This window comes from Lissotriton vulgaris, chromosome 4_1, assembly GCF_964263255.1.
Source record: "Lissotriton vulgaris chromosome 4_1, aLisVul1.2, whole genome shotgun sequence".
NCBI lineage: Eukaryota > Metazoa > Chordata > Amphibia > Caudata > Salamandridae > Lissotriton > Lissotriton vulgaris.
The window spans coordinates 1,427,504,454-1,427,648,632 of NC_141691.1; positions in this window are offsets into that span (position 1 = coordinate 1,427,504,454).

Here is a 144,179-nt window from a genome sequence, read left to right on the forward strand (position 1 = left end):
TACTGCACAGACTCTCTGATTGGGCGCAGGAAAATAGCATTATGTCCATTTCCCAGTACGGCTTCGGCAGTGGCCGCTCTACAATCACACAGTGCCTTAACCTCTTTTTAATATTAAGTAAGTACACTTGAGGTTCCGTGACAATTGTAAGTGGTGTTTTCGACTCGCACGAACATGGTCGAGTCTGGTATCTATGAACCGCAAATGACGAGTTTAGTAAGCGTGCGCAGTTTCCCTGTGCTAACTTAAACCGTTCGTTTGTTATGTGGGTTTTTCATCTGTACCCATGGGTTCCATCTTAGATACGGCATCCATTTTGTCTCTTGCCCTCAAGTAGCCAGCGAACGGACGTTGTCCGCTTCGCGACCCTGGGACTCCCAAGATATTTGCGGAAGACATGTCCTTTGTAAATGTCTTTATGATGAGGGGGATGATACTGTAAGGCAGAGGGCCCCGCTCAAGGCTCATCTTGCCATGCCGGTTTATTGTCTCAGCCGTGCATCTCATTAGGCACGTCCCTTTGATGCCTGTATCTCGTGTTTCCCGATATCTCCCCTTTTACACCCTTTCCGATCTCCCCACTGTCTCCGTCTTCCTCTGCACCTGTCTTTGTTCCTATTTCGATCTGTTTTTACTACCGATTGGAATGCACTAATGTTGGGAAGATGGGTTTTTACAGTTGGGAACCGCCAAATGTTTCCGCACTTATGTTCCGGACCTTATGTGTATCAAAGCGACCAAAACGACCCCTCTGGGGGATGATTGTGGGAACCGGGCCATAAACTTTTGTGTTCAATGTAACTCTATGGGGAAATTGTGTATAAAAGGAGCGATCCACAGAACCAATTTGAAGCAGTCTCCCCAAGTTGCACGAGTTGTACTTGTCGTGATTTCTGTGTTCCCTGCAGTAAATAAACCTTGAATCTTTGACGTCGAAGGAAGTGTCCCGTGTCTCTGTCATTCGTACGCCGGAGCAGGTTACCCACGAAGGTTTCAGGTGTTGTGCCCTGGCACCGCTGGGTCTTAAAGAACCCAGTCCTTCAGTTGGCGCCCAACGTGGGGCTGCATCAGTGGTACCGGTCCAAGCCCGACGATCGTGAGGAACTTCGTGTGAAATCTCCGAGGGAAGGTGCACTCCGCTTCATCGATCCTGTTGTCGAAATAAGTGGCCCGAAGACTTTTCCAGCGAAGATTCCCGCCTCCTGACGGCTGCGACGGACTGCTGCCCTGACTGTAGACCTGTTTTGGCGCCTGGCGTAGACCTTGGTATAGCGAGACGTTTGACGGGCCTTCCTGGTGACGCCATCGATCTTTGAGTTAAGTATTTGTGGGTCGCTCCCAGAGTTCTTGGTTGTTGACACTTTAATGAGTGTTTTTGTTGTTGACGCTGTGTGAGTGTTTTTGTCGGTGACACTTTGCTAGCGTACTTTGTTGTGTTGTTTGACGATTGCAGTCGCCAAAAACCGAGGGTTTTGCTCTTTGCTGGGACTTGGTAAATCCCGTAACCCTTGAAGTTTGTGAAACTCGGCTAGTGTGCAAGATGCCTGGTCGCAGTGCTTTGTTTAGTTGTTTCAGACCTTGCGGTGCGGATTCCCGACTGGAGGACTCGTGTCCGATACCTCCGGTTGGAACTCCCACTTATGAACTGTACAGTAAACATGGGCTAGGCCCGATCACTTTTAATGAATACTGGATTAAATATACGAAGAAGGACGGTGACCTTCGTTGGCCACCACATGGTAGCTTCGAGGCCCCGATTTTAGATAATTTAGAGATTAAATTGTTCGAAAGGAAGTCAAGGCCGGCCATCTTTGATGCCTTTCAGTTGTGGCGTAAAGAAGCCCGACAGAAAGAAATCAGACAGACTAAACGAAATCAGCGAGATAATGTTGCTACTATAGTGAAGAAAGCAGAGCAATTTCAGCATGATAAGGAGGTTAAGGATAAGGAAGTGTTTGACAGACTACAGCGTATGACCATAGATAAATGTTATCCTACTTTGCCTGTGGAGTCGGAAAAGAAGGAAGAGGCAGTTGAGGATCCTTTAATGTCTTATCTTATGAAGTCACCACCTCCGTACGTACAGGGTGCCGCAACTCCTGTGGTTCCTGCTGTACCTATTCTTCCGCCTATTCTCCCTGTGCCCGTTCCTCAACCTGCACCCGCTCCTCCGACTGTTCCTGCTCTTTTGCCTACTACTATCCCTACTGCTCCTCCGCTTCCCCATACTCCTGTTCCTGCTACTGCTCCTGTCCTGTTAACTCCTGCTGTTGCTACTGTTTCTACCCCTTCACTTGTTAGTCCTATGTCCTATACTTCTCCCTCTACTCGTAGTCGTAATTCTCCCCTTGCAGCTAGTTTCTTTCATTCGCTCGGACCTGTTCTTGGGTCCGCTGGTTCCGATGGTCCTCAGAGACGTAGTCAGCTTCCTGGTAACAGAGAACGCGTTGCGCTATATAATATGGCGTTGGGTTGGATGGTTAACCCTCTTAGAAGTCCACCTCGTGTTGTACTCGAAACATTTTGTCAATTCAATATACCAACCCAGAGATATGTGTTCGATGAAATGTGTAAGTTCCTTCGCGATCAGATATCGGCCGATGCACCTGACGAGGTGCTGACCGCCCTGTCTGATCTTCAGCTTCAGTTCTCGAATGGACTGATAGTGGATACCAACGTTCGAGGTGCTGTCGAGCGGTTGCTATCTTTTCGTCCCACTCCGATACCTCATGCATTGTTTGTTGAGGACATTGAAAGACAGCCAGATGAGTCTGGTCAATTTCCTATGCGAGAAGTTCCACCAGTGTGGATACCAGCTGATCCTAATGCTCAACCCCCGATATTGGCACATTTCCAGAGAATATGGATACATCTTCCATGGAAACGATCAGAAGTGTTACAGGTGAAGCAATCTTTGCCTGACCCACGCAAAAATCCTACAGGGTATTACAAAGAATTATCGCAGCTCGTAGATGCTACGGTAATGAATCTCGCCGATATCGATATGTTGTTTGGCAATGTCGTACCGCAACCGGTATGGGCTAAGATTCGTCATGAAAACCATCCGAATGAATTAGGTGGTGCTTGGGCTGCCATTGTAGCGGCAGATGCCGGACAAACGGCTGCTGCTAAACCCGACCAGCTGATTGTTGATCTTCCTCAAAGAATTATAACATTAATGAAAACTCTTATGCCAGCTATGAAAGTGAACTGGGACAAATTGTCAGCTTGTAAGCAAAAGAAGGACGAGAGTGTTTCCGACTTCTTCACGAGGTTCGAGGAAGCATTCATTGACCATAGTGGACAGGATATGGGTACCGAGGGTGGGCAGCGATTGTTTGTGGATAAATTTGTTTCGAACTTATTGCCCGATTTGAGCAATAAATTAAAGAATTCGGAAAGTGCATGGGCCGTTTCTACCTCAGCTCAGATATTGGCTACAGCGCAATACTATGAGAATAGAGAGAAAGAGGAGAACGACCATGCTGATAAAAAGACGAAAGAACTAAAAACTAAAGTGTTGCTGCAGCAAGCGTATCCTCCGCGTTCGAATCAGAATGGTCCTCAACAAAATAGATCACAGCCGCAATCGAACAGATCACAATCTCGCAATGACTCCTCTTCCCAAAGATCATCGTTAGGGTACAATCAATGTGCCTATTGTAGACAGGAGGGTCATATCAAATTCAATTGTCCTGTTCTAAACGAACGTAATAGTGGTAATTCATCTAGAGGAGGTCGTGGTGGTTCGCAGCAGACACCACGTGGTAGAGGTCGTGGAGCTCAGAACGATCGTTCAGATAACTCATCAAATTCTGATAACTGTTTTGATCAACGTGGATCGTCGCAAGGACGATCTGCGCAGTACAATGTGGACGATTACTACGTCGATCAGGGAACTGACGACAGTAATTACTAGGACAGCCAAAGACAAGGAGAGGGAGTGGTATCAGTTCCGGTTGATCAGAGAGGGCCTTACGTCGCAGTTGCTACATCGGGCGTCGTTGAGCCTTTTCTGTTGGACACTGGTGCAGCGAAAAGTTCTATTATGCATTCGAAACTCCCTGGCGCACCTTTGTCTGGCTTAACAAATGTTTCCGTTGGATTCTCTGGCGCCCCCGTTAGCAATCCAGTTTCTTGCCCTTTGCCCCTTACAATTGGGCCACGTGAGCTCCAAGCTCCGTTGATTTTAACCACGGGTTGTGGTGAGAATCTCCTGGGTCTGGATTTGCTTAAACGTTTGTATGCAACTTTGTATTGTTCTCCTGCGGGTGTAAAGCTTACGTTAGGAGAGAGGGTTGTCTCTCCTATGTATTTGTCTCTCGATAAGCTTCCACCGGAATTGAGTTCTCTTCCTGCGTCTTTGTGGGCAACGGGTCCCAATGATGTGGGCCTGCTTGATATCTCCCCTTATGTTGTTCAGTTGAAATCTAATGTGCGATTGCCACGTATTCCCCAGTATCGTATCTCTCTTGATGGTGAACGAGCACTGTTAGCGATCATTTATGATCTGATCGAGAAAGACGTCATTGAAGAGACTCGGGGAAACGTGTGCAATAGCCCTGTACTGCCCATTCTTAAACGTACTGATCCTTCAAAACCGCCTGTTTATCGCTTTGTTATTGATTTACGGGAGGTGAATAAAATTGTGGTTCCTCAATTCCCTGTTGTGCCTGACATCACGGCGCTACTGACTCTGATTCCAGCTTCTGCATCGTGGTTTTCGGTGATTGACTTGAAAAATGCGTTTTTCAGCATCCCGATTGCCGAGGAGAGCAGAGACCTTTTCGGTTTCTCTCTTGGTGGACGCAGCTTCCGGTTTAAGTGCGCTCCTCAGGGCTACTGTGAAAGTCCATCGATTTACAGTCAAGCCTTGAAAGGCCAACTGGATGCGTTTAGGTTGCCGGTCGGTGCGGCCTTAATCCAATACGTCGATGACTTATTGGTGGCTGCTGATACTAAGGACATTTGCAAAATTGCTACGGTATCGTTGCTGCAACATCTCTGTGTGTTGAATCATAAGGTGTCCCCTTCTAAACTCCAATATTGTTGTCAAGAAGTAACCTATCTAGGTCACTTATTGTCAAAGGAGGGAAGGAGGTTGACCCCAGAGAGAATTGCAGCGATTGCGCGAATGGCTGTGCCAACAACCCAAAGAGATGTGCGTGCCTTTTTAGGTATCACGTCGTACTGCAGGCAATGGATTCCTAATTTTTCATTGCTAGCGAAACCATTGGTGGCTCTTACGTGCAAGGATGTTCCAACTCCTTTACCATGGACGGAAGAATGTCAGAAAAGTTTTTCTGAACTGCGTGATTCATTGTGTTCGGCTCCTGTGTTAGGTACTCCTGACTATAGCAAGCCGTTTACATTATATGTTCACGAGAGGGAAGGTTGTGCTTTGAGTGTCTTAACGCAACCTTTTGGTGGTAAGCAACGTCCATGTGCATATTTTTCCTCGACCTTGGACCCAGTAGCTAGAGCATTGCCGAGTTGTTTGAGAGCAACGGCGGCAGCTGCGGTGTCCATCCGACAATCAGCAGGATTGGTCATGGATAATATGCTTACGGTGATGGTTCCGCATGCAGTCGATACTCTTTTGAATTGTACGAAAACTCAGCACTTGACGAGTGCGAGGTTGTCTGGGTACGAGCTGACGTTGCTGGCAAGTCATATTCAGATAAAACGTTGCAATGTTCTGAACCCGGCAACTTTGTTACCAATTAGCTCAGAGTCAGATGAAATAGTAGAACATGATTGCTACTTGAGGACAGAGGAGGAAACTAAAGGTCGAGTGGACCTTAAAAACACACCTTTGGAGAACCCAGATGGTACGCTGTATGTGGATGGTTCATGTTTTAAGTTGCCGAATGGCGATGTGACTACTGCGTATGCTGTTGTAACATTGAACACTGTTGTTGAGGCTGCAAGAATAAATCAGAATTCTGCACAAGCTGCAGAGCTGATCGCTCTCACTAGAGCGTGTGTGTTAGCAAAAGGGAAACGTGTGAATGTGTTTACCGACAGCCAATATGCATTTGGCGTCGCACATAGTTTTGGACGATTGTGGAGAGAGAGAGGTTTCTTGACGTCGCATGGTACGAAGATTCAGCATGGCCAGCTTGTGAATGATCTTTTGGATGCACTTACGTTGCCTAAACAAGTAGCGATTGTTAAATGTAGTGCGCATCGTAAGGTGACGGATGATGTTGGTCGTGGTAATGCGTTTGCGGATGAGATTGCTAAGGAGACTGCCCGAAACCTTAGCACTCGAATGTATGTGACGAGTTCGGTTAGGTGGCCTACAGAATCAAGTATGTTTGAGGACACTATCGAGAGTGTGAAGGCAATTCAGAATGAGGCCACCGAGACTGAAAAGACGAAGTGGAAAGAAAGTACGGGAAAGTTGGATGCGAATGGTTGTTAGATTGATTTGTCGGAACAGAAAAGATGGATGTTGCCTGATGCGTATGTGCTAGCCGTGGTGACTATGGCGCATGGGTTAGCACATATTAGCGCGAAAGGTATTTGCAAGTTGCTGTCTCCTGTATGGAAGAATGATGGTATTACGAGATGTGCTGAACGTTTGGTGAAGAATTGTATGGTGTGCATGATGTACAATCCTGGCAAAGGAACCCCAACTCCTCCTGGTAGCTTTGCGCCCCCTTCATGTCCCTTTGAGGTGATTCAATTGGACTTCATCCATATGGAGCGATGCAATAACCTGAAATACGTTTTAGTTGTGGTTTGCGCATTCTCCCGATGGATCGAGGCCTATCCTCTCAAAGACAATACTGCTTTGTCTACTGCGAAAATCCTACTGAAGGAATACTTTCCTCGGTATGGAATGCCTAGAGTCGTGTGGTCAGATAACGGAAGTGAGTTTGTGGGGAGTGTGATGAAGAGTGTGTGTAAGGGCCTTGGAATTAATCAGAAATTCCATAGCGCCAACCATCCCCAGTCAGCTGGCTTGGTCGAAGGGTATAACGGTACCCTTAAGCTAAAGCTAGCGAAGATTCAGGCTACGACTGGTCTCTCGTGGCCTGACGCTTTACCTTTAGCATTGCTGTCAACTAGGGCGACTGTACACTCCCGAGTAGGGCTTAGTCCCTATGAAATAGTGTTCGGTCGTCCTGCGAATGTTTGGGGGGTTCCTAGGCCAGGTATTTTCTGTGATCTTGAGTACCCAATGTTGATCGATTATCTTCATGACTTGACTGCTAAACTGAGGTTAATTCACCAACAGGTTTACGAAGCACTGCCGACGCAGACGGAGGGTCCAGGCCACCAACTCCAGCCCGGAGATTGGGTGGTGACGCAGAACTTTTCGCGCAAAAACAACTTGGACCCGAGGTTTACTGGACCCTACCAGGTTCTCCTTGCCACGAGGACTGCTGTTCGTCTCGAGGGACGCAAGAATTGGGTGCACGCCACCCATACCAAAAAGGTCCATATCCCTTTGCCGGCAGACCCGTGGGTGAGGAGAGGCATTGCATCAACTGAAACTGAAGGATTGCCGGCGTTTGTATCTTTCAGCGACGCACAACCTGTTGGAGAATCCTCAGCGCAGCAGAAAGATTCTGTTGAACAATTGTCATTAAAAGACTCAAGACCAGAACACTCAACTGATCAGCAGGACGTTGTCTCTTCAACGGATCCTTTGTTTGACGAACAGACACGTCCTGGGAAAACCCGATACTTTTTGCGATCTAGCACTAAAAACTAATAAAAGATCCTGCTTTGTTGTATTGACAACTGCATTATCCCGTTTTCCGTGATCAGTTTTGAACATTCATATTATTGTGATTATTCCTGTATATATACATTGAGCTTCATCCCTTATACTTTTGCTTCCATAGCCGAGAGACATTGTTTTTGCATATACATATATATTGTGCATTAAAGGCCGTAGGGCCGCGCGCGTACTTCCTTCTGGTTAGTAGGTCTTGACGCTAGGTTAAAGACCGTTGGTTCCTGGGAACTCCTAGGGACTGACTATTGCTACACAGAACGAAGTGCGTCAAGAAACGTTGCGGACGGTCGTAGGGAATGGCATTTTCGAAGCTGATGGACTTGGAAGAAGCTCAAGCTCAAAGATTCAAGCTGCAACAACTTAGTCGTACCAAATGTTTTATGTTCCAAATATTCGTACTGTTTTTGACTGTTTCTGCATTATTGGCGGGTGGGGTGTATTACACGATGTTTTACTTTTTACCTTCTGCCATACCTACTCCTACCCCTGATCCTAAACTTACCTCCACTGCTTCTCCTCATTCTTTTCATATCTTACCTGAACACGAGCAGGCTAGACGTGCAGAATTCCGCAACAATTCCTTTATTCAGCTCCTTCACCAGCATCAGTTAGTGGTTAACACTACTAATTGTTGGGTGTGTGGGTTGATGCCACATACTACGGATAAGGGAATTCCATATCTGGTGTTACCGTATAGTTCCCAAGGGTCTGCTCGAGCATTTCAGACAATGTTTCGAAGCGCATTGGGTTTCCACCCCATTCGAGAACCACGTTCCCCCTACTCTGGTCCTACCTCGTATCAAAAGCCTTTGTCTATAGCGATTGAAGACTTAGATAGCGATATCTATGATCCTTCGCTTATTCCTGAAGAGGAGGTACAAGCCTACAGGGTCCTGAGTAGAGGCGAGTACAGTGTGTTCACTAGCGAAAAACAGCTTAAGAGCTCGCCTCCGATATGGGTCGTACCCCACATTGGTAATTTTTGTCTGATGGGTCGTGGTCGAAGATCGAAAGCTCGACTTGGAGAGAGTGCTTGCACTGAAAATTACATTCTGCCGATGGTCTCGTCCCCTGTGTTCCTGGCCGCCAAGGGTACCTACTTTATCTGTCATGATCGTGCTTATGCATGGTTGCCCGCTGACTTCATGGGCTCATGTTTCATTGCAAATTTGTTGCCTCCGACGTTCACTGTAGATGCAGATTATCACAAGACTAGAGTTGTGAGAGGCGTAATTAGCGAAGAGGATACTGCCGGTCAAGAGGCAGGAGACTTTTTCAAGGGTTTCCTCCCGTTTTGGGGACCTATGGTTAATAGTAGGAACCTGAGACAGTTGACTCGAGTGGTAGAATCGACAGCTAATATTACTGCCAGTGCCCTTGGTAATATCACCACTGAACTTCAGGCGGATAGACTTATGACGTTACAAAACCGTATGGTTTTAGATGTCATCTTAGCAGATCGAGGTGGGGTATGTAAGGTGATCCATTCGAGCTGCTGTATTTTCATTCCAGATAACGCTCCGACTGTCTATCAAGCCATCTCGAAGTTACATAAGATCTCCGAATCCATACACGTGGATGTAGGGGATTGGACGCTACTTGGATGGTTTTGGGGCCTGATGTCGACTTGGGGTTGGAAGATTCTGATGATTATCGGAGTTGTTGTGGCGTTCCTGTTCACGTGTTGCCTTTGTGTGCAGTGCGGTCCTGCCTTATGTGGCCTCTGTGCTACAACGTGTATGAGACAGTCGCCTGTTACCAATGGAACTCGGTTGGACAGAGCTATGCTACAGCAACATCTAGATGGTCTGATGAATATCGAGAATGATTCCGACTAGTGCTTGCCTACATGAGGGCAAAAGGAGCGTCTGAGGTTCCGTGACAATTGTAAGTGGTGTTTTCAACTCGCACGAACATGGTCGAGTCTGGTATCTATGAACCGCAAATGACGAGTTTAGTAAGCGTGCGCAGTTTCCCTGTGCTAACTTAAACCGTTCGTTTGTTATGTGGGTTTTTCATCTGTACCCACGGGTTCCATCTTAGATACGGCATCCATTTTGTCTCTTGCCCTCAAGTAGCCAGCGAACGGACGTTGTCCGCTTCGCGACCCTGGGACTCCCAAGATATTTGCGGAAGACATGTCCTTTGTAAATGTCTTTATGATGAGGGGGATGATACTGTAAGGCAGATGGCCCCGCTCAAGGCTCATCTTGCCATGCCGGTTTATTGTCTCAGCCGTGCATCTCATTAGGCACGTCCCTTTGATGCCTGTATCTCGTGTTTCCCGATACCTCCCCTTTTACACCCTTTCCGATCTCCCCACTGTCTCCGTCTTCCTCTGCACCTGTCTTTGTTCCTATTTCGATCTGTTTTTACTACCGATTGGAATGCACTAATGTTGGGAAGATGGGTTTTTACAGTTGGGAACCGCCAAATGTTTCCGCACTTATGTTCCGGACCTTATGTGTATCAAAGCGACCAAAACGACCCCTCTGGGGGATGATTGTGGGAACCGGGCCATAAACTTTTGTGTTCAATGTAACTCTATGGGGAAATTGTGTATAAAAGGAGCGATCCACAGAACCAATTTGAAGCAGTCTCCCCAAGTTGCACGAGTTGTACTTGTCGTGATTTCTGTGTTCCCTGCAGTAAATAAACCTTGAATCTTTGACGTCGAAGGAAGTGTCCCGTGTCTCTGTCATTCGTACGCCGGAGCAGGTTACCCACGAAGGTTTCAGGTGTTGTGCCCTGGCACCGCTGGGTCTTAAAGAACCCAGTCCTTCAGACCCAGTCCTTCACACTGTTGCCCAAAAGGGTACTGTGCACCTTGCCTTCATGGAATTGTCATCAGCTTTCGACTGTGTTAACAGGAGAAAGCTGTGGCATTCCATGGGGGAGAAGGGTGTTGACAGCGGGATTGTTAACTTCCTTGTGGATCTACACAGTAACACCAGTGCTAATGTTAGGTACTCTCAAAAGCTGTGTGTAACCATAATTTTAACATAGGGAAGGGCGTGCATCAAGGATGCATTCTTGCCCCTTTTCTTTTTAACTTTTATATTAATGATCTTGATAGCGTTTTGCAGGAAGTAAAGGCTGACTGCCCCAGAGTCGGCAGGCGAGGAATTCCTGTTCTTTTATATGCAGATGATGCAGTTTTAATCTCGAGAACCGAGAGAGGTCTGCAAGCTCTACTAAATGCTTTTAAGAATTTTATGACAGAAAGAGACCTCTTGGTCAACAACTCTAAGTCCTTTATTATGCGTGTTGGCCAACAGCCAAAAAGGTACTTCTTATTTAAATTAGATAATGTAGTAATCCCTATCACAAAAACATTTACGTATCTTGGGGTCTCTTTTGACTCCAAACTGAGTTGGGGCCCACACCTTGATAAAAAGAAAAAGGAATTGGTAAGGGCAAATGCCACTATTTTTAACTTTGCATCAAAACTACGGAAAAAACCTAATAATGCCATGATGAAACTTTACAATGCAAAATTTGTGGCAACTGCCATTTATGGCAGCGAAATATGGGGTTATGTGGTCGGTGAACAGCTACAGACTGCTGAAAACTTTTTTATGAAACGCCTTTTGTGTGTTCCAGCAGCTACATCTAATCTAGTAGTACACGAAAGAGCTGGGGGTCGCAATATCTTTGTGATATTTTCTCATTACGACCGCTGTCCTGCTGGTTAAAACTGTGGCTGAACCAAGACATACCATTGACCCACCTGATTATGAAGGATTACTTGTCTCTGGATAAGGCAATGGGTACACCCTCGTTAAATTATTTGGAACTAAATTTTTTAAAGCTTGGTCGCTTGGATTTGTTCGAGCACCCGAGTGGGATAGTGAAGGGTGATGTGGATGCTGTTAAGCAAGCCTTCTTTATGGATAGAAAACTTGAAAGGGAAGGTGTTGAGCTCCTGAAACCAAGTGTAAGAAGATATGCCATGTTAAAAATAGGTGATATGATGGAGCCCTATTTGATGGGATCGCTAACTTCTCATGAGAAGTTCCTGCTAACGAGGTTCAGATTAAACCTTTTTCATCATCTGCTGTTTAGACCTAAAAATGCTGCTTTTATTAAACCTACAGCTCCCTGTGGCTGTGACGGTATGTCTCCACAGGATATGCTGCATTTTATATTTTTATGTAAATTTTATGAATATCCCCGTAAACGCTATCTTGTCAGTCTTTTAAAGAAACTCAATTTTAATCAAGTCAGACCAGCATTATTGTACTTGCAGCTTTTGCACAGTGACAGTATTCTTCAAGTTACTGAATTTTTAAAATTGTCCATTAAGATAAGAAATTGTTCGGACCAATGATGGTATCTCTGTTGATTTGACTATCTGTACCAAATGAATTTACTTTTTATGAAATTTGTTGTTCCCTGCACTTTTGCACTAATTGCTCATGTATTTTAATTATTGTGTGTTCTAATATGTTTTAAATTTGTTAACACTGTAAATGCACTTTTATGGTTTGAATCAAAACCGAATAAAGTCTTGTTGACTTGACTTGACTTGCCGTTTCCCGTTTTCTACATGGCATGTGGATTAAGGGCTGAACTTTTACAATGACTTGTTTTTAGACCCAAGGCTTTCAAGATAGCCATGAATCACTTTGATAACAACTCATATTCTATTTTTAGCCATAGTGTTCTTTATGTAAATCTGTGTATATATATATGAAGTGTGTTCTTAACTTAAATTATGTATTACTCAAAGTGGATTTTAATGTTTTATTTTCTGTTTTAACGTGTACTTTTATGGCCCACTGTGGTCGAAATAAAGTTATCAATGATGATGATATTCTTTTTAAAGTTGGTAATCTGTACATGGTAGGATTTGTTTTGGGGGGCATGGCTTGGATGCCGAGGAGGTAGGCAGCGTGAGCTCGGAGCTCCGCGCCCGATCCCGGAAAATATCCTGAATTTCTGATCGTACCCCGGTGGAATCGGTATAATCCGACACTGGACGGTACCACGGAGGGTCTGGCGCCAACGGCAGACGACCCGGGGCCATTCCAAGCCCGATATCTGATTTTGAAAGCTGAACTCAGGCGTGAAGACCTCGACCTAAAATGGCAGCGGTGGCATGAGGCACAGAGACAACGAAGGCGCTGGCCCGGAGTCACATTAAGGGCTGCTACTTCCACAGATAGGAGGTGTTGACGGCTGCATCGCGCCCCTCTCGGGGTGTTGGAGTGGACCTCTAGCGCGCCACTGGCGGTGGTTGGGATCCGAACCCTTGATAGTGGCGACGACCCAGTGACGATGACCCCAGGCCACTGAGCACGACTGGCGCCAGCCGGATTAGCGGCAGATCGAGCACCCTGCTCCCTAGAGGCAGCCTCGAATCCGGAGACTAGAGCAGTGCCCCAGGCGCGGAATGCGGCGGGCCTTTTCCGCTACTGCTGCAGGGGGACCTTCCTGAGGGCGAAGCCCGGCGACGTGCGGAGCGGGGGCAGAGACAGCTTTGGAGGCCACCGCTCGTGCCGGCCCAGATTGGGAAGCCGAAAGGGAAGGGAGATGGTGCGACCGATACTGAAGCCGCGGAAGGAGCGAATCGGGACCAGTCGGCGCTACAAAGGATGCAGGACCGTATCCTGGAGGCCATCGCCACCACAAGGGACGCCTTGCAGCAGGACATAGCCCAGGTGGCGACGGGCTTGGGCCTCCTAAAAGCTGACCACGATAAGCTCAAGGACAGAGTAAAATCCGTGGAGGTCACGGTTCAGGAATTGGCCCCGAGCCATGCAGCGGTGAAGGCGCAGATGACGGAGGTGATGGATCGTTTGAAGGTGCTGGAACGGAGGGCCGAGGACGCGGAAAACCGGAATAGGCGCAACAACGTACGCCTCGTAGGCCTGCCGGAAAAAATCGAAGGCGACGATATGGTGGGCTATCTCGATAATTGGTTGCGAACAGAGGTGGCACCGGAGGGACTGTCCCCCTTCTTCTCCCTTGAGCGAGCGCATAGGGTTCCGGCGCGCCCGCCGGCCCCGGGCCTCCCGCCTCGCCCAGTGGTGTTCAAGTTGCTCCATTACCGGGACAGAGACTGGCTTTTGCAGAGGGCGAGAGAGGCAGGGCCCTTTCAAGTGGACAACAACAGGGTCACTATGTTCCCGGACTATACGTTTGAGACGCAGAGGCTCAGGGCGAACTTCCTGTCCCTTAAGCGGGAGCTCCGTGATGAAGGCATCAAGTACTCCCTGTTGTTCCCAGCGAAGCTGAGAGTGGTGGTAGATGAACAGACACTCTTCTTCACGTCCTCGGCGGACGCTTGGGCCTGGTGGGACTCTTATAAAGCGGAAACGGATGGTGCCAAGGCCAGGGAGGAGGAGGCTAAGGTGGCACAGCCGATCAGGAAATCTCAACGGATCAGGAAGAACCGCAGGAGGACCGGCAGACCTTCGGTGTCACAGACGGAGACGGAGAGGCAGGCGGCCCTACAGGCAGTGGCGGACTTATCCAAAACTACCAGAAGTCAGTCCGGGAAGGGCACGGACTCGGAGGGCCCGGGCACGGGCTCGGAGACGGGACTTTCAGAATATGGTGGAGCCAGGGGCCCTATCGTGACGCCGCAGACTTCGGAGGAGATACTTGAGGCGTGTTAATCTGGACTAGTGGAGTGGACTCGCTGGTTGGACACCGGGGCGCTGGGCCCGTGGCAGTGGAACACTGTTACTTGAGGTTTCGGGGCGCTATGATGTGGGGATTGTGGGGTGGAGTGTGCGGGGTTGATTTGCTTTCACGAACCTTTCGCATCGTACCACGCCCTACTGGCCCTTAAGGTCATCGCAGTGGAGACTGCGACCATTACTGCCTTTCTTTGAGGGGTGGTTGGGAGTGTTGGTTTGGATGGGGGTACTTCCAGTTGCGGGGGGGCCTGTCCTGGGGGGGTGGGTGTTGAGAGCAGTTGGGGTTGCTCGGGGGGTAGTTGTTGTTGGGGGGGTTTGGCTTCCTGTTTGGAGAGGGAGGGTGGGTTGGTCCGTGGTCGCGGAGCGAGCGAGGTCAATGAGCTATATTGTTCGATCTGATTGTGTGAAGGGGAATGGCTAGTACCGGGGCGTTGAAATGTGTGTCCTGGAATGTGCGGGGTATGCAGTCCATGACACGCAGGCATAAAGTTCAGGCATACCTCAAGCGTAGGGGGATTCACATAGCGTTCCTGCAAGAAACACATCTTAATAAGCAAGAAGGGATTGCACTGCAGAGGCGTTGGAGGGGGCAGCTGTTTAATACGACGTTCTCAGCTTTTGCGAGGGGGGCACTGATTTGGATACGGGCGGGGGTTCCCTTCCAGGTTACAAAAACATTGGTGGACCCTGAGGGCAGGTATGTGGCGGTGGAGGGGAGGCTGAAAGGCAGGGTGGTATCTCTCTGCAGTGTGTACGCTCCCAATGTGGATCTGCCCGCATTTTTGTCTACACTCTCGGGTAAACTGGCGGGTTATTTGGCGGGGCCGGTACTCCTGGGGGGGGATTTCAACTCGGTCGAGGACGTGGTATTGGATAGGTCCCATCCCCCGCTGCGCGCGTCCCCAGTGCATAGAGTAGCCAAGCGCAGGTTGGAGTGGCAGGAGAGCTGGGCCCTCACGGATGCATGGAGGGCGTTACACCCCACTACTAGGGATTACTCCTTTCACTCGCACCTGCATGATCTACACGTCAGGCTGGACGCGTTTCTGTGTTCATCATGCGTACTTTCTGCGGTGGGAGGGGCGGAATATTTGGCCCGAATGATATTGGACCACAACCCTTTGTTGCTATCCCTGAACTGGATGGTGACTGCTAACTGCGTGCCAACATGGCGCCTGCAACCCGACACCCTGGATGACTTGTTGTTCAGGGAGGCCCTGGGAGAACGCATTGAGTGCTACTTTGAGGAGAATAACGGCTCGGCCTTCACGAGGGCGGTAGAGTGGGATGCGTTTAAGGTGGTGGTGCGAGGACACTGTATTGGACACACGGCTGGGGCTCGCAGGACTTTGTTGGATGACTTGGATAAGGCTGAAACGCGGTTGAGAGAACTGGAGAAGGGTCGCCCAAATCACCCTGAGTTACAGGAGGGGCTTAGTGGGGCCAGGGAGGGGCTGGCTGTGGAACTGGAACGGCTGCGCAGCTTTGATCACAAGGCGTACATGATGAGGGCGCACGCGGAAGGCGATAAGGCGGGGTCTATGTTGGCGTGGCTCGCTAACCCAGTCAGGAGGGGTATGCCGATCATGATGATCCAAGAGACAGGGGAGGAACCCTGCCATACCCAACCTGGGATCCTGAATAAGTTTCGGACTTATTATGAGGGTCTCTATGAGAGTGGTGGAACAGGGGGGACAGATGAGCTAGGAGAGTTCTTGGACGGCTTACGACTGCCGAGGGTGGAAGATTCGGAGGCAGAGGAGCTGGGTTGGCCCATTACGCTCGGAGAGATAGGGTGTGCAGTGAAACAAATGGCTAGAAATAAGACCCCGGGACTCGACGGACTCCCGATAGAGTTTTATAGTAAATATCTGGAGTGCCTTGCTCCCCGGCTGCGAGAGGTCTACAATGAAGCGCAATCGAGGGGTCGGCTCCCAGGCTCCATGTGAGAAGCCCTCATGATCCCGCTGTTAAAACCGGGCAGGGAAGGAGCGGCTTTATCCTCGTACCGTCCGTTGTCCATGTTGACGACGGACTACAAGATCCTGAGTAAGATTCTTGCCAACAGACTGCTGGTGCACATGACTAGCCTTGTTCATAAGGACCAATGCGGTTTTATCCCGACGCGCAACACTACCCACAATATTCGCAGACTTACGAGACTGATGGGGGCGGACTGGCCGGGCGCCGTCTCTCCATTTGTCCTTTCTATTGACACAGAGAAGGCCTTCGACAGCCTTGAATGGGGGTACTTGTATGAGGTGATGCGACGCTTCGGGCTGGGGGACGGATACATAAACTGGACCAAGGTCCTGTATACTGATGCGGTAGCGAGAGTCCGAGTGGGTGCTCTGATCTCGAGGCAATACCCGGTCAGGCGTGGCACCAGACAGGGGTGTTCCCTATCTCCGCTCCTGTTTGCCCTGGCGATGGAACCCTTCGCTGTGGAGGCCAGGCTGGGCCGCCACTACGCCGGTTTATCATTTAGGGGCAGGCCGCATTACATTTCTTTATACGCAGATGATCTGCTGATGTTTTTGGCTGACGCGGGCCCCGAGCTAGAGGGGGCACGGCGGTTACTGGGGCGGTTCGGCCGGCTATCAGGCCTGAGGGTCAACTGGCCTAAATCCTGCTTATTCCCCCTGAGGTCAGGAGAACCGTGTCCACTCACCGCGCAAGAACTCCGGTGGGAACCGCGCTGTCTGCATTATCTGGGAGTCTATGTCTATCATACCCCGGCTGATTTGCTGGAAGGTAACATCACCCGTTGTATTACTACCCTGCGGGGGAACATGGACTTCTGGTCTACCCTGCCGCTATCCCTAGCTGGTAGGATCTCCCTGCTCAAGATGGTGGCCCTGCCCAGGCTATTGTATTATTTTAGGACGCTCCCGGTGTGGGTCCCGAGTTCTATTTTCAAGCGCCTGAGATCTCTGGTCATAGCGTTCTTATGGGGCACGGGACGGAGGCGCATAGCGCTCGACACTCTGCTGCGCCCCAAGGATGAAGGAGGGTTGGCGGTGCCTGATTTTGAGGGATACTATCTGGCCGCGCAGCTGCAGATTTTTACTCAGGAGGTCGCGAAAGTGTATAGAGGCCCTGAGGACGCGAGAGTAGAAGGCACCCCGCGACATGTGCTGGCGTACATCACGTTACACCAGAAACTCCGGATAGGAGATTTGACGGTCGAGGAGCAGACATTCCGACTCTGCTGGAACAGGGCCCGTAAGCGGGCGAGAGTCTGCCTTATGTATGCCCCTGAAATCCCGTTGGGGATGGTTACGGCCCTCCCACATGGAGGAGACTGGTCGCGCTTGCTGGGTTGGGAGGAGGCGGGGATACAAATGTTGGGTGATCTGTATGAGGATGGGGTACTGCTGCCATTTCAGGAATTGCAGGAGCGGTTCGACCTACCGAGGGGCGACTACTTGTTGCACGCAGCGGTCACGGGCGCTATGCAGGCTCACTGGGGGGAAGGATTGCAGGAGCCGGGCACCTCCATGGCATGTCAATACACGATGATGGCTGCGGGGACCTTTAAGGCTGTCACCTGCTTGTACTCCAGGATACAGAGGGAGGCCTTACAGCCTCTGACGGCTCTGAAGGCCAAGTGGGAGCTGGACCTCCAATTGGAGATCCCTGACACGACCTGGGGCCAGCTACTGAGACGGGCTCGGAAGAGCTCGAGAAATGCCAGGTTTCAGTTAATCCACTTCTACATCATTCACAGGGCATACCTCACACCGGGGAAAATACAACAATACTTTGGGATAGAAAACGCTGCTTGCCCCAGATGCAATACGGTTGGGGCGGACCTAGGTCACATGTTATGGGATTGCCCCTTTCTGGGAGACTACTGGCAGGAAGTTGGGCGGGCCCTCAACAGTGCAACAGACAGGGACATCCAGTACACGAAAGCGGTGGGCATCCTCCATTGGTTCCCACACACGCCGAGAAACGAGACTACCAGCAAATTTATAGACTTGGGGCTCATTCTAGCTAAGCGGGAGATAACGAGGAATTGGAAATCGAGAGTGGGGCCCGCGTATAAGAGATGGTATGGGGAATGCCTGAGGTGGGCGGCGTGTGAAAGCAGCTTGAGGTACCAGATGGCCTGGAGGACAAATGACGAGAAGGCTCTGGAGAGGGCAACTGCGTGGGAAATGATGGTGCAGGCGCTCCGTGACATAGATGATGAGGAGCAGGAGGGCGAGGAGGAGCTGGATGTGGCAGACCCTGTCATCTTACCGGGGGGCACACCTTAGCAAATGTATGTACTTCCTGTATCACAACAGACGTTCTTACAACGATGATTCAGCGCAGCGCGACCACGGGGGAGGGAGGGAAGGAAGCTGGAATTGGCGGGCTGTTGGGGGAACGAAATTATGGGGCGGGGGAGGGGTGAAAACCAAAAAAGCAACCCAGCAATACTTTAGTACCACTAGTGTCGGACAATGTAAGATGGTACGAGGAATACTCATGGACAGAGGCTAACCGTGCCTGAGGAAGGGGCGGACCTCCCGGACAAGAACACAATGAACAATGCTGTTTCTTGTACACAGAGGAATTATAATTTTGATTGTCTTGTCTGTACAAATATATTGGTGATGCAATAAAAATGATGTTAAAAAAAAAAAAAAAAAATGGTAGGATTTGTTTTCTGCCTAAATTTTGTAGATTTACAAGTTCATGGGGATTCATACAAATTCTCTTAAGCACTCATAGTAATCTATGAAACACATTGATTTGCATGAGTATTCCTGTTTCCTCACGCTAACTGCTGCTGAGTTTCACTGGGAGGAATATACACGAGTAAGAGTGACAAAAAGTACATATGCACATTTACCTTTTCCTTGGAGTAATACTGTCCCCTAATGTACCTTCAAATTTAAGTATATTGAGAGTTTTTCACAAAAGTGTGCATTCTTCCTCGTGGCATCTTTGGCAGTAAACATATGTATGTATTTATTTGTGTGTGGTATTTGCATAGCCAGAACCTGGCCAAAAAAGAGTGGAGCCACAATATGGGTGTGAAAGCCGTTGAGAAAGTTTGTGTATGCTAACAATCTTACAACCTTTTTATGCTAACAATCTTACAACGTTTTCAGTGTTCACTTCTTTCCTGATGGGCACCCATGTTAACACCATGACCCTAATTTAAACATAATAGTAAATGTGCCACACTGTTGGGTCTTCTATTGTTTTAAGTATGATGTAGAATCAGAAAAATGCCCAAATCCTCATTCTCTGATTCGGATTCTGAGAGGCAACCCCAGCCTCCATTTTTTCACACTACTTCTATGAATGAACCCCAAAGTGATATAATTTAATAGGTCTGTACATTTACTCACTTGATCTGGCTCTACAATACCATTAACTATGGACATTATTTAACGAATTCGTTATCTAAATGTAAAGAATTTGAGGCCAGGTGCATGAATATCTAGTTTAAATAATGGTTGCAAATTGTAAAGATGTTTAAGAACTGAACTATGAACTAATAGGTCTGTTCTTAAAATTCTGAATTGTAAGGAGTTGCAAACCAATCTCCCTCATGAATATCAACGAAGTAGGATGCAAATTGGATGCCATCACAGGGATGTGGCATTGTGGGGTCAGCAGACCACCATGTGTTTTAAATAAAGCATCTTTTTAAACTCAGACCATTTTTCATAAAGGAAAATGGGGCTGTGCTTAAAAGGAAAGGTTTCCGTTTTTTGAAAATTTGTTTAGGAGTTGACTGATGTTCCCTGGATCACAATCTACCTTTCAACAAACTTTTATTTTAATTCACAGAGTTGAAAGGGTCCCACTGGGACGCTATCAGTTTTGTGAATGGGTTACCACCACCTTTGAAGTATCTGTAACTTTTCAAAGTTTTGCAACCGGATTTCGGTCATAAAACACTGATGCCTAGAATAATGTTTCAGAAGAGACGTTGACAACCCACCCCTTAAAAATACTGATTCAGTATTCATTTGCAATCCCATTTTAGGAGTCATCAAAACTCTTCTGACTCCTAAAACAGTATTAGTATATCTGAAAAAGCATTATTGTGGCCCAAACTTCCAATCGGAGCATTTGTGACCTTAAAAATGCTTAGTACATCATGGGGCATATAATCAAGGACATGTGATATTTATCGCAAATCGCGCTTAGCTCGATTCACATTATCGCTGTGATACATCGCCGTGTTATCAACGTTTTCCTAACAGGCGATGTAATACCAGCAAATAACCGGAATAGCGAGTGAAATCCAGCAAAGATTTCACAGCACTAAGGAGAGGCTTGCTGATAGGGGAGTGTGGACCTAACATGACAATCCACCTCCCATTATTAGTATGCCTAAGTCATTTTATAAGCAGGTGTTACATACCTGCGATAACCACGGTTAGCCCGGTTATTTTCATTGCTTTGCGGGTCTTCTGCATGGCTTGCTAATATCGTGAAGCCGTGTTAGCATGGATTTTCCATGTTGTTTAGCTACGGAACGCCTATTTTGCATGTCATTAGCGATATTGTTCGCTGATATGCACAGTCGCAAGGTAATATGCGCTAACTCTTGTTAGCGTGTCCTTGTAAATAGGGTGATAAAAAGATCGCCACTTCTTTGGCGCTATATGCCGAAAAAGCAGCGATGTGTCTCTTAATAATATGCTCCCATGTCTTTGGTGACTACTATCAGGCAATTTCAAATCATAACTGGTTGCTGCATCCATTTATGGGTATACTTACTTACTTTCATGAACCATTCTCTCAAAAAACACTATCCCATTTTCCTCCTCCTATTAAGTTTACTTATTAAGAATGGTACACCTATCGCTGGACAGATTTAAAAGAGTTTCTGAAGCAAAGCAGCGTTTTCATGCATTATCTCCCACAGCCGGGTAGGAATGACTGTATGGTTTGCTGCAGCGTATTATTTGTTCTACAGAAGAAAAACTTTGAAATAATTACCATGTGTGTAATATGTAATAAATGAGTTATGTATATTGTGGGTTAATTAATGAGAAATGTGTTGCCAATAGAGTTCTTGATATTAACATTCAATTGGCACTATATGCTATCACCATTTAATTCATAAACTGCTGGATAAATCCTTATTAAAGTGATTGTTTTACAAATGGGTGCTCGTGATTTTTGCTTTGGTTTTAGCAGTGCTCTAGTTTAGGAGGCGTCCTTCTTGGAATACAAATCTCTTCTGCGCAGATAAATTCTTGCTATTCAAATCACTTTTCTCATCTGTGTCGAAAATACAATTTGCATTCCGTCTCCTGCCAGCCTCGCCGGTGTTTTAATTTCCCAGAGAATTGTCAAACTTGGACAGATTACAGAAGTGGTTATAAGTGTGCCAGTGTCTTTCCCTCGCCCCACACCTCTCCTCGCGCCCTGGGAGCTGTGCCATTTATACCAGGGAAACAAGCTCCTGCCTGTTGGCTGGGGATGCAGACACTTGTCATGTCAGGGCCTGTGAAGTCAAGTTCCAACTCCGGCAGCACCGGCAACATCAGTGGCCTTCGGACTGAGCGCTAAAACTCTGATCCCGTCGCGCGACAGGGCCTTCCGGCTAACAAGCCCCCAGACACTGTAGATGAAATGTCATCACCTTTTCTGAACCAGCGAAGGATCATGACACATCAGCCACCAAACGACGCTCGCAACATCACTGCACAAAAAACATACAAGCTAAAAACACTGCAGACATCAATTCCTCCAGGATTCAGTCAGCATCTACAAGATGGTCGTGCGCGTTTTCAGTCAATGCAATTGAAAGGGAGGAGGCAAAGTTAAGCGTAGGGCATTTTTAAATACATTCAAAACTGAGTTTAACATTCGTTTTACATCTGTGAATGTTCCGGAGAGGGACACGCACGAGCGAAAATATAATTTTGAAATTAATCTAAAATGCATAGGTTCAGGTTCGGTGAAAAATGACGCTAAGGCGTGGAAGCCAGTTTTCGAGTTCAGTGGCTCATTTTGCAAATTGCAGTTCCTCCCCAGTGCGGAGCAAAATGAGGCGAGAGCAGGAGGGGGATTAGGTTCTATCTTGTGCGCGGCGTGCGGTGCGCTGGACTCGGAACTCCCATCGGGACTAATGGCCGGAACTAAAAAATTGGCTTACAATTTTTCAGTTGGGCTTGTGTGGGGAGCAATCGTTTAAACGTAAGGGAACCAGCATGTCTCGCGGATCTAGGCTCTGGCCGCCTCCAAAATGATTGCATGAAAAGTTTGCTTCCTACGCACGTTTCACTCCCAAACCTGGCACTGCTTGGGCCTGGCGGGGTTTGGAGGAAAATGAACGCATTAAAAGAAGTGTTGATTCTCTGAAAGAAAATGAGAATTAGGATGTGCGGAGAGCACAGTACAAAATTGGCTCAATGCATCACATTTTCAAAACGGTTTCGCGAGAAACCAGGGAGATCTACAGGCGCGAGCGCTGATTGTAATTCTGAAGGCTGCATACAAACCTTTTACAGAACGTTCAGAAACAATTAGTGCATCACATTTGGCATTTGGCAAATAAGGTGTTGGTGTCTGTGCAAACATGGAGATAATTTATTTAATATTCATTGCCCTCTTTTTATATCTCTGAGTCCACGATACAGTAGAGCACAATGGGCCTGATTAAAACAACCCTGGAACACACCCAACAAAATACAACACCCTTAGGATTGGGGTGTAATGAACGGGTCCAATAAATAGCGTCTATTCTGAGCATTATATCATCTCTCATGCATATCTGAGTGCTTATCGCAGCAAAGTCCGCATTTCTCATTAATTCCCAAGATTTTTCTCCCCCATTGAATTCCGGCATGTTTGACCTGTCAAAATGTAACATAGGTTGTCAGTTGTATCACACCCATAAATGAATGATTTGATTTGATTTGATTTATCTATTTGTAGAGCGCGTGAATGCCCAAGGGCGTCTTGGCGCTGAGATGTACTACTGGCTCTTGAAGATGTTGATTAGAGCTGTGCAGAGAAAAGCCAGGTTTTAACTTCCTTTCTAAAGGATTTCAAGGATGGGCTGATTTTTATGTCTAGCGGTAGTTGGTTCCAGATTCTTGCTGTGTGTACCAAGAAGCTTCTTCCGCCCCAGTTAGCTCTCCTGAATTTCGGGACCCTGATTAGTTTCATTTGGCTGGATCTGAGAAGTCTATTTGGCTCATATTGTTTTAAATGTGTTTTTAGAAATTGTGATCCAGTTCCGTTGATTGCTTTGTATGCTAGGCATAGTGATTTAAATTGTATCCTTTTTGTAATTGGGAGCCAGTGCAGATTGTTTAGTTTGTGGCTAATTGTTTCAAACTTTGATATTCCGAGTATCAGCCTGGCTGCTGCATTCTGCAGGCGTTGAAGTTTGAGTAGGATTTTCTTCCTGGCTCCGGCGTATAGGCCGTTCCCGTAGTCCAGTCTGGACAAGGCCAATGCTGTCACCACTGTCTTGCGCAAATCATGCGGTAGGTAAGGTAGAATTTTCTTGATCATTTTTAGGATGTACCAAAGTGATGATGCCAGCTTATTGGCTTGGGCATCGAAAGAGAGATTGGTGTCTAGAGTGATTCCCAGGTTTTTCACCTTTTCTGACGATTCGGGCATCTTCCCAGATCTTTTCGCCACTATGAGGGGGACAATATATTTGTGTCCCCTCCTAGTATCATGACCTCACTCTTGTCCCAGTTTAGTTTTAGGCAGTTCATTCTCATCCATTGGCTGACTTGTACCATGCAGAGTTGAAATTTTTCTGCTGTGTCTTCTACGTCCCTACTTATTGACACCACGATTTGGGTATCGTCGGAGTAGGATATTGGGGTGAAGCCACAGTTCCTTATTATTTGTGCAAGGGGAGCCACGTATAGATTAAAAAGAGTGGGGCTCATCGAGGAGCACCATCATGGCAGGTTGAATAGGTTGGATTTTGCATCTCCCGATTCTACTGAGAAAGTTCTGTTCTCTAAGTAGTAAGCAATGAGGGCACAAGCTGAGTCATGTAGTTGTGCTGTTTTCAGGCGTGATATAAGGATCTCGTGGCTGACTGTATCGAAGGCCGCCGATAGGTCAAGTAGTACCAAGGCGGCCTTCGATCCATTGTCCAGTACTTGCCTAAGTTCCTCCACTGCTGTAATCAGAGCAGTCTCTGTTCCATGTCCTTCACGGAAACCGAACTGAGAATGATCCAACCAGTTGCCGTCCATCAGATATCGAGATAACTGTTTGTTTAACAGTTTCTCTAAAACTTTTGCGGCAAAAGGGATCCTGGCTATGGGTCTGTAATTGTTAGGAGTTTCGCAGTCTAGGTTAGGTTTTTTTAGCAGCGGCCTGATTGATATCATTTTCCAGTCATCTGGGAAGATGTTGGTATTGATAATTTGGGAGAATAGTTTTTCTAGCACTAGGCTCAGCTGTTTGGAGCAGATTTGCATTATTTTGGGTGGACAGGGGTCCTTTGGGCTACCTGAGTTCGTGGTGTGAACCTCTTTCTGGATCTGTTCTGCTGTAGGGGGAGTGAAGAGGAACAATGTGGTTTGGACTGTTTGTTTCACTGGGTTTATTTGGTGTGAAGTATCCTTTTTTGTCGTCTCCGTGCTCTGATTTTTAAAAGAGTCGTAGACTGATGAAACTTTGCTGACAAAGAATTTACCTAGTACGTTGCAGAAGTCTGATGACAATGCTTCTGAGTTGGTGTTCTCAAATTCTGATAATTTTTTAACAGTGTTAAAAAGGGTTTTGCTAGAGTTTTTAGACTCATTGATTTTATGGATGAAGTATCTACTTTTTTCTGTTAATATTAATTTCTTGTAGCTGGCTAAGGTAACTTTGTATTCTTTTCTGAGGTGGGCATCATAGTTGGTTCTCCACTTTTTCTCTGCTCTTCTGCACGAAAACCATGGTTGTGAGGGGGTTTTTCTTTTCAGAGTAGCCTTTTTTCGTGGGACTGTCAGTTTAACTGCATTATCCAACCACTCGTTGAATTGTTTGCAGGCTATATTACAGTTTTCATCAAATGTGGGGTGGGATGGTTGAAGTTTCTATGAAATGCCTGGTTGTCAATTTTAGACCATTCGAGGTAAGTTGCTTGTTTAATATGTTCCACAGGTCTCCCAGTGTCCTCTTTAATTTCTAAAGTAAATCGGACTAATTTGTGGTCTGACCATGGGATCGGGAGAGTGTCAATTTTATTTAGGCTCTGACATGATGTGAAAATACCGTCCAGTTTGTGGCCAGCATTATGGGTATCCAGGTGTACCTTTTGTTCCAGATCAAAATTTGACATTGCATCGATAAATGAGGCTCTCTTTGGGTCTGAGTTTTTTTCTAGATGTAGATTAAAATCTCCTAGGATTGTGTAATCTGGACTTGTCACACTGGATTCGAGAAACGGGCTTAGCAGTTTAATTAAGGGCGTTTTTGCACTAGGTGGTCTGTAAATTAGTAGTCCATTAAACGTATATTTGTCTGTGATTTTTATTTGGAAGGTCAAGGTTTCACAGTCTGGGGTACTTCCTTTGTCTGAAATTTTAATTCTATAATCTTCTTTTGCTATGATTGCCAATCCTCCCCCACGTTTTATTTTTCTATCAGCTCTAGAGAAGGAGTAACCCTCCGGAATGGCCAGGGTCAGGTCGGCATCTGATGCTTCGTCTGTCCATGTTTCGGTGACAAATAGTATATCAATATTGTGGTTATCTATTAGTTCGGCTGTCTGTATGTTATGCTTGACTAAAGACCTGACATTAATTAGGCCGGTTTTCAGATTGTAGTTTCTATATTTTGGTATCCTTGATTTAGCTAGGTTCTTAATGGGGGAAAAGTCAAAAGTGTGTGAGCAGGTCGGACATTTTTACCTTCTTTGTGTAGCTCTATCCGGGCACATGAGATGCCTGGTCTCAATTCTCGGAGTTCCTGACTGGAGTATTTCCATAGTCCTTTCTCTGGGTCACTTTGGACAGGAGGTATGGCCCTGCGCCGGGTCTTGGCACAGACGGGCGCAGACAGGCTTGCCTTTGGCGCGCCTTCGGCGTGCAGGCGGCGCGCCCGCTGTGCGCGACCGCTGCGCGTTTGTGGAGGGCGCATTTCTAGTGGAGTGGGAGGGGGTGTGGCCTGCGTCGGTGGGCGTGGCTTGTGCGCGCTCCAATTATGGCAGCAAGAACTCCCACCCGCCGCAGCCCTGAAATCGGCAGCGCGGGGAGTTCTCAACAGGTGAGGTGGGGGGAGTGCTCGGTGGTAGCGTGCTACGGTTTCAAAGTGCAATTTTAGTCAAAGCAGTCTTTAAAATCAGCGTGCAACAATTTATCTACATTACAATTTTTAAAGTAATCTTTAAAATCAGGTGATTCAGGTAATATGTTAAAAAGCGTTTTGTCTCCCGGCTATCTCGCCTCAGGAGTAGTTAGTCTCTGTTAGCGGCTTGTGATCAGCTCGCTTTTAAGGTCTTGCGAAGGGGGCTTGGCCTGCATCCGTGGGCGTGGCTTGTGCTCGCTCCAATTATGGCGTCAAGAACTCCGACCCGCCGCAGCCCTGAAATCGGCAGCGCGGGGAGTTCTCAACAGGTGAGGTGGGGGGAGTGCTCGGGGGTAGCGTGCTACGGTTTCAAAGTGCAATTTTAGTCAAAGCAGTCTTTAAAATCAGCGTGCAACAATTTATCTACATTACAATTTTTAAAGTAATCTTTAAAATCAGGTGATTCAGGTAATATGTTAAAAAGCGTTTTGTCTCCCGGCTATCTCGCCTCAGGAGTAGTTAGTCTCTGTTAGCGGCTTGTGATCAGGTCCCTTTTAAGGTCTTGCGAAGGGGGCGTGGCCTGCGTCGGTGGGCGTGGCTTGTGCTCACTCCAATTATGGCAGCAAGAACTCCGACCCGCAGCAGCCCTGAAATCAGCAGCGCGGGGAGTTCTCAACAGGTGAGGTGGGGGGAGTGCTCGGGGGTAGCGTGCTACGGTTTCAAAGTGCAATTTTAGTCAAAGCAGTCTTTAAAATCAACGTGCAACAATTTATCTACAATACAATTTTAAAAGTAATCTTTAAAATCAGGTGATTCAGGTAATATGTTAAAAAGCGTTTTGTCTCCCGGCTATCTCGCCTCAGGAGTAGTTAGTCTCTGGTGTGACAACCATCGCAGCACTTATGATTGCATTTCTAGCATAAACAGGTGCTTTGTGCAGGGATCACAATTTACCAGGGCCCCAATAATCAGGCCGAATTTGAGACAATTGGAAAAAATGGTAGTTTTAAAACTACTTAAGTCTGACTCGAAATGTATTAAATGGAAAATATGAGCTATGGTGGATTTGGCTCTTTCTGCAGGGTCATTCCCAAACTTTTTGGCATCACCCTCCAGTTTTCTGAACCCCCTTTTTTTGTTAGTCTGTAGCGTTCCGCACACTGTATCACTCACTGCTAACCACTGCTGAAGTGCTTGTGCTCTCTCCTTAAACATGGTAGATTTGTCTTTTACCCATATTTAATTTACTTGTAAGTCCCTACTAAAGTGGTACAATGTGCATCAAGGGCCTGTAAATTAAATGCTACTAGTGGTCCTGCAGCACCAATTTTGCCATTCACTTAACTAGCACTTTAAACATGTCTCCTGCCTACCATCAGACCTGCCATTGTAGCCTTTGCATACATTTTTTAACTGACATGTCAATGTGTCAGAAAGACTTTTTGCAAGGCCCGAACCCTCTTTTTCACCACATATAAGTCACACCTAGGGTAGTTATTAATCAGAATTTTGAAAATGCAATTTTTTAGAAAGTTAGTATTTTTTTGTCCTAACCATTTATTGTCTGCTGCCTGGTCCTGGGTCAGATGACTAGGTTTAGCTGGCAGTTGGTCTTTGTGTATTTCTCCCAGAAAGTGAGACAAAGGGAAGAGAGGTAATGGCAGGATGGGCCACTGTTAGATTTGGGGGTCTCTAGTTGGCACGAGTAGGTACTTGTGACAAATAGGGACCCTAGCCTCTAGTCAGGATAAGGGGATTACACTCCTAAAATAACCCCTGCTCACCTCCTTGGTGGCTTGGCACGAGCAGACAGGCTTTATCTCAGAGGCGTTGTGTTAAGCATTTGTGACCACATACAGTAACCCAGTGACAACACTACAAATGGACACCACATAGGTTTTATATAAAAAATAAGTATACTATATATAGAGTTACCACAAGACCATAAACAACAAATATGCACAATACTTTAAGATGGTAGATTAAGCTTAGTTCAGTTCAGTTCTTAAATGCAACACTTTGCGTCAATGCAATGTACCTTAGGTTGCATTGCGTTGCAATGTTGCAGCGAGGGAAATGCGGCAAAGTTCAGATACAAAGAAATAAAGACGTGAAGATCTTTCAGATGCGGCACGCTTCTCGGGGATGCAAAAAGTTCCTGGTTCGATGCGTGGCCTGCAGCGGTGACACCCTTACAATGCGATGACAGCAGCTCCAGCGGCGACACTCTTCTCCCACGATGTGTGAAGCTTCCGCTTGATGCAACAGCTACAGCGGCGACATCCACAATGCAATGGCAGCAGCTCCGACGGCGGCGCTCTTCTCAGGGATGCGAGGTGCTCATCTTCGATGTGGTGCAGTGCGACAGTTCCAGCGGTGACATTCTCCTTCGGAGTTGTAACAGCAGGCACAGCGACGGAGACACGCTCCAACCTCGTTGGGAGATTCTTCTCTTGATGCGGTGCAATGCGACAGCTACAGTGGCGACACACTCATTCGGAGTTGCGACGGCAGCAGCAGCGACGGCGACACGCTTCCTTTTCATTGCAGCATGCTTCTCTCCGATGCAGTGCAGTGCAACAGTTCCAGCGGTTACACCCTCCTTCGGAGTTGCGAATGCAGGCACAGCGACAGCGACACGCTTCTTCTCGTTGAGTCACGCTTCCAACTCCTTGCGACACGCAGTTCCTCAGAAGACCCAAAGAAGCAGCAGGCACTTCCAAAAGAACTCTGGGGAGCTGGGGGTTGAAGTCTGTTGTCCCTGAGACTTCAGCAGGAGGCAAGCTCTTTCCAAGCCCTTGGAGATTCTTCACAAGTTGAAAGCAAAGTACACAAAGTTCCTTTCTCCTTCCTTTTCGAGAAACGGGCTTAGCAGTTTAATTAAGGGCGTTTTTGCACTAGGTGGTCTGTAAATTAGTAGTCCATTAAACGTATATTTGTCTGTGATTTTTATTTGGAAGGTCAAGGTTTCACAGTCTGGGGTACTTCCTTTGTCTGAAATTTTAATTCTATAATCTTCTTTTGCTATGATTGTCAGTAAGGCAACCACTGCAGGCCAATCCCCCAAGCAGCACTTCAGCTTGGGAATAGTCTCTCCTCAGTTTCTTCAGGTTCCTCTCCTTAGTAAAGGTTTCTTCTTGTAGTCCAAAGTGATCTAATTTCATGGGATCGGGGCCCCAATATTTGTACCCCAAAATCCTTTGTTCTCTGAGGGAAGAGGGGCCTTTGCCCAGTCCAAACCAGTTCTGAAGCACTCTGTTTCCTTTCCTTTCACAGTGCAGGGCATGCACATCAGACGCCTCACAGGAGGTGGAGCCAGCATTGTGGAAGGCAAGTACAGTCCTGGAGCACTTTGTTTACAGGACTCCTTCTCTTCTTTCAGTGTGCAGGGCAGAGACATCAGCCGCTCCCCAGGAGGTGGAGCTAGCATTGTGGAAGGCAGGCGCAGCCCTATTCAAGGTTCAGGTGCAACTCCTCCCTCCCATCTGGATGCAGATCTCTCTATTCACCACTGGGTGACTCATCCTGTCTCTTGGAATCCCCCAGCCCTGTCACTCACAAAACCATACAATGGAATACACAACCTAGCAGAGGCAGGTTAGAATGGTTAGACAAGGAAATACCTACTTTCTAAAAGTGGCATTTGCAAACACAGAATGTTAAAACCAACTTCACTAAAATATGTATTTTATCATTCTGAGATCAGGCATACTAAACTCAAATTGTTACCATGTTCTTTGAGACAGTTAGGATTATAAACATGTAATAATCTAACAGCCCATTCTGGCTGATGGAGAACAGGTAGCCTTGCAATAGTGAAAAACAAAAATGGCTGTAATTCACTATTAGGACATTCCACACACACCAGGGCATATCCTACCTTATACTTACAGTGCACCCTGCCCCTGGGCCTACCAGAGGGGTGACTAATATGAAAAAAAGGAAGGTTTAGGGACTGACAAGTGGGTGCACTTGCCCAGTCAGCATCACAGTACCAGACTGCACGCAGGGTCTGCAATGGCAGACCTTAGACACATTTTACAAGGCTGCTTCTGTGGGTGGCACAACCAGTGCTGCAAGCCCACCAGCAGCATTCGGATTTACACACCCTGGACACACTCAGTACACTAGACTAGGGTCTGACAAGTAATCCAAATAGCCAAACATGGAACCACTGATTAAAACATCAATTTACAATAGGGAGCACTTGCACTAAGGCACTGGATAGCTGTGGCACAGTGCCCCAATCCTCTGATACCAGCAAAAATACATGAGGCAACAGCAAAAATGGAAGGGAGACCCAGGCCAATGGGGCCAGGTCTAACAGCCTCTCTGAGGTAATGAGAGGGAGCAGCTGTCACCTAAGACACTTCCACATCACAAATACTTTTCCTGAGCACTCTCAGAGAGAGCTTGTCACAAGGCTATTGTAACACCAGACGAGCTGGGACCAGGACAGTGAGCAAGGGGATGCCTGACACCTCAGGGGGTGGAATCCTTCAGAAACATCTCCAACTTCAAAGTAGGCACAGGGTAAAAATATTGGATTTCTGAATCCAACTCTTCGGTACACTTCTGGACTTGTGGGTGCTCTGCCAGGAAGGACTGCTGTGCTTCTGAAAGGACTGCCAATCTGCTGGACTACTAAGCAGAAGGGCTACTGCCCTGCTGTGCTGACCTGTTGCCCTCTTGCCTGGGTCAGAAGGACTGGACCTGTATCTGTTGTACCCAGGACCCGACCACCAGAGTGACTCCAAGGGCTAGCTGGCTGGCCTCCCGACATGTACCTAAGGGACAGAAGGCTCCAACAACATTGACCCCTGCGCCTGACCTCTGCATCTGTGTCTACCCTGCCAAGTCATTCCATCCCAGTCCTGGGCCTTTGGAGGTGGGCCTAAGGTGCTCAGCCAGCCTCTGTGGATCCAGTGGAACCAATGCATCTTCTCTGCTGTGCGATGCAATCCAAAGCAGAGCTGACACATCAGCACTGCTGCGTGGATCGGTACCACTGCAAAGACCCACATTGCAGTCCATTGCCCCATCGAACTGCCGCTGCACAACTCATCCTTGGTGCTGGCCATCACATCCCTCAACAATGGTAGCCTTGATGATGACACTGGGCTCTGCATCGCAGCCTCACCCCATCTCAGAGCTAATGCACTAGTCTGGATATGCAATACATCTTCGACATGGATACTCGCAATGCTCCACAAACCAGGATTTAAGGTACTTTGTTCAGCAGGCCTAACTGGACCCCTGTAGCCGGCTCATGCTCCATCATGATCAGCCTGACTTTGTCCTGGTGTGGCGGAACCAGATATCCACAATTGGCGCTTTGTGCTTTATGACATTAGTTTCACTGAAATCTTTAAAATTGCATATCTCCGTTCTACTGATTAGATTTTTGTTTTTATGGTCTTGTTTTACTTATTAAAATGAATTCTATTTTTCATTCAGTTGGGATCCTTTTTGTGTGGTGTTGCACACACACTTTACACATTTCCTCTAAGTTAGGCCTGATTGTTCTAGTGCAAAGCTACCAGAGGGTTGAGAGCAGCTTAATTTAGTTGGCTTGTGTCTCACCCTGACAAGGACTGTGGTTGCTGCTTGACCAGGGCTCACACCCCAGTCAACCAATAACCCAATTTCTCAGAAGCAAATATGTTTGCGACTCACCATGTGTACATTGCATCTCCATATGAATCAAAAGAATGAGGAGGCTTGAAATTGTAAAAATGAGTATCCCCCCTTCATAGCGATTCTTAATGAGATGTATCACTGGTTTGCAATGCAATTGCATCTTTAGCTGTAAAACTTTGAATGGCTATTGACATGCAAAATGGGTGAGATCCACTTGTAAATTGAAGGCTGTGGATATGGGACAGCTAACACTTCATGAACGTGGACTGTTTGCCTCAGGGGGACACAGCATGCCAGGGGATCAATGTACTAATGACCTAATGTATTGCATATCATACCAATTCTTGTTGAAATTGCTGCCCTTCACCCTTTGGCTCCAATGTCATTATGTTGAGATTGCCAAACCACCTTTGTCCATCTACTGTCTCTCAGAGACCTCCATATCTGTTTTTGCAGCCCTTTTGTTGGATTTGAAGAAGTAATCCTGCCTCCATAATATGCATGAGGGAGGGTTTTTCTTAGTCCAACTGAATTTCAGCATATTACAGTTTAGCACATCCATCAAAGACCAAACACATTTACACATTTATAGTTGCATGATAAAACACTGTCTGCTTTGTAAACTGTGACTAGTACACCAGTCACTAGATTAGTTACCAGAAAATATGTGTGGGAAATTAGTTTGTTGGTTGAGTGGAGTTTGAGCCCTTCTCAATCAACAGCCAAAATCCATTTCAACGTAAACCACAAGTCACTAAACCAACCTGTGCTTAACCCTCTTGTAGGTTTCCTCAAAAGCAGCCCAGCTTTACTTAGATACAATGTGTAAATCATTTATGTAGCACCCAAACATTAATAAAGTGAAAACACAACAAAGGAAAACCCCACACCGATATAGAAAAATGGAATGAAATGCAATAAATTATGAAATTCCAAAACAACAAAAATCCAATTAGTAGAACTGGAGATATGGAATTTCAATTTTTTAAGGTAAGTATTGCACCTAAAAGCACAACGCCCTCTTGTGGTTATCTGGTCGTCCAATACAGTGTGAAAGTCACAAGTTCAGGCCGTCCTCAGGGTTGGGACTATGTGAGTCTTGCTGAATAAGTTACCTTTTAAAGTCCAGTACGAATAATCCACCCGTTGTCACTGGCAGTTGCTGTAACGAGTGGGAGCATTGCATTGTTGGTTTGCATGGGCGGCAATATCTTGGAGTGAATGGGCCTGTTCACTGTCACAAAGAGACAAAAACTTCAGGATTTCTACTTTTCTTCTAGGAGGAGCTCAACTGATGAAACACCAAGGGTCCAGGACCTGAGAGGTGCTTCTTGGGGATCAGTAACTCCCCCCAGTTGAGGCCAGGAGGGCTCAGGCAATTCCAGTAAAAGGTCCAGTGCAGCAGGTCAGCTGGGCAGGTGCAGGGAGGCCTCTGAAGCTTGCTGTGTCCCTGTAACTCAGAACAGTAGGCAAACTAACTAGACCTTGGAGTCACTCAGGTAGCCTGGGAGGAAGGGTGCACATTCAGTTTTCCTTCTCAGGTAGCATGGCAGTCCTTCTGTGATATCCACCGGTCCAGTAGTGTACTGAAGAATTGGTTTGAGGGTCCCATTTGTATACCCGGTTCTGGATTTCAAATTGGAGAACGTTCTGTATTCCCCCCACCCACAGAGGTGTTTAAAATTTCCGGCTTCCCTTGTCTAATTCAAGTCTGTCTGCAGGCATAACAGGCTAGTTTGAAGCTCTTTGTGTGTGAGCTGAGGCAGTGTCCTTGAAGAGCAAGTGTGTCAGGTGAAAGCTCCTTCCCTTTCATCAAGTCAGGATGGTCCATCCTCCCACCAATTCTAATCAGAATCGATCACCACACGCCCCACCACACCCCACCATTCTCATCTGCAAAAAGAAAAGACCTCTGGCAAAGATCTCCCCTGCAGAGCCGGTTGGGCACTGCAGCGCCAGCCCATCGAGCAGCTGTCCAATGATAAATCATGTCACCCCCTGGGTGGGCTGAGGGCCCTTGCTCCTACATGGAGAAACCCCTTCTTGTCAGATCTAGATCCCCCTAGGAACAGCAACCTCTTTGTTTTACATCCTGCCATCACCCAGATGCTCTATTGCGTGGCAGTCTGGGAGAAATACACAAAGCCAACTGCCAAATTCACCCAGTCATGTGACCCAGGACAAGGCTGCAGGCACCAAATGCTTAAAACAGGAAAATGCCAATTTTCTAATAGTGGCATTTTTAGAATTGTGACATAAAGTCTGACTTTACATTTAAAGAAGGTTTTAAATTGCAATTATCCTCACACCAAACACGACATTCCTACATGCTCCCACGCAAAAGCGATCACTTATTTAATGTAAGAAGGAAACACAATGTTATCCTATGGGAGAGATAGGCCTTGCAGTAGTGAAACACAAATGTAGTTTTTGTTTTCAATACTAGGACCTGTAAAACTTAAAAGTACATGTCCAGCTTTTTAAATACAATACACTCTCCCTTATGGACTGTTTAGTGCCTACTCTAGAGGAGACATATATGTATAAAAAAGGTTAGACCTGGCTAAAGGTTTACTAGTTTGAAATTGCAGTTTGAAATTGCAGTTTTAACTTGCGCGCACAGGCTGCAATGGCAGTTCTGAGATATGTTTTAAAGAGCTATATAAGTGGGTGGCACAATAACTGCTACATGCCCACTAGAAGCATTTAATTTTCATGCCTTAGCTACCTGTTGTACTAATTTACAAGAGACTTACAAGTAAATTAAATGTGCCAATTGGGTGCAAGCCAGTTTTAGCATGTTTAGAGGAGAGAGCACAAGCACTTTAGCATTGGTTAGCAGTGATACAGAGCACAAAGGCATAAAAGCCACAAACATGGGTTCAAAAACAGGAGAGGAGAAGGCAAATAGTTTGGAGGTGACCATGCATGCAGCGAGGGCAAGGTCCAACATTATGTATTTGTCAATGGATAACCAATGAATACCTGAATGAGCTCTTGGATCATTGCCTTAACGATAGCTCATCATCTATATGCTTCACTGCACAAGGCCCAATATCTCAAATATTATTGATATATTTAGAAAGCAGCTCATAGGAAAAGCAGTTTGTATGGTCGGATTGTTGAGCATATATGGGAATAATTTTGTTTGCATTTTTCTGGCTGAAGTGAATGTCATTATCCTGAAAAGACAATAGACATGGTAAATGTATCATTGTAAATAGCTATGTAATGGGCTGAGCCAAGTTCTTCACTGACTCTCTCGATGTATCGAGGCAAAGCCGTTATAGGCCACTGAGGAGAGATGGGGTGGGCTTGTACCCCTGTCCACACGTTTACAACAAACAGCATCCAATACATAATTGGCCTGTCAGAGCTTTACTTATAAAATGAAAAGTACTTTATTTCGAATATATTTCTCAACCCTACAAATTATATTATGAATACACAAATGCTGGAAGGTGGCAATACAGATGGTAAAACCCTTCCAACAGTTCACACTCCCAACAAGCCCTGAACAGCAATACCACAATACCCACAAATACTCTAACCACAATATAATGCAAGGTAGTTACAAAAGGCAGGCATACCAACTTTGCCAAGGTATTTGCCACATTGCCACATTGATAAAAGCAGAATTATGTCATAATACACCATCACCATTTCAGTAAAACCATCAAGGATGGTACCATCTTACAACAACATTCATTAGGGCATGCAAGGTTTCACTGTTAACTTTGTGATTGTCAATAAAGCATTTTATTAATCTTCCTTAATAAATGCATTGATTCACTGTTAAATTATCATTGTTAATAAAATTTGTCCATGACCTTCATTAAGACATATAATGGGTTCATTACAATTTTGAATAATCTCAGTGTATGCATCTCGTTGCCACTTTTATATATGCAGCACAGCAGTCTGTACTTTGGTACAGATTTTATTTCACCCATATAGTAAAGCACACTACCCTTCTAAGTTAAGCACTTCAGACTATGAATGCCCACTCACATTGCAATGTCTTCACTCGGTCAGTACCGATCACAGAGGCGTCCCTTCTGTGACATGCTCCCTGTGCGCAGATACCTGGCTAAGCTGAATGGTAGTTACACTCACTCAGCCTACACAAGTGTGCACACTTGTTCATATGCTGCCAACCTAGAGCTTCTTACCCTAGCTGCACAGCAATGGACCTTGTGTTGACAATCGGACCCTGGCTGCTAGCACTTTTATACCATTTAAACGGAGTTTACAGTAGTGAGCTTCACTCAAGGCAGAAATCCATAAACAAGATAGTCCTACTAGTAAACAATCCACGGGATTATATGGGGCTGAACCCATTTCCCCTAAGCAGTATCAGACCTCTTATATTGTCAAAGTAGCTTTTAGCTTGAGAAGCAAGTTCATGCCCCTTGATGTCAATGAAAACACGGAAAGTGACATCACAAGCCCTATGGTTAGAGGCGGCAGACCCGAGAGCAGAGGACGGCCCGGGACCAGGGTTCGATTCCCGGCGCGGCAGGTTTCTGGACCAGGGTCAGCGGACTCGATAATTCTCTCGCCTCGGTGCCCACTCTGATCAGCGATCACACTCGGCAACTCTGGGCATTAGCTTGCCTCATCTTCACTAACGGCCCCACCAGACCGCCGGGGATGCCTGGTCTCACCCTGGAGATACCCATTAAGGGACCATCTCTCAGGGAAGCCAGGAAGGGTTTTGCAGCGGTCGAAGCGCCTTGGGACCCTCCGGGTAAGTAGCGCGCTATATAAATGCCTATACATACATACATACATACTATGATCCACTTACATCACAGGAAGTGACATGCATTTGATGCTGTAACATCATTGAATATGGGATGCCTCGCCCAAGATTACATGCCTACAATGTTACGAGTTTAGCTTCATATTAGCAGAAAAAAAGTTTATAACTTCAAACCAATGAACCAATAACTTCTTCGAACTTCCATAGAGGTTGTCCGTCTCTTGAGCATATAGGGCCACACATGTTATTTTTAGATGGCCTCTTTCTGCTGGCACTAACAACTCTTATTCTTTGTGAAAGAAATCCTGAGCAGAAGATCCTAAATACTTCAATCTGAACTTCCTGTCACAAAACACGTTTGTTTCCCGTCCTGAAAATGGTGGAAATGGTAAATCCCAGCACAAAATGTGGGTGATGAAAGTCAGGAAAAGAGGAATAACTTCCTGGCCAGTCAGACTTTGAAACATTTTGCACAAGAGATAGTGGAATGAGAACTAACACGATAACCAATACACTGCTCATGCAGTGGAAATGATGAGCTGGCTATACAAACATCTGTTTTTTGTCTCACCAGCCCAGAAGGAATAAAAGGTGATTAGTGGAAGAGCGTAGTTCATTGTGTCACCAGTGGACCAAAAGCACAAGCTTGCACATGGTATGAGTGCATGAGAAAATGTAGGGATAGGGCATGTTGCAATGTTTGGAACTGGGCGGGCTCAGCAATCTGCTTTTCCCAAACCACAACATAACTAACTTGAAATGTGTGACTACAGGAAGTCGGTGGACTCATAAACCCACAAAATCTCACAGGAGTCACATCAGATCGCACAACAGTGACATTCTATCGCAGTATCCTGGATAGGTGGAGCTGGAACTGCCAGAGAAGACTTGGGATCACTGGGGATAGGGCTAGTGATGTTTGAGCTAGAAGTATATTATCTACAATGCTGGGAACCATGATTCCTCTATATTTATTTCTTTGGGATTTTTTATACCAAAAAATATGGTCAAATAGCATCAAAAGTAAGCCTGAGCATAGTTCGCGGAGTTAGCAGAACTCCGTTAAGTGACAAAAAACCTCCACCACGCTATGTGCATTTTGTTACCTCACGCCGTTCGCACTGATTTTTAGTGCTGGGTGTTTGTCCCGCTCTGAAAAATCAGCGCAAATGGCACCTTGCACAGTGCAAGAGGGCGCTGCTTCTTTCTGCCACTCGAGCAGCAGCTTCCTAAAAGTGAACTGGGGTTCTCAACGCAAGCAGTACTGACCATCCGCGACTGCCCACGTTGGGAAATGTCACAGGAAAGTGGTCTAGCACTGGATTTTCCTAAGGGTGTGCAGAGTCCGAGGAGTTGCTTTATGCGGAATTCCACAGAGTTGCATAAAAACTCTGTGAAATTTCACAGAGCACCACTCCGCCCTAGTCTGCAAACAATTTGGAAAGGAAACAGTTCATTTTGCACCAGACAGCACCGCTCCACGTGGAGCTGCACAACACCACTGGCCCCTTCACTAGAATGACCCTTTCATAAAAACATTTCAGCAAAGAGGTGCATCTGTGAAGTGGCGCAAGTTCAGAGGGCAAGTGGTTCTTACTGCATGTGCAGCTGCTTGCATCTGTCTGGCCCTCAGGCCCAGTGTGCAGAAGGACGTGGAGGACAGTGCTGCAGAAGTTCTGTGAAATCTGAGTCCCTGCTCTGTGGCAAAGAGGTGTTCTTTGGGCTCAGCTGGGCAGAACTATTTTAAAGCTGGAGGGGACACAAGCAGGCTTTTACACCAGTGCAGTGCATTACTTTGTAGCTTATGAAAGGTTTTGCACCAGAGCAAATTAAGGCATAAACGCAGTGGTCTACTATCAAGTGCCATGATCGTCTTTTATGTGTTAGGCTGCCCTGCCCTGAGCTCCCCTGTTCCATCTTGCCATGACTTCACCAGTGGCAACCGTTCTGCACCCTCCTGCAGCAGGCTGGTCCATACGGGTTTATGCCATCTCAAAGTAGTGCTCTTGTGACAGCAGTATGCTCTGCTCTCGCTCTGATGTGCCAGCTCACATAAGAATCAGTCCCACAGCAGAAAATGTTCGAAGAGTCTTCTGTAAGTGGGCGGTACTGCGAATGTGTAAGTTAGCTTACGATTGGAGCATTAGCGGCATCCCAGCCAATACTAGCGCTGATTTGCTGTAGTTTGCACGTGCCCCCCACTTTGCAGCAAATTAGGCTTTACTGGCCTCAGAAAGGTAAGCATGGAGCTGGTCGAATGGCAATTGTGGGGGAAGCCGAACAAGTGGGCTGCAGTGTTAAGCTCTCCATTTGCTGGTGCAATGGGAGAGTAATAGGGAAACCTACATAACAATATATTATGAAACAAACAAGGCCCTTGGGAACTTTGGTACTATCACACCCGATAGCTTTGCATTAAAGATGAGCGAGCCCAATATGATTACCAGCTTAATATAAACGTCAAGGCTCCAGGTTTTCCAGAATGGCTGCCCATGAGTGCCGCCTATAGAATGAGACTAATATCGGTCTTGATTCCTGAACACACAGATTTTCAGGTGCATTTATAAATAGGGTAGGGTTGAGACATCAAGTTGATTTTACCCTCATTTAACCCTCATTTTCATTTACATTAAGGGCACCCAATGGCAAATGTTGATATGTGGCAATCAAGTCATTAATGTCCTCATGCAATCATGAGTGGGAGAAGTCAGCTCATTTTGAGGGCTTATTTTCAGTATATGTGAGCACCAGCATGCACATTCTATAACTGTAATAGCTGAGCATCCCATAATGGCTAGGATTGAGCCAGTGCAGGTAAACTCCGCTACGCGTCGGTAGGAGGCAGAGTTTTTGCCTATCTCTGTGCTCTAAGTGGATTGTGGAGGGGAAGACACTTCGCAAGCTCTACCGGCTGAGTGGAGTGCACTGCCCAGTATTAGATTTTCCTCGCTCGTGCTCACCGACTTACCATTGCCAAGCGAACGTGAGGAAAAAAGCGAGCTGCATGGAGTGCGGAGTGCGAAATATTCTGCAAACTCCGCAAACCTAGTGAAGTTCTCCACTCAGGCTAAATCGAGAGGACAATTAGTAACAATCATCAAGAATACGCATTTGTAATACCACAAAGCAAAAGAGAAAAACAGACAGGAAAATATACAATTGTCTACAATAGTTTACAGGAGATCAACGACTTAGCCTGAGTAACTTTCTAAAGAAGCATCCTGGGTTCCTTTTTAAAGGTACTTTTCAGTGGGTTATATGGAGGGTCAGATGAAGGGAGTTCCAGAGTTTTGCTGCTCCTCCTTAGAGACAGCAAATGAGATACAATGCCCCACAGGGGGTGATATGAAAAGTGATATTTTCTTTTACGTGTCTACCTTTCCACCCAAAAATAGGGCTATAAGTCATGGCAACCAAAAGAGCTCTATCAATGATTTGCTTAATTTAAGGGTGACTTGCATTATACATGCTGAGTCTCCCACTATGCCCCTGCCCTGATAGATACTGATTGATTTATGTGTCAGTTAATTGCTATATGGAAGTACACATACTAAGTATTTAAGTATTAAGCCCTTATCTGCTGAGTCATTTTCACACCGCTGCTGAGCCCTTTTAGGCTATTTGAGGTAGTTTGTGCTTAGGCCTCCACAACTTGTTTGCCACATGAGGCTTCCATGCCAAATTTTCACCTTTTTACCAACATTCAGGGAATTCCAAAGGTTCCCAGGATTTCTGAATTACTCTGGAGAGGTCAAGGAAAATAGACCAAAACATAGCTAAGTTTTGATATTTTTTAGAAAAACTGAAAGTGCTTAGCAAAAGTGTTTGTTTTTTATCCTAAAAATGGCATCAATGAAAGGTTTACTGTTCTAAAGTTACAATCTTCCCAGCTTTCAGGAACATGCAGATTTTCTACCACAGTTTTGGTATTTTGTTAAAGATGTAGCCCATATTTTCAATTTTTTCTGTTTTCAACCTTCTAGTTTGTGGTAGAAACAGGTTAGCAAGGGGTAATTTCTGTAGATTCCTCAAGGTTTTTCCCAAAGAAACTAACTGCTAAAATAAAGAAATATTAAAAATAACTAGTACAAAAACAGCCATTTTTGACCAAGTTTTCATCTGTAACTTTCATGTCATGATGGCCGATTTACAAAAGCAATGTACCGCTATGTTTTCCAGACCCTTCTGGGTTTGGGAATGTAGAGGAATTGTAGGTTGTCCAAGAACAGAATGTACCCAGAGCCAACAACTGATTTGCACCTTACGATGGGTTTTCATTATTTTTCATTGTGAGCTGAATGTATGGTAAAATAGCTAGAGTGAAAAATGGGTATCATGGAAACACATGTATTTCTGAAATGGGCACCACACATCAAGTTTAGGAACAGTGTATCAACCAATCAATCAATGTATTTAAGTGATCCGTCTGTAAAAACAAAAACCATTACACCAAATGACATTTTTAAATAGTACTACTACATACTTGTATAAACAAATAACATTTTTAGTGGAATTTTTACACAGTTAATCTGCAAACTACTTCTGTGCAACAATTATTTAAAAATTCATTTAAGATAGAGATTTGGAAAGTCTATGTCTTTGTAACATCCCATATATAAGACAGCATTTTGCTTTTCGGAATTTTTATGGTTGTCAATAGTTTAAAAAAATCTATTTTGATCTCCACAGTATTTCAACCAATTTCCTTTGAATACACATTTAAAAGTTTTACCCCCTGCATACTAGGGGCATTGAGGACCCGCCAAGCCAGGTGATTACTGCTTCTCTACATGTTTGTATATTCATACTATTCAGTAGTACTATTAATAGTAACTTCCGTCCTTTTAATAACTTTGGGCATACGCAAAAAATATGCTGAATAGATTCATATTTGTATCCCCATAATCTGCAGTCTCGATTTTCCCTTTGATCCTTCAAAAATGGGATTTGGTCTTTTGTTTCCGACATGCCAAGACGCAGACTCATAAATTGATGTTTTAGGGTAAGTGAGAAATAGGCTGATAAATATTCCTGAGGCTTCCTTTTCCCATATGAGCTGATCACCGTCCAGGCATGCCGTCTTTGAAGTAAGGTATTCTCATCCGTTGAGTGAGACAAAAGTTTTATTGTAGTGTTGAATAGTTTATTGAAATCCTTCTTCCCTATGCTGAGGTTCCAAATGTTGTGGGCCGACAGGTCCTCTATCACCTGGTTTAAATGACTACCCCAGGTTCCATGCGTTTTCTTTTTTTTTGCCTGTCTATTTCTTTCCAGCATAGTTGGTCTATGGTCCCGCTTTCAGAAGCACGCAACCTCCAACATAATTTAATAGTGGCGCCTTTGCTCCGAAATACCTGATTTAGCAAGCCAAATTCTAGTCGCACCTGGGCTGGCGATGCGCTTTGTTGGAGATGGAAAACTTTTTTTATAGACTTTTGTTTGTATTTTGTTCGAGGCAGGGATTTCACATCCTTTCAATATTTCAGTGCCATGGGTTACTGTTTTCATTAACTGTGCATGCATGACAGTTATAAGGTTACCGTATGATGGACAGCTTAATTTCTTTTTTAATATGTTAAAACCATATATGAGGTTTTGAGTTTTTAGCCTCATTGTGGTGAGCTGTGATTTATAGCTGAATTTTTGTTCTACCTTGAATCCAAGATATTTATAGGAGGCGACTGCCTCGACTTTTTTTCCTTCTATATGCCATATGTATTTCTTGTATTTGGCATCCACTAGCCGTACAACCTTTGTTTTTAATAAATTCAATTCTAGCCCTTGTGCTGTCAAATATTTGGCTAAGGCACTCATTCCTCGTCGTAAGTCGATTGGAGTTTGACCTAGTCGCATTAGATCGTCGGCCTACTGAAGGAACCTGGGGGCATATTGCCAAAAACTAGCGATAATTATCGCTATGTTGGTTTAGCGGCGATATTTTTATCACCGAGCTGCGGCGATTTTTATCGCTTAGGAACCTAGCAATTATCAAGGTATATCTCCTAAGCGATAAAAATCGGCCGAAATGCATGAATTTCGCTGAAAAGTCAGCGATATTCATGCATTACCGAGCTAATGCTCTTAGCCATGTTATCCACCTACCATTGGATAACATGGCTAAGAACTGCTCAGGGACAGGTGTTAGCTTTTGGAGATATTCGCGCTTAGCGCGAATATCTCCAAAAGTTGGTAATAGGAGATAGCGATGTTAGCGACTGTTTCCAGTCGCTAACATCTTGGCACGCCCACTTTGCATGTCATTAGTAATAAATATCACTGACATGCAAAGTGGGGCCCAAGATGGTCGCTATCTCCTACTAGCTGTTGCTAACTGGTGTTAGCGACAGCTAGGTAATAGGGAGATAATTTTATCTCTGCTTTCTTGGCTTTTAAAGCCACAAAAGCGGAGATAAACCCCCTTGATAATATTTCCCCTGATTTCCTCGTTAACTATCAATGGGGGATGAATATTGATTTCCAGGAGAGCCTCTTCAAGATCAGATATATCCAGATTGAAAAGAGTTGGAGCTAACACGCACTCTTGTTTCAGACCATTTTGGGTGTATATTTTCTTAGTTATCCACCGGCAGCGACGGCTCGTGGAGGGAGTTACGGTGGGGCAGGAGGGTGGGGAGGGGGAGGGGCAGGGCGGAGGTTGCTAAAAACCGGCATATGGATAATTGCAGGTAAGTAAACAATTTAATTAATAAAACGAATTTCGTAGCTCGCACTGCATTGCATTTTGCGATGCAAGGCGCACTACGAAATTCGTTTTATTAATTAAATTGTTTACTTACCTGCAATTATCCATATGCCGGTTTTTAGCAACCTCCGCCCTGCCCCTCCCCCTCCCCACCCTCCTGCACCACCGTAAATCCCTCCACGAGCCGTCGCTGTCCACCGGCGATCCCCTAATTTTACCCGACTCCATGTGCACGAATATAATTCTCTGATGGTATTTAATAACTTTGTAGGGATGTCCCAGCTGTCCAGTTTTTCCAATAGTCATTTACAGGGCACCCTATCGAAAGCTTGCTTGAGGTCCACAAAACAGGCAAACAAGCGGGTATTCTTAAATTTGGATTTTTCGGCTAACAATGTTAATGCCTTTAGGTTTGTTAAGGTGCCTGCTCCGGCCCGAAACCCGGTTTGCGACCTTGGGATGCAGTTGTAATTGTCTGACCATTTTTTGGTTAGTAAGCAGCTTGCATATAACTTAGCTTCAACATCAATTAAAGCGATTAATCTACAGTTTATCGGCTTTGTTAAATTTCCCCCTTTGAAAATTGGCTGGATGATGCTTCCCCTCATGATTCTGGAATTCCATTTGTCTTGAACAGCTCATTGAAGAGTGGAGTAAAATAATGGGCCCAATATAAAGCTTCTTCCTTGAAAAGGGCATTGGGGATTCCGTTGGGGCCGGGTGCACCCTCTGAGTTTAGCTTCTATATGATTTTTATTAATTGATTTACTTCCGTTAATTTATCAGAGTTTTTACATTGTGGGGCGATGTGTTTATTATTCGAATTAATGACCCCAAGGCGAGTCTGCGTTTTTTGCGCTGCGACTAACTGGTGTTGATCTGAGCATAGGTTCTCTATACATACTCATTATGTGAGCTACCCCTGTCTCCTCATTCATCCCTGCGTTTTGATGTCTTTTTTTCCCAAGTGTCTGTGAATTTATCTGATACCAGAAATGTTTTCCGTTCCGTTGTTTACTTGCCAGAAGAAGTTTATTCCATATTGTAATGCAGTGTCTGGTTTTAGATGCTCGACAGTTTTTCTTATATTGTGTTCTTAAATTTTTAAGCTCATTTCTGTCAGGTTTTTCCCCATTTTTAACTTGTTTAAGACTGACCTTATTTTGCGCACTATTAGGCTTTTCTGCTTGCGTAGTTCATGACTGAACCAGGGATGGTGACTGCTTGCCGGGTTGAGCTTCCTGTGATACATAGAAGGATATTGCCTCTTGTTGTTGGTGAAGTATTCCATTAGGGCTCCCATTAGATTTTCCCAAGATCTTAATCTCTCGCCCCTCCCGGCTTGAGGTGACTCTAAACTTCCGGTTTCCTCTGAACTTTCTTCACTTATTCCCGCTTGGAGATATTCTTCAGCCATTACCTTCTCAATCCCTGTTCTTCGCCATTTCAATCTTTTTAAATTATAAGCATGTGGCATGGAGAGTAAATCTTTAGTTGCTGACAGCCTGGCTGTAATTTACTCCAATTGCAATGTTTGTAGCATGTGATCGCTTTCTATGCGTGACACGATTTGGAATTTTTGCGTCTGTCGTGTTTCACTCACTAAGATATGATCGATGGTTGAACTTTTGGTCCCGCTTAAAAAGGTAATTACTTCTGGTGAATCCTCGTTTGTGTTTCCATTAAGATGTATCAATCCTAGTGTTTCAAATTGTCATCTAAATTTGTTTCCCTTTTTGTGCAACTTCCCTGGGGTATTGCATAAATTAATGTTGAAATCACCTGAGATGATGAACTGTGCCTGACAATTCAGCCTTTGCAGTGATTTTATTATTCCAAACAACATGTTCATATGCTCGTCGTTTGTCTCCTCACTTGGGTGAATGTAGACATTAATTAGTATTAGTATTGTTCGAGTCCCGTCATTTTTGTGCTGTTCCAACTGGGTTACAAGAACCCAATTTGTCCCTATGGGAAAGTTTTCTAGTGCACCACAACAAATAATATCTGGGGGTCAAAGAGAGAGTCAGTAAGTCTAGCAGGAAGGACCACTATACCAAATGCATGCAGGGCAGTATCGGTGAGAAAATAATAGTTAGTGAATGGTCAAGTCGATTCTCAAGAGTACATGGAGAAAAATGTATTGTTCCCATCAGAAGCCACACTGTACCGCCCTTGTTGTCATCATATGGGATCTCCTTACCCAGGAGACAAGACGGCCGGTAAATGATTACCGTGACCGAGATGTGATGTGAGGGCAGAACAGAAGGGTATGATAGTGGCTAATGACAAAAGCAGTGTATAGTGATTAGAGTGGAAAAGTGAAGGGTAATTATAAAATTAGGTGAATGGGTGGAAAAAAGAAATTTTATTAATATCCCCCAAACCCTAAGATTAAAAGGCAGGTGTAGGTGCAGGTTTTAAATAATAACCGCACGTAATGGTGGTCGACATGTTTCAGCATTTCACAAGATTTTCTTAATGCATTCCTCAGGACCTAAAAAAAGATACACTACTGCTTTGTAAAAGAATGAATAATAAAGATATCACCTGGACATCCAGGCGTACTCAACCGTATACTGTCAGTGCAAAATGGCAAGGGATCCAACATGTAAAACAAACAAACAAACAAACGAAGAAACAAAGAGGGCACTTAATGTTATTCACATTGTTTCTGTTTGTATTCATAATGGCATTGCAATATGTACAATCATACTAGGACATCATTTCAAGTATACACTCACCCTTATGTGTAGGTTGAGGAGCTTCACCCCACCTGGCTGCAGCGCAGGTAAAAGGAGCACCGCTCTGTGGATAATCATATGATATTTACAGAGCGGTTAGTGATGTGACACTAGACTAAATAAAGTGAATGAAAAAATAGAGTGTACTTCGAGACGAGAGGTAGTCTAAACCTCTTGTAAAATCAAGTGGTGACCAGGCTAGGCGAAAACGCCGTAATCTATCACAGTCCAAAGGGATGTCTACCTAGTAGAGACCTATTGTGCATGGAAAGCGCTCCGTGTCGATTTTGTTTAGAACCGCACAAACAAAACGAAGTCATTTGGTTCCTGTAACCCTTCGTATTTTTGATGGCGGAGTGGCCTCTAGCGGCGTATCCGCGCAGGGAAAGAACCAACGCCACGCGCTAAGCGTTCACTCACCTCTCCGTCGGTGTCTCCGGGCAGTCTTCAGTACTGCTCGGGGGGGCGCCGATCGCGGAGTGAGGTGATGTTTTGTATGGTTCTAACTCTACAGACAACACGTGACCAAAACAGTCACGTGATGCTTGGGATTCTGGGAGATGTAGTTTGCTACCCAGTCCAACCTCTGCTTGATGGAAGAAGGTATGCTTTAAGGTTGCGCCACACTGTGTGTATATTGCAAAACCCATTCCGTGTTATCGCAACTGCTATAACTTGAGTATTGTGGTGTGTGTATATACTGGAGTATGGTTACTTGGTGGCTTACAGACAAATATTGGTAGACGATGCATAGAGTACCATTCAGAGGGACACCATACAGAACACCATTCAGAGGGACATCCAAGGAATAGGCTCATTGAGGCCCTCCTTGTCACTGTTGAGGCGGTATACCCATTTTTGTTCAATCTTGAACAAAAACCGGCTAACATCCGCACACGAGTCAGGGATGTGCGGTTGTTCAAGGACTGTCCAATAAAACTCTTCAGGACCATGACCCTTCTCCAGAAAATGTGCGGTCAGTCTGGTAGCTTGTTTTCGGCACCGCACTGTGCTTTTATGTTCTTGGATACGTGTCCGTACCTTTCTGGTTGTCATCCCGACGTACTGTAATTGGCACGGACATTTGATCAAGTAAATCAAGTTACTACTGTTGCAATTCGTAAACTTGTTTTGTGTCCATGGGCGGTTAGTGCCAATGTCGACCTCAGTGGATTTATTGGTCTGGGGACAGACGGTACAATTCCCGCATGGATGGTGTCCGACCACAGGTGGTAAGTCCCATAGGGTACCCACTTGCCTCCCTTCCTTGCTGCGTGGGCGTGTGTGGACCAGTTGGTCTTTCAAGTTCGGTCTTCTTTTGTATGCAAACATGGGCTGGGGAATGTCGTCACCTCCAGTTTTGAGGATAGACCAGTGTTTCTTTATGATTTTTTGCAACTGGTTTGATCGGCTATTAAAGGTGTTAACGAAGGCAATGCGATCCGTTTTCTCCTTTGGAGGGTGGATTTCAAGTAGGGCATCCCTGTGGTTGTTTGAGGCCCTCTTTTTAGACCTGCGGATGATTTTCTTGGGGTATTGTTTCTCCTTCAGTTGTTCCTCCAAATTTTTGGAGTGCACCTCAAAAGATTCCTTTTTAGAGCAGTTCCTCTGTACCCTGAGGAACTGACCAAAGGGTAGGTTGTCCCTCAGGGCTCGTGGATGGCAGCTGTCGTATCGCAACAATGCGTTCTTGGCCATGGGTTTGCGATATAGCTCCGATTCAATACCGGTGGGAGTCGCGTGCAATTTCAGGTCAAGGAAAGCCAGAGATGTTCTGCTGTGCTCGATGGTGAACTTGAGATATGCATTCTTGCTGTTCAACCAACCGTGAAATGACATGAGATCTTCTTCCGTGCCACGCCACACCACCAGAATGTCATCAATATAGCGTTTCCATATATATATTGATGGTAAATATGGATTGGTGGTTGTTAGGACATTCTGTTGTTCAAAATGGTGCACGTACAAGTTCGCCAGACTCGGCGCGAAAACACTGCCCATGCTGGTCCCGGACGTTTGCAGGTAGAATGTATCCTCAAAGCGGAAGTAGTTTTCCTTCATTGCAATTTCTGCTAAATGCATAATGAAGGGTATTGGTGTCATGGATTGATGGTTGTTCTGCTCCAGAAGTGTACCCACTACTTCGAAGGTCTCAGTTTGGGGGATCGATGTGTATAGAGACTCTACATCGAACGATACTAGGATGTCAGTTTCGATGTTATATTGTATCGTTTGAAGGAGTCTTAAGACATCTTTAGTGTCTTGAAGAAAGGTAGGCATTGCTTTGACCATTGGGTTAAGAAAGTGGTCCACAAAGGTTGAGAGGGGTTCTAATACCGACCCAATGCCTGATATGATAGGCCTACCGGGTGGTGGCCTTAGTGGCTTATGCACTTTGGGGAGGCAGTAAAAGTATGGAATTGTAGGGTGTTTAGTAACCAGATACTGTCCTTCCTGTGATGTTATCCATCCCTCACTCGTGGCTTCCTCTACTAAGGCGCTTATTCTGGTTTGTAGCCCTTCAGTCGGATCCGATCTCAACGGTAGGTATGATTTGCGGTCACTAAGTTGCCGGAGGCACTCATTTCTATACACTTCAGTGTCTAGGATCACGGTGGCTCCGCCTTTGTCGGCCGGCTTGATGGTGATTTTATCGTTGGAAGTTAGTGAGTGCAAGGCTTGCTGTTCATCTTTGGAAAGATTCATGAAGGGCTTGACATCTCTTCTGTACAGGTCTGTGACGTCGTTTTCCACAGCTGCTTCAAAGGTCAGAACTTTGGGGGGTAAGGTGGCACTAGGTGGATTGAATGAGGAGGGTCTCTTCAAGCCAGTGTTAAGGTCAATGGCAATGGTTTCCAAAGCGGTCGTTTTTGCGAAAAAATAGTGCAACCTTATTTTCCTAAACAGCTTGGATAATTCAATTTGGGCCAGGAAAGGATCACCTTTCTGGGTTGCCACGAATCCCAAGCCTTTATTCAAGAGGTGTTCTTCATTGGTAGACAGTGTGTGTGAACTAAGGTTGATCACGATGCCGTCTGGTTGCTTGTTCCCGCAGCGTCTTGGGGGACTTTCTTCCCGCTGCGTAGATCCATCCTCGATTGTTGCGGGGTATTCGTGTCCGTGTTCCAATGGACTTGTTGTGGCACTGCTCCTTGTCTCCTCCTGCCTCGGCCTCGTCTCTGGCCATAACCTAAAAAAGGAAACGATCCAGGGCCTTGTTGCATCTGTGGTGGGCAGAAGGGCGGGCCCATTTGCGGAGGGCAGTTTGGTCCCATCATCCACGGGTTAATAGGCCACCATGGTTGGAGATTGCCAAAGTTCTGTGGTTGATTTCTCCAATTTCTCCTATTATCGCGACCCCTAGGGGCTTGGTTGGACAATCCGGTTTGTGATGTATCTGAGTCACTGGATGTCCCATCTGAACTGGAGGTGCCATATGTGGAGCCTCCCTTTTTGCCACTGCGACTGAATGTAGGTGCTGTATAGGTGTCACTACTGTATGGATATACTTTCTCCATTGAGAATTTCGCCAAATCCTTTTTGAACTTCTCTAGTTTCGTAGATAAGATAGATTCCTTAAAATCTTTGTTGCTCTTATCCGTATCATCCTGTCCCTTTTTAAATTGTCCACTTTTTAAGGAGGCTTTTATATGGCCTTCAAGGACCTGAATTTCAATCAAGATGGTATCCGCAATTCTTTTCGCGGTTTTTATGATCAGGACCAGCCAGTCCCTCGTGCACCTCCAAGCTATCATGGCCCAATCCTTAAGAAATTGTTTGTCGTCAAGGAAAAGGCGTGGTGCATTGTTGACGATGAGGCCTGTGGGAGCACAGTTTCCTCGAAGGTACTGTGCCATGATAATACCATGGACGGAAGTTCTGGAGTGGGACTTCTTTAGGATTAGGACTTTATTCCAACTGTCATCATTATTTGTTGCTTGAGGTGGAATGGGGACATTATCTAAAAGACTAGGATTTTCGTCTTAAATATTTTGTACTTCAGCACTTTCAAAAGCCAAACCCCAGTTGGTAGCCATCGTTTGGAAAGACAGGTGAGGCGGTCAAACCACAAAGCGAGATTCTCGAAGTATACTCTATTGCATTGGTGACTAGAGTAGTCAACCAGGATTAAAAAGACCCACAGCCTTAGCTGTACTAGTAACACGTTCAACAAAAATTGGGGAGGGTCTAAGGGCAGGTTTACCGACCAACCAGATACGAGCCCCAAACTCAATACACCACAACAAATAATATCTGGGGGTCAAAGAGAGAGTCAGTAAGTCTAGCAGGAAGGACCACTATACCAAATGCATGCAGGGCAGTATCGGTGAGAAAATAATAGTTAGTGAATGGTCAAGTCGAGACTCAAGAGTACATGGAGAAAAATGTATTGTTCCCATCAGAAGCCACACTGTACCGCCCTTGTTGTCATCATATGGGATCGCCTTACCCAGGAGACAAGACGGCCGGTAAATGATTACCGTGACCGAGATGTGATGTGAGGGCAGAACAGAAGGGTATGATAGTGGCTAATGACAAAAGCAGTGTATAGTGATTAGAGTGGAAAAGTGAAGGGTAATTATAAAATTAGGTGAATGGGTGGAAAAAAGAAATTTTATTAATATCCCCCAAACCCTAAGATTAAAAGGCAGGTGTAGGTGCAGGTTTTAAATAATAACCGCACGTAATGGTGGTCGACATGTTTCAGCATTTCACAAGATTTTCTTAATGCATTCCTCAGGACCTAAAAAAAGATACACTACTGCTTTGTAAAAGAATGAATAATAAAGATATCACCTGGACATCCAGGCGTACTCAACCGTATACTGTCAGTGCAAAATGGCAAGGGATCCAACATGTAAAACAAACAAACAAACAAACGAAGAAACAAATAGGGCACTTAATGTTATTCACATTGTTTCTGTTTGTATTCATAATGGCATTGCAATATGTACAATCATACTAGGACATCATTTCAAGTATACACTCACCCTTATGTGTAGGTTGAGGAGCTTCACCCCACCTGGCTGCAGCGCAGGTAAAAGGAGCACCGCTCTGTGGATAATCATATGATATTTACAGAGCGGTTAGTGATGTGACACTAGACTAAATAAAGTGAATGAAAAAATAGAGTGTACTTCGAGACGAGAGGTAGTCTAAACCTCTTGTAAAATCAAGTGGTGACCAGGCTAGGCGAAAACGCCGTAATCTATCACAGTCCAAAGGGATGTCTACCTAGTAGAGACCTATTGTGCATGGAAAGCGCTCCGTGTCGATTTTGTTTAGAACCGCACAAACAAAACGAAGTCATTTGGTTCCTGTAACCCTTCGTATTTTTGATGGCGGAGTGGCCTCTAGCGGCGTATCCGCGCAGGGAAAGAACCAACGCCACGCGCTAAGCGTTCACTCACCTCTCCGTCGGTGTCTCCGGGCAGTCTTCAGTACTGCTCGGGGGGGCGCCGATCGCGGAGTGAGGTGATGTTTTGTATGGTTCTAACTCTACAGACAACACGTGACCAAAACAGTCACGTGATGCTTGGGATTCTGGGAGATGTAGTTTGCTACCCAGTCCAACCTCTGCTTGATGGAAGAAGGTATGCTTTAAGGTTGCGCCACACTGTGTGTATATTGAAAAACCCATTCCGTGTTATCGCAACTGCTATAACTTGAGTATTGTGGTGTGTGTATATACTGAAGTATGGTTACTTGGTGGCTTACAGACAAATATTGGTAGACGATGCATAGAGTACCATTCAGAGGGACACCATACAGAACACCATTCAGAGGGACATCCAAGGAATAGGCTCATTGAGGCCCTCCTTGTCACTGTTGAGGCGGTATACCCATTTTTGTTCAATCTTGAACAAAAACCGGCTAACATCTGCACACGAGTCAGTGATGTGCGGTTGTTCAAGGACTGTCCAATAAAACTCTTCAGGACCATGACCCTTCTCCAGAAAATGTGCGGTCAGTCTGGTAGCTTGTTTTCGGCACCGCACTGTGCTTTTATGTTCTTGGATACGTGTCCGTACCTTTCTGGTTGTCATCCCGACGTACTGTAATTGGCACGGACATTTGATCAAGTAAATCAAGTTACTACTGTTGCAATTCGTAAACTTGTTTTGTGTCCATGGGCGGTTAGTGCCAATGTCGACCTCAGTGGATTTATTGGTCTGGGGACAGACGGTACAATTCCCGCATGGATGGTGTCCGACCACAGGTGGTAAGTCCCATAGGGTACCCACTTGCCTCCCTTCCTTGCTGCGTGGGCGTGTGTGGACCAGTTGGTCTTTCAAGTTCGGTCCTCTTTTGTATGCAAACATGGGCTGGGGAATGTCGTCACCTCCAGTTTTGAGGATAGACCAGTGTTTCTTTATGATTTTTTGCAACTGGTTTGATCGGCTATTAAAGGTGTTAACGAAGGCAATGCGATCCGTTTTCTCCTTTGAAGGGTGGATTTCAAGTAGGGCATCCCTGTGGTTGTTTGAGGCCCTCTTTTTAGACCTGCGGATGATTTTCTTGGGGTATTGTTTCTCCTTCAGTTGTTCCTCCAAATTTTTGGAGTGCACCTCAAAAGATTCCTTTTTAGAGCAGTTCCTCTGTACCCTGAGGAACTGACCAAAGGGTAGGTTGTCCCTCAGGGCTCGTGGATGGCAGCTGTCGTATCGCAACAATGCGTTCTTGGCCATGGGTTTGCGATATAGCTCCGATTCAATACCGGTGGGAGTCGCGTGCAATTTCAGGTCAAGGAAAGCCAGAGATGTTCTGCTGTGCTCGATGGTGAACTTGAGATATGCATTCTTGCTGTTCAACCAACCGTGAAATGACATGAGATCTTCTTCCGTGCCACGCCACACCACCAGAATGTCATCAATATAGCGTTTCCATATATATATTGATGGTAAATATGGATTGGTGGTTGTTAGGACATTCTGTTGTTCAAAATGGTGCACGTACAAGTTCGCCAGACTCGGCGCGAAAACACTGCCCATGCTGGTCCCGGACGTTTGCAGGTAGAATGTATCCTCAAAGCGGAAGTAGTTTTCCTTCATTGCAATTTCTGCTAAATGCATAATGAAGGGTATTGGTGTCATGGATTGATGGTTGTTCTGCTCCAGAAGTGTACCCACTACTTCTAAGGTCTCAGTTTGGGGGATCGATGTGTATCGAGACTCTACATCGAACGATACTAGGATGTCAGTTTCGATGTTATATTGTATCGTTGGAAGGAGTCTTAAGACATCTTTAGTGTCTTGAAGAAAGGTAGGCATTGCTTTGACCATTGGGTTAAGAAAGTGGTCCACAAAGGTTGAGAGGGGTTCTAATACCGACCCAATGCCTGATATGATAGGCCTACCGGGTGGTGGCCTTAGTGGCTTATGCACTTTGGGGAGGCAGTAAAAGTATGGAATTGTAGGGTGTTTAGTAACCAGATACTGTCCTTCCTGTGATGTTATCCATCCCTCACTCGTGGCTTCCTCTACTAAGGCGCTTATTCTGGTTTGTAGCCCTTCAGTCGGATCCGATCTCAACGGTAGGTATGATTTGCGGTCACTAAGTTGCCGGAGGCACTCATTTCTATACACTTCAGTGTCTAGGATCACGGTGGCTCCGCCTTTGTCGGCCGGCTTGATGGTGATTTTATCGTTGGAAGTTAGTGAGTGCAAGGCTTGCTGTTCATCTTTGGAAAGATTCATGAAGGGCTTGACATCTCTTCTGTACAGGTCTGTGACGTCGTTTTCCACAGCTGCTTCAAAGGTCAGAACTTTGGGGGGTAAGGTGGCACTAGGTGGATTGAATGAGGAGGGTCTCTTCAAGCCAGTGTTAAGGTCAATGGCAATGGTTTCCAAAGCGGTCGTTTTTGCGAAAAAATAGTGCAACCTTATTTTCCTAAACAGCTTGCATAATTCAATTTGGGCCAGGAAAGGATCACCTTTCTGGGTTGCCACGAATCCCAAGCCTTTATTCAAGAGGTGTTCTTCATTGGTAGACAGTGTGTGTGAACTAAGGTTGATCACGATGCCGTCTGGTTGCTTGTTCCCGCAGCGTCTTGGGGGACTTTCTTCCCGCTGCGTAGATCCATCCTCGATTGTTGCGGGGTATTCGTGTCCGTGTTCCAATGGACTTGTTGTGGCACTGCTCCTTGTCTCCTCCTGCCTCGGCCTCGTCTCTGGACATAACCTAAAAAAGGAAATGATCCAGGGCCTTGTTGCATCTGTGGTGGGCAGAAGGGCGGGCCCATTTGCGGAGGGCAGTTTGGTCCCATCATCCACGGGTTAATAGGCCACCATGGTTGGAGATTGCCAAAGTTCTGTGGTTGATTTCTCCAATTTCTCCTATTACCGCGACCCCTAGGGGCTTGGTTGGACAATCCGGTTTGTGATGTATCTGAGTCACTGGATGTCCCATCTGAACTGGAGGTGCCATATGTGGAACTACTTCCGCTTTGAGGATACATTCTACCTGCAAACGTCCGGGACCAGCATGGGCAGTGTTTTCGCGCCGAGTCTGGCGAACTTGTACGTGCACCATTTTGAACAACAGAATGTCCTAACAACCACCAATCCATATTTACCATCAATATATATATGGAAACGCTATATTGATGACATTCTGGTGGTGTGGCGTGGCACGGAAGAAGATCTCATGTCATTTCACGGTTGGTTGAACAGCAAGAATGCATATCTCAAGTTCACCATCGAGCACAGCAGAACATCTCTGGCTTTCCTTGACCTGAAATTGCACGCGACTCCCACCGGTATTGAATCGGAGCTATATCGCAAACCCATGGCCAAGAACGCATTGTTGCGATACGACAGCTGCCATCCACGAGCCCTGAGGGACAACCTACCCTTTGGTCAGTTCCTCAGGGTACAGAGGAACTGCTCTAAAAAGGAATCTTTTGAGGTGCACTCCAAAAATTTGGAGGAACAACTGAAGGAGAAACAATACCCCAAGAAAATCATCCGCAGGTCTAAAAAGAGGGCCTCAAACAACCACAGGGATGCCCTACTTGAAATCCACCCTCCAAAGGAGAAAACGGATCGCATTGCCTTCGTTAACACCTTTAATAGCCGATCAAACCAGTTGCAAAAAATCATAAAGAAACACTGGTCTATCCTCAAAACTGGAGGTGACGACATTCCCCAGCCCATGTTTGCATACAAAAGAGGACCGAACTTGAAAGACCAACTGGTCCACACACGCCCACGCAGCAAGGAAGGGAGGCAAGTGGGTACCCTATGGGACTTACCACCTGTGGTCGGACACCATCCATGCGGGAATTGTACCGTCTGTCCCCAGACCAATAAATCCACTGAGGTCGACATTGGCACTAACCGCCCATGGACACAAAACAAGTTTACGAATTGCAACAGTAGTAACTTGATTTACTTGATCAAATGTCTGTGCCAATTACAGTACGTCGGGATGACAACCAGAAAGGTACGGACACGTATCCAAGAACATAAAAGCACAGTGCGGTGCCGAAAACAAGCTACCAGACTGACCGCACATTTTCTGGAGAAGGGTCATGGTCCTGAAGAGTTTTATTGGACAGTCCTTGAACAACCGCACATCCCTGACTCGTGTGCGGATGTTAGCCGGTTTTTGTTCAAGATTGAACAAAAATGGGTATACCGCCTCAACAGTGACAAGGAGGGCCTCAATGAGCCTATTCCTTGGATGTCCCTCTGAATGGTGTTCTGTATGGTGTCCCTCTGAATGGTACTCTATGCATCGTCTACCAATATTTGTCTGTAAGCCACCAAGTAACCATACTCCAGTATATACACACACCACAATACTCAAGTTATAGCAGTTGCGATAACACGGAATGGGTTTTGCAATATACACACAGTGTGGCGCAACCTTAAAGCATACCTTCTTCCATCAAGCAGAGGTTGGACTGGGTAGCAAACTACATCTCCCAGAATCCCAAGCATCACGTGACTGTTTTGGTCACGTGTTGTCTGTAGAGTTAGAACCATACAAAACATCACCTCACTCCGCGATCGGCGCCCCCCCGAGCAGTACTGAAGACTGCCCGGAGACACCGACGGAGAGGTGAGTGAACGCTTAGCGCGTGGCATTGGTTCTTTCCCTGCGCGGATACGCCGCTAGAGGCCACTCCGCCATCAAAAATACGAAGGGTTACAGGAACCAAATGACTTCGTTTTGTTTGTGCGGTTCTAAACAAAATCGACACGGAGCGCTTTCCATGCACAATAGGTCTCTACTAGGTAGACATCCCTTTGGACTGTGATAGATTACGGCGTTTTCGCCTAGCCTGGTCACCACTTGATTTTACAAGAGGTTTAGACTACCTCTCGTCTCGAAGTACACTCTATTTTTTCATTCACTTTATTTAGTCTAGTATCACATCACTAACCGCTCTGTAAATATCATATGATTATCCACAGAGCGGTGCTCCTTTTACCTGCGCTGCAGCCAGGTGGGGTGAAGCTCCTCAACCTACACATAAGGGTGAGTGTATACTTGAAATGATGTCCTAGTATGATTGTACATATTGCAATGCCATTATGAATACAAACAGAAACAATGTGAATAACATTAAGTGCCCTATTTGTTTCTTCGTTTGTTTGTTTGTTTGTTTTACATGTTGGATCCCTTGCCATTTTGCACTGACAGTATACGGTTGAGTACGCCTGGATGTCCAGGTGATATCTTTATTATTCATTCTTTTACAAAGCAGTAGTGTATCTTTTTTTAGGTCCTGAGGAATGCATTAAGAAAATCTTGTGAAATGCTGAAACATGTCGACCACCATTACGTGCGGTTATTATTTAAAACCTGCACCTACACCTGCCTTTTAATCTTAGGGTTTGGGGGATATTAATAAAAAATTTTTTTTCCACCCATTCACCTAATTTTATAATTACCCTTCACTTTTCCACTCTAATCACTATACACTGCTTTTGTCATTAGCCACTATCATACCCTTCTGTTCTGCACTCACATCACATCTCGGTCACGGTAATCATTTACCGGCCGTCTTGTCTCCTGGGTAAGGAGATCCCATATGATGACAACAAGGGCGGTACAGTGTGGCTTCTGATGGGAACAATACATTTTTCTCCATGTACTCTTGAGTCTCGACTTGACCATTCACTAACTATTATTTTCTCACCGATACTGCCCTGCATGCATTTGGTATAGTGGTCCTTCCTGCTAGACTTACTGACTCTCTCTTTGACCCCCAGATATTATTTGTTGTGGTGTATTGAGTTCGGGGCTCGTATCTGGTTGGTCGGTAAACCTGCCCTTAGACCCTCTCCAATTTTTGTTGAAAAGTTTTCTAGTGACCAATCTAGTTTGGTTAAAAAATACGAAGATAAACCGCCCTTTGGGTGACCAAATTGTGCTGATTTTATTGCTGGTTCGTGATGACCAGGAAAGCCTATAACATGGCAGGGTGTTGTGCTCCAAGTTTCTTGGGCTAAGATGATGTCATAAGCTTGCAAAAAATCCAAGACACCAGGGTTTCCAATAACATTTTCTAGACCATGAGTGTTCCAAGAGCAAATGTTAGAGAATATTTGAATTTCTTGTGGGGCTTTAGCTCGTCAGCCTTGCGAGTTGGCGTGATGTTTTGGTGACTCCGTCCTATTTTCTTTAGTTACCTGTTTAGTCATGTTAAATTCCTCTATACTCCCTCAGAGTGGGGCGATTATCAGGGGCCTTGTAATTATTAAATTCTTAAAAGCTTTGTGATTTGTTGCTGCACCGATGGCATCTCTCAGAGGGATCCCTCTCTTTCCTTTTCGGGGAGAAGCGTACCAGGGTTACATGGGGCCTCTATCCTTTGCAGTTCAATACCCCAAGCCTTAAACTGTTTCTGATGAGTCATTATATGATCTGCAAATTCCGGTAAAGACCACGTTGTTACTGTTATCTCACTCTTATTCATAAATGGATGTGGTTTGAATTCAATCAATAACAAATTGGAAGAATTTATATAGGCTATTTCCCGTACTTCCTTTATCAGTTTTATAATTGTGCCTCTATTTAAAGTGTCAAAGTTACCTCTTGAGATGTAATTTGGGAGTAACACTATTTTGTTTGATTCATTGACCCTTGGCGTTTTTGGACGTTGCTCCTGCATCAGTGGTGTATCCTCGCCTTCCAACCTGGGGGACATCTCATTCCCACTTCCTCTTTAGTAATTATCCAATTCCCTGATCTCCTTTGGAGTATCCCTCTGTTTAAACGTTACCTTCCTTTTGAATGTTGGAGGATTCTAAACACTTTTGAGCCATGAGGATTTGCCTATTAGGTAATATCTCTTGTTCTACTGCTGCTAACTTCGATCCATTTTCAGTATTACTTTTGGAGAGTAAGCTGATTGCTCTCGTTTCCTGTGGTTTCGGGTCCTTGGGTACTAACTTGCAGGGTTATATATTCCGATTCTGTTTTTATTTTGTTTTTTAATGTTGGTGACCTGAAATTCTTATGTTGTGAAAATAATTGCCACATTTTGTTTTTTTGGACTACTTTCCTTTTGTTCCATGCTTTTCTTTGCCTCTTTTTTTCTTTTTTTGAAAGCACAGGCTTGACCTCTGCTATTTCAGTTTATTTGTTATCCTAGGCTCTGTTTGTGTTGGGGTTAATATCTTTTCCCTTAGAATTGCTTTCACTTGTTTCTGTGGAGATGCTTACTTCCAAAGGGGATGTTTGGGTTGTTTTGTGTGTTGTTTGTATCTTGTTGTGACAGTCCTTTTATTTTCCTGGGTGAGTCCTCCACTGCCTAGTCTTTTTCTCCTTTAGATGGCGTGGTAGCTTGGGCTCTCACTTCCGTCAATATATTCATCAGGATAGATGTTAGTATTTGTGGATTTCCAGATGTCGTTGTGCACTTGCAGTTGACTTGCTGGGTATAGTTATGCTGTTGAGCTCTTGTGATCAGGTCATTGAGTGTCTGTAGCTTCTTATCGATACCTACCATGTATGCTGCCATTATGTTTATAGATCCACTTGGAGATCGTGTTTGTCCACTTGATGAGAAATTGCTGTTGAGATTGACTCCAATGTTGACAAAAGGACGCCCCAAGTGCTGGGTGGGGCTTGATCTTCCACGTTTGTTAAGTGAGTATATATGATTGGGGAGAAATGATTGCTTGTTGTAGGTGTTGGTCCCCTAGCTGATGTGAGATATCAAAGACCCTTAACTTTTTTGTTATTGATGAACTCGGCTGGATGGTAAATGCTAGAGGGATTTCTACCTTACACACTTTTGTCCCTTCCGCTTGGAGTGATGGAGTTGACACAACCTCTCCTATCACTGATGAGGCCTGTTGGTTGTTACATTTTTGTATCCTCCTTTTGTATGAAGGAGAGGTTGTTTCCGACAAATCCAACAGTGGGTGGTTAAGCACTTTTCCTTGAGCAGGTGAATTTGATGACTCCTGTTGCTGGAATTGACTGACTCTCTACCCCAGCTCATCCCAGTTACTAAGATCGAAGGAAAAGAGAGTTTCCCTAAAGATTTGATTGTCAATTACAGTTTCTGTTGGTATTTTCCTTGCTGAGTTTGTTACTATGTGCGTGCTAACTGAGCACTTTTGAATTGAGATGTCTGTGGATCCTTCTTGGCTTTGACCTTCCTTTCTGGCTACTGCTTCACTTACTAGTTGTAAGTCTGTTCTGTTTTCCTGGTCAGACTGCTGTTTTGTTCAAAATGCACCTTTGGACTTGTTTTCCGTCTGAGGTGCCGAACCGTTTGAACTTCCCTTGTTTGTTAAACCTTTAGCGGTTAGGAAGTCTGTTATCTTATACCCCTCTTTCCTTTTGCTATGACCCAACCTTGATTTTTTCATAGCAGAAACTTTGCTGGGAGATTTCTTCTCATTTGTGACATTCAGGGGTATAACTGTATCCTGCTGTTGCCTCTGTCTAGGAGAGTCTTTCCTTAAACTCTTTGGATGTCTCTGTTTCCAGTGTGATTGGCCATGACTCTGGTCCTGGGCGTGGGCCTGGGCCTGGGCAGCTCTATTTTTTCCTTAGTGCATTTCTGACAACTTTAATTCGCCTTTTTCCCCACTTCTTGCCTTTACCTTTTTCCTTTGCTAGGTACTAAATGTGCCCTTGCTTTTTTCGTTTCACTTTTGCTCTTTTGCTCTTTTGGTCTTGTTCTTGGATAGCGGCAGATAATCCGTAGGCAGGACTCAAGCTGCTGTCTTCTCTTATTTAGTGATTCTTGTTATCTTTTGTTGTTTGTTTGTTGTATGTTGTATGTTAATTTAATTATTACCGGCGGCCTTTGGCAGTTTTCAACGGAATATGGTGATAAAGATAATGAACCATCTTAGCTGCTAGACGTTCACCACCCTTTGCACCAGCTCCTTGCCTGCTCGGGTTAATTTTCTAGAACCACCAGATACATCTGTGCTGGTTCACTGCTCTCTGTAGCCTCTAGTGGGTACCTTTTTATTTTTCTATGCAGCCTCCGCTAATGGAGCTGTCATCAGGCAAGTGGGTTCAAATATGGAGAGTTCAAAGTTTGTGAAAGCGTTAACAGTTGTTAGACAGTGATTACGGGGGCTGTGAGTTTGAGATTGGAATGGCCGAGCGGGGTTTACAAGGTGAAACCGCAAGCTACCCATGACCTAGTCGGGTTGCCTTCGCAGTTCCCTAAGGGCTCCCACTTACCGGCCGCTTGCTAATGGCGGCCGTGCTCGTCGCCCTACCTTATTCTCCTCCTCCTTACTGGTGGGCAGGATCTGCTGGAGAGAGGTGAGATAATCTAACTGGTCACCAGCAGCGCCCTCCGAGCAGACATGGTCATATGCAAATCAGTCTGACCCTGTGCCTCATGGGAACAGTCCAACCCGAACTGCCAAGCCATGCCTTCCCTGGACCGGAAACAAGCTTCCGAGGACCGGTTTCTGGCATTCCAGCCGACTTCAGCCCGGCTTGCTTGAATCAAGTGGTGTGGAGTGCATGGGACTCACGACCGAGCATACCCATCCCACTCGGGGTGACAAATGCAAAAACCACAGTTGATGGACAGAATGCAAAACAATTTCATACATTCACCCCAGTACAGAGATCTGGGCCCAAATCCATCGTTTTTTTGCACTCCACACCACCCCAGTTCGGACATGGCCATATGCAAATCAGTCTGACCCTGTGCCTCATGGGAATAGTCCAGCCCGAACTGCCAAGCCATGCCTTCCCAGGACCGGAAACAAGCTTCTGAGGACCGGTTTCTGGCATTCCAGCCGTCTTCAGCCAGGCTTGCTTGAATCCAGTAGTGTGGAGTGCATGGGACTCACGTGTGAGCATTCCCATCCCACTCGGGGTGACAAATGCAAAATCAGGGCGGCAGTGGTGTACGTGGGTATTTTTCCTGGTGGAGGCAGGTGTCTCTCCCTGTGCTGCGCTTCACTTCCTTCGCTTCCTTCCTTCGCAGCCTCAAACCTGCACCTCACGTCGCTGAGTAGTGTGGCGGTATGGCAGCTGGACGAACTGCACGAAAACCAGGAACAGTGGTTATTTGTACATTCCTGAAGTTGTGTGTATCCACATTAGCATGTCATTCAGAAGTTATTTTTCAAAATGCCTTATTTCATACACACTGGCAAACATTTATGTGTGAGGCACACATGCAAGGAAATCCAATTGGTAATATAAAATGTTCTACTATTCTTACATGTCTTCCAATAGGAATTATACTTCACTTGTGTGGGTAGGCCAAGTTCCCTTGACAGGAAACGCCCCAAAACTCAACATGTGCACATCACATTTTTAAATTGAAAACTGGCCCTTTTTGTGCAGTGTCAGTAGCTGTGGATTTTAACCCAAGCTCAGCATGCACTTAGGGCAACCTAGGTAAATACAAAGTGAGGTGACTTGTGTGGCTCTCACTTGGTACCTTTACCCACAAGCTCTAGCAAACCTCAAACTTGGACAAAAAAACACACATTTGAATCTCACTTCTGTGACTTAAAGTTCTGCAATCTATTGGGAGTCAAAAACTTCCCACCAACAGTCACAACTTTACAACCACCCTCAGTTGCCACATCTGATAACACTATGTTCCACTTGTGTGGGTGGTTCAAGAGGCTGTCAGTCAAAAGGCACTAACGTGTTACATTGACTTTTCTTTGATCCGTTCCTGCTCTGGACAGTAGGCCCAGTCACACAAATGGGACAACATGCTTATCAGAACAAGAGGGTAACACTGGATGTAAGGTATGTTGTGGATTCCTGCTGATTTCAGAAGTTTCCATCCCGAAATGTAAGGAAAATGCATAATTTTAGGGAGAATTTGAGGCTGCAAGACATTGTGTGTAAGAAAACCTTGTGGGATGCATGCAAGCCACACCACCCTGGAATACCCTGGATGTCTACTTTTGAAACGTTTATTTAAGTTGGTAGGTTTGCGTTGGTGGTGCCACAGCATGGCCCCAAACACTGCAGTTAGGCCTATCTCTTATCTCTCAAAGTAGCGCTTTAGGGACTTTTGTGTGACCGTCTCTTGGATCACCCACTCAAGTGGGGTACGTTGTTATTGGGAAACATGTGAGAACTGTGTATGCTATGGAATTAGTGGATCACCACAGATTCTGAAACTTTACCGCCCAGATCTGTCAGTAGAATGTGTGTGTTTTTGCCAATGTTTGATAGTTAAAAGGGCTTCTGTGTAAGAAAACCTTGTGAGAACTATGCAAGTCACACCACCCTAGACTCTCCTGCTCGTCTAGCTTTCAAAAATGTGCAGGGTTAGGAGGTGTCCTGGGTAGCGGCACAAACAGGCCCCAGAATCCACTACTGCCTATGTTGTAACAAAAGGGTGGTTTCCATTGGGAAGATCTGCTGAGTTCATGTACCATTTTGTACCCTTTCCTACTGCAGGCACTCAGCCCACCCACAAAAGTTGGGTTTCAGTTTTATGGGGAGACATGTGGTAATACTGGATGATTGTGCAATTTGTATATCGCAACAGATTTTAGAAATATCCATCACAAAATGGAAATGAAGCAATTATCTTACCCATTTACAGAAACTCTCAAGTCCTGCAGGGCATTGTATAAAAGTGAGCGGGATTTAGGCAAGTTATACCAACCTAGACACCTGCAGGGGTTCAGTTCTCACATAAATGAGGGGTTGTTACCAATTTTCTAAGTTAAAACACCAATTGTACAGGTTAGTTGTGCTTCTCCCAGAAGCACTAGCTTCAAGTTCATACACCAACTACTAATCATAGTATCAGAATATTGAAACTCAGTCTACTGAAAGTGAGACATAAAGCCACAGAAAGGTACCAACCAATTTATGATCAATCTACATGCCACTCATGCGCCACACCAAAGACTTTCATACCACCAGCCAGGGGCTCAATCCAACACATCGTTGCTTTCGCATCAACATACCACTGCCATTCAAGGGTCGATCATATTCATATGCCACAGGACGGAATCCCCAATCAAACCACCTCTCACTTACTCATCAATTAACTTGCATACAATCACAACACAAGGAAACCTCAATAAACCAACATTTCCAGGAAGTTAGATTGATGGTGCCTCGACAACCTTCACAAATGAAGAAAAATATTGATGGTATCTTACTACCAGTCAAGTATTTCACCTTCGTTGACATTCTGAGCATTACCGTACACCCTTATGAACCTTTACCAACGGCTCCCTTGAGAGCAAAGGAGGCTCAGGAAAATGTGTCTTTCATGTGCTTTTAGCGCACTCACTGTTCTAAATCTAAATCCTTCTAGTTTGTGGATGCAATTTGGGGATGTCAAGAATGCCTATCGGGGCCCACATTCCTCAAAGTTAGTATATCTACCTTTAAAACTAAGGGAAATTTCCTAGAGATGACCGTCCTAAGTTCCCTAAAGTAAATGTCCTAAACTATGAAGGACCTTAGTTTTTGGCACACAAGGTAGTCAGTGAGAATGCTGCATATGTCTCAACCACCGATATGTGCAGTGCTGTGACTGTAACGCAAATATCATATGACAGACTGAACATCTATCATGTTCTGAGAGAGGATAAACATGGGTAGCAGGATACAAGTATGACCCATACGTTTAGCATTGGGTTCTGAGTTCACTGTAATGTTATGTGTATTTGTAAAGCGCATTATCACCCAGGAGGGTATTCTGCCGCTGATGCAGCAGAAGTTAAGACTAATCCATGGACTCCAAGAGTTGAAGGGCCAAGTCTTCATCTTAGTGAAGAATGCAACAATTTTAGAGGCAGTTAAGATATGTAGGACAGGTTATTACAGCCTTTTCAGAGCAAGGTAGGAGAAGGTGCTATTGTCTGTTCTGGTGCTGCAAAATGCATTGAATGTGTGCGTGTGGGGGATCACTGACATAATATTGAATACACAAATATAGAATTACCAAAATATCAAAGAAAAAATATAGAATGCAAAAATATCGAATTCCTATCTACAAACAGGTAAGTACAACAATATTGAATCAAAAATATTGTTTTAAAAAATAGTTAGTCAAAATATCGATTTTTTTAAATGTCTTAAAATTAATTTAAAATTAATGAAATAATAAATATAAGTAACTAAAAAATACTTAAAAATACTTACATTAAAATTATTAAATAATGAATTTAAGTTATAAGAAAAAACATAACATGTTATATATATATATATATATATATATATATATATATATATATATATATATATATATATATATATATATATATATATATATATATATATATAAACATAATATTAATAAAAAATACACAATATTTTTACCGTAGGATAATGGGAGGGTGACATTTACTATTACCACTCCTGTGAGTGCAACAGTAGGGAAAACGTTAGATAGCGTAGGGGTAAAAATGACTATTCCCACTCCAGTGAGTGCAACAGTAGGGAAAGCGTTGGATAGTGGGAGGGTAAAAATTACTTTTCCCACTCCAGTGAGTGCAACCGTAGGGAAAGCATTGGTTAGCGGGAGGGTAAAATTTACTATTCCCACTCCAGAGAATGCAACAGTAGGGAAAGCATTGGATAGCGTAGGGGTAACAATTACTATTCCCACTCCAGAGAGTGCAACAGTAGGCAAAGCGTTGGATAGCGGGAGGGTAAAAATTACTATACCCACTCCAGTGAGGGCAACAGTAGGGAAAGCCCTGGATAGCGGGAGGGTAAAAATTACTATTCCCACTCCAGAGAGTGCAACAGTAAGGAAAGCATTGGATAGCGGAAGGGTAAAAATTACTATTCCCTCTCCAGAGAGTGCAAGAGTAGGGAAAGCGTTGGATAGTGTAGGGGTAAAAATTACTATTCCCACTCCAGAGAGTGCAATGGTAGGAAAAGCGTTGGATAGCGTCGGGGTAAAAATTACTATTCCCACTCCAGAGAGTGCAACAGTAAGGAAAGCATTGGATAGCGGAAGGGTAAAAATTACTATTCCCTCTCCAGAGAGTTCAACAGTAGAGAAAGCATTGGATAGATTAGGGGTAAAAATTACTATTCCCACTCCAATTAATTTAACAGTAGGGAAAGTAATGATTTAATATATTTATAAAAATAAATTAAATATCAATACCAATAAAACATGAATTAAAATGAATTGCTAATTTATTATTATGTAATAAGTAATCAATGTTAAATACAAATAAATATTAGTTAACTAATTAATAATAAAAATTAATACGGTTTATTAAAATTAATTCCCTGTTCATAATTAATTAACAACTCATTAATTTTCAATAGCAAAAACTAATAATTAATAAAAGTTAATACCAATTAATAATTAATTAACAGTAAATAAATATCAATACATAAAAAGTATTTTTAAGATGCAATTATTACAATTAAATTACTTCCCACCCTATTCCCCTATAAACCCACAATCCGCTACAGAAAATAAATTAAAACAATTATCATAATTATCAATTATTAAATTAATACAAATTAATTACCAATTAATAAAAATGAATTACCAATTAACAATAAATTAACAATAAATAAAAAATCAATACCAATAAATAAATAAAACGTATTTACTTAATTACAATTAATTTACTTCCCACCGTATTCCCCTATAAACCCACAAAGTGCTTAAAAAATAAATTAATAAAATTAACATAATTATCAATTAATGAAAATTAATTACCAATTAAAAATTAATAACAATTAATTCAAAATGAATACCAATAAATAAATACAAATATTTAATTAATTACAATTAAATGAATTCCCACCCTGTTCCCCTATAAACCCACAACACGCTACAGAACTAAAACGCAAAATTAAATTAAAAATAATTAGTAATTTCTAAAAATTAATATTTAATTTAATATAATTCAATTACTTCCCACCTTATTCCCCTATAAACCCACAACCCGCTACAGAATTAAATTATGCAAAAATTAAATAACATAAAATTCATTACATAAAATAAATTACAAAAATAATATACACTTTTCACTTATATACTAACATACAAAACACTTTGAAAAATTCAATATTATTAAATTCGATATATTTTAATACCTAGATTATATACTTCGATATTTTGACTTTCTATATTTTAAAAAAATCGATTTTATATTACTTACCTTCAATTCGATATTTTTCACCACTATATTCTGTCCATTCGATATTTTGTCCATTCTATATTTTGACTTCGATATTTTGGTAATTCTATATTTTGAATTCGATATTTTGTCTTGTTACCGCGTGGGGGGAGTTCTGCTGCGCAAAGGTGTCTGCAATGTTTTGAATTTCCGAGGGGGGTTATGAATTAGGCAAGGCAGTGTGCCGAGGTCATTCACAGGCAGCCCCCGAGGGAGCTATTGCAATCAGCAGTGTACCTCATATGTCAACAGATTTTAGAGTCTATAATTATGAGCCACAAAGGGAGTGCACCATTGTATGCAGTAGATGCTCACCCTTTATGTGGTGAGGAAATTGAGTTTTCTGATGTCCAAAGGTTGCTCTGTCATGACAGCCTAGTCCCACCTCACCCCGCAACTTTTTTGCTGGAAGCACGAGCAGGCCTAGGCCACAGCACCAATATCCAGCCCTCACTTTATTGGTCAGGATAAGGCTCCTCCAGCAGAGAGCTACCATAGTCAGCTGTGATTAGAGGGATTTGTATCTTTGGCAGGCCAGTATTGGGCAAATCTTCACTACACATCTCTGTGCAATAACAGGCTCGTAGGCAATAGCCCTTCTCAATTCTTAATAACAAAATGGCGGCTACAGTGGCCGTTAGGAACCAAAGTATTGTCTAGTGATATGCAGTCAGGCCTCAGTAATCACGCGATACCGCTGTCCGGTTGCTCCCCTCCAGACTACAGAGATTAGGCAATGTGCAGCAAAAATCCTTTCATAATTGGCTTTAGAGGGCTGAAAGGCAGTGCATAAACAGAGGAAGAGCATGCAAGGGTGAAGCAGGTCCACTATCAGCCCAGTTCGCCCTAAAATCAGAAGTGGCATAAAGGGAAGTTATGCAGTTCTTAGGGTGGCAGCATATAACACCCCCAGCAGTCTCCTCAGCCCAGGGGGCCCGCAGCGTCTGGCTTGCACAGCCACAAGCAGCCCAGGGGACTGTGCACCACACTCACGGGATGGGGCGCGGATGCTCCCCTCACCACAGACAAGGCCCACTGACCCAGGGGCCACCGGTCAGGGTGACGCTCCACTCCTCTCAGGCCTGTATGTTATGTCCATCCTGGTCGCTCCACTGCCATGCCAATCACCAACACAGGCCAAGTCAGAGGGTTGCACCATTGCACAGAGTGCAAATGACTGCAGCAGTGCAGCTTCCTTGGGCAGCATCCTCTGCCCTGCACACTAGGTCTAAGCCTGAAGTGCAGCAGCCCAACCCCTGGGCACTGATAGGTGGGGTCATGGAGATGTATCATCCGCTCCCCATGGAGCAGCTCCAGCGACTGGGCAGCCATGAGCCACATCCCCCAGTACACACACCGCACCTCGAGGATCGCACAAGGCACTCCTATCTCTACTTCGTCGCCATGGTGGTGAGGTGGTTAAATTCACCGGATGACGAATCCGTTAGGCACACCATAAGGAACTCAACAGGAGGCACATTATCTTGGTGCTGCAGATCTCAGAAGTGGAATAGATGCAGTTTGTGGGCAGGGTGAATGCAAATGAGGCAGGATTTTGTCGGTTTATGGCTCCAGACTGCAGGAGCCTCGCCAGCTCCCTAGCACCCCAAAAAATGTGATGATGTTAAGTACTAACATAGACACTAATTAGTATCTATCCAGCTGCAAACAACTTGTCAGGGTTATGAATGGTGATCATATACAGATTCCCAGTAACTTACCTTATTTGAAAATACAAGTCTCATACAATCATGTAGTAAGCTTGAGTACTGATGTTTACCTTCAGCATTAGTAACGGAGAAAGATGCAATTTCTCCAGCAGCAAATGGAATTTGTCAACCTAAAATGATAGATAACAGAAAGTTGTCATATGTAGGCACAATAAACATCATGCTATATTTATCGTATAGACATCAATCCATCAATAGAAAGATAATGATGTGTAAAAATATTTCAGACTTTGCACATACATGTGGAATACTCAGCTACATACAATTTGGTCATGCTCTATGTAGATTGCTGACAGAGAGTGACATTTTTAGTGCTAGGAACCCATGATTATGAAATCATATGTAGGAACCAACATATATAATGGCCATCAATTTCAATATGATTGGCCTGCTCTTGCGTCATGCAAGGTGAGACATGGGCAAGGCAATCCTTAAGAAAGATTTACAATTCTACAGGCTGGCTTGGCTAACCCTGGATGATGCAGGGCTGCTCAAACACCTGCCTTCGTTAACTCTGGGTGGGGAAGGGGTGCGATGGGTTGAGCTTGGGTGTTCCTACACTTCCCGCCATGTTTTTGGGGTTCATTCCCAGACTTACCAGGTTCTGACTTTTTTAAATATCGCTAATATTCCTGATTCTTTTTACTGTGTGAGTCTGATGCATTCAGCAGCAGACTCAGTAAGAATTAAATGCCTCTAAAGATTATCTAGATTGCAAGTAGGCTGGCCCTTTTCCTTGATGCAATGCAGGCACCATTAAATCAATGTAAAAGTATGTCTGCATTCTCTGTATCATGCAGTGTGTGTGCCAGGTCAGAGAGAAATAAGGACATCATTATTGTGAGGAATCAGGTTGTTGGCTGACTGAGGTTTGAGCCCTGGACAAGCAGCAATCATGGTCCTTGTCAGGGTGAAGCACAAGCTAACTCTAAATTAGCCTGTGCTCAACCATTTAGTAGCTTGGCACAGAGCATTCAGGCATTACTTAGAGGCAATGTGTGAACTATTTGTGAAACACTTCAAATATTAAAGAAGTGAAAACACAGACAAAAAGCATCCCACACCAAGTTAGAAAATAGACTTTTTTATAATAAATAAAAAAAGACCAAATTGGCAATATTCCAATTAGTAGAACCGGAGATATGCAGATTTAAAGATTGTAGTAAAAATAGCACCAAAAAGCACAAAGCGACAACTGTGGATATCTGGTCGCACCAGACAAGGACAAAGTCACAAGTTCAGTCTCACCTCGATGCAGTGTGGGCCATCTACAGGGACCTAGTTAGGCCTGCTTAAAAAAGTATCTTAAATCCTGATGTGCAGATCATTGTGGGGATCTGCATCTAAGATGCATTGCACAGCTAAAGCATTGCATTGGCTCTCGAGATTCAGCAAGGTTGACATGCGAGAGCCTGCATTGTCACTACCAAGGATTAATTTGATGAGGTTGCAGTCAACGTCATCATTGAGGCCACTGTTTACAAAGGATTCAAGGTTCTGCACTGAGGATGCATCATGCAGTGATGGTTCCTGTGGACTGCAGCGGATATGCAGGTCCTTGCAGTGGGTCTAATCCACAAAGCAATGGAAAGGCATTGGTTCTGCTCAGGTTTGCACCATGCAGCAGAGGAGCTGCATCGGTTCCGCTGTATCCACAGAGGCGGCCAGTGGACCCTAAGCCCACTTCCAAACATCCAGGACTTGGATGACACCACTTGGCATGGTAGACTCACAGATGGCAGAGTCAAGGTGCAGGAGCACGGTTGTTGGAAGCCTGTTGTGTCCTGAGGCTTCAGATCAGGAAATAAGCCAATTAGCCCTTGGAGTCACTTTGGTTTCTGAGTTTAACAACTCCAGGTCCAGTCCTTTTCATGCAGGCAAGAGGGCAGCAGGCAAGCACTGCAAGGCAGCAGTTCGATCAGAGCAGCAGTCCAGCTGTGTGGCAGTCCTTTGAGCAGCACAGCAGTCCTTCTTCCTGGAAGAGTGTCTACAGATACAGAAGTATACTGAAGTGGTGGTGTCTGAGGTCTAGTATTTATATCCAGTTGTGCCTTGGAAGTTGTGAAAAGCTTCTAGAAGCATGCCTTTGAAACGCACCAGTGCTCTGCCTTCCTAGCCCTGGCTCCAGATTAACTACAGGGGGTATGCAGCCCTTTATGTGGAGACAGCAAATAGTCAATTCAAGTGTAAGTGGGGCCGAGTCCAGCTCCACCCTCCCATCCTGCCTATTGATGGCCCATCAAATTACACCTAAGCTCCCATTGTGTGTGGCTGTCTAGGAGGAATACACAAAGCCTAGCTCACCAAGCCACTGATTCAAGCTAAGCTGGCTGATAAGGATTGAACCAGTTCTAGGATGCTAGTTTCTGGACCTTTCTGCAGTTCAGGCTGGATTGCTCCCATGGGGAGCAGGGTCAAGACTGATATGCATATGGCTGGGTTCAAACTGGAAAGGCGTGTTAAGAATATAATTATGAATTTAGGCCCAGATCTCTATACTGGGGGTGAGTGTTTGATATTGTTCAGCATTCCACCCATCATTTGTTCTTTTTGCAACTTTCTAAAAGGGTCATTTTCAGAATTGTAATTCAAAATCTGACTTCACCAGAAGTTAGGAATTTAAAGTGCAAATCCAGAGACACTAAACATGAATGGGTTACCTGTTCACATTCCGGAATACACTTATAAAGTTCAATATCCTATAGGAGAGATAGGCATTGCAGCAGTGAACAACAAATTGAAGTTAGTTTTACAACCAGAACATGTAAAACTTATAAGTATATGTCCTACTTTTCACATACGTTTTTACCCTGCCATCTGGGCTTTCCTGGGCCTACCCTAGGAGTGTCTTATATGTATTTAAAAGGAAGGTTTGGGTCTGGCAAAATATTTACTTTGACAGGTGGAAATGGCAGTTTCAATTCAATTCAATTCAAATTGACTTTATTTCAGATATATTGCAATCCATAAAAGTACAGTACATTATACATTTCATTTAAAAACATCACAGAGTTACAAAGTCAATAAAAAATAAGTACATAAGACATATGAATTTCTTAACAGAGTGAGTAGACAAGATCGATACGAAGAAAGTGCAAGTGCAAGTCGAGCCCATATACAAAAATGCAAAAAAGTACTTCAGGCAGAAAATCACAGTTATTCATCTAGGCATTTTCTTATTCTCACAGATAATTTTAGATATTCTAACACCTGGAGAACACAATCAGAGTGCAGTAGCTGTAAATATACAAGGGCGGGTCTAATTTGTTTAAAATTGAATTTCCTTAAAAGAGTAACAAGATACCGCCTACGGGGGTACTCATAAAATGTACATAAAAATATAAAATGCAGCATGTCCTGTGGAGACTTCCCGTCGCAGCCACAGGGTGCTGCAGATTTTTCAAAAAATGTCCAGCTTTGGTCTGATTAAAATGTGATGAAAGATGTTGAATCTAAATCGAGTCAGCAAAAACTTGTCATGGGAAGTAAAGGAGCCTGTTAGGTACAATTCCATAGTGTCACATGTTCTCAACATGATATACTTTCTAACATTTGGTTTCAAAAGCTCAACTTCATCTCTAAGGGCACTACGGTTCATAAAAAAAGCCCTCTTAATTGCTGCAACATCACCCTTGACTATATCCCCCGGATTTTCAAACATGTTTGGGCGCCCAAGCTTTAAAAATTGGGACTTCAAATATTTGAGCCAGGGTACACACATGGCATAATCCATTGAAACAAGATCTTCCAATATCTGGTGGGTTAAGGGAATATCCTGGCTTAGCCATAATTTTGTCCAGCATAACAGTGGTTTCAAGCCAACAATATCTGAAATATACTGACAGCCAAGCTCTTCATGTGCAGCTAAATTCGGAGTACTACCTGGGACACACAACAGGCGCTTTAAGAAATTATTTTCGGTTATTTGTATTTGCTCACCATTTGTGTAACCCCATATCTCGCTGCCATATACTGCGGTGGATATGGATTTAGCGCTATATAGTTGCATCATGGCCACCATCGGCTTTTTCCCCAATTTACTGGCAAAATTAAAAATCGAGGTATTCACTCTGGTCATTTCACCCTTCTTTCTGGCCAGATGCGGAGCCCAACTGAGCTTAGTATCAAATAAAACACCCAAATATTTGAATGTATTAGTAACAGGGATCACAACATCATTTAATTTAAAAACAAACTTCTTTTTTGGTTGACGGCCAACATGCATAATGTAAGATTTCGAATTATTGACCATAAGGTCCCTGTCAAACATAAAATTATTAAAAGCATTCAGCAGTTTAAAACTGCAAACATACAGGCTGCATTGGCAGGCCTCAGATAGGTTTAAAGTGCTAGTCAAGTGGGTGGCACAATCAGTGCTGCAGGTCCACTAGTAGCTTTTAATTTACAGTTAAAAGTGACAGGGGAAGCATTCAAATAGTTGCGTTGTACTTAGAAAACCAGCCAAGCCAATCTTTAGGGTGCCTTTAGCATTTTTGTACACCGCTTTCAAACAAGGCTGCTTCCTTATGTGGGGTTACATTACATGTCAGGATGTTAGAATTTCCATGGGTGTATGATAGCCATTCACATGCATTAAGTAAAAGTACTCCTCACATTGCCACATTGCCTTATTGAATCTATCACTGAATTCCATATTGAGAATCCCAAACGCTGCCATACAATTGAGGCACAGATTTTGAGCTCCTATTAATTTTGTATGCCTAAATACACTACCATCTTCTGTACACCTGAGGATCAAGGAATTCAGACATCTTTTAATTATCATTTTAGCACTTCCTATCAATAGGAGTTTCAGTCCCATAACACAGACACCATTGCAGTATGGTGCAAGAGTGGCTGTGTTGTTGTTAGACTCCACTGAGTTAATCGGCACAAGGATAGTGAAAGAATTCCCATAACTGTGCAGATATGGTGTATGTGTCCTCTCTCACTTTGACATTGCATAGACAACTACTTGGTTGTTTGTGCTGAGTTGCATGTGACGGTAGTAAATGTGGCACCCAATAGTAGACTACTGGTTATCTGCTTTGTTTCAATGGACCCACTATTTGTAAATTCAACTACTTATTTATGCTAAATTGGGGTAATATAGCATGTATTTAAGACGAAGACAGGAATATTTGTATGTGTTTTGTTACTTACCAATCAGTAGCCCATTTACATATCTTTCATTCTCAAAAAGCTCATGGATGGTTCTGTGCCTGAATATTTAGACATCATGGGCACTTCTAGGGTACTTTGTTAGGTCATTGGTAAAAGGTCTATTATGATCCACAAGTGCCTGCACATTTATGGAGTATTTGTCCTTGTGATTTCCAAAAATGTGCACAGTAGCTAGCACCAAGCACATGACGGGATCCCGCAATGTCATAAAAAACCTTGCTTGGTGGCTGGTTGTTCTTGGCTATTTTTTTAAATGGTAGGTACTGCAGTGTAAGTTTGATGATGCTATTCAATATAGATGGTAGAAATGCAGAAACACTACCCTGTGAAATTCACAACCAACATTGCAGATGTCTTGTGGAATGAGCCAGAGCCAAACATGTGTAGGACTGCTATCAATTTGACATGCTGTGGTATGGCACTGGTCATTCTAGCTGATGGTTGAAGACTTTAAGAAATCTTCTTCAACAATGCAAAGATGATCTTCTTCAGTTTATATAGTTGGATCACCTCCTTCTCCCTGAAATCAATGAGGGTTAACCTTTTTCAGAATTTGTGTTCTTTCCTTCTTTGCTGTCATTCTTGGCATCTTAGACCAACTACCAATTGCGGAATAACTACATCCATGATGTAGATGAGCTTGTCAACAGTATTGCGATGGAGATCTTCTTATACTGATACCCTTGCGTCATTGAATACATCTGCGTTGGCGATGTGCAACATTCTAAAACATTTCCGTTGTTGTGTTACTCTGTGTGATGATGAATCATGCAGGGGTATTTGGATGAATCCCATTGTGCTGAGGTTAAGTGGGATTTTGAATAGGAAATCCGACCTAGCTACATTAGTTCCTGCATGACGCAGACCAAAGCAGTGCAGCACTTGCACCAGACAAGTCCCTAAAAATGATGCAGAAACCCTCTTGATAAGTATGAGAGGCAAGGGCAATGCATTTCTTTCATAAATCTGAGCCTACTTGTCTTTTATTTTAAGAGTAAAGGTTTGATTTAGGGTCGGATGGGATATCCATAACTTTTGTGAAGGAGGCCCTGTTGCCAAACTCTAAATAGGGCCCTAAATCAATGTATGTGACCTCCTTTTTCATACATTCAAATGCAGCAGTAAATATACACTCTAAAACTAACCCAATATGATTGCAAAATAGGAGTATGAAGCAAGAATGTGAAAGCTTGCAGAGAGTTTCACAAAACAATTAAGCCTGTTTTGTTTTTTGTAAAACTATCTCTGCTCTTTTTTAGTGTTCATGATGTACATTTCCAAAAGCGTTGACAGTCCAGCCCATCCTTCTTTGCCAAAATCTTCAAATATAATGTATTTAGCTGTGTGAGAATTTTTTTATTTTTAAAACAAAGAAACAACAGAACAAAAGAACATAATTAAGAGTACTCAATACACATATGTCAGACATAACACATGGCTCCCCTTATGGCCCACTAAATTTAGAAACCATCTGTTCGCTTCACAAAGTTGAGTCTTGAAAAAAAGAGTTGCATTATCTTTTATTGTGCACACACATAATTCCTTTAAAAGGGAATGGAATCTCTACCCCAGCTCATGGTTACATTGTCTGCTCTTTTATAGTTGACATTTTTGAATACTAAAATGTTTAGATGAAGTGAAAATGAGAGAGGAACACTTGTCACAGGGCCAATTTCCTCCTCTCTGTATGGCTTTTACTTATAGCTCCAAGCACTTTGCAGCACAGCGCGCCGTGAGCCCTCACAGGACCACCAGCAGACAAGGGGCATCTCGGTCGGCACGGGAGCAGCGGGATCCACATCCCCCAGCTGCCCTGGCCGGCGCAGGACCAGTGACGCTATAACAGCGCCCGGAGGCGCTACAAAGTCGGAGGGGAGCCGAGCGTCCAGGCGGGACACCTCCAAGCACTTTGCAGCACAGCGCGCCGTGAGGGGAACGGCCTTGAGCCCTCACAGGACCACCAGCAGACAAGGGGCATCTCGGTCGGCACGGGAGCAGCGGGAACCACATCCCCCAGCTGCCCCGGCCGGCGCAGGACCAGTGACGCCATAACAGCGCCCGGAGGTGCTACAAAGTCGGAGGGGAGCCTCCCGCCCGCGGGACGCGCGCGGGCGGTGCCGGGTGGAGCCCGGGCAGAGGGCGGGCCGTCTAAGGCCGTCCAAGGATGAACAAGGATGGGACGGGCCATATCCCTAACATCACATCATGGGTAAGCGCAAACTTGTGGCATCGGTGGTGGGCGAAGTAAAAGCTAAGGTTCCTAAATATACTACCAGCATCATTACGTACCTGACTACAAAAGTGAATGCATTATCTACTCAGATTGCTGAGTCTGAGCGCGAGCTGGGTCTTGAAACGATTCCAGTTGGCGCTAATACATCAAACACTTCCACTATTAACTGTATCCCGCTGGAACCTAGGGTCATTATTGAGTCATGCAGACCCATTACGCCCCAAACCTCTACTGTGCTTCCGACCCCGGTACTGTCGGAAACAGTGACACCACATACACCGTTGGTTTCGGAGGCATTAGGAAGTACTCAATGCAGCCAACCTGGGGCTCAACGTGCTATGTATATTACTGAGGAGGGCATTTCGTCCTTACTTGAAAAAATTTTTACGGACAGACTTGAATCCATCCTAATCCAGATTGCCACAGACATTACTGAAACCTTAAAGGATTGTGTCAAGGACCTTTTGGCGAAATGTGAGCGAATTAATGATTTTGTAAACACTCAGGTTCCCTCTTCATCTTTACAAATATCATCTTGTCCAATAGATGCACAGGTTTCTGCTCCCAAAGTTGGTGGGCCACCAGTTAATACAGCCATTACGGCTCCAAAGAAAGTCAATGATAATCCTGTGCTAAACAAAGGGCAAGTTGGAAAGGGAATTCCCACGACTTTGTTGGATGTTATATCTACCTTAACTCCATCAGTAAGGCCTAGAGGTACACGGGGGGGACGGATGGGACTGGTACCGCCAGTAAATTTACCCCCTGATGCAACTCCATTTGTCGCTATATTGGTTAACGTACCTAAACTTGCTGATGGGGAAGTAGAACATCATGAAGCCCTACTTAAGCACGTCAAAAATTGGTGCAATGCAAATTGTACGGGTGAAGGTAACATCGCAGATAACATCTTGACAGGAAGAAGGGTCAGCTGGGTGGGCAACACTAAGAAGTGTGCAGCAGGAGACTGTGTAATTGGTAATTTTAAATCTAGAAACGTCTCCAGCCGTCTCTTTTGGGATGATTCCCCATTGGACCCAGTAGGTAAGGGGGTCCGTGCGATGCCCTTGGGTTTCTTCTATCCCCCAGTACACAGGATAGGCAGAGGTGAAAACATTAGGTCACAGCATGTTAATAATGCAAGGGTGGAAGACAGACAAACTTCGCCTTTACAAGTAAATCAATGGGTGACAAAGCAATCCAGGGTTGGCGGTCCAGTTAATACTGTAAGGTACATGCCCACCAATGACTTAATTCTTACGAATAGATTTTCGGCTCTAGCTGAGCAGCTAGATATTGACTGACTAGAGCACAAACACAATAGTACGAACACACACTGTAATATACATGCCTCCACTGATCCATCACGTAGCCCGCCACTTGGAGCTGCAAATGACCCAATAGTCCCAGGACGGGGGAATGTCAGGTTACTTTCCTGGAACATTGCGGGACTACGCGCTAAGCAGGGAGACCCGTTGTGGTTACAAAAGTTAAAAGAACATGATATAATAGCCTTACAGGAAACTTGGGCTAGGGACAATGCTTTCTGGCTGGATGGCTATATATCCTTTTTTGTAAAAGCTCAGAGTTCCTTGGCGGGAAGGGATAAAGGGGGCTTGTTGCTCCTGGTCTCAGTTAATTTAGCCGGTAGTGTCAAGGAAATCCCCTGCCCCTCACATTATTTTCAGTTGCTGGAAATCCATTTATCGGATAAGAACAAGATAGTGATAATCAACTGTTATAATGCCATGCAGGGGGGTCCCCCGAATTTTGTTCTAGAAGGTTTATCTTCTTTTTTAAGTAATTACATGTCAAAACAAACCACTTTTGTGCAACTCATATTGATGGGTGATTTTAATGTTCATTTGTGTGGGCTACATTGCCAGATCGTGGATGATACTGGTCCAGAATATACGACTTTACCTCATTTTGAGCATAGCCCAAAGGGAGTAGCAATGGAAGATCTGTTATCATCTAATGATCTATTCGAACCAGGGTTTGCTGACTTAAACGATCGTGTGGTCACATACAATGCAAGGGGAAGTGAAACAATTATTGATTATATTTTTATGTCCCCGGGTCTTCTCCGTTTTGTATTGTTTTACAATGCCATTCTAAGTGGGTTCAGTGATCATAACCCGGTGTTGAACTTGCTAGTCCTGGACGCCTCCATTGGTTTAACCATAGGGGCCAAGAGGGCCACTGCTATAAAGGATGTAAAGAGTAAAGACCAGGGAAGGCGTCTTAAATGGTGTAATGTTTGCCCCGAGGACTTCCTAGGCCAAATTGAGCAAATAATGAATGTGGAACTTGATATATGTAGGGATCTAGACATGAGGAGAAAAGAGGTAGTTACCGCTTTTGAGGCTATCTGTGCGAGAGTGGAATCAGAGCTTACAGCTAAACCAAGGAGGGGTCCTCCCCCAGCCTTTGGCTGGTTTGATCATACATGCTCTAAGGCACATTCCGCTCTGCTGAAAGCCCTTAAATGTTCACCCAGAAATAAGCCACTGGTAGCTCAATTGAGGAAGAAATATGCTGTGGCTGTAAAGTCTCGAAAAAAGATAATTAAAGAAGAAGCCTGGGATTCTTTAATGGATTCCACTACCCTTAGACAAAGTTCCAAATTCTGGTCCATAATCAATAATCCTCTAGTTGCCCAATCAAAGAATTCAGACCTTGAAGTAAACATTCCTGAAGCAGAGTGGCTAAAACATTTCTCTAATATATACGGGAGTAATGAAACTGTTGAGACATTCTTTGCACCTCCTCTTTCAACTTCATTCCCTAAATTAAATTTCAGTAAAATTGAAGTGGAGGTAGCTTTAAAAGGTTCAGCTGCAAATAAAGCCCCCAGTCCAGATGGGGTTCCTCCGGATCTTTATAAATCAAACCCTGAGATGTGGGCTGAAATATTAGCCAATGTTTTTAACTGCGTACTTGAGGGGGGTTTTCCAAAAACCTGGGCTTGCTCAATTATAGTCCCTATTTTTAAAAAAGGCCAAAGAAGCGACCCAAAATGCTACCGCCCTATATCCCTGCTGGATTCTTCGATGAAGGTACTTGGTAAAGTATTATTGGCAAAAATTAACAAGTGGTCTTTGGAAAATGACATTTTAACAGATGTCCAGTATGGGTTCATTACAGGAAGAGGTACAGAGGATCAATGTTTAAATCTCCATATGTTAATATCAAAATATACAACCGCGGCAAAGGGGTCAATTTATGTTGCATTTATGGACCTGTCCAGGGCCTTTGATTTAGTTAATCGTGCTCGGCTGTGGACCATGCTATTAAAACTGGGTCTTGACCCTCCGCTTGTACATTTCCTGGCTGAACTCCATAAAGACCTAAAAGCATCGATTAGAATGGACCAAGACGGTAATCGCACAGATTGGTTTAAATCAAGCAGAGGTGTACGGCAAGGCTGCATCCTTGCCCCCATGTTGTTTACTTTATATATAAACGCATTAGAGAAAAGCCTTTTACCTGCTACTCTGGATACACCGCGTGCAGGGGATACCCGCATCCCCGTTCTCCTGTACGCAGACGATGCCGCTTTGATAGCGCGGACACATTTAGGCCTGCAGAGACTTTTAAATGCATTTAGTGAATTCATGTCCTCCCTTGACTTAGTGGTAAACAACTCTAAATCCCATGTCATGGTGTTTGGGGCGGTTAAAAATAACACCAAATCTTTTTATTGTAACAATGAAGTGATCACTAATGTCAAAATCTTTACCTACCTTGGTGTCATTTTTGATACTAAGGGTAGCTGGAGCCCTCAAATTATAGTAAAAACCAAAGTAGTGAGGAGCTCGGCAAATGCAATTCTGAGTTTCTTAAGGAGACTTGGAGGGAAACCAAGCGGTGCACTATTGAGTTTGTATAAGGCTAAAACATTGGCAATAGCTAGGTACGGTGCAGGCCTGTGGGGCTATGTGAGCAGTGAAACTATCCAAAGGGAGGAAAATAAGTTCCTGCGGTCTATACTAGGCCTTCCTCAATCGACAGCCACATTCTCAGTCCACCAGGAGCTTGGAATTGGGTACATTGCAGATATGCTTTCAATGGCACCTATTCTTCTTTGGATCAGGACTTGGACCAATAACAACCTAGGTCTAAACCACAAAGTACTGTTGGACTGCCTAAAACTGGAAAAATTTAAAGACATTGCTTGGTTGTCATACATTTATAAGTGCTCTTTGGAACTTGGCCGCCCTGAGATATTTTCCGCCCCAATGGATTTGAAAAAATCTGATTTAGACTGGGTTAAGCTCCACTTCTCTAAAATGAAGATCATGCAGAGAGAGGAACAGCAACTTACAAAGCCCACAGTTAGAGCCCATTTTTTGACTATCACTTGCTTAACCATTCAACCGTATCTTGCTACAGTTAACATCCCTTTTCACAAGTGGCTTCTGGTTAAATTTCGGTTTAATCAGATCTATACGGTTCTCTGTGACAGCCATGGTTGGTTCAAGCAGGAGGATGCACCTGTGTGCAATTGTGACAATTTCTCACTGCAAGACAATATGCACCTAATGCTGTTCTGCCACTTCTTTAATATGCCCAGACAGAAATATTTGGTGCCTTTTTCTGAAGGACAAAGCCTTCCTCCAGGCAAAACAAGCTCTCCTGTATCTGCAAATGTTAGACTCACCTTTGGTTATGTTTAGTGTGGCTAACTATATTGTTGCTGCAGTTAGGATTAGGAGAAGGCGATTGCAAACGTAATTGGGGGGTCTGCACTGGAGGCCGAAATGTGTTCTTTTTATTTTGTATAACTTTTAGCTGTACACTACTTTTTAAGCTGTTTTTAAACAATCTATGTAATCTGATATTGATTGATGTATGTAAAATTTCTATGAAATTGAAATGCCTTTTTTAATTGCTTGTAGTATGCTTTTATGATTTTTAACTAAATCTAATAAAGTGGTTTTTGACTTGACTTGACTTGACTTATAGCTCTTTCCAATCCTGCAGACCATTCAATTACTTTTTCTTGATTTACTCATGAGGATGAGTGTGCAATCACCTTATTTTGCATTCTGGACTCACCTATTCTTGTGATCTCGATAAAGGTGTTTGGCGCATATACTCAAGGATTTATCGCCGAGTTAGCAGCACTTTGTCACAGCCAAAGTCACGATAAATGTATCGCCCCATTCAGAAGCTGGTGCTAACAGACGATATCACCAGTTTACCTGTGATAGCAGCCGCAAAAAACATCTCCACAGATGACCTCGGCAACTATCGCTAATGAGATGCAGAGTAGATGTTCCAGTGCAAAAAGCAGCGACAACACCACTCACCAACATTCTCAACGAACAGCCAGATCAGCGATAAGATCACAAAACAGGCGACAAGGCATGTTACCAGCAGGAATTTAACACCTGCTCCTACCTGGTGTAAAGTTGGATGACAACCTGCACCAGAAAAGGAAGGCCAGGCCAGAGCCCCAACTGAAGAACAACAGATGCCATGGAGCCACTGACCATGCAGCCCGGAGCCCCAGGAGGGGAACAACACCCACCGCCACCACCCCCAGGCCCGACACCCCCTTGACCCCCCTGCCCTCCCTCCGGACTACCACAGAGGCAGTGCTGACAAAGACAGCGGACCTTCAGAAAATGCACCAGCCTCACAGACCCAACACAAGAGGATGTCATGGCCCACTAAAGGCTCAAAAGTATAACCGTCCTTCGCATCCTGAACATCATTGCCACAGGCTGATGGTACCCACACAGAGGACAACTAACATCCCTCCGCAGACAAAGCTGTTGGCTGTGCTGCATCTGTTGGCCACTGGTACCTTCCAACCAAAAACTGCCAGAGTCAGAGGTGTCTCACATCCAGCCCTATCAAAGTTCATCGCAACTGCTCTGGATGCCATCATCAGCTTGGTACCCCAGTACCTTCACTTCCCCCACACTGCGCAGGAACAGCTGGAGACCATGCAAGGCTTCTACGCCATAGCTGGCTTTCCACACGTGTTGGGCGCAATTGACTGCACACATGTCCTACTTGTGCCCACTGCTGACACCGTACACAAAGCTACAGAAAGCATACACATTCCATCAATGTGCAGGCAACAGTGGACCACCTGAGACTCTTCACCAATGTCGTTGCCAACTACCTAGGCAGTGTGCATGATTCCTACATCTTCCACAGTCCATCATCAACCGGCGCTTACAGGATGGCACCTAAGTAAATGCTCTGCCCGTGGGTCACACATTTGGAACTGGGTCTTGATTTCTCACTGGCAGAGTTCATATCATTGCATGCAAGAAGAGGTTTGAGAGGGAGATGCGATTCACTCCGGAGGTTAAAAGGATCATTGTTACGGAATTGATCGAACAATACCAACAACTGCTCTGGTGTCACTAATTCTGTGCACCGCGAGCCAACAACACTTGGCTGTGGGCCCATGCTGACCACTGCCTCAGGCCTACACTGTGGTCAAGTAGGACACACATTTGGAACTGAGCATTGATTTATTTATGGCAGAGTTTATATCATTGTACAGGCCTCATAGCAGACTGCTTCCCCTTTCCGCTCAGGTGCCACTAGGTCTGTGCCCCGACATTCATGGACACTCTCTGGTTGAACTTTGGTGGAATCTAAGTCTATGGACTGGGGGTTGTCTTCCTCATCATGTAGGTGATACTGACTTGGTGGTAAAAATGAGGCGGTAGCATTCCACTCCTCCATTTGCCGCTTCCTGCCCGCTTCTGCCCTCTGTATCATGCCCTGGAGGACACCTTCCACTGTTCCCCGCAAACCTCCTCTACATTCACCTTCAACATTGACGAGGACCTGATCATCTCGTGTGGCCCTACCTCAGTGCACTGCAAGTCACTGTCCCGTGGTGATGTGCCTGTGCCAGCCGCAGTGCATCCGGGGCCACTAACTCTGTGCAGCTCAAGTCATGCACACTGTCAGATTGAATATTGGATGGCCTCTGGGTCGATGTACTGGGGGGTCATCACCGCCATGTGCCTGTGGCCCGGTGCTGTCTGCTGCCTCTGGCCTCAACTGCTGTCCACCTGGGCACACACATCAAATCGAGTCCTGACGTGCCCGCAGGTCGCATCACTGCAGGATGCACACGCCACCACTGCCACAACCACCTCCAAACAACAACTGCTAGAGTTGGAATAGTCTTACTGCCAAACTATCAGAGTTGCTCATACCTGTTGTGGGTGCCATCACGAACTTGATACCCTGCTCAGCTCTCAGGTGCCACTAAGTCAGTACACCACAACTCATGGACCATTTCTATTGAGTTCTGTGCTGTGGACAGCTCACGCAGCAATGTCACCTCAGGCAGTGTGGAAGACCTGGGACGGTGATGAGGAAGATGATGCAGGTGTAACACACCCCACTGCAGCTGCAGCAGGAATATCCTGAAAGAACACAATGCTAGACAATTTGTTTGCATGAGCACAGTCAGATCTGGTGCCAGGGCACTGTAACTCACGGACCCTTCTGATTGCATATTGGGTGACCCCTGTACTTGCTCCGGCTATCACCATGATGCTTTGCAGTTGTTTCTGTTATGATGGTGTTTTCTGTTTCCACTTTAATTGTGATCACTGTTCAAGTTGTTGCCAGCACCAATCACTCCATGAGGGCTGGCTTACACTCACCCTACACACATCCAGCACATGCGTCACTGTACATGTAACCCTGGTAATAAAGGTAACGGGCGCACGTGCCTGTAGCCAGTTCAAACAAACTATCGGAGTGTGTCCGTGAGGTCATAATGTATGCATGAGTGCCCCAGGCCCTACAACATTACATTGTGCTGTGTACAGCGGATGCAAAAATGTCACGGCAGGCAACGGGTAAGACCTTGCACATTTAGCTTTGCCGTCCCCCACTCAGTGCGTAAGAGGAGTGGACTGGGCTGGCGTACACAAGTCCAGCGTGGGTGTGTGAATGATTATCCCGGGACTCTGGCCTTGATTCAATACTGGAAATGTGCAATGTGTCTCTGTCGCAGTTTGGATCTCCTTTGGGGAGTGTAAGTGGTCCCTGATGGGACTTCGACACCCACATATGTGATCGAGTTCAGGTTTCATGAGGTCAAACCACACCGCACCTGTTCGGCAACCTCCTTCCGGCGGTTTGACACCTGGCCTTGGAATGCGATGTGTGCTTCAGTGGGGTCCTGGGAACCAGCTGTGGTGGTGGGTGCTTCCAGCTGTGTGGTTCGTGCAGGGGGTGGGGTCTCCTTGATACAGTTGGGCTGACCTGCTCCTGGAGGTGGATTGCCTAAGATGTTCATGAACTGTTGTAGGGCCTCGATGTTGAATGTGTGGAGGTCCTCTTCAGCATCACTGATGAGTTGTCTGGTCTGCTCTGCTGGAGGTGATGTTTGTCCCTCTGCAATGTGAAGGGGAGATTAATTTTGACATTGTGCTGACATGTATGTTGACACATTGTTCACATTTACATACAGACTGCATGACAATGTACATTTTGACTTTTTGGGAGGAACGGACTATTTAATGCACGACAGTGGACATTTGGACTACATCCCGGATGTGAGGTTGTACACGTACATTATCATCTCACAGTTTCCTGCTATGTCAGTTGTGATTGGTCAATTTCTACGCACAAGCAGACCAGTTGTGTCCTCTGTTCTGCAGTGTAAGTGTTCCACTTTGCACCACATTGTGGTCAATGTGGATGTGCTGTTATTGCTGTGCTTGTGCTGCATTGTGGTGGAGTCGCCCCCGCAGCAGTGGTTTTGCTGCCCCTTATCCCTTTGAGGCAGTGTGCCTTTGACTTTTGTGCTTTTAAGGTGCTGAGATGTTGGCAACTTGGGTCATTTGTGCTCTTGGACGGTTTTTGTACTCTTGTGCATTGTTTGTTTGCAGATGTGTTGTTGACGTCAGGGGTTGTTTGTTCACATGGCTGTGTCAGAGTGTGACCTGCTCCTTTCCGGATGTGGTCCACACTCTGCCACCTCAGTGTCATGGCATGCGCAATGTCATGATGATTGTACTGCAGCCATGCTGATCGTCATGTAGTGTCACTTGCATTGTCAGTGTGGCTCACACATACGCATCTTTGCTGTGTTTCACACATGTGCATGTGTTGGTTGTGAGATTGGTGATGTGTGGGGTGGGACCTCTTTGGACACATGGTGGATGGGACCTACTTGGTGTTTGCATGTGTGCTGCAGTGTGCCACGGGGATCAGGGACATGATCCAGGGTCACTGTGGGTGTGCAGTGTGCTACACATGATTGTGCATGTGTGACATTGTACCCATCTCCCCGTCCCCCCAGTCCCTGGTTAATACTCACCCTGTTGATGTTGTGTCAGGTCATATAGAGCTGTGTCCCGACTCCCGAATCCTTGCACCGTCTCCACACTGATGACTGTGGCCACCATTTCCTCCAGCTCCTGTGGCGCAGGACTCCCATCTCCAGTCACATGGCTGCCTTCCTGTTAGCAGCGGGTTTCTGCTTCGTTTGGCTTTTCACATCATGCCAGCACCTCTTGACCTCCTCCATTGACCTCCTCAACACTCCGGCTGCATTCATGTTGTTGACGATGGACTGGCATGTTTCCGTTTGTGTTGCCAATGACACAGTGGAGGTGATGAACAGTTGTTGTTAGTGTTATATCTCCTCTGTGCCGAATATCCGTTTTTCCTGTGGACTGAACCTTGTCTTCCTCTTCTCCTTGGCCTTCCCCAACCCCGGGACTTCTTGCTGGTGGTCTGTGGAGCTTGTGGGGTTCGTGTAGGCCTCTGCAGTTGGTCTGGGTGCATCCATGGTGCAACGCAGTTTATTTTTTTCTCTGGTCATTTGACACGTTATCGTGAGACTATTGCATGGTACCGCCGTGTTGAGAATACAACGTTAACACAGCGTTTTTTTCCTGTGATGTGAAGAATTGCGTTAAGCTAATTTTGCGATAATTATCACAGGTCTTGAGAATATCACCCATTGAGTCTGATTAACTACCACTGGATGGAGTATTACAGTGTGATAACTAGGCCTGAGCGAAATGTAAATGATGCTAGCATTATTAAAATCATTTTGGGAATTTTGCATTATGCATGTTACACAAAATTCCAATTTTCCTAATTACGAGCCATTTGAGGCAAAGTTCTACCATGGTCAGAAAGCTAACAGCTGTTGTTCATGGTACTTGTGTCTTTCCTGTGTTTTTTTTTACTGCAAGATTATTCCTTGCATCAAACATTTACGCAAGAAAGCTTTTTGCACGAAACTATTGCTCTAAATGACGGATTTGAATTTTGAGTAATTTTCCTGAAACTTCGCATTATTTTTCATTACATGAATAAGCAAACCTACATGTGCAACTTTAATGTGGTGCAAGTTTAATCCTAAAGCATCTCTTTATATGTAACCTAATACATTTTACATTACCTAAACACCTTCACGGTTAAACACTACATTAGTCTTCAAAATTATGTGAATACATTGCTAAGCATTCTAATATAAGCTGATTTATCACTACCAGGCACATGCATCAATGTTGGCTTTTTTGATTTCTTAATTGCGATTTTTAAGGAATCGCAATTAAGAAATCTCAAAAGCCTATGCATGTAGAACTCATTTAAAAATAGCGATTTCTAAACATTCCTTTAACTGCTACTTGCAAATTGCGAGTCGCAATTAAGGAATACCTCCCCATTCATTCCTATGGGTCTAGAGGCCCATAGGAATGAATGGGAAGACATTCTCAAATTGGGATTCTCAATTAGGGAATCGCAAATTGAGAATATAATTTCAATGGTGCCAGGGTGTCAAAAGGACACCCTGTTGCACCCCTGAAATCTGCATATGAATACATCTTGCACACACACATGCCTAAAGGGCATGTGTGTGTGTAAAATGGAACTTTAAAAAATGCACTTTAAAGCATTTTTCAAAGTTTTTGCAAATTACCATGAAGTTCATGGTAATTTGCACCCCCTAGTAGCGAAATCGCTACTTCAAAGTGGTTCTTGCATTGCATTTAAGGAATCGCAAAATGTGATTCCTTAAATGCAATCGCAATTAATTAATTGTGAATTCTCAAATCACAAGGGCCTTGACCCTTGATGCATCGTAAAAGCTAATTTTGCGATCGCAAATGGTTGATTTTTGCGAATTGCACAGTTTGCAATCGCAAAAGGCTTTGATGCATGTGCCTGCACATTTCTAAATTTCACTCGTTAATACAGTTCTTTAAATAAATATACCCATGATTTTGATGCACCCCTACAAATTTCAGATTAACATGGCGCTCTATCATGACCAAACGGCACAAAATGACTGGATGAGTGCAAGACAACACAAACATAAGATTTCCTGAACTTGATCTAAGTGGCACATGATGCAGTAACTGCCACACGTATGATTATCTACTTGGATTCCATTATGGGCAACCCAATATAAGAACATGCTTTGCACTTAAAAAAGCAAAATCAGGGTGCATATGGACTTTGTGCTATTGAGATGTATATATGTATATGAAATTTCTATAACAGAAACCTCCTTTGACAAAAGGCAACGCAGCACGGTACAGGGTCAGCGATGACATTCAGTTATTCTCACAACAGATTTGTATCAAACCGCACTTTCCATCATAGTGAGGGAAGGATGATTACTGAGAATGGTTATAATAGATAAAAAAAATGCTGACAGATAGACCTGGCAAAGGGTGATACCCAGTAAAAAGATGGATTCATCCTAGTGCCATAGCTGGCTACGAGGAAAGTGAACACCAGTTGTACCTTCAGGCTGACATCCTACATGTTAGACTACTTCATACATCTGCAGAAATTGGGAAATTGTCTGGTACAGTCTTTAAAACAACTTGTGGAACTATTCTAAGCATATCTTTGCCAACACTTGTACAGACATTTAAACAGTCTCATCCCATATGACCAAATGATTATATAACAGCTTGTTCAAACAAACCACTTTTTTATCATGTGAAACACTCAATATTTTGCTTAGTTCTCTGAAACGTAAACATACTTTTGTTCTTCAAAAAACATACTTGCCTTTTGTATCAACCCTTCCAAGATGAACCATGTAATATAAATTTGCATTTCAAGTAGCATTCTGAAATACCAGGACATCTTTACAATCATCCAGAATGGTGTTTGAGAGACCCTTCATTTTATCTAAGGAGAGTACACAGTTCCAATAAATGGTCTCACAAGAAACTTGTGGGAAGATAAGCAGGGTATGGGACTGTGCAATGATTCTTGAGCCTTGAGAAAGTTGCAGTAATTGTAGGGATATAAAAGGGCTTACATTCATAATCATATCATATAGTGTGTGATGATGGGTTCTGACCCTTTAATCCGCCCAAATGTTTAGCTTTTTGATCACCTGTTTTTTTTGCTTTTACTGTGGGAGAGCCTCATATCCTGTGAGCCACCAAGGGACACTTGGCTGGCTACACGTGTGTTCATGTGTGTGCACACATAAGGGTTGCTCTTGGGAGGCTCCTGTCATGCACAGCCCGGTAACTGCACACATGTAGCCTGGAACAGAAGGTACTCTGCAGGATTGGAAATTGACCTTGGGTAGTCCTCATAATGTTAGTGTACATTTATGGGGAAAGGCAGTGTGGTTTACTGTCTTTTTTGCAGTGACACTCCATTATAAACCTATGGGAAGGGCTGCCATAGAGGGCAGCTTTGCTTCCTTTTGGCCTGAACAGACAAGTGGCATATCAATTCAATTCAATTTGACTTTATTCGGTTAAAAAGGTAGTAACCATAAAAGTACATAAAAACAATTCATAATATTACATCATCATTATTATTAAAAGAAACAATTAAAACCACAAGGTTATTGGCAATGCAAATATGGGTACAATATGCAGTAGATTTAAATACAACGTACATTGAATTCAAGTACAAATTGATTTACGTAATCTAAAAACATTACTAAAATATTCCGAAATGGAAGCTACAATAAAAATGACATCTCATTTCTGGAGTTCTAAAAAGGCGGCGCGACATCGTCTAACATTCATTTCCGTTAAAATCGGTACAATCAATCTTTTCCGGGGTAAAGTATAGTATTTACAAAATAAAAGGATGTGGATGTCAGACTGCTCTGATAAGTCGTCACAAGGGCATTTAATTAAGTTGCGAGACCAGCAGTTCATTACGGGAAAACTTAAAACCCTAAAAAGAGTGCTTAACCTAAAGCGGGACAAAATGAATCGCGAGTGTTCAGACATGGAGAGGGTTAAGTAAGGTTGAATTTTACCCTGCAGTAGTATGAATTGATGGGCTACAACAGACTTTTTCTTATTTTCCGCTGTCATTCTAATGTCTTCCAGGCGTTTCATACATTTTATTTTTAGTGACTTCCTCGTAATATTACACATAGACAAAGGATCGTCATAGTAACTCATACAGCCAATGTTTCCAAGAAAGTCCCTAATGTAAGTAAACCACCTTATCCTGCTCATATAGTCCAAACTTAATCCATCCCTTAAATAGCTCGATTCAATATGCACCCATCATTGATACAAGCCCTATGCCACAGCAGTACTGGTTGGACTCTGATTGTATCTTCAATGTGGGGTTGGCGGAGTTCCATATGACAAATGTAACTTGAGACACTCTCAGGTACAGCTAAGATGAATCTCAAGAATTTTCTACAACCTGAATAGATTGTACGTCGTCATACCCCCAGATCCCAGCACCATAGACAGCAATAGAGACACAAGTGGCATTAAAAATTCTCAGAAGTTCTACAGTAGGTTTGTTCCCCATCTTTTTAGAAAATGTTTTAAGGGCTGTGATGGATTTGCAGAACAGGGCTTTCCTTAGTTGGAATCTGCCCAGGTCCCTGCTTCATGAAATAAAATGCCAAGGTATGGAAAGGTAGGGGTAAAGTCTAGAGGACTGGCATTAATGAACATCGGCCTACTTTTTCTAATAGAACCAGGGCCACAGTTCATGGTGAATGTTTTAGAGCAATTGATTTGCAAATCCAAATTTGTCATAAATGTATTAAAAGATGTTACAAGGCGTTGTAAGGCCACTGGCGTGCGAGCCATTAAGACCGCATCATCTGCGTATAATAACACAGGAATGGGTCTTTTGGCTACCCTAGGTATATCACATGTTGTTTCCACCAGGGCATCCTCTAATCCGTTAATTTATACCAAAAATAAAAATGGCGCTAGGACACAACCCTGGCATACCCCACGCCCTACATCAAATGATCTAGTACAGTCACTGTTTTTTCCATATCGCACTGTTGCGATAGCGCCTGAGTACAATTCTTTAAGAAAGGAAATTATACTTCCCTCTACACCGAGGAATTCCATAATGGCCCATAGCTTGCTGTGTGAAACACAGTCATACGCTGACATCAAGTCAACAAAAGTAAAATAAATAGGTTCCTGCCGTGCCTTAATATATTTCTGTTGAAGGATAAATACATTCAGGCCCTGATCAACTGTTCCTACCCCCTTTTGAAACCCATATTGGAGGTCACTAATGATACAATTGTCTTCCGCCCATTTTTGCAGCCTTCCTAATATCACTCTTCCTAGAATTTTTACAGTGCTATCTAACAAGGAGATAGGTCGATAGCACGTGGGATTTTGCCTGTCTCCTTTTTTAAAAATAGGCACTATAACTGACATAAACCATGATGGAGGTAGGCTCGTCTTTAAGGATGCCTTAAACAGTTGCACCAAAAATGGGCCCCATAAATCGATGTTATTTTTAAACAAATCGGGAGGTATGCGGTCCGGACCTGGGACTTTACCGCCCCGTGTTTCTTTAAGACTCTCAGTTACTTCTTTTAAGGTAACATTTAATTCTAGATCCTTAGCTTTAATTTCCCCCAGCTGCTGTGTTAGTGACCGCAACGGAGGATTCTGCCCATCAGTTAAAGTACTATACAGACTAGAATAGTGATCCACCCAAGAGTCCTCGGTAATGGCAATTTCAACACGTGCGTTATCTGCACCAAAGAAAGGGGCATTCACTGCTTCCCAGAAAGCACAAACATCCTTACTCTGTGAGGCCTCACAAAGTGTCTCCCAGGCCTCCGTTTTAATTGCCAGCTTCCTCCTTTTTAGTGCGCACTGATAAGATCTCCGCGCCTCCCTGACCAATGTAGGATCACGGGGGACAACATGTAGCGCTTTCTTGAGCTCAGAATGAGCCTTTGTATACATGTGGTATCAAACCATTTCCCCTGCTTTTTTTTACATGATTTAGAGGCCACCCATAGGTTGTCCTTAATTTGACAAGCAATGACCTTAAACTGTTTAAGGATCTCCTGACTGCCAACACTCTCATCTAGAACAGTCAGAAAACTAGGCAAGCAATTAAATAGCAAGGTACACAAGAAGTCATTTGGAACCACCCTATCCCATTTAAGAACATAACCATTTTGCCTTACCATGCTAATATCAGAAACTTTCTGCATGGATTTCTTTTCTGAGCTCATTCCCCGGAACGGGTTTATGATCTCCATAATTATTGGATAGTGATCACTTAATGCAGTATGGAGGATCCAGCACCTTTTAACCATATGCCTATGCCTAACAGAAGTTTTTATAAAATCTATTGTTGATAACACGCCTCTGCCAATGAACTTAGCTGTAAAGGGGAGCTCTAGTTGACCAATTTCATTTGCATACCCTAGATCTTCAGAGTGAACAATATCGTTTAGCAGGTCTCCACAAGTGGAGTGCTCAAAGTGTGTTAAATTGATGTCTTGGTCCAGCATGATACCACATACACCTTTCCGGCTTTTCTTACATATAGTGCAGTTGAAGTCTCCCCCCAAACAACCCATACATCTTTAGTATTATTGTCTGTTTCTTTGCTCACCTCATTGCCCAGCTTTTTAAGTATTAATTCCAAGTCTGCAGGAGGAATGTTGTTATAAAAGTTTATAATTAAAAGACACAATTCCTTACTTGCGTCTATTCGTACTAACTGGTAGTAAGGATTACATGAGAATAATTGGATCTTCTGGCAGTTTAAATAATTAGATATAAAAACCGACAATCCCCCTTTAGCCCTACCATGATGGACCCCTACTGCTGATGTAAACAGAGTTTTGTAGCCGGAGAGATGGAAAGGTTCTAAGGCCCATGTCTCCTGAAAGCATAGGATGTCGAACTTTTTTATTGTTTTTAACCACGTAGGATTTAATATTTTGGATCTAAGCCCCGCCACATTCCAAAACATTAAACGACTAACTTCCCTATTGGAAGGATCATTTCCCACTCGTTCCTCCACTTTTAGTTCTAACTCTGCATGTAAATCAGTTGAAATGCCACTATTATCAGAATTGTGCGGTACTTCCCCAACAGGTGAATTAAGACTGTCTGTCTGCTTGACAACACCACTTTCCCCTACTGCTAGCTGCCTCGCTGAGGGAACTTGGTTTTTATTATTATTCTCCCAGTGATTAATCCCTGTGTCCTGAGAACATATATGTTTTGGCTGAAGAACAAATATGTTACTATTAGGAGTAGGTTCTGTAGTCATGGAAAGTACATTTTGGGAACTATCCGCAACATCATTTCCTGTGCCCCCAGGAAAAAGTCAATCAACACCCTCCATGCCTGTTAAAGCCGCATAGAGGTTTTAAACTGGTATAGAGTAGTCAGTCGGAGGTGGAAAAAACGGCCTCAAGTAACTTTCCTGTGTTCGATATAGGGGCCTAGGACAAACATTCTGACTTCTAAATGAAGGCCCAATGTTATTTTGAAACAAGGGCCTTAGATTTGTTGGAGGGTCCATTAGCCCTCTAGGGTAAAAGTAGGTCAAGTCACGCACAACGATTCCGCTACTACCCCGTTGCGGAAACCAGTTCACAATATGACTAACAGCCCTACCATCCCTGAAGTTTACTATAATGATGTCACCCGTTATGTCCTTTAATCTTTGTCCCAGCCAGGGAAGACGCCTGGCGAATACAATTTCGCCATTTATTTCTGGTGGTAACGGGCGATTCTGTCTGAGCCAAACATAACTTTATTTTTCAGCTGGTGCTGATCTTCTCTGCCACCCTCCTCCAGAACTGGCACTCCGGTAAGGACCACCACATACGGAACAGCTTCCGGAGGAAATTCTACTGTACGCCTCTTAGGTGGAAATACCCTCGCCATGTTTCCATAGTCATTCGGTTTTAGAGCATTTCCTGGGGTATTGGATTTTCCAGGAATATTTGGTTTTCCGCCTGTCCGAGGCTCTTTATCTACACTTTTAGCATTAACCACTGTTGTTTTAGAGGGCATTGGTTCCAATGGCTTTGATGTAGCTTGGTTAGCAGTTTTTGGTGCTTTCTGGATGATAACAGTTGGGGGTAGTGCAAGAATTGGGGCAGCTGGTATGGGCTTTGGTAGATCTTTAATTACCCCTTTAATTTCCCCAATTGCCTGTTCTAAATTTCCCAATTGTTCGGCTACTCTTTTTAGCCTCTCTATTACTGACAGTATAAGCGATTTAATTAATTTTTCCATCCTACCCATTAGATCAATGCTAGGTGGATCTTGTATTAGGAAATCAGGTGGAATTACTTTTGCAGGTTATGTAGGTGCATTAGATGAAGAACATACTGCATTCCCAAAGTTGGTGTGGCTAAACGTTTTTAACTGAGGAGCATTCTGCCTTTTCCTCCATTTTTTGGGGGGTGGTCCTTGAACTCGGGGAGTTTTTAGAGAAATAGTTGTTTTTGGGATTGGCTCTGCTGGTGGTGACAAAGTATCTGGCAGGACCTCTAGCTCTGGAGTTGAGTTAAATGAAGAAGCTAACATATTAATGACCGGGTTATTAGTTACAACTAATGGCGAGGTTCTGTCTTGAAAAAGTAACGGGATGCTATCATTAAGGGAAACCTCACAACTCTCATTTTCACAAGGTGTGGCGGGAAGCGGAGATAAGGCTGACTGTATTGAGCCCAGAGAAGAACGCTTATTCTTAATAAGTTCAATAGAGCGGCGTCTATGGGCCCGTCGCTCTACAAGCGCAATTTCTCTGTCAGTACCTATGGTAGTCCTAGTGACATAGTTGTCAAGTGTCCATTGATTTGCCCCTCCTGGGAATGATGTTTTATCCTTGGGAAGAGACGTTATCTTGGTTACCAAAGAAAAGAGGAAGTTATATCGAACTGGTCAGTAAGTATGCATTTACCAAGGACAGAGTACTTAAATGAGTCTGCTTACTGAAGTTTAGAATGTAGCATAAATGGAGGAATCCGAAACATGGGTTCGTCTTTGGAATTAAAGGGAGGGGGCCCAGCCCAGCCTCCTCTGGCCTCTGAGGGCCACAAAGGGCCCGCCCTTTGCCCGGGCTTCGCCCGGCGTCCCGCGAAGCGTACCTCAGCACGGATTTAATGCGCCGCCGCTGAGGCTTCTGGGAGTTGTGGTCCCCGGGGCGGCGGCGCGATGAAAATGCGGAAGTTGACTCTTGGCCAGTGGCGGCGTTCGTGTCCCCATAGGAGCGTCAGGTAGGTGCTGCAAAGGTGTTCCCCCCGCTCCGCCGACCTCAGTGTGGATTTAAAGCGCCTCCAGGCGCTGGTGCGTGGTCACAAGAATGCGCCACCGCTGAGGCTTCCGGGAGTTGTGGTCCCGGGGCGGCGGCGCGATGAAAATGGGGAAGTTGACTCTTGGCCAGTGGCGGCGTTCGTGTCCTCACAGGAGCGTCAGGTAGGTGCTGCAAAGGTGTTCCCCCATATCTAACTGGGGCATAACCTGTGTGGGAAAATCCATTTTGCTTGTTTCAAAAATATATCTGTACTGCTTATGGGTCATCTGGGATTGTCATATTTCTCTGGCTCACTTCAGGATCAGAGACCAGGCCTTTTGTCACCCTGCTGTGCCGAGTTAATTATATTTTTCTCCAGAATCAGGAACAAAAGCCTCCCTACAAAAAAAGGGAGCATTTACCAATGCTTCACTCAGCTCCTGAGCAGGAAAGGGGTGTGGTGGAATGATCTGCATCACTCAGTCATCTGCCTCAGGGATGGGCCTGCCCAAGGCCACTGACAATGGATGGAGCCCAGACCTTTGGAGCCAACACAAGACGGGGCTCCCTTTGAAAAATTGGTGGAAAAGGTCCAAGTAGTGATATCAGTGAGCAGTAGAGCAGATGCCCACAGAGCAGATGCTGTGAAATGTCCCAGCAGGCTGTGCAGGAAGGTTGGGACAAGGGCAGAGAGGTAAATGTGGCACTCCAGGATAGGTCAGAGGTGCCTCATTTCTGGAACCTTCACCCAGCGAGGACCCCACCTTAAGCCAAACAAATTGACAAAAATGGTAGCAATCCTGGGGGATAAAATAATTACTGCTTGGCCGCATTCCTTAATTATAAGCCCTGGGAAGCCCATCCCAGGGTCCATATTAAATAAGGGGATGGGGGCCAAGGGGGCCAGGTTCCCCCCTCCCACTCATCCTCCTGGTCCAAAATCTGCAAATAAAAGGATAGGGCTGTGTAGTCCCCCCTTCCCGAGCCTATGGAGGCCCCGGAGACCCCATCACAGGGCCCGAATTTAGCATGTATGGGGAGGAGGGCCACCCTCTGGCTGAACATTTTAAAAGTGTTGGGGGCGCATGGCCCCCACTCCCCGTGCCATGACAGACTCAGTGGCCCCCACTTCCTGGGCTGAAATTGAGCAAACTTGGGATGGGGCTGCACTGCCCTCCCTGAGCCATTAAAGGCCACAGAGAGATGTGTATGATAATACATTAGTACCTTAAATAAAAACTAGAAATTCACTGAAAAAAACGAAAGTTTAAAATAACGTTATAGTTACGTGATTGCGTCAGTGATAACATTCATGTTTTGACTTTAAAATACACAAATATTCACTGGGTACAGTTAGCATAGCTAACTATAATTTGCTCCTCTGCCAATCACTGCTTATGACCTCACATATTACATCTTTCAGGACATGTTCTATGACATAATTTTTAACATCACTGATGACATCTCAAATAACATCTAGGGTTGTTTCACTTCCTGAACAATAACAATCCTGCCCCTAATGCAAACACCCTTGCTTTGTGGTGCAAGGGTACCGGTGTTGGTATTAGGTACCCACAAGTGTGCCTGCGAAGGGAGAGTGCTGAACTATGCGATATCTTTGTAAATATGGCGCTGTTCAGCTTTGTTACATTCAAGCAACATAGCACAGCAACTTGCCTTGCTGCTTTCTATTGTGTGAACGTTTGGTAAATGTGCCCCTACATCTATTGGCTTTGTACAAAGGACATCTCTCAGAATATTGACTCTATTATTGAAATTAATCTTTACAATTATAGTGAATCAGGAGTCTTGAAGAACATATGTTGTGGGATTTGTTCTTTATGGTCTTCGTGTTGTGGCGACATTGGCCTGTTTTAATGATCAAACGTGGCATGAATACATGGTTAACAGTTTAATTCTATAGATTGGTAATTTCCTATGACTCATACAGGAAAATACCTAGGTAAGGTAAGGTAAGCGGTTCAGAAAGGTAAGCGGTTCAGAATTATCATAATCTAATGAAGTATAAATATATGCATCAATGTTTTTCATCAACAAGGCATTTAAAGACAATTCTATTGTTTCTTTAAAATAGCGATGAATCTGCACTTTTAAATCTTCTCCACAGCTATAGATTATTGTGGCTGGTTTAAACTCTACAGAATTATTGACAACATTTGGTTTCTAATAGTTTAGCATGTAGAGGGCAGTAATCCTTGTGGAGTTTTTGGAGAACTTCTTACAATTAGCACTTGCTCTCTGCCCAGGGTTGATGTGTTATATAAAATAATACAAAAAACAATGAATTTTGAAAGCACCTTCTCTATTTCTGCTCCTTTCCAGTGATTCTTAAGTATTTTAAATGGAAAAACGTGCCCTTGTTATTAGACACTAGTTTATATGCATGTTTTCAGGCAAAACCACTCTTTTGGTTTCTCTAATTAAAGACTGCTTACTTTTAATTTGTTGGTTATTACCAAATACAGGCCCAGATTTACCAAGGGTTTGCATCACTCTTGCATAACACTAAGTTCCACAGGGTGGGGTAAAACCTCAAATAATATTTACCAAGCCACATGAGGCCGCCTTGCAGCAATCAACCAATCATTTGGTGATTGTTAAACGCAGCTACTCACCCATGAGGGTCTCAAGGCGCTGGGGGAGTGTTGCATGACCTTGAGTGGCTTGGTAAATCTGGAGAATCCCAAGCCAGTGCAAGACAATGCCTAGCGTGACTCTGGCTATGAATTTTGGCACATTCCCGGATGTTCCAATACCAATAAACTTGGGAATGTGTCAAAATGCTGCGCCTTCACAGGGGAGTCACAGCAAGGATAAATATCTCTATTTCCCCTCATTGTTTTCTTTTCTAAGTGTGCTACAATCTTGCTCTGGGATTGTTTTTTGTGCAGGAAGGTGACCTTTCCTGCACGAAAACAATCCTCCCTACAACTCAGGCACCCTTGCACCACTGCGCTGGGATGCCTGTTTTGGCAAGATAGTACATTGTCCACCAGTGCAAGGAGAGGACAGGAAAGCACACTATTGTGTTAAAAACAGTACATTCCTGCCCTCTCCCTTTCACACACCGCAGGGAATCGCAGCAGGGTGGCTTTCTGCATTGCGTGAAAATATGATAATTATTGGCCCTAATATCAGGGCAGACTCACTTGGAAAAGAGCCAGGTTTTCAAATGCTTTCTGAAAGATAGGTTATTGCAGGTACATCTATGTTCACACCGCAGCTTGTTCAAAAGAGAAGGTGCCTTGTAAAACAAGCATTGGCAAAGCCAATAGGTTTCACCTATGCAAGACCTATTGGCGTTGCCAATGTTTTTAAAGATGTTATTCAGCAGCAGAGCCTATTGTGCAACATGGCTCAAAGTAAATAAAAACAAAGCACAATGGTGTTGTAAGCCTTCGGCACGTCATAGTGCTTTTTTTGTTTACTTTAAGGTATGTTGCACAACAGCCCATGGTGGGGTAGGGGGCTGGTTTCAAAACACAGCAGAGAGTGATAAGATTGGGGGCAGCTTTCTAAAACACAACAGAGAGCGGGAGGTGTTTATAGGTGAGTCAAAACACATGGGAGAGTGGGGTGGGGTGGGGTGAAGGAGAGGTTCTGGAGACAGATGAACTCTATAAAGTAAATAGGAAAAGAGTACCTGCAGGAGCCTGCGGCCAGTGGAAGAACACATGCAACTGGAAGCTATCCTTTGTTCATGCTCCACAGCAGGAATGAAGACTCAAAGCCCAAGAGTAAGCTGAAGAGAGGAAGTGGCACTGAGCAATGAGACGCAAGAAAACAAGAGTGATATGGAAGCCAACCAGTGATAAGTAATGATAAGTAATGGGCATGTAAAAAGCCTATTTTTAAGGATTTTTTTTATTTTCAAGAGAATTTTCAAGCACAGCTCAAGCTCTGTGCAGGCAAAACCTAAAAAGGCTTGCATATTTTGTCTGGCAAGCCTAATTTTAGGTTTTACAGCTAGACTTTTGTTCGCTGAGTGGAGTTAAGTTCCAGAAACATATTTCTGCATTTGGCAGATAAGGTGAGAAGTCCAGTGCCATCATAGACTTAGTGGGCAAGGCACAAAACCTTCAAACAGATTATTTTCTTCATCGGAAGACAGTAAAGTTTTTCCAGGCTCTCTGCCCAGGGTTGATGTGTTATATAAAATAATACAAAAACCAATGAATTTTGAACGCACCTTCTCTATTTCTTCTCCTTTCCAGTGATTCTTAAGTATTTTAAATGGAAAAACGTGCCCTTGTTATTAGACATTAGTTTATATGCATGTTTTCAGGCAAAACCACTCTTTTGGTTTCTCTAATTAAAGACTGCTTACTTTTAATTTGTTGGTTATTACCAAATACAGGCCCAGATTTACCAAGGGTTTGCATCACTCTTGCATAACACTAAGTTCCACAGGGTGGGGTAAAACCTCAAATAATATTTACCAAGCCACATGAGGCCGCCTTGCAGCAATCAACCAATCATTTGGTGATTGTTAAACGCAGCTACTCACCCATGAGGGTCTCAAGGCGCTGGGGGAGTGTTGCATGACCTTGAGTGGCTTGGTAAATCTGGAGAATCCCAAGCCAGTGCAAGACAATGCCTAGCGTGACTCTGGCTATGAATTTTGGCACATTCCCGGATGTTCCAATACCAATAAACTTGGGAATGTGTCAAAATGCTGCGCCTTCACAGGGGAGTCACAGCAAGGATAAATATCTCTATTTCCCCTCATTGTTTTCTTTTCTAAGTGTGCTACAATCTTGCTCTGGGATTGTTTTTTGTGCAGGAAGGTGACCTTTCCTGCACGAAAACAATCCTCCCTACAACTCAGGCACCCTTGCACCACTGCGCTGGGATGCCTGTTTTGGCAAGATAGTACATTGTCCACCAGTGCAAGGAGAGGACAGGAAAGCACACTATTGTGTTAAAAACAGTACATTCCTGCCCTCTCCCTTTCACACACCGCAGGGAATCGCAGCAGGGTGGCTTTCTGCATTGCGTGAAAATATGATAATTATTGGCCCTAATATCAGGGCAGACTCACTTGGAAAAGAGCCAGGTTTTCAAATGCTTTCTGAAAGATAGGTTATTGCAGGTACATCTATGATCACACCGCAGCTTGTTCAAAAGAGAAGGTGCCTTGTAAAACAAGCATTGGCAAAGCCAATAGGTTTCACCTATGCAAGACCTATTGGCGTTGCCAATGTTTTTAAAGATGTTATTCAGCAGCAGAGCCTATTGTGCAACATGGCTCAAAGTAAATAAAAACAAAGCACAATGGTGTTGTAAGCCTTCGGCACGTCATAGTGCTTTTTTTGTTTACTTTAAGGTATGTTGCACAACAGCCCATGGTGGGGTAGGGGGCTGGTTTCAAAACACAGCAGAGAGTGATAAGATTGGGGGCAGCTTTCTAAAACACAACAGAGAGCGGGAGGTGTTTATAGGTGAGTCAAAACACAATGGAGAGTGGGGTGGGGTGGGGTGAAGGAGAGGTTCTGGAGACAGATGAACTCTATAAAGTAAATAGGAAAAGAGTACCTGCAGGAGCCTGCGGCCAGTGGAAGAACACATGCAACTGGAAGCTATCCTTTGTTCATGCTCCACAGCAGGAATGAAGACTCAAAGCCCAAGAGTAAGCTGAAGAGAGGAAGTGGCACTGAGCAATGAGACGCAAGAAAACAAGAGTGATATGGAAGCCAACCAGTGATAAGTAATGATAAGTAATGGGCATGTAAAAAGCCTATTTTTAAGGATTATTTTTATTTTCAAGAGAATTTTCAAGCACAGCTCAAGCTCTGTGCAGGCAAAACCTAAAAAGGCTTGCATATTTTGTCTGGCAAGCCTAATTTTAGGTTTTACAGCTAGACTTTTGTTCGCTGAGTGGAGTTAAGTTCCAGAAACATATTTCTGCATTTGGCAGATAAGGTGAGAAGTCCAGTGCCATCATAGACTTAGTGGGCAAGGCACAAAACCTTCAAACAGATTATTTTCTTCATCGGAAGACAGTAAAGTTTTTCCAGGTGAGAAGAGAATCACATGAACTTAGGTGTACCTAAAATGAGACTGGTGGCTGACATGTGGACTAACTGAAGCTTCAGAGTCAAGTACCACAGCAGTCTGATGCGAAATACATTTCCAGAACCTATTCTCAAGCCAGTAGGACGTTTAACAACAGACTTCCTAATGCTGACTGGTAGCAAGGGAAGTATCTATATAGCATGTGCAGCACAACGAAGCATGCTGAGACTACCTTGTTAATATGGGTTACAAAAGATAATTGGCTGTCAAAAGCAATTCCCACGTTTCTTGCGCATCTTACCACTATAACAGCATTCCCAAGCTTTTCTTGCCACCAGGCAGGTGATTGTTTCCCAAGCAGGGTACCATTATATCTCCATTACATTTTCGGCAGTTCGGCAGTTCATCTGAATCTAGTTTCCCAAGTCACTCATACATGCTAGAGAGTTTTTTTAAGGATGTCTACAGATTTTGTGCTACTTTCTTGTTTGCTGTGGGTCCTGAACCTTTTTTCCACACAAAGAATCAGCGGACCGTCGCTGCAACTCGCCACACCCGCTCCGCGGGTGCGGCTTCATCCTCGGACCAGCGGGAGCGTTTCGCCATCGGACCTTGACCTGTGGGGGCTGAGGACTTTGCAAGGAACTGTGGTTGCGTGTGGGCTGTGATTGGCGTGGACAGGGACTCGATCTCCCAGGAGTCCCTGCATGACTGATACCACCTGGTCCCGCCTTCCTTGCCAGCCCCGCCCACAGGAACCCGTGTGCTTATAGCCAGCTTGTTCCCTCTCAACTGTGGGCTACTTTCTTGTTTGCTGTGGGTCATGAACCTTATTTCCCTACACAGAATCAGCGAACCGTCGCTGCAACTCGCTGCACCCGCTCCGCGGATGCCGCTTCATCCTCGGACCAGCGGGAGCGTTTCGCCATCGAACCTTGACCTGAGGGGGCTGAGGACTTTGCAAGGAACTGTGGTTGCGTGTGGGCTGTGATTGGCGTGGGCAGGGACTCGATCTCCCAGGAGTCTCTGCACGACTGATACCACCTGGTCCCGCCTTCCTTGCCAGCCCCGCCCACAGGACCCCGTGTGCTTATAGCCAGCTTGTTCCCTCTCAACTGTGGGCTACTTTCTTGTTTGCTGTGGGTCATGAACCTTATTTCCCTACACAGAATCAGCGAACCGTCGCTGCAACTCGCCGCACCCGCTCCGCGGGTGCCGCTTCGTCCTCGGACCAGCGGGAGCGTTTCGCCATCGGACCGTGACCTGTGGGGGCTGAGGACTTTGCGAGGAACTGTGGTTGCGTGTGGGCTGTGATTGGCGTGGAGAGGGACTCGATCTCCCAGGAGTCTCTGCACGACTGATACCACCTGGTCCCGCCTTCCTTGCCAGCCCCGCCCACAGGACCCTGAGTGCTATAGCCAGATTGTTCCCCCTCACCTGTGGGCTACTTTCTTGTTTGCTGTGGGTCCTGAACCTTATCTCTACACACAGAATTAGTGGACCGTCACTGCAACTCGCCGCACCCGCTCCGCGGGTACCGCTTCGTCCTCTGACCAGCGGGAGCGCTTCGCCATCGGACCGTGACCTGTGGGGGCTGAGGACTTTGCGAGGAACTGTGGTTGCGTGTGGACTGTGATTGGCGTGGGCAGGGACTCGATCTCCCAGGAGTCCCTGCACAAGCGATACCACCTGATCCCACCTTCCTTGCCACCCCCGCCCACAGGACCCCGAGGCCCTATTTACAGGATCTTTCTTTCCGCTGCATGGGAGCACGTGGGAGCGTCCCGGGAGAAGCCCGGGACAAGGGCGGGACCGTCTTAGGCTGTACGAGGCCGGTAGGGGCCGGGCTGGGCCACCCGCCTAACTTGTACTGTTATATATCTGTGTAGAGTAGTGTTTTCTTTGAAAACGTTTGCAACTTAGTTGCTGGCGGTGTCTGCGTTAAGCCTAGAACCAACGCGGATGCCAATGACAACCCGATCTGGTAAGGGGAAGGGGGCCGGGGAGGTTCTGTCATTGGCTCGATGGACCAGTTTATCACCAGAGCAGTCTCGGCTATTGACAAAGAGATTGCCAATACTGAACGCCGTCTTTATCACGAACTATTCAACCAAAAGAGCTCTTCTTTAGGTCCCACTGGTTTGGTAGTATCTCCTGTACAGTTAGTAGAAGACCTGCCTGTTGAAGGCTTTCCCATTCTAGATGTGGCAAGAATAGGAGCCATTAGAGCTAGCCTCGACAGGTTCAATGCTCTCAATTGTAGTATATATCCGTCCACACAGCCTTTACAAGGGGTCGATTTGAACTCTTCAACCGGGGACCAAGCTATTGTTAGTACTCCCATTTCTTCTGAGGAAATCCCGGTTCAGCTAGAGGTAGCGCCCACTAGCAGACCTAGAATTGTATCCACCAAGCGGAAAAGAGCCGCACTCCATTCAAGGGCTGACTACCTAAACCCCTCTAAGAAGTTTATGGGCAAGCGTCCTAAGGCACGTGTTAAACTAACAGGGGGAGGGGAGTCCAGAAATCACCAAACCATCGTTTCACACCCTGCTCCTCTTGGGGTCCCTCTATTCAGAGCTCTGGTGCCAAGCACCCCGAGCAAGTCAGAGAGTGGGAAGCAGGTGCCCTCTAGCACATTAATTTACCCTGACAACTTGCTCTCCTTAGCCCAAATTGAGAAACTGTTGAAGTCACTCATTCTCCCGGTTCTTGAGAGGGTGAAGGTTTTGACTGAGAGGCTCGATCGGTTCGAGCAGGCCACTCTCGATAACTTTTTTTCTCTCAAGTCCCTAATTAAATTAAACACAAAAATTAGTGAGGGGGTTCCTGAAACGATTAAAGCCAGTCAGATGGATTTAACATCTCCAGTGTCACCTGAGGAAGCAACAGGGTCACCCGTGTGTGAAAATCTAACTATTCAAGATGGATCTATTGAATCCAATGTCCAAGTTGGTAAGAAGCCCAGTGCGGATAAAGGATCCAATGGATGTCCTGCAAGTTTGATCACCCAGAGCAAGGCCACTAAAACTGCTATGGGAAATAGCAAGGGCCAGAAGGGTAAACATTCTGATCAAATTAAAGAATCTACTGTAGCCAAAACGGACATTGACCTTCCCACCATAAACCTACCCCCAGAATGCCAGCCGTATGTAGTTGTGCTCACAGGGGTACCTTTCCGTAAACCTGGCAATTAGGAATCGTATAATGAGCTTAGGAATTAAATGATGTTCTGGTTATCCGAAAATAGACCCCTGCCTAACTCATTTGATCGTCAGGTTCTCCACGTCAGAAGAGTTGGTTAGGTTGGGAATAGGCCCAAAGATTTGCCAGGGGACTGCATCTTGATTAACTTTAGAGACCCCAGGGTGGCCAGATATATTTGTAATCTCATGCCTACCATAGGGAACACAGGGATTGGCACATTTGAACTTAGCCACTTTCAAATTCTCCCGGTTCCTCAACCCATTGTTAGTCAGCATCCTAGGGGTTGGAGGTACAATTGGCTACATCCCAAAGCCGACTATGATACCCATCAGCGTTACATGCCCCGGGTTGGTTAAGCGGCTTATAGGTTGGGCTACGGCTGGTGACACAATCCCTATCCTTTTGTTAAGCTAATTGAGTCCCCCACAAAGGACGGGGGTCTGTCTGGGTGTAGAAAGGTAACTGAGGACCCTGATGGTAGAATTTTTAACCAATCCTGCTCTGGTCCCTCGGCTCGAGAGAATATTAGCGGGTTGGGGGAGCAGGTGACTATCTCTGCGGAGACTGATGCTGGGCCTAGTCTGGCGCTTATACTTTATTCCTCTGAGGTGACAAATATGATAATGATCTAAAGATCCTGAGTTGTAATATAGCTGGCATTTCCAGGAAATTAGATGTTCCTGAGTGGAACTCACTGATCGAGTCCTACGAGATTTGTATCTTTCAAGAGACTTGGAGTGTGGAACCCTGTCATAAGGTTGGCTACACTACGTTTTTTGTTCCAGCTATTTCTTCACACACCCAGAGAGGTCACCCTTCAGGAGGTCTTTTAATCTGGATCAATATCTCCTTGGGCTGCCACACTAGACAACTTCCTTCCAAATCTCCTGATATTTTAAGATTGTCAGTGAGGGGTTCACACCGAAGGCTTCCAATTGAGATATTTAATATCTACGCCAGAGGTACTAATGGCGGCTCTGAATCTCCAATTATTTCTATCCTTGGAGAGGAGCTTAGTAAGTGTAGCAAGAATGCAAATGTCTTGGTCGCAGGGGATTTCAATTGCACTTTTGAACCCCTGGCGGATGAAGACATTTTGGGTACTATCGATGAGGATGGTAGAAGGGGTATTCCAGCCCTTACTATTCCGCCTATTAAGAGACGGTCCCAACGGTCCATCCAGCTTAACATCTTGACCTTAGAATTTGGCTTGAGGACTGTGAATGGTAGAACATCCTCAGACCCTTCAGGTGCCCACACATTTAACAGGGTAGACCATTCCTCATGGATAGATTACATTTTACTTGACCTAAAGCTCTGTAGTTATATGAGAGATATGGAGGTACTGCTAACCACAGATAGCGATCACAATCCGCTATCTTTAAGCCTAAAGTCTATGTGGCCATGCTCATTCGATGTTCCCCCACCACAACCCAGAATAACCTCAGATGTTCGTCCATCAAATGGGGGAAGGCGCCTTAAATGGTGCACGGTTGTCCTTGATGATGGGCTGGTGCAAAATTTAGGGGCCCTGATTGAAGGGGCAGTATCCAGGCTGGACACCACCGTCTTGGCCCCGCCTGAGGTTCTCTGCCTTTTTTGCAATACCATTGAAGCCCTGAGAAGCCTACTTATAAAACCATGCAGGGACTCCCACGCCAGGGGAGATCAGAAATCGAAACATAATCCGGGATGGTTTTCCAAAAAGTGCCGGATGTCAAAAAGAGCCTTGGTGAAGGCTGTCAAGCTAAAAGATCTTGCGCTGATTCGGGTTACCAGGAAAAATTACAGGCTTACCATTAGGGAAGCTAGAAGGGATTGGGACGATCAGTTTTGGTGTGATCTAAAGGTTGCCAGTGTAAGGAAGGATGCTGGAGGTTTCTGGAACTTGGTAAGGACCAGGAATAGGCCTGATTGTACCCTTATTACATGTAATATTACGGGGAAAGCGTGGTTTGATCACTTTTCTCTTCTTTATTCCACCCATCCTGTTGAGGGGTTGGGGCCGCCTACATCTCCTGCTTTAGGCCTCTCTGAGGCAAGCGAGGCGTTACTTTTTACATCGAAGGAGGTGGAAGACGTGATCAAATCCCTAGTGGCAAACAAAGCAGCAGTCCCTGATAGGCTACCGGGGGACCTACTCTGTTTGCATCCACAAGATTGGGGTAAGCTTATATCAACTTTACTCAATGCCATCATGCATGGTGCGGCGATTCCAGACTCGTGGAAGGGGGCTGAGGTCGTCCCGATTTCTAAAAAGGGCTGTTGGAACGGCCCAGCAAATTATCGCCCTGAAAGTCTTATAGACCCCACACAGAAGGTAGCCGGAAAGGTTTTCCTAGGGAGAGTGCTCCAGTGGGAGGTCGAGAATAAAATTCTTTCAGAATTTCAAGCAGGTTTTAGGTCTGGCACTGGGACCATCGAGCAAGTTTTTAGACTGATGCTCATTTACTGGAAGGTGGTAGTACTAGGTAAAGGCAGTCTTTATCTCACTTTTATCAATCTAAAGACTGCCTTTGACCTGGTGCCTTGGGACCGCTTGTGGGGGGTACTTATCGATCTGGGGATTCCTGCATACATTCTATCCTTGTTGGTGAAGTTGCACAATGGGAACTATGCGCAGGTGAGGTGGGGCACCCAGGGCCAGAAGACAGCCAAAATTCCAGTGGATAGGGGCGTCCACCAGGGGTGCGTCCTTTCCCCCACCCTGTTCTCACTATATGTGAACGGGGTGGTGGAGCATCTTCTAAATCAGCCATCTTTGGCAGGAAAGAAAATACCCACGCTCCAATTCTCTGACAACACCCTGCTCATCTCAAAGTCCCCGATGGGGTTACAGAGCCTCTTGGACAGTTTTCAATCTTTTTGTAATAGCAGGGGCCTTGAAATCAATACTGACAAAACCAAGTATTTAGTATTGAACCCCCCCAGGAAGCTTGGTCACCCTCCTTCTTTAAACCTTGTGCCCCTGGAAAGGGTCAAGGAATTTGACTACTTGGGTATTCGTTTATATTATTCTATGCAGTGGGGCTCTCATCTCCAGAAAATGCTTCTGGGTCACAAAAGGGTCGTGGGGGCACTGGTCAGAGAGCAATGCTCATCCTCATTTAGGCCTATTGCCCCGGTCTTAGATATTTATAGAGCAAGGGGAGTTAGTGCAGCGCTTAACGGGGCTGAACTTTGAGGATTAGGTACTATTGACCATCTCCTAAAATACATTTTTAAAGGATTTGATGTCACTTCCCATAGCATCTCCATGCTTCCCTTGCTGTTGGATATGGTTGTCGCTCGATCAGAGACCAGGCCCAACTGCGCCCGCTTTTATTGTGGGCACGCTTATGGAGAACTCCAGAACTTGCTAGCTATGCGGAGGGGCTAATGGATATATTGTCAATGCCCGGCTTACCAATGTTAAAACACTGTGTGACAATCTGGGTCTTGGAGATGCTTGGACATTCAGGAGTCCTCCCCCTAAAAATGGTCTTAAAACCATATATTGGCAGTGGATAGCTAACAAACTAAACTCAAACCCCAAGCTTAGTAGGACATCCACTGAGCTCCTTAAGATCAAGGATGTCCCCCTGTGCGAACCCTATATGGATTTGATTTCTAAATCCTTTGGTTGAGCGCTGTACTTCAAGTTCAGGGTGGGTTTGCTTCCACTGAGAGAATTGTCTGCCCGCTGGAACATTCCAGCACAAACCTCTCAATTTTGCATATTTTGTACTTCTAGAGTGGAGTCTGTCGCCCACTTTTTATTTGAATGCCCGGCCTACAAATCTCCAAGGTCTTTGTGGCTAAAGCCCTTATACAGGGAGCTGGGTACCAGACACTATATAGTCACTTTGCGAATCTTAAGGTCGGATTCCCGGCCCCTGTATGTTTGTGGTATGGCCAAATACCTTGGCTGGGCGTGGTCAATCAGATGTAAAAGACTAAAACCCACTGTTTAATTACAGTCATGTATTGGACCTTCTTACTTAATTTATTGGAAAGTGTATCACTTTTATTTGATTAGCCATTGGATTTTAACTAAAATGGTTTTACTTGCTGTTTTATGTAATGCTTTTATGATATTTTTATTATCGAAATAAACTGATTGACTTGACTTGATAAAGATACCACAATTTGGGTATCATACACATAGGACATCAGAATCAGCCCCACTCCTTTAACAATGGCTGCTAAGGGATTCATGTGTACACTTACTAGGGCTTGGCTGAGTGAAGAGCTCTGCAGAATACCTCCTCCATCCAATTGTGCATGAGCAAGACTTTAAATGAGGATCAGATACATACTCAATTATACTTTCCAGGAAAGGAGGAGAACCTTTTATTGGACCTTCCCAGTTATTACAGATTTATGCGGTAAACCCAAGATAGTGAACTAGGGCGCAGAGTCAAAAGCTGCTGAGAGATCCAGTAGGAGCAGAGCAGCCTGTCCTCCCTAATCCATGATCTTTCTGAGCTTATCAACTGCTGCCACTAAGCTTGTTTCAGTGCTAAAGTGGGCTCTAAAACCAGACAGTGAGGAGTTGGATTCGCAATGGCTAATGACTTGACTATTAACCAGCTTTTTGCGATCTTAGCTGGTAGTGGAAGCAGGGACATAGGTAAATAACTGACTACAGAGAAAACAAACAGCAAGAGAAAACATCTGCTAAAAGTATGTTGGAAGTAGAGAGAAAAAACATCATGGAAACATTCCAAAGAAAGACAAGTTGAGCAAACACATATCATAGAATCAGGACCGTTTTAATCAACATGGCTAATCAGAAAAACATTTTGTAAGCTTTTAGTGAGGGTCTTTTGTAATACAAAACATATACTGCCAAACAGGTAGACTAGGGGTTTCCAATTTTATGGCACATGCAGTCTAGTTTATTTCCGTGTATGGTGCCATATACCCTGAAGTACCTAGGCTACTGGTCTGTAGCTGCCAGGATCTGCATGGCTCAGTAACGGCTTATTTGTTATTCATGTTTGTTCTCAGCTGACAGGGACCATCTTTCAACAGGGATGTTGTATACATTTTAGTGATCGTAGAAGCCATTCTAGGAAATACCTCCTTCATTAGAAGTGATCTACTGGGTTCCCTTGGGTACTCAGCAGAACGGATCCCTGTCTGTATATTCTTAATGTCTGCAAAAAACACTTGACCAAAGGGAAAGATCATGCAAAGGCATGATCCTGGAGAAGGAATTCAGAAACAATCCATTCTGTGAATCCAAGCAGGTCTGCATCACTGTCCCCAAGTAACATTCTGTTGTGGATAGAAAATACTTCCTCAACAAGAAAAGTTGTGAACTGCCTCAGCTGACAACATCGCTTGAGAGAAGACCGAGAATGGACTAATAGAATTTTTATGGTCTCATTTTCTGTTTTCAACCCCGAACTGTCCCACCTCCTAAAAGCCTGCCATAATTCAACTTTTATTTATGTCAAGTTTGGCATTTCCCTCTTTAGAATAGTTGGGTTTCATCAAGCATCAGGACTTTGCCAGCACCGATAAATGGTCATAGATACTTTTCAAACTATAATGTTAAAAGTCACTCATTACCCAGCGGGTGCAGAATTACACCTTTAATAAGCAATTGTTTGAACACAGAAGGGTAGGCATTTTGATATACCTTCTTTTTGTTTAGGCTGGCTGTTTCCCGAGAAAATCAGCACAATTCTGACCTAGGGTCCACACATAGAACTTGCTGAATCTCTAAGTTACATTATCTGACGTCACAACCCATGACATACCCATTTTCCTAACTAAACTCAGACCCATTGATTAAGCCCCAATACTGTCAGATGAATCAAAATGGAATGGATTTCTAAATCATCATTATGGTCGGCCCATCAATTTATGTTCCTCAAATGAACAGATGTAGAATGGCGCTTGAGAGCACATTAATTAGCTGGGTAAATTGCTCTAAAAAATTCCCTGTGCTTTGTGAGACACTAAATACAGATTGTGGTGCAGATAATGTTGGGGAACACAGACGATTTACTAAGCCACCCTGCTGCCTTTCCTCTTAGTTTCATTTTCCATTATTCTGGAATTGTTCCTTGATTAGGCAGATTTATTGCTAGCAATTAAATGATACAAATAAAATGGTTCCGAATGCACATGCACTTCATCTACAGTAAATGATATAGATCAGAATTATACACAATTGCTGACATGTTGTCTGTTACTAACATGATGGGATGTCCAGGCACTAGCTGGCTACACAATATGCACTCCAAAGGTATGGCCATCAAATTCGACATAGAAATTGACATGGGAACCAGTAATTCCACAAAGTTTAGGATGAGTAAATAGCACTGAATCAAAATGGGTTTCTCTTGACCGATTTGGGGAAGAGGCAATGAGCGGGCATCTCTGCATGAATATTACTGTAATTTCCTAGTCAAAAAAAATCAATCGATGCTACTTTAGGCAAGGCAAATACATTTAACAATGAGTTCCAACCAAACCATTGTTATCTTCAGATGAAACAACTATTAAATTTACCTTTGACTCAACTTCCCTAGTACCTCAGTCAACCTCCAACATTTTTAAGGATTTTGCTGAAAGCTAGTGTGGAAGAACTGAGTTCTATCACAATGAAAAGCTCATCGCTGCTCCACTAAGAAAAGGAAGGCATTTTTGGAAATACTGAACAAGCCACATTTGCAAGAATGTACATAATTTGAAGATAGATAAAAAAGGAATTATAAATATTGAATTACATTTGAGCCAAGGAAAAGAGCCTTTCATAAGTTTGGTGGATAAAAAATTGTAGCAGAGAACATGACTCAAGACAAAGAAAGTTGTGGTAATATTGAAAAGATTTAAGTGTAGAGAAAAATAAATACTGCCATGACACAAGTCCAAAAAAAAAGAAGTGGGGGAACTGCCCGAGTAGCAGACTGCAAGTAGCATCAAGGCTCATGATATTGAGGTTCTGTGACAATCATAATGATGTTTTTGACTCGTTCACATATGGACGAGTTTAGTATCTATGAACCGCAAATGACGAGTTTAGTGGGTGTACGCGTTTTCGCTACGCTGGCCTGAACCGTTCGTCTTATTCGTGGGTTTCTCCATCTGCACCCACGGGTTCCATTTTAGATACGGCATCCATTTTGTCTCTTGCCCTCAAGTAGCCAGCGAACGGACACTGTCCGCTTTGTGACCCTGGGATTCCCAAGCTCTTGCGGAAGACACGTGTTCCTTTGAGGACGTCTTTATGACGAGGGGGATGACACTGCAAAGGCAGATGGCTCCGCTCGAGGCTCATCTTGCCGTGCCGGTGTATTGTTTCAGCCGTGCATGCATTAGGCACGAATCCTTTGATCCTGCAATCGTGTTTCCGATATTACCCCCTACACTCTTTTTCAATCTGTTGTCTTCCTTGCACCTGTTTCTGTCTCTTTTCCTAACTCGTTTACAGCTAGAATGGAATGTACTTAATGATGGGATAACGTACTTTTACAGTTGGGAACCGTCGATGCTACTGTAATTATGTTCCGGGCTCCTGAATACATGAAAGCAACCCTTTTGAAGTTTACTGTGGGAACTGAGTTGTAACCTTTTGTTCGCCATGTTGTGCTATGACTAAAATATGTATAAAAGGAGCAATCCACTGTTGCAATTCGAAGCAGTCTCTCAGAACCTACACGTAGTGTACTTCTTGCGATTTCTGTATCCCTGCAGTAAATAAACCTTGATCTTTGACGCCGAAGAAAGTGTCCCGTGTCTCTGTGATTTGTACGCCGGAACAGGTAACCCACGAAGGTTTCAGGTGTTGTTCCCTGGCACCGCTGGGCCTTAGAATAGCCCAGTCCTTCAGTTGGCGCCCAACGTGGGGCGACATCAACGGTACCGGTCCAAAGCCCGACGATCGTGAGGAACTTCGTGTGAAATCTCCAAGGAAAGGTGCACCCCGCTTCATCGATCCTGTTATCGAAATAAGTGGTCCGAAGACTTTTCCCGCGAAGATTCCTGCCTCCTGACGGCTGCGACGGACTGATGCCCTGACTGTCGACCTGTTTTGGCGCCTGGCGTAGTCCTTTGTACAGCGAGACGATAGTCGGGCCTTCCTGGTGACGCCATCGTTCTTTCAGTTAAGTATTTGTGGGTCGCTCCCAGAGTCCTTGGTCGTTGTTGAAACTTGGTTGTTTGCATGGTTCCATTGCATTTGTGGTTCTTAGTTGTTGGTTCTTAGTTGTTGGGTTTTATTTGACGATTGCAATTGCCAAAAACCGAGGGTCTTGCATTTTTGCGAGGACATCGTAATTCGATAACCCTTGAAGTTTGTAAACTCGGTTAGTGTGCGCGATGCCTGGCCGTAGTACTTTGTTTGGTTTCTTTAAATGTTGTGGTGCGGATTCCCAATTGGAGGACTCATGTCCGATACCTCCAGTTGGAACTCCGATCTATGAGCTCTATAGTCCCCATGGAGTGGGTTCCATCGTGTATAATGATTATTGGATCCGCTACACTAAAGACGATGGTGTCCTTAGTTGGCCACCCCATGGTACTTTCGAAACTGCAATTTTGGACAATCTCGAAGCAAAATTGTTTGAAAAGAAATCTAGGCCGGCCATGTTTGATTCCTCTTGGTTATGGCGCAAAGAGGCCAAGCAGAAAGAAATCAAGCAGATTAAGAAAAATAAGAGAGAAGGTATCGTTACGGTGATGAGAAATGCAGAGCAGTTTCAGCGAGACAAAGAAGAGAAGGAAAAGGAAGTTTTTGCTAGACTGCAACATATGGCGGTGGATAAGTGTTATCCGGTTTTACCGTCGAGTTCTGATAAGAAGGGAGAAGAAGCGGTAGAGGACCATTTGTTGTCCTATCTACTGAAATCACCACCTCCATATGCACAGAATACTACAGCCCCTGTGGTTCCCCCTGTTCCTCAACCTGTCGTTCCGGCAGCTGCTGGTCAGCCTGCTGTTGGTCCTGTCCTTCCGAATCCTCTTGTTCCTCAAGTTGTTCCTGCTCCCTTGCCTACCCTTCTTCCTACTGCTCCACTGCCTATACCTTCTCAGTCTGCTGTTCCCACCACTTCTGCTCTTTTTGCTACTCCTACTGCTCCTACGTTTAGCCCTCATGTTGTTGCCCCTGTGCTTCTCTCCTCTTCTCCTTCTGTCCGTAGTCGCATACCTAATGCTGTTGCTAATCTTTACTCTCCATTTGGACCGATCCTCGGGTCCGATGTTTCGGATGTCCCTCAAAGACGAAGTCAAATTCCTGGTGGTAGGGAGAGTGATACGTTAGTGAAAATGACGCGTAAATGGATTAGGTATCCCGTTAAATACACCCCGCGCATGGTTTGTGAGACGTTCTCTCAATTTAATGAGCCCACGCAGAGATTTGTGTTTGAGGAAATGTGTAAATCCTTACGAGAGGAGTGGGATAATGATGAGGTAGACAACGTGCCATCCGAAATGACTGAACTTCAGAATCAGTTTTCGAACGGTATGATTGTGGGTAGTAATGTTCGACGTGCTTTAGAGCGCCTCCTATCCTTTCGATCTATAGTACAACCTCGAGCATTGTTTAAGGACGAAACTGAGGAGTGGATGGCACAACCTGGTCAGTATCCCATGCGAGAAGTCCCCCCAGTGTGGATGCCAGGTGATGCTACTGCTAATCCTGCTATTCCGCCACACTTCCAGAGAGTTTGGATACACCTCCCATGGAAGCGGTCGGAAGTTTTGCAGGTGAAACAAACTTTGCCTGACCCCGGAAAAATCTGGCAGGTTATTATAAGGAGTTATCTCAATTAGTGGATGCTACTGTTATGAACCTTGCCGATATCGATATGTTGTTCGATAATGTAGTACCTCAACCGATTTGGGCTAAAATCCGTCAAGAAAATCACGTAGCCGAGTTAGGCGGTGATTGGGCTGCTCTTGCGGCGGCAGACGGACGACAAGTTGGTGGGGCTAAACCTGAACAGCTCATTACTGATCTGCCTCAGAGGATTATTACACTTATGAAGACACTTATGCCAGCAATGAGAGTTAACTGGGATAAACTGTCTGCGTGTAAGCAAAAGAAAGACAAGAGTGTCTCTGATTTCTTTACCAGATTTGAGGAGGCATTTATCGATCACAGTGGTCAGGATATGAGCACTGAGGGAGGTCAGCGACTGTTTGTTGATAAATTTGTGTTGAACTTATTGCCTGAACTCGGCAACAAATTAAAGAATTCTGAAAGTTTGTGGGCTGTTTCTACTGCTGCTCAAATATTGGCCACGGCTCAATATTACGAAAATAGGGAGAAGGAGGAAAATGATCGTACGGATAAGAAAACAAAGGATCTTAAAACTAAAGTTCTGTTGCAGCAAGCGTATCCTCCGCGCTCGAATCAAAGCGATGCACAGCAACAAAATAGATCGCAATCAGTCTTCTAGGACGCAGTCGCGTACTGACTCCTCCACACCGAGATCTATGCTTGGATATAATCAATGCGCATATGGTAGGGGTGATGGCCATTTGAAGTTTAATTGTCCGGTTTTACGTGACCGAAATAATGGTGTTTCGGCTCGAGGAGGTCGTAGTGGTCCTCAACAAGCATCACGTGGTAGAGGCCGTGGTGCCACTCAAAATCAGAATGAGCGTTCTACCACTTCATCAGACTCGAACAATTGCTTTGATCAGTGCGATTCATCATCTGGTAGATCTGCACAGTATCATGTGGACGACTATTACGTCGAGCATGATATTGATGCTGATGGTAATTACTAGGACAGCCGCAGACAAAGAAAGGGAGTAGTATCAGTTCCGGTTGATCAGAGAGCGCTTTACGTCGCAGTTGCCACATCGGGCGTAGTTGAGCCTTTTCTGTTGGACACTGGTGCAGCGAAAAGTTCCATCATGCATTCGAAGCTCCCTGGCGCACCTTTGTCTGGCTTAACGAATGTTTCCGTTGGATTCTCTGGCGCCCCCGTTAGCAATCCGGTTTCTAGCCCTTTGCCCCTTACAATTGGGCCTCGTGAGCTAGAGGCTCTCTTGATTTTAACTACTGGTTGTGGTGAGAATCTTTTAGGCCTGGATTTGTTGAAACGGTTATATGCGACTCTGTACTGTTCTCCTGCGGGAGTGGAGCTTACATTGGGTCAGAGAGTGATCTCTCCTATGTACTTGTCAACTGATAAGCTCCCACCGGAATTGAGTTCTCTTCCTGAGTCTTTGTGGGCAACAGGTCCCAATGATGTGGGCCTGCGGGACATATCACCTTATGTTGTCCAATTGAAATTGAATGTGCGATTACCACGTATTCCCCAGTATCGTATCTCTCTCGATGGTGAACGAGCGCTATTAGCGATCATATATGACTTAATCAAGAAGGATGTCATTGAGGAAACTCGGGGAAATGTGTGTAATAGTCCTGTGTTACCTATTCTAAAACGAACTGATCCATCCAAGCCTCCTGTGTACCGTTTTGTCATTGATTTAAGAGAGGTAAATAAAATTGTGATTCCACAATTCCCTGTGGTGCCTGACATTACGGCTTTATTGATTCTGATTCCAGCCTCTGCCTCTTGGTTCTCGGTGATCGATTTGAAGAATGCTTTCTTTACCATTCCGATTGCTGAGGAAAGCATTGATCTATTCGGTTTCTCATTAGGAGGTCGCAGCTTTAGATTTAAACGCGCTCCTCAGGGCTACTGTGAGAGTCCATCGATCTACAGCCAAGCTCTTAAGGGTCAACTTGATGCGTTTGTGTTACCAGTTGGTGCGGCCTTGATTCAGTATGTTGATGACTTACTAGTGGCCTCTGACACTAAAGAGATTTGCAAAACTGCTACAGTATCGCTGTTACAACATCTATGTGACTTACATCACAAGGTGTCACCTTCTAAGTTACAATATTGTTGTCAAGAAGTAACCTATCTAGGTCACTTATTGTCAAAGGAGGGAAGAAGGTTGACCCCAGAAAGAATTGCAGCGATCGCTCGAATGACTGTGCCAACAACTCAGAGAGATGTGCGTGCCTTTCTAGGTATCACGTCGTACTGTAGGCAATGGATTCCCAATTTTTCATTGCCTACAGTACGACGTGATACCTAGGAAGTGATGGATTTGTGACATAATATTGATCCTACAAATATCAATATACACATATATCGGAATTTTTTATTGATTACTAAAATATTGCCTTCCCATACTCAAATATTAAAATCATTAATATCAAACATACAAATATTGTTTGCAATAACATTGATTTTTCCAAATATGAACAACAACAATATCAGAAACAGTAATATGGTTGCCTTTAAATAAACATGACAATATTGATGAACACATCAATCACAATTTTATCACCAACATAACTAATACATCCTTACACATACACCCAAAAAGGCAAATTTAACTTAAAACAATGACTTCAAAGAAACCCAGAACTTATCATAAACACCTATAATAATAATTACATTATATTAACTAAACAATGTTTTAAAAAACTATGAAATGATAAACCTAAAGCACATACTTTAAAAAAATGTCTAAACAAGTATTAATATAAACATATATATCTATTTATTATTACAACAATAATATATATGCATACATATAAGCATGTGTATATATATATATATATATATATATATAATATATATATATATAAATAAATAAAAGTAACTGCATATTTGTAAATATTAATGACAAAATAACAATGTATAATATATGTATACTGTCAAGCTGTTTACATATGCAATGGCAGAAGATGCTAAATAAATAAATAAGCAACTTCACAGAAAGGGAAACCATTATTAAACCATATGGGATACACCTACAGCCAAGAAGGTGCATCAACGGAAACCATAATCTGGAAATGTACTACATATTATTCAAATGCATGCTATGGAAGAGCAACTATAAAATGTTGTAATAAATAAAGAAGAGCACAACCACCCACCAAATGTTTCAGAAATAGAGGTGAGAGAAACCTTAAAAGATATAAAAGAGGAAAGCACTAACTCACAGAAACCTGCAGGCAAAATCCTGAAAGACATACTACTTAAAGTCCCCATTTATGTAAGAAGCCAACTACCACGTATCTCCACTTTAAAATGCCTAATTGCACAAATTAAAAAAGCCACCAGCGATACCCCACATGCTCCTAGAACATATTAAGACATAGATATACTGGGCCAATTAAAACTAACACATAATGAGGAACCCTTCCTTTTACATTGTTAAAGATTGCAGGGATCTGTTAGTATGAGTTGAAAGCCATTTTGTACTTGGCAGCCATCTTAGCTAGCCATGTGCTTGCGATGTGCTTTTTACCTCTTCCAGAGCCATGCACATGCTCAGAGGGGCCTAGCTATCAGAATGCACCTGCTTCTAGAATGGAACTGTCAGGCTATTCTTGCTGATGTAAGGAGAAATATCTCTCCTCCCACTTTGTTGAGCAAGCACATTTTGTATACCCATATTAGTAATTTTGCATATTGGTATGTGCCAGGACCTCCCCTTATTTTTTTGCTGACTAATGTAACCTATGCATAAATAAGGCCCCTGTTCTCTGTACTCCTTAGACTGTCTCATACAGTGGCCTGAGGGTACTGTGTGATGCAGTCTCCCTCATGTGAGGTCATTAAATATGATTTTCTGATATCACAGCTTCTGTGCCAATCTCTTCTTTGTTGGTAAAAAGAACCAGATGTATCAGTGAACGCCCTAGGAGTTTATCTTTCTTCAAATGGCGCCCAACGTGGACCTCATCAGAGAAGCTGCTATCCAAGGCCGTGGTCTTGATGGGAGACAGGAATCTACTGAGGAGGACAGGACAGGACTCTATTAAGGAGGTACCCTGTGCACGGAGATTCTCTGTCTCTGCAGCCCAGTATATTTCTGGTTTTCCTGATTTGACTCCTCCAAATGATTACGGCTCCTGTCTAAGAACCTTTTTGGCGTGAGTATTCTAAAACGACCGTTAGGTCACTCAGAACTTGGCACTGAGAGGTTGGAGATTTGTGCTTGGTAAGGTCGTTTGTTGCGACACTTTTTGCTTTTGGAATTGTATGGAAATTGGCCAATATTTGGAATTTGGAAATATAAGAATTGCAATTTGTGTAGGCAGATAATGAGGAGACTTTTCTCTACTTTTTGTAAAACTTGAACGGCTTACCACAACTTAAGTGCTACTTTGCGTATAATATTATATATGCTACAATATTTTGGCATGAATGTTTCAAGCACACATAGTAGAATGTGTTGCTTTCTTGGAGGTACCATTATGTTAATGTTAATGTTAGGTATGTTTTATATAGTGCGCGGCTACTCCGAGGAGTGTCCCGGCGCTTTATGACCTACAGCAGAAATAACAGGGCAGGCGAGAAAGAGAAGAAAAAAGACCTACTGCACAAAAAGCCAAGATTTCAGACTTTTTCTAAAAGCCAGCAGATTGGAATTACTACACAGCGAAATAGGAAGGGTATTCCAGAGCTGAGGAGCCAGGCGCCTAAAGGACCAGCCCCCAGTCCGGGCTCTTCTTGCAACAGGGACCACGGCAAGAGACAACGACTCTGACCTCAGAGATCTAGCCGGATGGTAAAAAGCCAGGCGTTTCTGAATGTACTTAGCCCCAGAGGCATGGAAGGCCATGTGAGCCAGAGTAAGTGCCTTAAAGACTATCCGCTTCCAGACAGGCAGCCAGTGGAGTGACTGCAAGAGGTCCGATGCTCTAGCTCACCCGGGTAGGCCAAAAATGGCTCTCGCGGCCGAGTTCTGGACCACCTGCAGACGTTGGAGAAGATACTCCGGCAGGCCCAGATACAGGACATTGGAGTAATCCAACCTTGACCCAATAAGGGCCTGGACCGTAGTTTTCCTATGCGCCAGCGGGAGCAAGGGAAGAAACTTGCGGAGCATCTTAAGGAGGCCAAAGCATGTTCCTGCTAAGCCAAGAATCTGGGACTTCAGCGTTAAGCCGTTATCGATTTTCACACCCAGATTCTTGGCTAGCGTAGAGGAAGCCGCAGGAGGAAACATGTTAACCGGCCACCATTCCTGCCAGCTCGGGTCAGATCGACAGCCAAAGAAGAGCACCTCAGAGTTGCACTTGAGGCTGTTCAGCTGGAACCATTTAAAAACAGCCCCAAGGCACCCACGGATGCTCTCGTTGTCAAACTCAGACCCCTTCCCACAAGTGAAGAGGAGCTGAGTGTCATCGGCATATGACACAATCTGGGCCCCGAAAGACTCCGCCAGCGCCGCCAAAGGGGTCATAAAGATGTTAAAAAGAGTCGGGCTCAACACCGAGCCCTGAGGGACTCCGACCTCCAAAGGCGGTACTACGGCAGAGCAAGGGGGGGCCCAGACCATTTGCCGGCGGCCATCCAAAAAAGATCTAAACCAGCTGAGCACCATCCCCCTCAGACCGATGTCATTAAGTCTGACGAGGAGACCCTCATGGGGGACGGTGTCAAAAGCCGCCAACAAGTCAAGCATCACCAACATGGCCTTGCCACCTGCATCTAATACTTCCTTGATAGCCTCCGTCACTTCCAATAGCGCTGTCTCAGTGCTTAAGTTGGTACGGAAGCCGCATTGAGTGGGATGTAACAAGTTGTGGGTTTCAAGGAAGTTGGAGAGCGATGCATGAACATGTTTCTCCAAGATCTTAGCGAAGGCAGGCAGGAGGGAAATAGGCCTATTATTGGCGTGAACCTCAGGATCCAGACCCAGCTTTTTCAGTAATGGAATGACCATCGCTTGCTTCCAGGCTAAAGGAACCACTCCACTACTTAACGAGAGGTTCAACAAGGGATTAACAAGGGGATGTATTATCACCACCATTCTTGCCAGAAATTTGGCAGGACAAGGGTCTAGAGGGTGAGGTTCCGTGACAATTGTAAGTGGTGTTTTTTGACTCGCACGAATATGGTCGAGTCTGGTATCTATGAACCGCAAATGACGAGTTTAGTAAGTGTGCGCAGTTTCGCTGTGCTAACTTAAACCGTTCGTTTGTTATGTGGGTTTTTCATCTGTACCCACGGGTTCCATCTTAGATACGGCATCCATTTTGTCTCTTGCCCTCAAGTAGCCAGCGAACGGACGATGTCCGCTTCGCGACCCTGGGACTCCCAAGATATTTGCGGAAGACACATGTCCTTTGTAAGTGTCTTTATGATGAGGGGGAAGATACTGTAAGGCAGATGGCCCCGCTCGAGGCTCATCTCGCCGTGCCGGTTTATTGTCTCAGCCGTGCATCTCATTAGGCACGTCCCTTTGATGCCTGTATCTCGTGTTTCCCGATACCTCCCCTTTTTACACCCTTTCCAATCTCCCCACTGTCTCCGTCTTCCTCTGCACCTGTTTTTGTTCCTATTTCGATCTGTTTTACTACCGATTGGAATGCACTAATGTTGGGAAGATGGGTTTTTACAGTTGGGAACCGCCGAATGTTTCCGCACTTATGTTCCGGACCTTATGTGTATCAAAGTGACCAAAGCGACCCCTCTGGGGGATAATTGTGGGAACCGGGTTGTAAACTTTTGTGTACCATGTTGTCCTATGGGTAAAAACTGTATAAAAGGAGCGATCCACAGAACCAATTTGAAGCAGTCTCCCCAAGTTGCACGTGTTGTACTTGTCGTGACTTCTGTGTTCCCTGCAGTAAATAAACCTTGAATCTTTGACGCCCAAGGAAGTGTCCCGTGTCTCTGTCATTCGTACGCCGGAGCAGGTTACCCACGAAGGTTTCAGGTGTTGTGCCCTGGCACCGCTGGGTCTTAAAGAACCCAGTCCTTCAGTTGGCGCCCCACGTGGGGCTGCATCAGTGGTACCGGTCCAAGCCCGACGATCGTGAGGAACTTCGTGTGAAATCTCCGAGGGAAGGTGCACTCCGCTTCATCGATCCTGTTGTCGAAACAAGTGGCCCGAAGACTTTTCCCGCAAAGATTCCCGCCTCCTGACGGCTGCGACGGACTGCTGCCCTGACTGTAGACCTGTTTTGGCGCCTGGCGTAGACCTTGGTATAGCGAGACGATTGACGGGCCTTCCTGGTGACGCCATCGATCTTTGAGTTAAGTATTTGTGGGTCGCTCCCAGAGTTCTTGGTTGTGGTTGCTTAGTGGTTGCATGGTTCCATTGCATTTGTAGTTCTTGGTACTTTGTTGTGTTATTTGACGCCTGCAGACGCCAAAAACCGAGGGTATTAGCTTTTTGCTGGGACTTGGTAAATCCCGTAACCCTTGAAGTTTGTGAAACTCGGCTAGTGTGCAAGATGCCTGGTCGCAGTACTTTATTTAGTTGTTTCAGACCTTGTGGTGCGGATTCCCGACTGGAGGACTCGTGTCCGATACCTCCGGTTGGAACTCCGACTTATGAACTGTACAGTAAACATGGGCTAGGCCCGATAACTTTTAATGAATATTGGATCAAATACACGAAGAAAGATGGTGACCTTCGCTGGCCACCACATGGTAGCTTCGAGGCCCCGATCTTAGATAATCTAGAGGTTAAATTGTTTGCGAAAAAGTCAAGGCCGGCCATGTTTGATGCCTTTCGGTTGTGGCGTAAAGAAGCCCGACAGAAAGAAATCAGACAAACTAAACGAAATCAGCGAGATAATGTTGCTACCATTGTAAAGAAAGCAGAGCAATTTCAGCATGATAAAGAGGTTAAGGAAAAGGAAGTGTTTGACAGATTACAGCGTATGACTATAGATAAATGTTATCCTACTTTGCCTACGGAGTCGGAAAAGAAGGATGAGTCAGTTGAGGATCCTTTAATGTCCTATCTTATGAAATCGCCACCTCCGTATGTACAGGGTACCACAGCCCCTGTGATTCCCCCTGTACCTGTTCCTGCACCTATTCTTCCTTTGCCTGTTCCTCAACCCGTACCCGTTCTTCCGACTGTTCCTGCTCCTTTGACTGTTGCTATTCCTACTGCTCCTCCGCTTCCACACACTCCTGCTCACGCTACTGCTCCTGCTCTGTTAACCCCTGCTGTTGTTTCTGTCTCTACTCCTTCACTTGTTAGTCCTGTGTCCTATACTTCTCCCTCTACTCGTAGTCGCAATTCTCCTCTTGCGGCTAGTTTCTTTCATTCGCTCGGACCTGTTCTTGGGTCTGCTGGTTCCGATGGTCCTCAGAGACGTAGTCAGCTTCCTGGTAATAGGGAACGCGCTTCGTTATATAATATGGCGATGGGTTGGATGACGCACCCCCTTAGAAATCCACCACGTATTGTACTCGACACGTTTTGTCAGTTCAATATACCAACCCAGAGATTTGTGTTTGAGGAAATGTGTAAGGTCCTTCGTGATCAGATATCGGCCGACGCACCTGACGAGGTGCTGACCGCTTTGTCTGATCTACAGCTCCAGTTTTCGGCTGGACTGATAGTGGATACTAACGTTCGACGTGCTGTTGAACGGTTGCTATCTTTTCGTCCCACTCCTATACCTCAAGCTTTGTTTGTTGAGGATATTGAAAGACAGTCGGACGAGTCTGGTCAGTTTCCTATGCGGGAAGTTCCACCAGTATGGATACCAGCTGATCCTAATGCTCAACCCCCGGTATTGGCGCATTTCCAGAGAGTGTGGATACATCTCCCATGGAAACGCTCAGAAGTGTTACAGGTGAAGCAATCTTTGCCTGACCCACGCAAAAATCCTACAGGGTATTACAAAGAATTATCGCAGCTCGTAGATGCTACGGTAATGAATCTCGCCGATATTGACATGCTGTTTGGCAATATCGTACCGCAACCGGTATGGGCTAAGATTCGTCATGAAAACCATCCGAATGAATTAGGTGGTGCTTGGGCTGCCATTGTAGCGGCAGATGCCGGACAAACGGCTGCTGCTAAACCCGACCAGCTGATTGATGATCTTCCTCAAAGAATAATAACATTAATGAAAACTCTTATGCCAGCTATGAGGGTAAATTGGGACAAATTGTCAGCTTGCAAACAGAAGAAGGATGAGAGTGTCTCCGACTTCTTTACGAGGTTCGAGGAGGCATTCATCGACCATAGTGGTCAGGATATGAGCACTGAAGGTGGTCAAAGGTTGTTCGTGGATAAATTTGTTTCGAACTTATTGCCCGATTTGAGCAATAAATTAAAGAATTCGGAAAGTGCGTGGGCCGTTTCTACTTCGGCTCAGATATTGGCTACGGCACAATATTATGAGAATAGGGAGAAAGAAGAGAACGACCACGCCGATAAAAAGACGAAAGAGCTTAAAACTAAAGTGCTGCTTCAGCAAGCGTATCCTCCACGTTCGAATCAGAATACTTCGCAACAAAATAGATCGCAGCCGCAATCGAACCGATCACAATCTCGTAATGACTCCTCTTCCCAAAGATCCTCGTTAGGGTACAATCAATGTGCTTATTGTAGACAGGAGGGTCATGTTAAATTCAATTGTCCTGTTCTAAATGAGCGTAATAGTGGTAACGCATCTAGAGGAGATCGTGGTGGTTCACAGCAAGCACCACGTGGTAGAGGCCGTGGAGCTCAGAATGTTCGTTCAGATAATTCATCTAATTCCGATAATTGTTTTGATCAACGTGGATCGTCGCAAGGACGATCTGCGCAGTACAATGTAGACGATTATTACGTCGATCAGGGAACTGACGACAGGAATTACTAGGACAGCCATAGACAAGGAGAGGGAGTGGTATCAGTTCCGGTTGATCAGAGAGGGCCTTACGTCGCAGTTGCTACATCGGGCGTCGTTGAGCCTTTTCTGTTGGACACTGGTGCAGCGAAAAGTTCCATGAAGCATTCGAAACTCCCTGGCGCACCTTTGTCTGGCTTAACAAATGTTTCCGTTGGATTCTCTGGCGCCCCCGTTAGCAATCCAGTTTCGCGCCCTTTGCCCCTTACAATTGGGCCTCGTGAGCTCGAGGCTCCGTTGATTTTAACCACGGGTTGTGGTGAAAATCTTTTGGGCCTGGATCTGCTTAAACGTTTGTATGCGACTTTGTATTGTTCTCCTGCGGGTGTAAAGCTTACGTTGGGAGAGAGGGTTGTCTCTCCCATGTACTTGTCTCTCGATAAGCTTCCACCGGAATTGAGTTCTCTTCCTGCGTCTTTGTGGGCAACAGGTCCCAATGATGTGGGCCTACTTGATATCTCACCTTATGTTGTTCAGTTGAAATCTAACGTGCGATTGCCACGTATTCCCCAATACCGTATATCCCTTGATGGTGAACGAGCATTGTTAGCGATCATCTATGATTTGATCGAGAAAGATGTTATTGAGGAGACACGGGGAAACGTGTGCAACAGCCCTGTCCTACCCATTCTAAAACGTACTGATCCTTCGAAACCGCCTGTTTATCGTTTTGTTATCGATTTACGGGAGGTGAATAAAATTGTGGTTCCTCAATTCCCCGTTGTGCCTGACATCACGGCATTACTGACTCTGATTCCAGCGTCTGCATCGTGGTTTTCGGTGATTGACTTGAAGAATGCGTTCTTCAGCATCCCGATTGCAGAAGAGAGCAGAGACCTTTTCGGTTTCTCTCTTGGTGGACGCAGCTTCCGGTTTAAACGCGCTCCTCAGGGCTACTGTGAAAGTCCATCGATTTACAGCCAAGCCTTGAAGGGTCAACTGGATGCGTTTAGGTTGCCGGCTGGTGCGGCCTTAATCCAATACGTCGATGACCTATTGGTAGCTGCGGATACTCAGGACATTTGCAAAATTGCTACGGTATCGTTGCTGCAACATCTCTGTGAGTTAAATCACAAGGTGTCACCTTCTAAACTCCAATATTGTTGTCAAGAAGTAACCTATCTAGGTCACTTATTGTCAAAGGAGGGAAGGCGTTTGACCCCAGAGAGAATTGCAGCAATTGCGCGAATGGCTGTGCCAACAACCCAAAGAGATGTGCGTGCCTTTCTAGGTATCACGTCGTATTGCAGGCAATGGATTCCAAATTTTTCATTGCTAGCAAAACCATTGGTGGCTCTTACGTGCAAGGATGTTTCAACTCCTTTACCATGGACGGAAGAATGTCAGAAAAGTTTTTCTGAATTACGTGATTCATTGTGTTCGGCTCCTGTGTTAGGTACTCCTGACTATAGTAAGCCGTTTACATTATATGTTCACGAGAGAGAAGGTTGTGCGTTGAGTGTCTTAACGCAACCTTTTGGTGGTAAGCAACGTCCATGTGCATATTTTTCCTCGACCTTGGACCCAGTAGCTAGAGCATTGCCGAGTTGTTTACGAGCAACAGCGGCAGCTGCGGTCTCCATCCGACAATCAGCAGGATTGGTCATGGATAATATGCTTACGGTGATGGTTCCGCATGCAGTCGATACTCTTTTGAACCGTACGAAAACTCAGCACTTGACGAGTGCGAGGTTGTCTGGGTACGAGCTGACGTTGCTGGCAAGTCATATTCAGATAAAACGTTGTAATGTTCTGAACCCGGCAACTTTGTTACCAATTAGCTCAGAGTCAGATGAAATAACAGAACACGATTGTTATTTGAGGACAGAAGAAGAAACAAAAGGTCGAGTGGACCTCAAAAACACTCCATTGGAAGATCCGGATGGTACATTGTATGTGGATGGGTCATGTTTTAAGTTGCCGAATGGCGAGGTGACTACTGCGTATGCTGTTGTAACGTTGAATACTGTTGTTGAGACTGCAAGATTAAATCAGAATTCTGCCCAAGCTGCAGAGCTGATCGCTCTCACTAGAGCGTGTGTGTTAGCGAAAGGAAAACGTGTGAATGTGTTTACCGATAGCCAATATGCGTTTGGCGTCGCACATAGTTTTGGACGATTGTGGAGAGAGAGAGGTTTCTTGACGTCGCATGGTACGAAGATTCAGCATGGCCAGCTTGTGAATGATCTTTTGGATGCACTGACGTTGCCTAAACAAGTAGCGATTGTTAAATGTAGTGCGCATCGTAAGGTGACGGATGATGTTGGTCGTGGTAATGCGTTTGCGGATGAGACTGCTAAGGAGACTGCCCGGAACCTTAGCATTCGAATGTATGTGACGAGTTCGGTTAGGTGGCCTACAGAATCGAGTATGTGTGAGGACACTATTGACAGTGTGAAAGCAATTCAGAATGAGGCCACCGAGACTGAAAAGACGAAGTGGAAAGAAAGTACGGGAAAATTGGATGCGAATGGTTGTTGGATCGATCTGTCTGATCAGAAAAGATGGATGTTACCGGATGCGTATGTGCTGGCCGTTGTGACAATGGCGCATGGGTTAGCACATATTAGCGCGAAAGGTATTTGTAAGTTGCTGTCCCCTGTGTGGAAGAATGATGGTATCATGAAATGTGCTGAACGTCTGGTGAAGAATTGTATGGTGTGTATGATGTACAATCCTGGCAAAGGAACCCCAACTCCTCCTGGCAGTTTTGCTCCTCCTTCATGTCCCTTTGAGGTGATTCAATTGGACTTCATCCATATGGAGCGATGCAATAACCTGAAATACGTTTTAGTTGTGGTTTGCGCATTCTCCCGATGGATCGAGGCCTATCCTCTCAAAGACAATACTGCTTTGTCTACTGCGAAAATCCTACTGAAGGAATATTTTCCTCGGTATGGAATGCCTAGAGTTGTGTGGTCAGATAACGGAAGTGAGTTTGTGGGGAGTGTGATGAAGAGTGTATGTAAGGGCCTTGGAATTAATCAGAAATTCCACAGCGCCAATCATCCCCAGTCAGCTGGTTTGGTTGAAGGGTGTAATGGTACCCTTAAACTGAAACTAGCAAAGATTCAGGCTACGACTGGTCTTTCGTGGCCTGACGCTTTACCCTTAGCATTACTGTCAACTAGGGCGACTGTACACTCCCGAGTAGGGCTTAGTCCCTATGAAATAGTGTTCGGCCGTCCTGCGAATGTGTGGGGGGTTCCTAGGCCAGGTGTGTTCTGTGATCTTGAGTACCCAATGTTGATCGATTACCTTCATGACTTGACTGCTAAACTGAGGTTAATTCACCAACAGGTTCACGACGCATTGCCGACGCAGACGGAGGGTCCAGGCCACCAGCTCCAGCCCGGAGATTGGGTGGTGACGCGGAACTTTTCGCGCAAGAACAACTTGGACCCGAGGTTCACTGGACCCTACCAGGTCCTCCTTGCCACGAGAACTGCAGTTCGTCTTGAGGGGCGGAAGAATTGGGTGCACGCCACCCATACCAAAAAAGTCCCTATCCCGTTGCCAGCAGACTCGTGGGTGAGGAAAGGCATTGCATCAACTGAAACCGAAGGATTGCCGGCGTTTGTACCTTTCAGCGACGCACAACCTGTCGGAGAATCCTCAGTGCAGCAGAGAGACACTGTCGAACATTTGTCAGCAAAAGACTCAAGACCAAAACATTCAGCTGATCAACAGGACGCTGTCTCTTCAACGGATCCTTTGTTTGACGAACAGACACGTCCTGGGAAAACCCGATACTTTTTGCGATCCAGTACTAAACACTAATAAAAGATCCTGTTCTGTCCCTTGATAATTGCATTATCCCGTTTTCCACGATCAGTTTGAACATTCGTACCATTGTAGTTAATTTTGTACATATTCATTGAGCTTCGTTCCTTACACTTTTTGCTTCCACAGCCGATAGACATTGTTTCTGCATATACACTTATGAAATAAAGGCCGTAGGGCCGCGCGCGTACTTCCTTCTGGTTAGTAGGTCTTGACGCTAGGTTAAAGACCGTCGGTTCCTGGGAACTCCTAGGGATTGACTGCTGCTACACAGAACGAAGTGCGTCAAGAAACGTTGCGGACGGTCATAGGGAATGGCATTCTCGAAGCTGATGAACTTGGAAGAAGCTCAGGCTCATAGATTCAAGCTGCAGCGACTCAGTCGTACCAAATGTTTTATATTCCAAATATTCGCATTGTTTTTGACTGTTTCTGCATTATTGGCGGGTGGGGTGTATTACACGATGTCTTACTTCTTACCTTCTGCTACACCTACTCCTACCCCTGACCCTAAACTTACCTCCACTGCTTCTCCTCATTCTTTTCATATCCTACCTGAACACGAGCAGGCTAGACGTGCAGAATTCCGCAATAATTCCTTTATTCAGCTCCTTCATCAGCATCAGTTAGTGGTTAACACTACTAATTGTTGGGTGTGTGGGTTGATGCCACATACTACGGATAAGGGAATTCCATATCTGGTGTTACCGTATAGTTCCCAAGGGTCTGCTCGAGCATTTCAAACAATGTTTCGAAGCGCACTGGGTTTCCACCCCATTCGAGAACCACGTTCCCCCTACTCTGGTCCTACCTCGTATCAAAAACCTTTGTCTATAGCAATAGAGGATTTAGATAGCGATATCTATGATCCCTCGCTTATTCCCGAAGAAGAGGTACAAGCCTACAGGGTCCTAAGTAGAGGCGAATATAGTGTGTTCACTAGTGAAAAACAGCTTAAAGGCTCGCCTCCGATATGGGTCGTACCCCACATTGGTAATTTTTGTCTTATAGGTCGTGGCCGAAGATCGAAAGCCCGACTTGGAGAGAGTGCTTGCACTGAAAATTACATTCTGCCGATGGTCTCGTCCCCTGTGTTCCTGGCTGCCAAGGGTACATACTTTATCTGTCATGATCGTGCTTATGCATGGTTGCCCGTTGACTTCATGGGCTCATGTTTTATTGCAAACTTGTTGCCTCCGACGTTCACTGTAGATGCCGATTATCATAAGACTAGAGTTGTGCGAGGCGTAATTAGCGAAGAGGATACTGCCGGTCAAGAGGCAGGAGACTTTTTCAAGGGTTTCCTCCCGTTTTGGGGTCCTATGGTTAACAGTAGGAACCTGAGACAGTTGACTCGAGTGGTAGAATCGACAGCTAATATTACTGCCAGTGCCCTTGGTAATATCACCACTGAACTTCAGGCGGATAGACTTATGACGTTACAAAACCGTATGGTTTTAGATGTGATCTTAGCAGATCGAGGTGGGGTATGTAAGGTGATCCATTCGAGCTGCTGTATTTTCATTCCTGATAATGCTCCGACTGTCTATCAAGCCATCTCGAAGTTGCATAAGATCTCCGAATCCATACACGTGGATGTAGGGGATTGAACGCTACTTGGGTGGTTTTGGGGCCTGATGTCGACTTGGGGGTTGGAAGATTCTGATGATCGTCGGAGTCGTTGTGGCGTTCCTGTTCACGTGTTGCCTTTGTGTGCAGTGCGGTCCTGCCTTATGTGGCCTCTGTGCTACAACGTGTATGAGACAGCCACCTGTTACCAAGGGGACTCGGTTGGACAGAGCTATGCTACAGCAACATCTCGATGGTCTGATGAATATCGACTATGATTCCGACTAGTGCTTGCCTACATGAGGGCAAAAGGAGCGTCTGAGGTTCCGTGACAATTGTAAGTGGTGTTTTTTGACTCGCACGAATATGGTCGAGTCTGGTATCTATGAACCGCAAATGACGAGTTTAGTAAGTGTTGCCAGTTTCGCTGTGCTAACTTAAACCGTTCGTTTGTTATGTGGGTTTTTCATCTGTACCCACGGGTTCCATCTTAGATACGGCATCCATTTTGTCTCTTGCCCTCAAGTAGCCAGCGAACGGACGATGTCCGCTTCGCGACCCTGGGACTCCCAAGATATTTGCGGAAGACACATGTCCTTTGTAAGTGTCTTTATGATGAGGGGGATGATACTGTAAGGCAGATGGCCCCGCTCGAGGCTCATCTCGCCGTGCCGGTTTATTGTCTCAGCCGTGCATCTCATTAGGCACGTCCCTTTGATGCCTGTATCTCGTGTTTCCCGATACCTCCCCTTTTTACACCCTTTCCAATCTCCCCACTGTCTCCGTCTTCCTCTGCACCTGTTTTTGTTCCTATTTTGATCTGTTTTACTACCGATTGGAATGCACTAATGTTGGGAAGATGGGTTTTTACAGTTGGGAACCGCCGAATGTTTCCGCACTTATGTTCCGGACCTTATGTGTATCAAAGTGACCAAAGCGACCCCTCTGGGGGATAATTGTGGGAACCGGGTTGTAAACTTTTGTGTACCATGTTGTCCTATGGGTAAAAACTGTATAAAAGGAGCGATCCACAGAACCAATTTGAAGCAGTCTCCCCAAGTTGCACGTGTTGTACTTGTCGTGACTTCTGTGTTCCCTGCAGTAAATAAACCTTGAATCTTTGACGCCCAAGGAAGTGTCCCGTGTCTCTGTCATTCGTACGCCGGAGCAGGTTACCCACGAAGGTTTCAGGTGTTGTGCCCTGGCACCGCTGGGTCTTAAAGAACCCAGTCCTTCAAGGGGACCCTGACTTTAATTTAGCTAGAAGTTCCAAGGATGTAGTACTGGAGAAGGGTGGGAATTCAGAGAAAATAGGCACAAAGAAAGCTGCTGACTCTAGCCGGATACCAGTGCTGGGGCCTACCCCAGCCCCAGTCAAAGTAAAAGAGTCCTGGATCATCTTAATTTTAGTGGTGAAGAAACTGGCAAGCGAGGTCACCCATGGTTCCGAATGCGCACGTTGAGGAGTACTCATGTTCGGGGTCATAAATTCCCTTACAATTGTAAATATCTCCTTACAGGAGTTGGTGGCTGTCTCAATTCTCCTTGAGAAGTAGGTTTTCTTCTCAAGCTAAATATCTTGATGGTAGGCTTTGATGGAGGCCCTATACGCCAACTTGGCGACGATGTCATACTGACGGCGCCAGGCCCTCTCTGCAGCCTTACACTTCCGTCGTGACAGAGCCAGAGCTTTAGTGAACCAAGGAGCGGAGGCCTGTTTAGCTGTTTTACGCGGGGCCATCTCCGGGGCAAATTCATCAAGCCGATCTATAAGCCACACCTGAAGAGAATCCAAATCCCTTTCTAGATCCCCCGACAACGGGCAAGGGTGATGCTGACAGGCCTGGGCCAGCATTTCCAGAGTCACACGGTGATACGCCCGTGGATCCTGACAAGGCCGCAGAGGAGTGAAACAAGGTGGTTTATTAGTACCTAAGATGTAAAATTTAATCAGAAAGTGGTCCGTCCAGAGAACCGGCACAGGAATGGAAATATCGATAGGGACAGTGGAAAAAACCTGATCCAAGGTATGGCCCTTATTGTGCGTAGGCACCGTGAGGTAAGGAGAAAGACCCAGGGGGGAAGAGACATCACAGATTTAAATCGTATCCACATCAGCCCCCTCGTCCATGTGGATGTTAAAATCACTTAATACCACACAATGCTCTGCCCTTAAACAAAGAGCAGAGGTCACAGCCTGAAAGATTTCATAGAAAGAGCCCATAGGTCCCGGTGGTCTATAGATCAGTACCCCTGAAAAAGATTGGTGTGGTGACAACGCTATAGAAAATGCCAAGGACTCACAACCTGAGATGGCGTCTATAGGGATAACAGAACACGTTATGTTATGTTATGTTATGTTATTTTTATTTGTACAGCGCACAGCTGCCCCAGCGAAGGGGCGTCCTGGTGCTCTGAGAAGGTAAACACAACACAACATCAATGAAAGAGAAGAAGCGATCAGAAATTAAACAAACAGAAGAGTTTTAATGGCACGCCTAAACTGAAGTAGGTCATCAATTGCCCGAATCTCAGCAGGAAGGAAGTTTCACCACTTCGCGGCTAACACTCGGAAGGAGCGGCCGCCAGTTCTACTCAGCCTGAAGTGCGGAACCACCGTCAAGTTCTGGCTCAAAGATCTCAAGGATCGCGAAGGGACATAAGGTGTTAGAAGGTTCACCAGAATTTGTGGGGACATACCCTTGAGGATTTTAAATGCAAGGCAGAGCACCTTGAATTTAATCCTCTTATTTACGGGAAGCCAGTGAAGCGAGTGCAGCGTTTTAGAAACCGAACATCGCCTGGGCAAACCTACCACTACTCTAGCTGCAGTATTTTGCACTCGCTGCAATCGGGTGAGTTCAGCCTGATTAATCCCCGCCAAGAGCGAGCTGGCATAGTCCAGCTGGGACAACACTGATGCCTGAACCACCAGCTGTCTGGTGGGGGCATCAAAAAATTTAAGTATTGGCCTAAGTCCTCTAATTATGCCATAGCAAGAAGCTGCCACCCTCTTGGTATGGCAGGTAAAACTGAGTGCCGGGTCAAGCCAGACTTCAAGGTTTTTTATCTCCGATACTGGAGAAGGGGTCATACCCAGTTCAGGAGGCCACCAGTTGTCATTCCACAGCCCCACATGCTTTCCGACCACCATGACCTCTGTCTTCTTAGTATTCAATTGGAGACAGTTCGAATTCATCCAATTAGCCTCAGCCCGTACACCGTCGCGGAACCTGAGGGCCTCCACATCTGAGTCTCCACTCAACATAACAGCCAGCTGCGTGTCGTCAGCATACGAGACCATCTTCAGGCCCCATCGCTTAACGGCTGCAGCCAGCGGTCTTACGTAAAGATTAAATAAAGTGGGACTCAGTGATGACCCCTGTGGGACCCCAGTGCCAACGGGTAGGATTTGGATTTGCCAGGTAGAATCGCGACCTGGAACGATCTATCCGTGAGAAAAGACCGAAACCAGCACTGAGCAGACCCCTTAACTCCCACTTCCTCGAGTCGCTGAAGTAAAATCCTGTGTGAGACCGTGTCGAACGCGGCACTCAGATCTAATAGCAAGAGTGCCGCAGTCCGACCAGCGTGGCAGATCTATTTACCACAATTGCCACACCACCGCCCCTCCCCTTCGCTCTGTCCTGCCTGAAAATAGCATAATCAGGGGGAATTGCCATGGCTATATCAGGGTTCGAGGACTCACCCAGCCAAGTCTCTGTGAGCAGCAGACAGAGAGGCTTCTCTGTGACAAAGAGCTCATAAATGTCCAAAGCATGTCTGCTCAACAATCTAGTATTAGGGAGCAGACACAAATGCTTGACAATGGCCCCGCTGCTCGGAGAGACACCGGCAAGGGCATTGCCCGGAAGCCAGCCACAACCCGGACATCTTCTCTAACCCCTATGCCGCCCCGGGAAAACAGTGCGGCAAGAGTGCACCCCCTTTCTGAGAGAAAGGAGCTACGCTACTGTATACCTTAGCATGATGGCAACTAATACAGTAGCCACAAAGTTCCCCAGCTCCTGCCGTCGTCCCATCCGCCTTCGGGACGCTGACGGGCGCAGACGGGCTTTTCTTCTGCGCTTCTAAGGCGCGAGGTAAGCGCATCCGCTGCGCGGAGCGAGGGCCCTCTGAATTCATGCCGTCTCAGCCGAGATGATTCAGAAAAGGGGGTGGTGATGAACAGAGTGTCTGAATTAAGCAGACCACTCTTACCCAGTCCTAAGATCAGGGCTTGATCCATCACCGTTTTTCAGCTCACTGCACCATCCCAGCTCTGAACTTGGCTATATGCAAATTAGTCTGACCCTGGCCCAGTGCATCATGGGAACAGGGCAGACCAAACTACCAAGCCAATTCTTATACTGGGAAGGAAACAAGCTACCGGGGACCGGTTTCTGGCATTTCAGCCGTCTTCGGCCCGGCTTGCTTGAATCCTGATGGTGCAATGAGCTAGGGACTCACATCTGAGTATACCCTTCCACGCTTATGGTGGACAAAGATGATTCAGAAAAGGGGGTGGTGATGAACAGAGTGTCTGAATTAAGCAGACCACTCTTACCCAGTCCAAAGATCAGGGCTTGATCCATCCCCGTTTTTCAGCTCACTGCACCATCCCAGCTCAGAACTTGGCTATATGCAAATTAGTCTGACCCTGGCCCAGTGCATCATGGGAACAGGGCAGACCAAACTACCAAGCCAATTCTTATACTGGGAAGGAAACAAGCTACCGGGGACCGGTTTCTGGCATTTCAGCCGTCTTCGGCCCGGCTTGCTTGAATCCTGATGGTGCAATGAGCTAGGGACTCACATCTGAGTATACCCTTCCACGCTTATGGTGGACAAAAATGATTCAGAAAAGGGGGTGGTGATGAACAGAGTGTCTGAATTAAGCAGACCACTCTTACCCAGTCCATCAGGATTCAAGCAAGCCGGGCCGAAGACGGCTGAAATGCCAGAAACCGGTCCCCGGTAGCTTGTCTCCTTTCTGGTGAAGAATTGGCTTGGTAGTTTAGTCTGCGCTGTTCCCATGATGCACTGGGCCAGGGACAGACTGATTTGCAGATAGCCAGGTTCTGAGCTGTGATGGTGCAGTGAGATAAATAACGGTGATGGATCAAGCCCTGATCTTTGGACTGGGTAAGAGTGGTCTGCTTAATTCAGACACTCTGTTCATCACCACCCCCCTTTTCTGATTCGTTTTTGGCCACTATAGGTGTGGCAGGGTATACTCAGACATGAGTCTCTTTCTCACTGCACCATCAGGATTCAAGCAAGCCGGGCCGAAGACGGCTGAAATGCCAGAAACCGGTCCCCGGTAGCTTGTCTCCTTTCTGGTGAAGAATTGGCTTGGTAGTTTAGTCTGCCCTGTTCCCATGATGCACTGGGCCAGGGACAGACTGATTTGCATATAGCCAGGTTCTGAGCTGGGATGGTGCAGTGAGATAAATAACGGTGATGGATCAAGCCCTGATCTTTGGACTGGGTAAGAGTGGTCTGCTTAATTCAGACACTCTGTTCATCACCATCCCCCTTTTCTGAATCGTTTTTGGCCACTATAGGTGTGGCAGGGTATACTCAGACATGAGTCCCTTTCTCACTGCACCATCAGGATTCAAGCAAGCCGGGCCGAAGATGGCTGAAATGCCACAAACCGGTCCCCGGTAGCTTGTCTCCTTTCTGGTGAAGAATTGGCTTGGTAGTTTAGTCTGCCCTGTTCCCATGATGCACTGGGCCAGGGACAGACTGATTTGCATATAGCCAGGTTCTGAGCTGGGATGGTGCAGTGAGATAAATAACGGTGATGGATCAAGCCCTGATCTTTGGACTGGGTAAGAGTGGTCTGCTTAATTCAGACACTCTGTTCATCACCACCCCCCCTTTTCTGAATCGTCTCAGCCGAGAGGCATCCGAGCAAGTGCAGACACTAGTCACCCGACCCGCCGGCCAGCGTCCAAAAGGCTCCCCCCAAGATGGCCGCTCCTGCCCCTACCATCTTCCTCCTACAATTCCCAGTGACCCCAGCGGCACCTAATCGGCCATGGGGATGGGAATAACTGATGACAACTTCTGCGCGGCAGAGAGGAGGTCAGCGCAGGCAGGGCGAAACCAAATGAAAAGGCAAAGGCAGGATCAAGATGTTGTCCGGCTACCGCCTCAGATAACGAAACGGAACTAGAATGGAATTAACCGGCTCCCTTAGAGGGGATACCAAAATAGAGTTAGGTATACAAGCTTATTTCTTCCTTGGTAACTCTGTACCCCATGGAATTAAAATATGTACATAAAAAGCATCCTGATCTGCACACTTTTATGAGTGGTGATATGCAAAGCATTTTATTTGGTGTTCTGCCAGCCAAAACTAGTACATTTGGTGTATTTTGACTTCTTGAACATGGAACAGTCTTTTGGCTGTTTTTGTGCAGTCTTTTGGGCTACTTTTGAGAGCTTTTCTTGTAAATATGACTTACAACTAGTATTTACAAATGGTTTGGTTTAAGTACAGTCTGCGGGCTGCCTTTTGTTTCTGTTGATTTGTGGGTTAATCGTGTGTTTAAATGTCTATGTGGTTTGACATCAGTGGTAACTGTGTGAGTAAATAGCAATTGCGCTTTTTGTGTAAGAATGGCTAGCCTTAAGCGTGCTCCATTGTGTGTTCTGAGTGTATGCCCCCTTCTGAAAATGTCTGGAATGAGCTTAATGTGCTTGTTTGTTTGTTGGCATCATTCTGTCATGCAAAATGTCATTTAATTAATATTAAATAAAAAAAACAGAAATGAATTATATGACATATGCTAAATATCTACATGTTACTATTACATTGACAGAGTAAGAAACTATACATTTGTGCAAATTGCCACAAAGCTAAAGATAAAATTAGAATTCACATTGAATAGGTATAAAATAGGCCTCAAAAACAAAATTGTGTGCTTAGTAATAATTATGACAAAAGTACAAAATGTTACAGCATTTTCCTTTGATGAATTGTATTAGACATTAAAAGGCATTCACATCATCTGAGTAAATTGGTTGTTGCTGAACTAAACATGACATAATAGAACAATAGATTTTCACCGCCTTGAAATACCTCAGTTTTTAAATAGACTGTGACGTGCTTACTTTCAGCACCAGAGAAAAAAAAGAAGCTTTCCAACAGCTGTGTTTAAACTGTCTCACTGAGAAGAAGCTGTCTGGGCATTACAAATACAGAAAAAGGATTTTTCTCTTTCCTGAGAAAGGAGTGAGAATTTGACGCCTGCTGGTCAGAACAACAGCTGTGTCAATAGCACATGGCTATTCCTTACCGCAGACCAAAAGGAAACTGCTGAGTCAACCAAATAGAGGCCTGCATGATTTTAAAAGTTACAAAAAACTGTTTCTTTAGTTAGGATAACAGAGAAAAAATTGAAAGTTTGAGATTTCATTTCTTTTTTTTTTATTGTTCCACAGCAGTATACAATAAAACAAAAAAATACATCTTATTGGTATAGCAATTTCACAAATTCCGAAATTATCACAAAAGCCCCCCAGATACTCAGACCAGTCTTACGTTTTTTTGCCCCTTAATAGAGAATAAGCTAAATTCTAAATTAAAAAGATTATACATTTTAGTCTGCCATAGCTCAAATGAGGGGGGTTCCGTTTGAAGCCAATTAGAGGCAACACACAGCAGAGCAACTGTCATAGCAATAAAACTCAGGTAACGATATATAAGCAACAGAGTATATTTTTCAATTTCAGACCCCATCCCTAATAACATTATGCCTGGTGTGATCTTCATCGGCCTCTCAGTAATCATAAACATACATTTTTCTAAATCCGTTATAAATCTACACAGTTTGCCACAGCTAAAAAAAATATGCAGGCTATCGGCATTATCTCCCCGACAACAGAAATATTTTCCATCATAGCTTTCCCCTCATTTAAACATACAAGCAGTGGTATAATACAAATCAAAAACAGTTTTAAAGAATTGCACTTTCAAGTTAGCTGGCCCGAGATCTGGCAATAGCGTTCTGAATAGATATATACGATTTACCCAGAATTCTAGACCATTTAGCATTATGTTTCCCCAAATCATCTGCTCTATATGATAATAAAATCTTATACAGCACCCTGATTTTCTCCTGCCGCCTTACAGCCTCTACAACTGGATTGGGTGTTACCATAAATTTTCTCCATAATAAATTGTCCCGAATTTGAAGAAATTTAAAAAACTGAGAATTAGTCAAATTATACATTCTCCCTAATTCTTCAAAAGACTTAAGTAAGTCTCCATTAGCAAAAAAATCCCCTATTATTTTGATACCTTTGTTCCTCCAAGTATGAGCTACGCTATCCCAAAATATGGAAGGAAGAATCTTCTCTGCATTCATGGGTGAATAGTATGATCATTTCTCCAATAAACATGTTTTTGTATTCTCTTCCATACTTTAGAAGCTCCTTCCAAAACTTTAAATCGTATTCACTTAAAATAACTGCCATCAATTTCTTTAAACAGGCATTGTCGAACCACAGATCCCAACAAAATATCAAAGATCGCAGGGGCATCTGCTGTGCGGGTTATCCTTTCACCCCAGTCAATAATATCCACATCTTTAACAAAAACATACATAAAAATATAAAGCAAAATCTGGTATAGCTAGACCACCTCTCTCAACCGGTAGTGTCATAAATCTAGTGGCTCGTCTTGCTTTACAAGGAACCTAAATAAACTTCGAACACACCGATTGCATATGTTGCAATTGAGCACCGGTCACCTCTAAAGGAATTGATCTAAATATATATAAAACCTTCGGTAAGATATTAATTTTAATGATGTTACTTCTGCCAATTAACGTAAGATGTAGTCGTCCCTATTTATCAAGCGAGTCCTTAACACTCTGGAGCATCGCATTCCAATTGGCATCAACCACCTCTTGCATTGATGTCCTAATTTTAATGCCCAAATAAGTCACCTCTTTTAACACTCTATTATCCTGCAAAACAATACTCTCTGAGCAAAGCATTTGTGTTTTCGATTACATTGAGTTTGTATCCGTACACCTGACAAAACAATGTTGCTAATTGCTCAATCTCTTAAATTGCAAGTGATGGATCAGCCGATGTCACTGCGATGTCGTTTGCGTAGGCGAACACAGAAAATGGAGTATCATGTACATAAAAAGGCTTGATGTGAGGGCTGTTACCCAGTTGCTCAACAAAAGGATTAATATATAAGGCAAACAAAAGTGGTGAGCAGGGGTACCCTTGCCTGGTGCCTCTGGTAATTTTAACCCCTTCCATGCTCATGACAAGGTCAGCTTGTCATATGGCACAGTGGAGCTGTGCTTATGACGAGCTGACCTTGTCATGAAACTATAGTATTCAAGCATTTTCAGCACAGGAGGGAAAAAACCCTAGCAGCCAAGGTGTTAATGGATTCTGACAGTAACCCTATGGCAGTAATTCTACCAATTGGCAAAGTATATTATACTTGCAAAGCACCCATGAATCCCTGTCTAACCCCAATACGATATATCATTTGCCATAAATACTCCCACTCCACCCGATCAAATGCTTTCTCAGCATCCAGTAGAATTAGCCCTAAATCTTGTTTTTCAGTATTGGCAACATCAAAAAGTGGAATCAATTTATTTATATGTGTAGTAGTCCCTCGGGATGGTATAAACCCATGTCGGTTTTTAGAAACCAATGAGTTAATAACCTTAGATAAACGATTTGCCAATATCTTAGAATATATTTTGCTATCGCAGTTTAACAGCAATATCGGACGATATGATCCAACTAGTTCCGGTCTTTACCCTTCTTACAAAAAAACACTATTGTGGCTTCCACCCATGATTTTGGAGCTTGAACCTTCTGTGCAGCCAGAAAAGTATTCAACATTTCGTCCTTCAAACAATAAAAGAACAGTTCATAGATCTCTGTCGGCATCTTATCAGGCCCAGCCGCTTTTCCTAAGGCAAGACTATTAACAGCCATCTCTAATTCTGCCATTGTAATTGGGCTATCCAGTTCTTCCGACTCAGCAGGGTCTAAATATTTTATTCCTTGCTCCCTGAATACGCAATTATCCACCACCGCCCCTTCCTGTTTTGTATACAATGCAGTATAAAACTGATGAAAAATAGACTGTATCTGTTGTGGATCCTGACAAAGCTGGCCATTCTTATCCTTCAAAGAGACGATAGAACAAGAAAATTCTTTCATGCGTAGCCGTAAAGCCAGACATCTGCCCACTGTTTCCCCATACTCATGGTTTTGCTTTTTGTAAACTAAATATTTTTTAGCAGTCTCAATATTCCATAAACCCTCACTTTTAGCCCGTGCTTCAGCAACAGAGTTTTCTAGCTCCAGAATATTATTCCCTAGCTGTGTAATGTAAATTAGATTTCCCTCCGCGTCCCTCAAAGCAGCATATAATACCTGTAACTCTGATTTGATTTTTCTTTGCTGATGGAGTCCAAAACTAAATACCTCACCTCGAAAACGAGCTTTAAACGTGTCCCAAATAATTGCAATATGGGCAGATTGCCTGGTATTATCAAAAATATCCTTCATCCAGTGAATCATATACTCTTTAAACTCATCATTAAGACATAATTTACGGTCAAAAGAGAAGGTCTTGGGTAAGACCTGAGTTTTGACCTAGTGCACTTACTTTCAAAACAATTGGTGCATGGTCAGACGAAATCCTAGGATATATTTTAGCTGACGCCCCCACTAAAAAAGTAATAGATGCAAAAAAATAATCTAAATAAACTAACTTTTTATGTGGAAAAGAATAAAACATATAACCCGGGTCTTGAGGATTTAACTTGCCCCACATGTTAACTAACCCTTGCTCCTTTACTAAATCATATAAAGCTTTAAAAACACGTTGTTTACGACCACTATATCTTAGAGGCCCGTCCTGCAGTTCTTGATTAGCCAAATTAATATTTATATCCCCACAAATTATCAAAGGTTGTCTTCAAGTGGCCAGCTCTAAATTTAATTCCTCCAGTGTTTCTGCCTCATCTAAATTAGAGCCATAAATGGCACATACATTAAATTTCTTATCCCCAAGTCACACTCAGCAATTGGCCAGCGCCCAAAATTATCAGCCAAAGATCGTCCAGCAAACTGTATATTTGTTTTAGCTAATATAGCCACACCCGGGGTCATAACATATTATTTAGATGCCATAATCAATGAAAACTCAAGCTCCTTTAAAATATACCATTTAGGCCAGGGTATATGCGTCTCTTGAAGACACACCAAGTCTGGCTGAATGGTTCGTAATTCAGCGGCTACCCTCTTTCTCGTTGACAAATTATTAAGACCAGAAACATTTAGCGAACAAAATTTTATCCCTTTAAGAATCATGATGGCAATGCAACAAAACACCCCATGAATACCAATTCACATATGATACCATGTCTAAACATACATACTGCCTTTGTGACCATTTCAATATTTTATTTAGAAATATATTCTTCCAAATATTTTCTGCTGTGGATTTTCTTTTCCTTTTTATCCCACCTACATGCCCCACCACCACACCCAATGTCCCCCCCTGGTGTCCCCCGCTTATCCCCTTCTCCCCCCTGTAACAAGGCTTTAGGACTAATGAACCTGTAGATGCAAGCTCCAGTGAACCTCCTACCAGGCCTTGCGGGTCCCCCAACTCAGGGAAAGGAAAGGAAACTCCGCCCCCCCCCTCAAAGTTGGCAGAAAAAGTACTACAAATTAAAATGTTATAAGGAGTAGAAAGAAAACAAAAAAACAGTTTTATGACCACAACCTTAAAAAAGAGTAGGTAAGGAGATAGCAAGCTCAAAATAACTAATGTCTAAGTAAAGATCCAGATAAAGCCCTTCTAGATAGAGCTTAAAAATTCCTTAGCTAGCCCAGCGTTAGTGAAAAAGAAGTGTACTTCTGGAAAATAACCTTTAATTTTGCAGTAAACATTAAGTAGGCTTGGGCCCCTTTAACTTGAAACTGTGGAATCAGCTGCCGAAGTTGCCAGCGAAGCTCAACAGAATGCTGGCAAAGATCCGGTCTAACAAAAAATTCCACATCTCCCCTACTCGTTTTCTATCAGGTCGAGTAAGCTGAAACACCTTGAGCGAAAAAGCTATCAAATTAAATTAGAAAGGCTCTAGGCTTGGGATCCCCTTGACCAGCTCTAAGACAAATATTGAAAGGAAATCTGTGGGCACGTTTGATGTCTCTGTCCTAGTCTCACCTGGTCAGATCAGGAAATGCTTTTTGAACAATTCTATAATAAATCTACCTGAATCCTGTCCTTCCTTCCCCTCCGGAATCTGAAATATTCTTAAGTTATTTCAACGCGCCCAATTTTCTAATTCCATTGAGTGTCCTTCCTTGTAGCCTGCAGCAACTCAGTAACACCCTTCTGTTGAGTAAGTTCATCCTCCAGATTAGAAATGCGTGATTCAACCTCATTGAACCTTACAACAAAGTCAACTTGAGATTTCGCAATGCACCTAACCGAGTTCTGTGATTTGCGACATAGATTTTGAACACTTTGGCTCTCTTCTTTGGTTTCATCCCGGTGGGACATAATAGATCGATAGGTTAGTGCTAGAGAAATTTCTTTCCCATCAGCGCCAAATAGCTCCTTTGCTGTATCCCATTTTGTATTTGTGTTAGTATTCAATTCTAGTTTCTTTCGTACAGTTTAAGGATGATTTTCAGCAAACACTCTGACTCTTCCAAGAATAAACTGCTGTGATAAATGCCATCTGCCATACTCAATTGTGTTGTATATTTTGAAGCCAAATCTTCACAGGATGACATGGATTGCTCAGAAAGTGAAAAAAAGTCCCCCGATTCTGCATCAGGTACTTGCTCAGGAGCAAGGGAGGTTATCGGCACATTAGGGTATTGAACTCCCCCTTCAGCCCCAGAAACCATGTCTTCATTTCCTCTGGCGTCATCCACGATCCCACACAAATCTTTCAAGGAAGGCAGATTACTATTAGCCAAAGTCCCAAGAGCACTTGGCGTAAGCCCTGGGCACCCTGAATCAATATCCTCCGTAGATAGTGAATTAGTCACTACCTTCACATTTATAGTACTTAGGGGCCCCCAACAGTTGAATCTGCCGAATCAAGTCTGCCCTCCAGTAAAAGATCAACCTTTTTACCTTTCCGTTTTTCTTTGTCTGCAGAGAAAAACGTGAGTATCTTTTTTTCACACCGGGCCCCACTTAATATTTACAGCACTTGCAGCAGCAGCGTCGCCATTCTTGCCCAAGTCTACAGTACTGTTCGGGTCAACATCTCTCACCTGGGCGTCTTCTGATGTTTTCTCTGATCTGCCAGCTTCTTGACCCCAGGGTCTACCGCAGGTGCCCTTCGAAAGGATCTCCAGAACTCGGTTCTGTCGTTTTACGAAATTGCAGCTCAGCCCACTGTTGCAGTGTAAACTCCTTGGCGGTACCGCCCAGCAGCCTCGCTGAGACCGGGTCAGCCATGCAGCAACGCCGAGCAGCGTCTCCACCCTCAAACACCGGCACAGAGGTACTTTCGCTGGTCTGTGTTACAAAGTATATATTTTAGATCTACGGCCTTGCAGAAGAACTTCTAAGGCATTCCGGCAGTGTTAGCAGCAAGAAACAAGGTAGGAGCAGTCTTTTAGATTTGTCTCCCTACTCCTCCAAACAATCACCGCGAGGTCCAGCAGGAGTGGTCAGCTACACGTCCGCAGCAGCGGGCGCCATCTTGCCTTCCTCAGGGATTTCCTTTCTTAATGCCTTTTTACATCAGCACATCCGTGGTTTTGATGTTAAATAATAACTGTCCTTTAAAATGTGGCGCAGAATTTTCATGTTTCAAGTAAGGCTTCTGTGCTTCAGGTTATAAATGAATACAATTTGAAGGCAAGAATCAATGAAGATTGCTTTTCATATGTGCAACTATCAACAGGGTTGGTGTTAATAAAAACATTTTTTTAAAGGGAATTTTGATTATATAAATAAAAAATGTTCATTAAAAATAAGTGCACTAAAAATGTTTTTATTCTCTATACTGCCTAATAATCATACTGTGAACTTCTAGCATCAAAGTTGAGTTTAAGCAGCACTTTACAGCAATGGGGGATACTACCATGCGAAATGTCACTTTACCCAGGCGTACAAAACTCATTTTTATAAGGGTGTACCTTATACATTTCTGATCCCCCATCTCTGGAATACGTAGGGAACACTCTGGGGATGACTAATATGTCAAAACTTTGTAGGTTATTCATTTTTAACTGTCCTAACACCAAAGTCGAAATTGGGCAAAATGCACTGCTTAAAAGCAGTTCTGTCACCCAGAGCAGCTTTCAAACTGCCCTTAGGCTTCAGTAAATGCACACATGTAAGTATAGAATGAACAGCTGACCTCTATAATGCTAGGAAAGCACACCGCACACTGCACACAAATGAAACTAAATATAAATAAACCAGCAGAAGTTAGTAATTGTACCTCTAAATTACTGGAAAACAGGAATGGAACAGAACTGCTTTTCATCTGTGAGTCTCCATAAGTTGCTTTGAATTGGAAAGCCGCATGATAAGCCTTGCTCACAAAATAGGCCAGCTGGTAAGGGTTACAAGATTGAGTTCTGCATTTAGAAGCCTAGCAGGGCTCAGTGCAAGGTTTGCTTAGACACTTTGACCTCTGAAACTTTTCAGAAGACAAGATGACAGCTCAGGGAGAGAAAGAGAAGTTTTGCTTACAACTTTTTTGACAAAAGCAAGTTTTTTGTGCCCTCATGTTACAACTAGTATACTTGCTAAAGGAAGTGGTGGTTGGTTATTAATGTTTTCTAACTAGCTACAGGTGCTATTTACCTCCTGCAAGTGAATTTGTGCTCACCTGCCACAAATAGAAGTAGATGGTATCGACAGTAGTGAAACCTGTTTCCGGTTTTCCTACGGGTAAGGGTAGGCAAATTTATGTTTTCTCTCTTTTTTTCTCAATCTCTTTTGAGCCTGTCTAAGCTGTCTCTGAAATAGCCACGAGACATTTAATTGGCTATTCAGGAATACTGTTTCAATTTTTTTTAGCATTAATAAAATGAATAAATAAATATGCTATGTTACTGCCCATCCTGCAAGATGAAATTATGAAAGGATGAGTAGTCTAGATTGCTGTTCACTTATTTGATCTTTAAGGGGAAGTAGATGTGGGTAGTTTGTGTTCTAAAATTTTCAGGTGATAATACCATTATT